Here is a 144,179-nt window from a genome sequence, read left to right as displayed (position 1 = left end):
TGTATATGTAGAAACTCAACACTGTGCTAAGCACCTTTCTTCTTCCTCGGATTAACAAGGCAAAAAACCTCAACCCACATGCATTTTTATGCTCTATTTATTTTGAAAGGTAAAAGGTGCATCAGGTTGATTTGAGGGAATTCTCAGCATGAACAAATGTTTCACAAGCTCTGGCGCTGTAAAACTATTCAGTTACATCACATACCAATAGATTAAACTACTTCTGGTCAGTTATATTATAGCTGTATATTTTAAGTGGCAATTGTGTGAATAACAAGCATTCCACCGCTTTTGGCCGGCTAAATGCACTTGATGTTATGAGGTGTTACACATTCTCCAAAGCCTACAGGACAGATACAGAAATGGCTTGTTTTGGGAAGGAAGAGTAGGTAAATAAAATGCATTAAAAAGAGCGTAATACTGGTTTTAAATCTCTGTTGACTTCTGTAGAATACCTGGACTTCTGTACACAAATGCCCTTCTAAAAAGAAGTAGTCAGAAAGTAATAATTTGGCTTAATATTACTCCCTAACTCTCCGCAGCAGAGAGAGGCAGCTGAAGACTGAGACGCTGACATCTAGTGGGTGCCATGCAAGATCCAAGACTTACAAATACTGCTTAGGGTAAAAAGATCACTAATACAAATCACTCATGGGGCATTTGTAACTTGCCTGCTACATTCTTATTAAAGAAAATTTGCTACTGTTTTCAAATTTGTCCTAACCCTGCTTTTTAAACATCATGCACAACTGAAATTCTCTCAAATGGAAGAATGAAGGTAATCTTTCTGTACGCAGCACGTACATTTGTTCTTGTAGGCTGCAGTGACATAAATGAAAGCTGACTGCTTATATGAAACTCTAAATATTAGAGTTTAAGAGAATATTGTAAGCTTTTATACCCTCACAACTACAAAATAAAATAGTATGCTGTCCTGCAATACTTAAATGATCTAATGTGATCCAAACAGATATAAATTATATAACTTAATGCATCTATTAAGCTCTGATTACAGAAAATATATTGATCATAGCTGTACATACTCTTTAGCAACTCTTTGTTTTGTTTTAACAAACTTTTACAGTGCCTATGACAAACTCATTTTGATGAGGTAGCATTTAAGAGAGCCCTGTGTGAAGACGTGTTGAATAGTTTCTGGTAAAACTTTTTTGTGCTTAGCCTTTGGAAGAGACACTGTTGAGCAACAGGAGACTGACTCCTGTACGCTTTATAATCGATAGCTGGTGAAAGGGTAGAAACAAATGACAACAAATTCAGATTTGGTGAAAACTAGTCCAGCTCCACTAGCCTTGAGATCAATGATACTGCATTAATTTACTTTTTTCCCCTTAAATAAATGTTACTGAATCCACAATACATCCAGAGGCATGAATGCTTATCATCATTAATGTCAAGTCTCCTTACCCCTAACTATTTCTCCAAAGTGGAAGCCAACTAGTTAAGTCTTTGGGCTTATTCACACTTATTTTCTGTGAGAAGTGCCAGGAATTGCATTTATAACTATGTTGCATTTAGCTAGAATTTACGATATGTTTCAGGCTAGAAATAAAACTAAAAGTTATATTCCACCAGTTCATTATTTAAAATAAAGTAAATGAAACACATAATTGAAGACTAACTGAATTATGATAATCAAATGTGAATTATAAAAGCATCTTTGGTTGTTTAATGTCTACTTTAAAATGGTTAATAAAAAAAGCTGGAGTTGCAACATAGCATAGAGCAGCAGCCCTTCCTCAGCAATGTTACTGTTACATGTCCAAGCACTTCAAGAAGAATAATGAGGAAGTTAATCTCACTGGGAGAAAACAAAAGGCCGGATGTAATCAACCTATACATCTAGGAGCTAAAAATAAAATTTAAAATTTTGGCAATAAGTAAAAAAAGCACAAGTGTTTTTTCGTTTTGCTACAATTCTATATCAGGACAAATCCACAGAACTAACTTTTATAAAAATACAACATACTGCATAAATTTTATTTAGGGATTTAATTTATATACCACAAATACTGCTTTTAATATAAGTACAATATAATACAGTTTTATTTCTGTAACTGCTGGTGTTCACTTTGGATCACGAACTGAATTGCATGCTGTGCTGTCAAAACTGTAATAAAATGGCCTCTAGTTAAACTTCTCCAAAGTATAAAATCATGCAAAATCTACATCCTATATGATACAACCAGTACAATAATTGAAGCCAATAGCTACAAACAGCCTGGACTATCTTCTGAGTTTGTTCTTGCAGTGTCCACGAGTCAGCCATCATTTTCTTTAGGCAGAAAGGAAGAATTTCAGTTTTGTCTGCAGAATGTCATCACGACCACTGAAACCAGCAATGCTGTGCACAGTTATCAGTCAACAAATCTTCATCACCTAATGCAGTTCAGAGTGCACATTTAGTCCATATTGATAAGTCTGGGGTTAGGAAGTTTTACGTTTTCCTCCTGTGACTACTGGTCGTGCATATTCCACAAAATCATCTATAAGAACAGGCCACGCTCCTAAAGAGAAGTCAAGCAATTCAGAAATTAATGTACCATTATTAGCAACAAATTGGTGTAGTTTCTAAATACAAAGGATCAGAAGCTCACTTTGACATTTCTGGGCTTTAACATGCATGACATGATAAACACTTGGAAAAAAGCATTTAACTACTAAATTAAACATTTGAGTCTCTTCTTGCAGCAATAGTTCTTAGTACAAACAAAATGTATTTAAAGCATAATCCACACTACAAAGTTTATAAACATTAGATGACAGCAAAACCATGGCATTCCTATTAGAGCCATTCATAAATTAGGAAATATTTCTGTACACAGTCATTCCAAAATAGGATTCGCAGGATTAGTAACAGAGTGTAAATTGCTTTTAGGTTAGTAAAAAAAATGTTCATGTAGACATTCTTGCAAGCAGAAAAATGATGTATTTCCTTGCAGTTGGCAGCACTTTTATACAAAAAAATACAGTTTCACTGAGACTCTTGGAGCATAACAGGTTCAAATAGCATGTGCTATATCATGGTGTGACAGTATCTTTACTTCTATTTACATATTACAGCAAACTAGTTAACCTTCTTATCATTACTGTTTTGGCAATGAGTATAACACCGTATTTGCAGCTACACCTCTAAGGGTAAACAAATTAAGACAGAAGGTAGCAGCATGTTCTGTTGTTCGTTTACAGCAATATTTTATTTCTGCTGTACCAATTTTTGAAGATATTCAAGTACTGCTTACCTTCTTCATCATAGTTGGACATATCATCTGCAATCATATTTCCAAAGTCTAACAAAAGATTCCAAGTATCTTTTGGAATTGATCTTTTATGATGTTCCTGTAAAGGAGGAAAAATGGTACTGTTCAATCCAAACTATTTTCAAATTCCACAGTAGTATTTTATATTGATATATACAGAAATACATGTTTTACAAGTATTTCTTCTTTTTTTTTTTTTTTTTTAAATAAAGCTCAGAGCTTCCAAAGAAAGCTACAAAATAAATTGCAACTAAAGAAGGCAGAAAAGTGTAAGAAGTCTTTGATAGTCTTCCATTCTGCTTTTAGGGTATGTGTTCCTAACTTGTTATGGAAAAGAATAAAACAAATGCACTTTATACTTCTACTTAACAGCATCCATTCCAGGTTCTGAAACTGTGCAGCCATGTGTTAGCATTCTGCCACATCAACTTGAGCCCTTTTTTCCTTATCCCTTTTTACTTACACTTACCCAGTCTCTCTTTCAACCTGTTGGTTATAGTTGCACCTACACTCTTCTCACTTCCTCCCAGATTGCCTTCCGGATCCGTCATCCCAGCCTCTCTTCAGCTATTCTCACCATAATGCACCACCTGCATTTGCTCCACTTCTGTCCAGTCTCCTTTTTCCCAGTCTGTCCTATTCTTCTCCACTACCACTTCCTTGTCTGATTTCAAATACACTCTTTCTGCATCACCCCATTCACAAGTACTAGTTGCCACCCTGGCCAATTTGAGTAGCACTCCAAAAAACTTCAGCCCCAGTCAGTGTTTCTCAGCTTTTAAAGTCAGCATTCCCAAGAAGAGAGGGTGTGCGGGGAAACACAACTACTAAACTCGTGAGCTGTAGGATCAAGTCAGATCATTCACATCTCCCTTCATCTGTTGATACCGCTATGTTACTTGAAGATAGCAGGGGTGGATTAATAGGGAATTAAAGTTCAACAGCTAGTTCTGGTTTGCAGCAAAAAGTTGCAACTGCATGGAAAGAGTTGATCGGTGACAGGTTGGGGTTTTTTGTGTTTGTGGTTTTCGTTGTGTCGTGGGCTGAGGTTTGGTTGGTTGGTTGGGTTTTTTTAAGCAGTAATACTCTAAAGTATTGAGAAGAACAAACTGCATTTCAAAAATCTGGAACTTGATCAAAATGAGGTTGATGTCCAACACAACAGCAAACATGTCCTCTCACTCAAGCCAAATGTCATATCTTGACTGCAAAAAAATATGACAAGCAAACATACCTCCTGGAAAAGGTTCCTTAAAACAAAAACCACAAACAACCCCCCCCCCCATCCAAAAGAGTCCTAAGTTGCTTCTTTCTTAGGTTGAATTTTTTTAATCCAAACACTTCTTCTAAAGTAAACATTCAGGTTAAATATTTGTAGCAAAGATACTTTATACCAGATCATCTAGATTATTGCTTGAAGTAGATATCTGCAGAACTGTCTGTTGCAACAAACTTGATCACATAGCCAAGTGGGGAAAAAAAAATAGGACTTTTCTTCAGTTACATCTATAGATCTGAATTTGGATGTATTAAGGCAGTTAAAATGTGAAACGTTTTCACAAGTTCTCTTGATGAAACTGGCACATTATTAGTGAATAAAATAAATATACTGTCCAAAAATTTAGAAAAAACTTCAGAAAATATTGCAAAAAGCATACACTTTCCCTATTAAGCATTGGTGATTATGAGACAAAATGCAGAAAACCTTAATTCTCCTGAACTACAGATAAAAAGATAAATTGAAAAAAAAAAATCAAGATAAATTATACATTATGTAACATTATATAACGGTTTTTTTTGGACATACATAGAAATGCAAATGTAGAAACACGGATGAATAAATCAGATCTTTAATAAGAATATTTTGTGATTTCTAAAGTTTAACTTATGCATCTTTACTCCACTGCCCACAGAATTGCACGGGTAATAGAAAACTGTCAAGATCAGTTCACAACTATTATCTAAAAAATGAGTGAAAATAATTACTCAGACAAGAACTTTCGCTTAAAAAGAAAAGTCTCCCAGGTTAAGTCAGTCATAACAGAATTGACATTTAAAAATCACTGAGTTTATCCATTAATACTGCAAAAGGCAGAGCATGGTAAAATACATGGTTGACAATAATCACAGCTGTCTTGAGAATGAAGACAACATAGGTTCAATCTACAATCATGGCTTCATTTCATGCAGAAGCTTTCGTAAGTAGGAGGATACAAGATCCAGAAAGCAGGACGCTTTACTGCTTTGCTACATCTTTTTGCATTCTTCTCAAGTAGAAAATTATATAAAGAAGATTTAATTTAGCTTGATTTAAGACTATTTTATATCAGTTTTCAAAAAGGAAAAAGTTCAAAGGAAGTATTCAGACATCTTGTCTTTTTCTTTATTGTAAGCACAGCCTACAAGCCAGACTACTGTGGACTAAGATAGTCGGGAAGGAATATGGTACATACTTACCAACAAAAATTTATTCCAAAGATCTAGAAATTTAAACCTTCCTGACAAAACTAAATTCCAATATGCAATTGCCATTTCTAGATCTGCAAGAGACAAAGCAACACGTAAGTATTACAGCACATTATACGCAATAAAACTCTTATGGTTAAACAATTAATGCTACATCCAGCACATTATGATACAAATGAATAACATTCTTTTAAAATCACTACAAAAGTTATAATGAACTGTTTTCTGCTTTCACTGACCCAAGAGGCGGAAGACAAGCAATAATGGTAAAAATTGCATATTGAACATTGCAGTCATAAAGACTAAAATCTTTTTGTCACCATCCAGCAGTGTCAGATTAAAGCTACTTTCATTCTACAGAAACAGAACAAAATAGTTATCAATAACTCTGTCTACAAATTAAAAAAAAAAAAAAGGATATATGCACAAACACAGCAAATATTGATAGAAACCCAAACATTTAAGTCTGCGGGTGCCAATTCCTGTTAATTTATCACATTTTAGACACATTTGACTTTTAAGGGAATTTAAGGACACGAGGGGATAAAAAAAAGATTTGTCTGGGGCATGGTAATTCTACAGCACCCCTTACAGCAATAATTCTCTTCTTCTGGAGTCATCTGGCAGACAAACACCAACACCCAATACTGAAAATGCAAGTCCAAGAAAGCAGCCCTTATTCTGCACCACGACCATTGATCTTAGAGCAGAGCTCAGCTCATGCATGCCAAGAGGACGATGCAGCACTGCCACACATTCAAGCGGAAAAGTAGGAGCAATATTAGATGCAGCATAAGAGCAGAAAGGATGTTTTCTTAACGGCCTCTCTTCATTCTCAGCAACTCACGATACCTAATGGCTTCTGTGCTTGGTCCCACAGGTAACAGCACTAAATGCATACATACTGCTGTGCAACCACAAAATAAAGCACAGCCTTTCTTAACTACAAGAAGATTTCAGTTTGTGCTTTCAGCGTAAGATAAGTATAAACAAAATATGAAACTTAATAGGAAGTATTGTCATAGCAGATAAGATGGAAGCTTGATCTTCACCTACAAGAAAAGAGTACGGTATTTGAAACTGTACGTATCACATTACAAACCAAAGGACACTCTGTCACCTGAAATCAAGTTTCAAGTCTGAAAGAGATGTTCCAGATTTTAGCATAGCCAGTTCCCTACTGTCTGCATCATAGAGGGCTGGGGCCCAGACAAAGTGCAATAATTAAAATGTAGAGAAATGCAGTATGCCTGTACCTAGCTACATAGAGATAGGGCTGCCAGTGTTTGTTCTACTATGATCAGAGTGCTTTTCAGTACAGAACTTGCTTTAGGCCCTAATAAACTTCTTTCAGTCCTTGCTGTCTTTGCCACCATGCTCACTTGTCACAGAAAATAAATAGAATAGTTAATAGCTGTTTAGATACGCAGATTAATTATTCTTATCTGTTATCCCAAATGAAAAGCAAAAGAAATGGGAAGGCAGAAACTTGACTCAACCTTTCCAAGCCAACCTTGCAAATCTATCACGCGACGACATTAAGCAAAATGCACTTTTAAGGAAAAACACTTTAATAGCAGAAGAGTTTTTATACTTCTGATTAAATATTCCCTGGAAAAAGGAAGAAGGTACAGGCAAGGAAACAAAGATGGTTAAAGGTGCCACAGAAAAGTTAAAAAGGAAAGAAGAGGCCACACTTCCTTGGTTTATTTGGGTATGTGTCAAATTTAGTATTATGTTAAGGTGAACTTGATTATTGCAAAATTGTATTTAACACAATGCATGTGAAATACTATCTTAATTAAGTTGATACTTGAGGGATACATTACATGTATGTGCAAATCAATTCTCCTGCACAAAGATACAGGAATTATTTGCTATAATGTACAACAAAAGCATATCCTGCTGAGGATGCCGCTCTGTAGTGGCTGAAACTGGTCCACAGTGGAGCTGCTCTTGCCATTAAGCACATGGAGGGAAGTCCTGATCTTGGTTAAAATGAGCTCAAAGGAAAAAAAAGTAAATCTTCCTCATCTGGTTCATTGCAATCACACAAACTCATGAACTAACGCAAGAGATATTTGAATGAAAGGACTAGATGGGACTATCACTTTTGGTAGTGGTGCCAGTTTATGTGATCTTAAAGTATTTGAGAAAACTAGGCCTTCGGGTGTGCTACATTCTCAAGGGATATGGCTACATTTTTGTTTGAAGACAATTCCCTACCTAGGTTGAAAAACTTAGCGTTGGAGGACAGGAAAGAGGATTTTTCTGCTTTAAAGGGAAGACCTAGTTACACAGAGTTCCAGTTCTCCATTAGGATGCTGATAGTAGTATCAATGAACAGTGATGCTGTAGAGTTCGTGCATCTGCTACAATTAGTGCAGCACTAAAAGATATTAAGGAAAATAAAAAAGGCCTTATGCCATGGGAGTTCTGCATCCCCACAGGAAGATGCTTTTGCAAGGCGCAGATTTCTCAGGCAGTCTTAGGAATACCTATTTCAATGCTGCATAGATATGAAGGCAGATATCATTACAAATAAAATAAAATCAAACTACAATTACAAAAATATGCTGGTTTTGTACCAAGAAATACGCTTCCCACATCATAGACTAATAATGCAAGTTTTATAAATGGAAAGGAAAAGAGAGCTGCATGAATCTCTAGAAACTAACGCCTAAGCAAGAGCCAGTTTAGAAGAGACTTCATTGCAAACATCCATTTCATATCCAAATCATAAAATTGCTAAACAGTTAATGTTTAAAGAACATCATAAAAATACCACATCATATACTGTACATTATACAATGGTTTGAGCTTTACCTTCACCCCAAAATATTTTCAGTGTCAATATCTAGCGAGTGTTGTATGTCATGCAGCCCCTTCAGTATAATGGCTTTATAGTCCAAAGTTTTTGCATACACTGAAACAAAGCTTCAATATCTAAATATTCAGCTTTCAGGATATCTAGTCTAGTTGTGGCTACACACAGCATCTATAAAGCTTCCTGTACTAAAACTGTAAGAACTGAGTCACCTAAAAGTGATACTGACTACCATTACAAAATTATTAAAACTAAAAAAATTTTAAAAATATATACAATATCTAAGTAAAACAAGTTGAAGGAGGAAAAGGTTAGTAAAATAATGTTTTAATTATTTTAAACATTATTTTGCTAAGTAACATTTATTATAGTAAACATGTTTTAGTATGTTTTAAAAGGAGTTCTTTACACTTCTGAATTATTTAAGCAATCAGCTTTTCACAGTCAGAAGCAAAGCATTTTGCACACAGTATGATCTACTCCGAAACATTAAAGCCTCATTCCAAAATTGTTTTTAAAAAACCCTCAGCTTCTTCTACGCTGATTGAACAGAAAGCTTGAGGTGATAAGAAATTAGCACAAATTAACGTAGGAGAAATATATTATCAGTTAGACAGCCCGTGTCTACTTTCAAGATTTGATCAAATGCTTATCTTGTTGACAAACAAACAAAAATCATTATTAGATTCTTGCATGAATTTAAAAAAAAAAAAAAAAAAAAATCAAACTCAGTTCCTCATCCCTTTGCTATGATTTTGGACAAGGGCAATGAAGTCATTGCACACAAGTAATCAAGGAAGTGAGAAAACAGAAAGATAAATCAACAGATAGCAAGAAATTGGCTGGAGAATAGGATTTATGAGGAACATGAAATGAAGTTCATTTAGACCTGCTGTGCCAACACAGCACTCTGGGACTGCAGCACCCACTTGTCATCCTCTGCCGAATAGAGCTTTCCAGCTCTCAGACTGCCCTGCCAACAGAGTTGTTCATGCAGTCATGTTTGAAGCTGTCAGAATATTAAAACTAATTCATCAAACTACATTAAAATCATTAAAACTACATTAAAATCATTAAAACTACATCAGTGGACACGGGAAGGGCTACAGATGTCATCTGTCTGGACCTCTGTGAGGCCTTTGACACGGTCCCCCACAACATCCTTCTCCCTAAACTAGAGAGGCATGGATTTGATGGGTGGACTGTCCGGTGGGTGAAGAATTGGTTGGATGGTCGCATTCAGAGGGTAGTGGTCAACGGCTCAATGTCCAGATGGAGATCGGTGACGAGTGGTGTCCCTCAGGGGTCCGTACTGGGACCGGTACTGTTTAATGTCTTCATCAATGACATAGACAGTGGGATCGAGTGCACCCTCGGCAAGTTTGCAGATGACACCAAGCTGAGTGGTGCGGTCAATGGGCCTGAGGGACGGGATGTCCAGAGGGACCTGGACAAGCTCGAGAAGTGGGCCCGTGTGAACCTCATGAGGTTCAACAAGCCCAAGTGCAATGTCCTGCACCTGGGTCGGGGCAACCCCCGGTATCAATACAGGCTGGGGGATGAAGGGATTGACAGCAGCCCTGCCGAGAAAAACTTGGGGGTACTGGTGGATGAAAAGCTGGACATGAGCCAGCAATGTGCACTCGCAGCCCAGAAGGCCAACTGTAGCCCAGGCTGCATCAAAAGAAGCGTGGCCATCAGGTCGAGGGAGGTTATTCTGCCCCTCTACTCTGCTCTGGTGAGACCCCACCTGGAGTACTGCGTCCAGCTCCGGAGTCCTCAGCACAGGAAATTCATGGACCTGTTGGAGCAGGTCCAGAGGAGGGCCATGAAAATGATCAGGGGGGTGGAACACCTCTCCTATGAAGAAAGGCTGAGAGAGTTGCGGTTATTCAGCCTGGAGAAGAGAAGGCTTCGGGGAGACCTTATTGCAGCCTTTCAGTACTTAAAAGGGGCTTATAAGAAAGATGGGGACAAACTTTTTAGCAGGGCCTGTTGTGACAGGACAAGGGGGAATGGTTTTGAACTAAAAGAGGGTAGATTTAGACTAGATATAAGGAAGAAATTTTTTACTATGAGGGGGGTGAAACACTGGCACAGGTTGCCCAGAGAGGTGGTAGATGCCCCATCCCTGGAAACATTCAAGGTCAGGTTGGATGGGGCTCTGAGCAACCTGATCTAGTTGAAGATGTCCCTGCCCACAGCAGGGGGGTTGGACTAGATGACCTTTAAAAGTCCCTTCCAACCCAAACTATTCTGTGATTCTAATTCACCCAAATTATTGATACAACTTAAAAGAAAAAAAGGCTAAAGGCATTACATTGGCCTCCTAATGGCATTTTAAGATCTTTAAGTTAGTTATAAGAATACTTGACTATTAGCCACTGTTGCCCTCATAATCCCTAGTTAGCATATTAACTAGGTTCTGTACATTACGATGGTAGAGTCTATCATGTTTTAGAGCTTGAAAACAAATAATTTATTTTAATTTCGTCTTTTGTGACTAACTGATTGTCCCAGTATTGCCTTTTTCTTCCTTTATTGACATTTAATCTTCTTATCAATATTGTAAAGCTTTGCTACTTTATATGTCATCTCTATGAGAGACTTTGGGCAGCTTGTTATAAGCATCAGTGCTCACCAGTGACTTTTATTCAAAGAGTACTCTCTCAAACTACACAGGCAGCATTTTGGTTTTTTTGGTTTGGTTCCCCCCCCCCCCCCCCCCCAAGAGCCCTTTTGTTTGAGGCTTTCTCTCCCCAATGCTTTAACCAAAACTTACTCTCTAGCTTTGAAAACAAAAGGCTAGCCAACAAACACTCCTGTTTCAAAGACTGCATAAAAAAATTAATCTGGATCGGTGCAAGACACAGAGATCTATTTCATCATTCAATCGCCTTGTAAAAATATATGTAGCCTCTGTAAGAGACTAAGCTTCAGAAGTTTTCTTTATAGTCATATAATTTGCCCTAAAGTATTATTTGGTCTATGTTTTTTGATCTCTTTCTTCTTGTTTTCTCACTGTGATCATAGGCAAATATCATACTTCTGTAAAGCTAAAACAAAATCTACATTGCACAAAATTATTTTGTTTCAATAAAATTCATGGACACCGAGCCGAAACTGGTGCAGATGTGGGAACAGAGGAAACTGGTGTCAATCTCAACAATTGGACTATCACACTACCTGACCAATAAACATCAAATGAATACTTGCAAGATTCAGTGAGTTACTTGATTCCTTGTTTCCTCATCTCTGAATGATTTTAAGAGTCTTCTTTGGCCTCCAAATTACTAAGAACATGGACACAAGAATTAGTTTCTTTCCTAATCACTTTCTTCTTCTACAGACAAATAAAATCCACATAGCAAAATAACAAGAAAATACCATCAGGATTCAACCTAAAAACCCTTCACCAAATTGCCAAAAGCTTAGAACAAAATAGCCCTTATCTGCAATTAGGAGCTCCCCCACAGAAGGAAGAGAGAAGGGGAAAAACAGATAAGGGGTATGATACAAATACTGGAAGTGGCTAAACTCAAGATCCAGCCGAGTCGGATCCATTCATCCCTGCAAAGCCATAAGCAAAGAGCTTCCAAGTGCTCTACGTTAGGGGACGTATAATGCACAGTGTCAGAGTTAAGTCCCTGTGGTGGACAGGGAAGAGTGGTGAACCACAGCATGTGGATTTCAGAAGAGCTCTGCAGGAATCAGGCAGGGTCTGACTGTGCTTATTAACTCTATTTCGGCATCTGCCACACTGAAGTAGCCTGATTCCATGCAGAATCTTTCATGTTTATTATCTTGAGCATCAACTGCACAAAAGCAGATAACCTGCTTCTGAATGTGAGCTAGGCTTAGAAGAAGATAGCTATCTAAACGTCAATTTGAGTGCAGTCTAATGAACCTGATTGTAGCCAGTTTCAAAATCCTTCCATCTCTGCAAATCTCTCCATCCACAATTCAGATAAATTACAACAGATGACTTAAAGTTGACCGGATATACATTTTCCAAATAAGAGCCAAACATGAGTAAAAGAATCAGAGGCATTACTAGAACTGGCAGTTATGCCATACTTTTGCTGCTACTATTGGCCTTTCTTGATCAGAGCACCTTGTTCTATACTAAGCTTCTCTTAAATTGCTGGCATTTTCAGAAAGAAAAATGTGAACAAAAATAAAGCAAGGACCATACACACAGACCAAGGCCACTGAAACACCTAAAATACAGCATTCACAGACCTCTTCCAAAGTAAACATGAAATTCATTTACTGAACTCCTTCAACTTCTTCCATCCACTCACTCCTACAAACACCCTACAAATGGATCAATTTAATTCTTCCTTGAAAGTGGAGGAAATCTTGATAACTATGGAGGCGGGGTAGGGGGGAAGAAAAAAAAAAAGAAAAAAAAAATCCTTCCCTGATGTCTAAGTGTCCTTTCAAAGAATCTTGAGATACTGCTATGATGAAAGCCAAAGTTGATGTTGCTTCAATTAAAAAGAGCACATTATACTCATCTGCTCATAGAAGATGCAACCTCCTTGAAGTCCACATACCGGATGCAAAGATAGTCATTCTTCTGGTCTTGAGGTAATAATTGATTCAAGTCTGAATGCCCTCCTCATGTATCATCTCTTGCTTGATCCCAGGAAACTGGCAGAGAGAAGGAAGCACAACCTTTTGAGCCAGCGAGCAGGCGAAGGGACCACAAAGGAGTGATGAAGGACCAAATCTGCTTTTTGTTTCCATGTTGAAAGTCGAAGACCATGAAAGAATGCATTAAGTTCCTCCATGGTGCTGAAACAAACTGTAATAAACTCCTGAGCATGAGGAATCTCCTGAACATGTCTTGTTGGGGCTCACAGGGAGACCCATTAAGAGACTCACAGTAAGTATCAGGGTAAAAAAAAAAAAAAAAAAAAATTGGTGGAACTAAGGCCTTGTTTTGAGCTTGAACAGTGTCCTTAGAAATCTGAACTGTATACAACATGACAAAAGATCTATAATCCTATTCTTCAGTACACTTATCAACCAAGAGCTAGGATGCAAAATTTCATTCAGACCGCAGTAGAAAAAGCTAAAACTTGGGAGTAGAAGGTGAGATAAACCTCTCCAAATCTGCACCAGGCAAAACTTAAAGATTTATTGTACTAAATATAGTAGCAAGAACATGAGAGAGCAGATTAAACAGACAGAATCAGTTATCCATAATAATTCTTTGTAAAAGTGTCCTGGCAAACCACACCTTAATAAACTGCACCTTTTACATTATCTCAAAATATATAAAAAACACTCAGATGAAGTTTAATATAGCTAAATATTATGCCTGCCACATCCAATACAAAGCCATTGAGATGGCACTGCTGTGTTGAAAACTTGCTATCTTTTTTTCCTGAATTCTGTCCACCACTTAGACAACAATAATCTTAACAGTTAGAAGCATCCATCTTTTTCGTAGATAATAATCAAATCTATTCAAATGTATTTGAAAGACACTTGATAGTTGGGTCCTGAGTAACATTAATCAGAACATCATTTGCTGCTTAAAGAAAATCATGGTAGATCTTATGCAATATGCTTTTGCCTCCTACACCTCACTACTTACACAAGCTATCACCTAGGAGGACTGGTACTACTTTTACTTCTTTAAACAGCATGTGTCCAGACTGAAGCATACTACTTGACAATATTAAGCTCATAAAAGTAAATGGAAACATTCAAGTTGGATGAGACTATAGAGACAGAAGTCCTGCAGATATAAAGAGAAATAAAAATTCCCTAGTCTCACCACACGAACTGTGGAAAAGAGATTCCTATAAAAGGCAGTCCTATTTCTAGGAATGAGTATCGGTGTACTAAACTCTGTGCCTATTTTGAGGAATGACAGAACAGATGTAACAATTTATTGGAGAGGATTCTTCCCATGTAATTACATAAAGGCAGCATTTCTTGCACTGGTTTTGAGGGGAACTGTAGAATAAGAAGAAATTAAAAAGCAATGGAAGACAGGCTGTTCTGAAAATAAATAAACCACAAAACTGCACCCACTCACCTCCCCCCGGACGGCTTTCCTGGAGCAAAATCCACTGCATCGTGAAGATGACTGTGTCCGGTATCACCAAAATAACTTCTAAGAAGGGCTTCTGTGCCTCCTCACTTGCCCCCTTACGAATGGCAGCTGGTGTAATAAAAGTTACTATGCGTCCTGCTGATATCTCCCAAAAGAGAAACGTTTGGGATACACAGAGATTTTTTTCAAGATATGCTCCAGGCAAAAAGGTTCAATGAAAACTGACAGTAATCTCAGAAACAACTTTTAGAAATTCAGTCTGAAAGCGCTGGTGCCCAAAGTGAAGCTAGACATGGTGAAATTCATCTCGGGATGCTGAAGCAACCTCAAACTGCTACCTACCATCTTCACAGAGGTCAAAGGAGGTTCTAGAAGAACCTCAGCGGTTCTCTGCCAAACTGGGAGAAAGCAACTCGTCCATGGGGGTCAGTCCTGCATCTACACTGTCCAATATTTAAGTAACTCAGATGATAGAACAAAGAAAACTTTTATTAAATCTGCAACTTATACAGTGTCTGAAAAAAGTGTAGCATGGTAGAGGACAGGATTAGAATTCAAAACTATTTGGACAAATTTGAAAACCACTTGGAAGTAAATAAGAAAGATTTCATTAAAGAGAAGTGCAAAGTCAGATAGCTAGTGGGAATTATCAACCGCAGAAATACAAGATCAGAATTAACTGGGTGCACTGCAGTTCTGCAGAAACCCAATAATGTAACAGATCACAAACTGCAGACTGCAGTATCAGTGTTATAAAAATAAGCAAACTTAATAACGGGATGTAAAATAAGGAGCAAAATATCTAAGGTGAATGGAAGATATCTAGTTTGTTTGGATACTACAAGAACAAGAGAAAGTTAAATCAATTTGATTGCAAAGGAAAAGAGAGTTGGAAGATACAATTCCAATATCAGAGAGTTGGAGAAAAAATTTACCAGGGTAGTCGGTTTTACTCAGTCTAGAGACGAAGGGAAGATGCATACATAGTTGCCAAATATGTAAAAAGTTGTTACTAACTCTAAGGAAACATGTATTCTGCATATTTACTCTGGATGGGTAAGTATTGAATTGAAGAATTCGGGAACAGAGATTTAAGTTATATGCTAGAAAAAAAAGAAAATAAAATATCTAACAATAGGTTTGAGCAAGCATGGACATAGATATATGAGACCTGCCATAGGAAATTTAAGATTATATTATGTGAAGGCAGTGGCTCCCAAACTTTTTCAGCCAGAGGACCACTGCCAATCAAATCTCAAATCTTGCTGATAACTACTGAAACTGAAAAGACAAGTTAGTATATATTGCTAGCATACCACTGAACATTTGGTTAGAAAAACATCTGCGAGGAATGGTTTTGGTAGACGTTGATCCTGTCTGGCACAAGGGAATACACTATATAAGTGTTTTAAATTTAAAGACCACCTGGCATATTAAAAAAGAACCCATAAATCACTATTTCCTGATGTTCTTCAGGGGAGATAGGGCAAAAAAATAAGTAATTACTGCTGCTTACCACTTCTTAAAACAGCAGAAATAGACTTTTAAAAAAAAAAAAAGTAATCTGAAACATATTAAAATACTGATAGACCAATGAACATGACTCATAACGAAAGCATCGCTGTTTGGACATTTTTGAAGTATTTCTGTGATTTCTTACAGTTTCAATATGTTAAGATGATAAACATGAAAAATAATTGCATAAATGGGTCGTCTTTGCCTATCACAGACATTTTGCTGGTGAGCTCTATTCTCAAGAGTTATTTCTGTTAAAAAAAAATGCATTAGCACTTAGCCTGAAGGATCCAACAGAAGGACCATTTTAATTATGTCTTCTTTTATAAAAAGTTTTTATTAACAATCTGCCAAGAATAACAATTTCCCATTTGTCACTGGCACTATGTCAAATATGCTTAGTTTTCAAATAGGCGTATTCACGGGTCATGTGTATACCTGAGGATCGAGCAATATTCTTTGAGACCACTCCCCTAAACAATGAGTGCAATAACTACCAGACTTGGTAATTTAAGCTCTGAGTGTAATAAGAGGAAGCACTGGATACTTCACATCCCAGAAAAATCACATTAAAATATTTTGTAATTGAAAGTTTGGGAAGAATTCCTTTGACTATTTCCATTTCATGAATTAAAACCATTCACTGTTAGCCCTACTTGACATAAACTTACTGACAGCTTAGTCTTTAAGTCATAATTCAAATGTGAACGTATGGGAATGAATAGGCAAGCACTATCATGGGAGCATGTCACCAGAAACATTTTAAGGCAAGCAGCTAGGGCAGTAGCTTAGCAGCATCCCATACTTGGGTAGCACTGCGTGTCATCTAACGTGCATGTGGGGAACGGGAGGTCAACACCTTAAGATGACCTAGACAGAGCCAGGCAGAGATTTATACCAGCTCATTCGGTAACAAATCTAATTATACATTCTGTTTAACTATCTGGACTGAATTCATAAAAGCATCCTGAGCCAAGGCTCCAAACTTAGTAAGAGAGAAACAAACTTTGTACATGGATGAGACAAATTCCCACCTCTCCTTGACAATAGGGCACACAGTCTTTGGGACACAAACACCAAGCACCTCTACATTAGTTGTGGAGAGAGGGAGGAAAGATGGACAGTTTCTCATTCTAGGAGAAAATACATAGTGTATACAGAGAAGAGGATGTAAAATAAAAAAAGCACCTAAGCCTATACTAAATGTAACTGAAGCAACTAGAATTCCCAGCTCATACAGACACTCCTGTAAGATAACTGACTGAATTTTTTTACTCGCTGAACACTTTTTTGCTGAAAGAGAACAAACATAACTCTTAGAATAATAGCAGCAGGAAGCAGTATGTTGTAAACACCAACCTGTAAACTTATTTTTTTCCTCCATCTCTCTGGTCCACTGAATATAATGGCATTCCCTGAAAAGATTCCAACTCCAAACCTAAATAGTGTTAATTTTCATTTGGATAAGCTATCACCGACCTCAGTCACTCAAAAATATCTTACTAATCATCAATATGCTTGCTCAGCACTCTCTTTGTACTCGACCTATAGTGATCCAAGTTCACACCAGACAGAAATATGGTGTATCTCCACTGAAATAAGAGCAGTGGAACCTGTTTATATTTATTTAATATTTAGAAACATCTTAGCAAAACCAGAAAAAGTCTGACAAAAATGCAACCAAAATACTGCCGTGTAAGAACTAAGCACTACTTGAAATTAAGAAACAGTATTACCAGAATTATTAAAATTCCTGAAAACTGAAATCAGCAACAGTTCCAATCAACTCCTTCTACAGTTTATTTTAAGCTTAACTTTAATTTTTGCACTTCTTTCTTTCTCCTAATACTTCAACTCTTAATGCAAGAAGGCACTTAGGTGTTTTATTGCCAAAAAGTACCATTCTTACACAACAGAGAAGACAGACTTACAAAAGGGCCTCCATACCAAATAAACAGAAGTAATGGAAAACAAGTAAGTTTCCTTTTTCCTCCTCATGTCAAATAAACAGTACACTCAGTTCCATAATCTGGGTTGGGCTGCCTTCCCTCCTCCTCTCTTTGTACAGGCTTAGGTGAAAAGCTTTTGAGACATATTTCCCAAGTACATGAGTTTCACCTTGGAACTGATCCAATTAAAACAGGAAGCCATTTGTAATATTTCTTTAGGTATCCCATAAATTCCAACCTCAGCTGTAACTGACTTACCTTTTCCGCAATCTGAAAGTACTAGGCTTTTTAATGAAAAGAGGCAAGAAAATGAACAACTACTAAGGGACTTGAATTCCAACCAGCCTCACGGAACCACTACAAGACTATTTCATTTTTGTGTCTGGAAAGGTGGCATGCGACCCATGAAAGAGTGACATGTGTAATGAAAAAAGAAATTGCTGCAAAAAATAAAGAAAAATGGAAACTGGCTAAAAGTTGCCCACAGTTTAAAAAAGGAAAAAAAAAAAAGACACTGGGAGAGATGAGAGATATTATCCAAAGTAATTCCCAAGAAAGAATGTGGAACAGACGCCTCTGGTTGAGAAGGTCTAAATCAATATTCTGCTCCTCCATCTCACTACTCTTCCAACAATTTTTGAGAAACATGCTGGCCAAGTAACGTAGACGCAGAGTTAAAGTGGCTATGCTAAAAAAAAACCCACTTCCTCTTACCCACAGCACAAAGAGAACAGTGATGATGGTACAGCGCTATTCTACACACAAAACAGTTTAATTCCTTCCTACACAGTGTCTTTTGGAAGTGGACATACATTTGAAAGGATACCAGATTTCATCTTACAGTTTTTTTCATTTATTCACAAACTATAGATATTTTTGATTTGCAGAGAATAAAACATTGGAATTTAAATAACGTATCCATTTTACTCTAGCAATACAAGGCGTGGATTGGGACAAATCTCAAACTTTATAAAGAATAATAATTTAATACTTTATAAACTGTATGCCTATTTCTATTTCTATTCAGTAGCTTTGAACCAAGTTCATAATATTCTTTTTCTAAACTTCACATAAAAACTGTGAGCTAAAACTAAAAATTCTTAGAAGAACAGTAACTTTCTCCCAGAGTTTTCTCCCTCTTTTTAAGCAGATACGGACATCTTGTTTCAGATGTTCTGAACAAAATGGAAAACACAAGGAACTCACTAGCTCAGTCTTTAAAAAAAAAAATTCTGACAGGTCTGTAAGAACTGCAGGAACTTCCTTTGACAAGAGGAGAGAGAATGTCAATACTAGCAGAAAACCCCATTAAATTATCTGTACCTAGAAGAGATTAATTGAAAGAAGATAGGAAAGAGAAGAAGTCAGTGAAAGAAATCAACAATGAATTTACTATACAATCATCAATGAGAAAACTGTATTATCAGAAGTATTTGGAATTGACTTCACTCTCTGTAGATATTTTCTCGATTTTTTTCTACTTACCTAGACCTTTTTGTCCAGGGTTTTTAGCAAAGTTAAAAGTAAACTGATAAAAATCTTTGAACTTTGTTGGATCCTTTAGCTCTTGTTCCAGTCTTGGCAATAGAGCTTTTAGTTTTTCTGTGGTGTCACACCTGTTCAAAAAAGGTTACATTATTTGTAAATATTTAAGATTTCTTTTTACTTGTTTTTTTCCTCATCTTTTTTTTTTTATTTTTTAAGTTTCATAGCAAAATAAAACAGTAGTTAAGATAAAAACAGAGTATCTTTCCGGATAGCATTCTTAAAAATACAAACACTCATGTGTCTTTACTAAACGACTTTAAGCGGAACATTATATATAGGCATCCATTAAGTACACAACCCAAATAGGATTCAGTGGTTTAACTTCTTTTCTCAGTCTCTTCATGAGTTTATGAACTCAAACAACAGATGTTCTTAAAAAATATATAAACCTCACTGAAATCTGCTATCCTTTCCCCTTTTATAGCTGTTGTAACACAAGGGAGTGGGTTTTTGCTTTAATCTAGATAGATGTTACTTATTCCCTGCTGTACCTAAATGAAGAGCTGCATACATTTACAGTTAACGTTAACATCAGAGCCTTTTCCAACGAAATGAACCGTTATTTGCAGTCACCCTCTCCCCACCATAGAACACTTGCAGATAAAACCTAGGAAAAAAATGAGTCTTTGACAATAGCTTCAAGGCTGACAAACCGTTTAACGGCCTGGCACAGGCAAGCTAAGATAGAATCAAGTTACTGAGATTCTAACAGAAACAGATCCCTTAATTTCACAAGACTGGAGCATTTTCAGTGAAAGCACCTGAGCTGACAAGATGCAATTTTAAAAGAAAAAGGGTTTCCCTCACGCCAAGGAATCCAATGAATATTCAAGGTTTATAGCATATTACCAATATTTTGAATTGTACTTAGAAACTCAAAGTGAATGAAATAGGTTTCAAAGAAGGAGCTATCATAACTAACACCTTGCATTTGAAAGTTCTCAGTGGCTAAATGTTTGTATTTATTCTAAAGATTCAAGAATAATTTTATTAAAGGATGGATAAGTATAGCAAAATCCATAAAATGCAGCTGCAGTTTTAACTGTCTTGCATGGTACAGATAAAAACAAGTACCTTTCTGGCCTCCAGCAGTACCTGGTGGAGAAAAGATAAAGAATTCTGCCAACAGTCTTCAACTGAGAACTTCAGTTTCATAGAGACTTTATCTAGTTAACAATAGGGACAAATATCATACCTTCCCATACGTATCCTAAAGGTGCTAAATCATAGAATCATTAAGGTTGGAAAAGACCTCTAAGATCATCGAGTCCAACCGTCAACCCAACACTTCCTTGCCCATTAAACCATGTCCCTGAGCACCACATCTACACGTCTTTTAAATACCTCCAGGGATGGTGACCCAACCACTTCCCTGGGCAGCCTGTTCCAACGCTTGACCACTTTCAGTGAAGAAATTTTTCCTAATGTCCAATCTAAACCTCCCCTGGTGCAACTTGAGGCCATTTCCTCTCGTCCTATCGCCAGTTACTTGGCAGAAGAGACCAACACCCACCTCGCTACAACCTCCTTTCAGGTAGCTGTAGAGCACGATGAGGTCTCCCCTCAGCCTCCTCTTCTCCAGACTAAACAGTCCCAGCTCCCTCAGCCGTTCCTCATAAGACTTGTGCTCCAGGCCCTTCACCAGCTTCGTTGCCCTTCTCTGGACACGCTCCAGCACCTCAATGTCTTTCTGGTAGTGAGGGGCCCAGAACTGAACACAGTATTCGAGGTGCGGCCTCACCAGTGCTGAGTACAGGGGCACGATCACCTCCCTGCTCCTGCTGGCCACACTATTTCTGATACAGGCCAGGGTGCTGTTGGCCTTCTTGGCCGCCTGGGCACACTGATGACTCATGTACAGTCGGCTGTCGAGCAGCACCCCCAGGTCCTTTTCCTCCGGGCAGCTTTCCAGCCACTCTTCCCCAAGCCTGTAGCATTGCCTGGGGTTGTTGTGGTCGAAGTGCAGGACCCGGCACTTGGCCTTGTTGAACCTCATACAGTTGGCCTCAGCCCATCGATCCTGTCCAGGTCCCTCTGCAGAGCCTTCCTACCCTCCAGCAGATCAACACTCCCGCCCAACTTGGTGTCATCTGCAAACTTACTGGGGGAGCACTCGATCCCCTCGTCCAGATCATCGATAAAGATATTGAACAGGACCGGCCCCAGTACTGAGCCCTGGGGAACATTGCTCATGACCGGCCGCCAACTGGATTTAACTCCGTTGACCACAACTCTCTGGGCCCAGCCGTCCAGCCAGTGTTTTACCAGCAAAGGGTACACCTGTCTAAGCCGTGAGCCGCCAGCTTCTCTAGGAGACTGCTGTGGGAGACAGTGTCAAAGGCTTTACTGAAGTCCAGGTAGACCACATCCACAGTCTGTCCCTCATCTACCAGGCAGGTCACCTGGTCATAGAAGGAGATCAGGTTGGTCAAGCAGGACCTGCCTTCCATGAACCCGTGCTGGCTGGGCCTGATCCCCTGGTTGTCCCGCAGATGGCCTGCGAGCGCCCTCAAGATGAACCGCTCCATAATCTTCCCTGGCACCAAGGTCAGGCTGACCGGCCTGTAGTTCCCCGGATCCTCCTTCCGGCCCTTCTTGTAGATGGGCGTCACATGGGCAAGCCTCCAGTCGTCCAGGACCTCCCCTGTTAAATGCACTAAGCCTCAGGGAATTTCTTTTCATTCAAATCTTAGCCTGTGTTCAACGCTAAAAGCCCCAGACACTGCACCTCCAGTATGTAACAAAATAATTCCAAATTCTCAATAAGCACTATACCAGTGGCAAGCAGGTAGGATCAGATTATGCTCCCAAGAACACAATAATGTCTGTTGAGCAGAAAGAGATAAAAATCACAGACCTCTGTGGAACTATATCAGAGACAGTCATGAGGACATAGGAGCAATGTGACAAAGTCACAAAACAAAATCCAAGCCAGAAGTCACAGGTGGTTTAGCAAAACCTTTTTAATCAGTTATATCAAATAATGCTGGCAGCCTTTAATACAACAGCATGAGCACTTGATTGCTATCCATGGCTAGAAAATCATAATTATTCTTATAGTCTCTACCCAATAAAGCAGTGCACTTCAGATGATATCAAAAGTTAATTCATCACAATTTCTGAATACCCTTACCTAAAAAGGAAAGCTTAGAAAGAAGTCAATAACCGATGAGGCCAGTAACAACAGACTGCTAGGACCTCTGCTCAAGAAACAACCACCACATTTGCGAGAAGTTGGTCTGTTGTAGAAAGGTATTGATAAGATGCCATTCTAAGATCAAATGAAATTATTTAGCTACAAAAAATACGCATAAGTAATAAACTGTGATTCTCCATCTATCTAATGCAATCTGTTTAAAAAAAAAAATCATTTTGACAGCTCTATATATTAGAAATACTGCACCTCTTCCAAGGAAAAGTTGTACACACGATATTATTTTATCGTGATAAATGCTTGACTTTATTGCTGAACAGAAGCAATGTGGTTTAACCTCAAAGTCTATTATCCAGAACAGCTCCATAATCCAGGAAGGAAAAAAATTTTGCATCAGTTACCCCACAGTCAGACTAAATGACCTTTTCTACTACCAATACACTCATTCTTATTTCAATTTCTTATAGATATTCTGTACAAATGAAGGCAATAAGAGAAAACTATGGTTTGTAAAACTGGTAAAAACAAAAAACTTGCATTTGGTGGTGATAAGGTAAAGGGAAAGAACTGAAGGTTCTTTTATGCTTCAACACTGACTGAACTTTTTTTTTCCCTTCATACATCTCCAGTGACCTCCAGCTTTTAACAAGCACACAGTCCAACTCAAAACCGTAACACAACCATGCATATGTTTGTACGAATTACAGGAAAAGATGTGCATATCTGTCCGTTTTCTTGCTGTACAGGTAGGAATTATTTTGCTTCACCCTTACTGCGGTCATTGTTGAGGCTTTGCAGTAAAGCACCAATTTAAGGAAGACAGGACACTACAGGCATTTAGCCCCTGTTAAGCTTGACACCTGCCTTACCAGCTTTTTGAAGCTTCATACTTAATTCAACTAAAAATGTTTTAAACATAAACCAAGCTCAGGCTTTACATTTTGAACTATGCAGAAATGGATACTTACCCCAACTCCGTCATGCCATCAACAAATTCCTTTTTACTGAATTCACATTGAGTAGCTGCCCTGAACTTCCATGCTACAACCAGAACACTGATACTGGCTGGGTCCAGGCTTAAATCATCACAGAACTGTTGAATCCCATCAATGCCAATTTTATTTTCATCTTGCGGGTCTGCAGTTCAAAATACAGAGAGGAGAATTGTAATTATTTACAAAAAATATTTACAAATAATCATCTGCACAGCTTTGATATGCTGCGTAATACAGGTCTTCATTTTTTCATAAGCTTCACAAAGGTCTTCACTTGAAATCTAGTTAATTTTAGAAGTACCTTGAAGAGTATCTGTAAATCGATTAAGTATTTTGCAACTTTTTCCTAATTCATCAGCTAACGTCAATGAAATAGTTTTGTCTTCTTTCCACAATGCTCTATGAAAGATCTGAATTAACTGAGGAGATGCCTGACTACATCTAGAAACAGTAAGGCTGATAAACACATCAAAACGTACAATATATTTATTGGTTAGCATATATTAAACTTTAAAAGGAAAACAAAAAACAACCAAAAAACCCCAACAAAAACACACCTACCAAGTGAACCCACAAATTTTTTCCTGATATGGATATATGATAATCCACTATAACTGTTTAAAGACCACAATTAACTCAAACATTTTTGGTTTTTAATTATAAGTCAGGGAAATCACCAAAACATTACTCAAACAATGCCTTAGCATAACAGGGTCTTAAGCTAAATAATACAACTTAGGAAATAATATGTTTCAGTAGTACTAAGTTTACTACGTTTTTGGATGTCAGAAGCACACTTGGTAACTACCCATGTCAGGGTAGATGTCATTGTAACACTTCTGTAACTGTAACAAAATTCTCAAAAAAAACAACCAACCAAACAAAACTCCCTGCATGAAAACTCAAATAATTGGAGGGGAAAAAACCCCAAACCACCACCAACAAGAAAATAACACCTTTAGTTTTCAAAGCTTGACAGTTTAGAAACTACAAAACTGTCTTTCCCAGCTTTTGATAGGAAGACATTTCAGTATTGTAAGTTGGGCTATGTAGAAAAGTATCCCCCAAGTAAATTTAAGATTAACTCCTTAAACTGCTAAGATTTTAAATCAATGCTATTTTTTAAGTCCTCATCCAATGAGTTGATAAAAAAAAAATTAAAAATTAAGCCTAAAGAAAACTTTTTTTTTTGGGGGGGTGTTAAGCCAAGATCTCTTCCACTTTTCCAGCCAATACAGTGGAATAAATGCTAAAATGCAGCAACAAAGTTAATTTAGCAAGCAAAGATTTATACCAATTAAACAAAGAATTACACCCATGGTATAATTTAGGGTCCTTTGAGCAGGAATAACAAGTAAATATCTGTTCTATTATATGACAGATCTAGTCCTAAGACATGTAAAATGCATTTCTTGTATATTTGGGGAGTAACTGAAGAACTGAAGGCAAAAAGTGCACTAGTGTGTGAATCAGTGGAAAAATTCTGATGGATTTCAAAAAGGACTGTTTCATCCTTATCATGTTTCACGTCATCCAGGTAACTAGGAACAAAAATGAAATTGTTGTTTTGATAGAGTTGCTGGATAAACAGATAGGAAAACCAACACAAAGACAGCACAGAAAATGAAAGACCTCTCATCTCAAATTTCAAACACAGCGTAATGTACGCCGCATTCTACAGGCCCTGCAGGACAAAGGAATTCCTTGTTGTTGCGAGGCCAATGACTCAGGTTTAAGCCACATATGAAAAAAGGAAAGGTGCTTAACCAAACCTTTTATTGTTTTCTCTGAAATCTTGTGAAGGTTTTGTTCAAGTTTACAGCTTTACTTAAGTGTTAAAGTGCTAGAAGTGCAAAGGTGTGCTGCTAACCAAAACACAGACATAAAACTGACTTTCTTTCGCAAAAGCCAAGTGGTGCAGTTCGCCACTGTTAGAAAATGATGAATAATAAATAACATTTGTGATTTTTTTTTCATTTTAGATATTCTTAGTAGCATTTATGAATTTGTATATATTTTTGACCCAGCAATCTCTAAGACTGACATGCAAGGAGCAAGCAAAAGATTTAGATATGTATATATATGTTATATATATTTATATATATATATAAAACAAATCAAAAAAGTGATTTTCTAGTTAAGATTTTTTTTCTTCACAAAGGAAGTGCTACAGTGTTGCTGATTCTTTGTCCCTACACAATTCATTACTGCGTAACAATGAAATATGGAAGAATGTCTATACTTAAAATAAAACACATTATGTAAAGAGTAACAAAAAAAGGTGGAAACGGTATCATAAGAACAGGATAAACAAACAGTATACAAAGCATGCCATATACTGCAATTAGAAAAGTACATAAAATCATAGTTGAGTAATTGTTACGAGTTCATTTTTTATAACACGAGATATATGGATCTCAGCAGGAGCTGGTAATGATTCCAGCCCGCTCTGCTCTGACATGTAATGAACAATGCACATATTCGTGTCAGACAGCCACATTTCAGAAAGCACTGTTACCTGGATCACATACATTCTTATATTTACATGACTATCTTTTCCTTTTATTTTTTCTGTTCTTTTTAACAATGCTGTAAAATAAAAATAAACGGAAAAGAAACAACTCTGCCTTTAATCCACTTCTCTGTGGTCTTCCCTCCAAGCCTCTTTGAACAAGCACATCACTTTTGCTGTAATATGCCAGCACAAAGGATAAATTAAGCACGGAGTTTCCATGAGTAGTTTTTGAGTTTTCTTATTTGACTGTTTTGTCAGACTCCTAGCTGTAATGTTATCTGAAACGTTTTTGATTTGAATTTATAGAAATACTACTATCTTTGAACAAAATTACTCCCCCAAATATTATGTAAGAATCATATGTATTATTTTGCTACACAAAGTGCATTGTACATATACTTAATAGCACCCACTGGCAATAAATCAAGTAAGTTGCATAATAAGCTTTACTCTCCTTTCCATGTAGCTGACACTACTTCCTCATGATAGCTTTAATTTCCTATTGTGAATTTACTTTAAACTCTACAGGAATATCTACAGAAGTTTTGTACCGAACATTAAAAGCGTTTTAAACCTTTTTCATTTTTACCACAATACCACAAACACAGACTGAGAAGCAAAAGCTAGCAATCTTTCCTTAAAAGTCCTTGAGAATGGCAGAGGGAAAAGGAGAAACACCACCCAAACAAAATAGGAAAAAAACAAAACCCACAACAAAAAAACAAGCCTTACCTTTGTATCGATTATACAATTGTTCTAATTTCTTCCTGTCTACTGAATTTTTCATGGATTCTTTGTAGTACAAGTCTGGGTTCTGGAAGTAGTTGTCTGTTGCCACCTCTAGTTTCCATTCATTCTGCATTAAGCAGTATATAGCAGTCCGTTCACCAGCCTGGGTAAATGCCATAAACTGGCGGACCTTGTCCTTCTGAGACGATTTAAGCTTATGCTTTGGGATGCAAAAGAAGCAGGAAAGCCAATGAAGCTAATCCAGAAGTTTGTTTCAGCATTCTACTACTAACGCCTATGTTTAAAAGGTTTTAGTTTTCTTGTTGATGACAACTTTCACTTCAGAATTAGAGGAAGACAAAGCCTTGTTCTTCTGCAGTTAAAAAGACAGCATTTTCTTCTGAAAATTGAAATGACAGCATCTATATATACATTTTTAGCAGCACATATTCTGGCAATAATAAATTTGTATTTCTGCTTTATTGCTCACATATGCACAAGTTTTTCTGTTCTGTGACAGCAGTAAACACAAGTTTCATCATATAACAATATGGTCGTCTTCTGAAAATATGCCTAGTGGTTATACAAACAAGAAATTACAAAGGCACAACTTATAAATTCTCAGATTCTGTATAAGTCCTTCATACAGGGAGAAAATCTGCTCCTAATATTTTTTTCCTAATATTTTCCTACGAACAATGACCAATGCAAAGTTTAATCATTTTAAGTGATCAGATGAAAAAGACAGAAGCATTTCTCACATTTTTACGTTAGAAACCATTGCCAAGAGAAGACATAGGACAACAAGAAAATAGATAAATCAGACATGTCAGAGATTTGCTGAATGTTACAATGGGACTATAAAGTTGCTGTAAATGTGATCTAAAACTTGGATTAACTCTGAAAAAGTTGTTTATACTATTAATACGTTAAACAACAAAACTGCCTATTATAGTGGTATACAGGAACCAGTAAGATGTTTCTCTTAATGGCAGCTAATTGCAGCAACCATATCTACACAACATCCCTAAACTTCTGCAAAACCCAAGAGGTGGGAACAGGGATTTTAGAGGGAGCAAATTTGCTATACTCAACATTATTCTTTACATGAAGTTGGAAGAAGGAGGAGATAGCTTAAATCAAACTCTCTTTTTTATTATATTCTGATACTTTCCAATTTTGTTAAACCATACTTAATACACGTTCTGGGCCAACAATTAAGCTGAGAAATTTCTCTAAGTTTCTCACTATTGCTTAAATCATCAGGTATAATAGGAAATTTACTGGTGTCTCAAATATCAGGGGAAAAAAATGAATCCTGATTCAGTGAGCAGTAAGCAGTAAACATAGGACCATGTTATCAGTTTACTCGTTATCTCTCGTACACATACGGACGGTGACATCTTGACTACAGATGGTCCTGAGAACACGCACATCATGTGAACAAGATAAGGAATTTGGTCTTTCCTACAAGATTTTTCAATTTTATATGAGAAGAAACATGTAAATTTTCTTTTTATACAAAAAGAAACATGTGAAGTGGGAAAACAGCTGCAAAAGTAACTGCAATGTATTTTGTCAAGAAAATACTCAATAATCCTTTAACTGCAAGCTCTGTGTGACCTCCCCACCCCTCCCCAATTTTCATTAAGATCTAACTATGAGAGTCTCTCTGCATCAAGATCTTCCTCAGTTACATAAACTTCTTTTCAGCAACAAACTTGGCGATGATCACTTCAAAACAGAGGCCTCTGACAACAATTCCAAAGTAAAACCCACGTCCTCGTGCAAGTCTACTTACGCCAGGCATTTAGGGATATTTTCTAGGTTCAAAATGAAACGCCGAGTCATTTGAAGAAATCAGAGAGAAGAAACACATTCGACTACCCAATCTACTACTCCGCCATGTACTCTAGTTTCTACTGTTGTGTTTGACGCCCGGCGCAGCAGCCGGCGGCACCCGCGCACTCTCTGCAGGGCAGGGGCAAGGTCTGGAAGTCGCGTTTCTAGCACGACTTCTCACTGACGGAACCCAAGCAAGGCGGTGTACTTGGCACCACGGCACGATTAAGTCACGTTGCAGAAGCCCTCTCAAGGCGGCAATGACCCCCTACCGCCAGCCCCAAGGCAGCGCTGAAGTGGAAGCGGCGCAGCCTGCGGCGGAGGCACCACGCGCACCCTTCCCCGCGCCGCCTCCTCCCTCCCCGGCGCACCCCTCCCTCACCCCCGGCCCCGGGAAGGGGGTTCGTGCCGCACCTTTCCCACCGCCTCCGGCTGCGCGGCCCGGCCGGCTACCGCCGCTGCACCTGCCGCGTCCCGGGGCGGGGGAAGCGGCCAGGCGGGAGGGACCCGCCCGGTGCCGGAAGGCGGGGCGGCGGGACGGAGGGACACAGGGCTCCGGCAACCTGCCCCGCCAGCCCGAAGCCCAAAAAAGGGAAAGGTACGCGCCGCGCCGGCTGCCGGCGCTCGAAATACCCGCGGCACCGCCCGCCAAGCCCCCTCCCTCCCCCCGCGCCCCCGGTGACCTTCCCCGCTCCCGGCCCGGCGGAGGCGGGAGGGCGACTCCGCACGGTGCGTGTGTTCCCCCCGCGGCCGCTCGCCCCCCCTCCCCCCGCCTGCCGCCGTCCCCCCCCCCCAGGCAGGGGAGCGGCGAGAAACCGCGGGGGGAGGAGGGGGGGGGTGGGCCGTTCAGCTCGCTGGCCCCGGCGGTTGGGGGTTCCCCCCAAATTTCCCTGCCTGCCTCCCCCCCCACCCCAACAACCTACCATTTTATCACCGGCGCTTTGACCAACTTCACCGCCTGGCGCCGCCTCTCGCGCAGGCGCGCACCGGCCCGCCCTCGCTGCCTATCGCCGGTCGCGCTCGAGGGACGAGGCGCAAAGGCGGAGCGCGGGGTCGAGGTTCGAGCCCGGGGCGCCGGCGGAGCCCGCGGCCCTCCCTGCGCCGCCGAGCGGGCGGGGGCGGAAAGCGACGTCCGCCGGGCTGGGGCGCGCCAGAGCAGAGACTACGCCTGCCGGTGTGCGCCGCGCAGAGAGGCCGGAATGGGACGGGGGGGAGGAGGTGTGTGTCCACGGTTACGCTTCCCATGACACGCCGCGAGGAGGCGCTCGGACTACAGCTCCCGTCTGACCCTGCGCTTAAAGGTGCCGCGCCGGCGCTCGGTAACCGGCGCAGGGTGAGGGGGGCGGGAGAGGCCGTTGGCAAGGACGGAGCTCCTCGGCGCCTTCCGTCAGCGGCTGTTGCTCCCACCCCCCCCCCCTTACCCCACTGCTCGCGGCGCTGCGATCCCGTCCTTCCGGCGCTCCCCTGGCCGCTGCCGCCCTCCCTCAGGTGAGCGGGGCGGAGGGAGGAAGCCGCGCCCGGAACCGGCCGCTGCCTCCGTCTCCTTCCCCTCGGCGGCCAGGCCAGCAGCTGCCCTGAGGTGGGCGCTGGGTGGTTGTCGGCGGCGGGGTGGGGGCTGCGAGGAGGCGGCGGCGGGTTTGGTCCTACTGCCACGGGGCTGGAAAGTTGAGTGCCGCTGCCGGGAGCACCGGCCGGGCGGGCTGCGGGGCGGCCGCCTCCCTCCCTCCCTCCACCGCCATGAGGGGGCGGGAAAGGGGCTGGTCGCACCCGCGCTCTCCTGATCTTTCTCTGTTCTCTCCATCCTTTCCCCCCCGCCCGCCTTCCCCAGGGAGAGGTACCGGCAGGCGCCGGCCGGCGAAGAGAGGCGGCGGCGCAGGGAGCTGCCCTCCGGCTGCCATCGCTCGCAGGTGGGTGCGTGGCGGAGCAGAGGCGCCCGGGGAGTCACGGTAGCGGCCGGAGCCCCCGCCTCGGCTGCCCGGCGGGTCCTGAGAAGGAGCTTCTGTTGAGAAAACTGGTGGGTGGCGGCGAACTGGCAGGTGTGGAAGGACCCGCAAGCATTTTGGAAGAGAGGATCAGGGTTTGCATTTGAGGTAGGGTCTAATATCAGCTTGGTGAAATGCGGTACTACGGTATCGTGTTCAGGAAGGAAAAATCGGGAAGGCGACCTGCAATCCATCAGAAAACAAACTGTGCTTAAAAAGGACTCCAAACGACAGGCGTTCCCTCTAATTTGATGATTACTGGTGTATGGAGAGGAGTCTGGTGTTGTGGTTTTTTTTTCTCTTTATTTGCACTCTGAAGCACATCAGATATGCGAGGTCGTTATTCCCTTAAGAGCTTTTCAGCACTGCCCCAGGTGCCACTTTTCTAGATAGTTTTTGTTAGCAAAGTAAAAAACGCTGTTACTGAAACAAAACTGTCCTGTGTCTGAACCACGGCCATAAGTTTACGCAGTGCAACAATGGGCAAACTTACTAGTATAAACCTCTGCTCAGAATTTACTTACGTGGTTTGACATGCAGTAGAGTGTTTTACTTGCTTCCCTGCAAACTGAAGCTTGAATATACACTAGGCGTTTTCGTCTCCCTCTTGTAATAGGTTGTAATATATTCAGCAAAATCTCTCCCCCAAACATGTTAAACAGGAAGAGTGTTACTTTGTATGCGAAGAATATGAAGAAATATTTCCCTACATGCCACTCTAGAATTTTGCCAGGTGGTGGGGATTGTTATTTTTTCCTGATTTCTTAAAAACAGTAAACCCTATAGCTTTTTATTAAAGTCCTGAAATATTTCTACTTTATTATTTTATTGAAGTTAGAGTGATGTAGACATGCTTTTGCTACTTTAATTACACTTTCAGTTCTTAATTTTAAATGTTTTAGCTCTTCATGTTGTTAAAGCCTAGCTCATAGTCAGCTATTGATAGCTAAATACTTTGGCTTGTATTTAATGCATTGAAAAGAAATAAACCAACCCACAGACAGGTTTTCTCAGTTCTCTCTGAAACAGAGATGGGAGGGCATTTTAAAAACCGAGGGAGTACATGGCTGGAAGATGCTTGCCATCTTCCCTTCCCGTGCTATATATTGATGATGGCTGGCTTGGATACTTGTGATTGCGGCCGTTACTGCGTTATGGGGAAAGAAGATTCTTTCTTAGGTAGACTGCTTCCAGATGACTATGTCCATACGTTGGTTCCTGATTAAGGCTGTTGGCCCAGAGATCAAGATTGCAGCTAAAGTTTTAGGCAAATACCTGCTCTACTGATGATCTACTAACCCGTAGTGTGTGTTGTGCATTTTTAGAATGCCATGCTTCAGTGATGAATGTATGTTTTGTACATACATTTATACATTGTTATGTATAGCTTTGTGGTGTGTGGGTTTTTTTGTGGGGTTTTGTGTTTGTTTGGTTGGTTTTTTTTTTAAAGAAAATATAACTTCGTTATTTTACAGTAATGTCAGTATTTTCCTGTAGGATCTGGGGGAAGGAAATTGGTTCTTAGTTTTGAAATTCTATCCTGCTTGGTGTTAAAAGCAAATATAGCAGTTTAAATATAGATCTTCAAGTAGCTTTTGGGAAATGAATTTATGAATCAATTGATTTTACTTTTAGTGTTCTTATAACCCTATTTTAAAATCATGAGGATCAATAATTAGCTTTGAAGTAAAATGCCTCAAGGCCATGTAGCCTTTCAGGTGAAGGTCTTTGATCCAAAATAGTAGTGCTCAGAAATCCAGGAAGTTTTGCTGTTATTTCTTTACTGTAGAAATGTTTCTTTCACAAGTACGATTTATAATGTAATCTGCTTCAGTTAAGCTTTTTTTCATTATGGTTTGTATAGTTGAGTGTGTTAATGCTTCTGACGCTGTATAAATAACAAATGATTATGATACAATTTTTTAGGATAGGTTTGAAAAAATACAAGAAGTTTACTGATAGATAAGAAGAATGAGTTCTGGTGCTAGGTTGAAGTACAGCGTATGGCATCGTGGTTTAATATTTTTAATGGCTTTTCTCTCATCTAAGAAGGAGTGCAGATGACTACCATGTGACATGACTAAGTTTTCCATTCATTTTTTTTAAAACAAGATGATCTCTAGAAAATTCTCAACGGGAAAACAAAAAGCTATCAATAACCTTGGGCTGTTTCGTGGTTTTGATAACTGTTGACTGAAGGAATTTAAATACCCTATACATTCTGTTAAAGATCATAGTGTAGGATGCAGTCTTAGGTTTGTTTTCTACATTTGTTTGACTCAATGGCCCAACATTATCATGTTTGATAACTGATGGGTGCTGTCTTGCAGCATAGTATGCGTACTGGAGATGCAGAAACCATGTAGCAGAAAGCTGTGAGCAGTTGTGGATTATCAGTTTCTCCCAACAGCAATAAAAAGTGAAGAATGAAGGCGACTGGATTTATTTCCCTATGGACGTTGGTTTCACTGCCTTGTGGCCAGTTAGCAAATCCTGCAGAACATGAAGATGTAGTAAAGCATGCGATAAAGTTGCACCGTGGGAAAGGAGCTGTTATCACTCAGAAAAAGCAGTGGGTGTTGGAGAGCTGCAGAAAACTATCTGGTCTTCTTCGCCAAAAGAATGTTGTTCTCAACAAACTAAAAAATGCTATAAGAGCAGTTGAGAGGGATGCAGGACTGTCAGATGAAGAGAAACTTTTTCAGGTGCACACCTTTGAAATTTTCCAAAAGGAGCTAAATGAAAGTGAAAACTCGGTCTTTCAAGCAATCCATGGCCTCCAGAGAGCTCTACAGGGTGATTACAAAGATGTTGTTAATATGAAAGAAAGCAGTAGACAGAGACTGGAAGCCTTGAGAGAAGCTGCAATTAAGGTTAGTTCCCCCGTGTTTATTACTACAGTATTAACATTCTTGTGATTTTAATTTTATTATGGCATTGTTTCAATCTGTTTTAATAAAAAAGTGGATCTACGTGAAACTTGCAATGTTTTACTGTTTAAAATGGATTTTGAATGAAGCATTTGTTCTCATTAGTAAAATTAGAAGTAATTCTGGTGTAGAGCTTAAAACTTACTAGCAGTCAATAGTTCTTATTCCAAAACAAAGCTAAGCATAATCATAAGATCTAAGGCAAATATTATGTTAAAGGGAAAGGAATACAAGAAGTGAGTCAGTACACATAGCACAGTTGCACTAGATAAGCCAGTGGGATTATCAGAGTGGAAATAATGCCATAAATTGGCAAAATACAGTTTAAACTGAATGACTTCTTGCCTTTTATTTCTGTATTTGTATAGATGTGGGTAAAATGGACATGCAAAATACGAGATGACTAGATTTTTAATCTCTGTATAGCTTAGCAAGTGCAAGTTTGAAAAACAGTACTTCCAAGAAAGAGCCAGCTGAGATAACTTTACCAAGAAAAGCACAGATGAGTAACAGTTGAGCACAAGTGCTTCATGGAAAGTTTGAATTCCCATGTCAATGCAGACCTGTAAGGGTGAGCACAATCTGCCACTGTCTACTGGACTTGGTAGTGCTCAGACTGTGTACTGAAAGTCTCCCATTGAGAGAAAACATCATTTAATTGATTTGGTATTTAAGTTGCTCTTTTCCTTGCTCTACCCCTCAACCACTGGAGGAATATATTAAGAATTTTCTTTGTTTTCTGTCTTCTGAAAGAAGGGGCTGCCCTTGCGCAAGGGAGCAAAAGAAGGAAAAAAAAATGTAATTGGGATATAGCATTTGAGCTGGGAGAATCTCTAAAGGGCATTTGTGTAAGAGATGTGCAGATCTTAACACGTGAAGATGGAAAGAGATTGTGTGCAAGAAAGGTGTGCAGTGAATTGTGTGCAAGAAAGGCTGGTGGAAGTAGAAGTTGGGGTGCAGACTTGGGAGATGGGAGTGGTCTGTGCAGTGAAAACAAAGACTGAATTATGACAAATTTGCATAGGGAGTAGCCTGGATCTAGGCGTGTTCCAATGAAGTGCTCAATATGACTGATATTGGTGCTTAATGGTAGTGCCAGCCTCTGCTGCATAGAAATGGTAGCAATTGTCATGAAAATTACTTGATTTTCCACCTTTTTTTTCTCAGAGCTCTTAAAATAGCAGGGGTGAAGCTGTCCAGAATCTTCTTTCTCGTTTACCTAATTCTTGGCAACATTACTGTAAAATACTAAAGTAATCAATCCTTGAACTTGAGAATGGCGCTTCCTCATTTTTCTCATAAAAGGAGGCCTGTGTGTATAATGATGTGTTTTAGATGCGTGTCCTGTCAAAACTTTGCTTCTGCAGAGGTGGATTGTGTAGGCTTTTTTTGTATTATCATATCAAGATATTTACTTGAATGAGCAATCTTTTATACCCTTCCTCCTATGTCACGCACATGATTATTTAAGCAGAATATTTGTTGTTCTAACTTTAGAGTTGTTATATAAAGTGAAACAAAGGATAATGGGGAAATGCATGCCAAAAAGATGAAAATTACATGGGATACATTTTTTGGACTTGTTCTTACTTCAGAAGACACATATTAGGTCCAATTTTGCTCCAGTTTCATTTTACTGTAATAATTACTTTGTTGGTGTACTCCTAAGATGTCCTTTCCATTTTTTAAGCAGCGATTGAATGGAAAATACAAATGACTATAGAGGGTGCTGGGCTTTTCCCTTCATTTTATTTCTGTTGAGTTGAAGTATTTGGAAGTCTTTAGTGTTGGGATATGTATGCATGTCTGATGCATTTCTTGCTGGTTCTGCTGCTGGGAAAAGGTATAGCAGAATCATTCATGGTTGGGGGGAGGAAGGAAGCAGCGCTGAAGATAGCTTCTGTCTTCCTTTGCTCCAGGAACCTGTGTGGAAGCTCAGGAAAAAGCAACAAGATCTTACCTACTTTTTGTCAGCTTCTAATTTTTTGGGTGCCTACAACTCAGACATTGATGGAAAAAATAACTCACAAGTAGTGCAAAAATGCATCCTCTTCTGAATGTGCTTTTTTCATCCCTGATTAAAGAGTAGAGAGCAACAGCAACGCTGCGTTCTTAGCCAGCACTGTCCCAAAGTCCTACTTAATCTTACGTCATTTTGCTCATTTGTTTCTAGGTGTTCCAGTCTCCTGTTTAGTGCACAATCCTTATCTGTATTACCTTGCTTAAAAGATTGTTTGGTATGTACCTTGTGATGAGATGTCTCCAATCCCAGTATGAGTTGCGGAACAGTGTTTGTACTGCGATGCACTTCTGATTGTAGCAGGCTGTTTGAGATAAGTTGTCCTTTTCATGGACACCATTCTCTGTGATTGTCCCACTCTACTGCTGTTGACACTAGTCTGTAGGTGAAAACAGAGGTGCCACTTTAATAGACTACAAAAACCTTTTTCTTCATTAATGAAAGGAACTTACAGTTAAACTCAGATATTTCAAAGCTCTTCTACCTTGCTATTCAGAGAAAGTTAACGTCTTGCAAATTAGAGCGTTATTTATTTTTCTGCAGTTTACCTCTAGCTCTGTTCAGCCTGTTTGTCTCAGCTGACAGAAAGGACTGATGGGCTCCCTCCACCCAAAACCTGTTCCATTTTTGAGGGGAAAGAATCTAACCCTTATCAATTCCATCCCACGTTCTAAGTTGTCGCTGACTGAGGAAAGAATCTGCGGTTCACACGAGGGCTGTTTTTTACATCTTTCAAGCAACGTCTGCTAGCAGAGAACAACAGATAGGAAATGTTTCTCCTCGAGGCTGTGCGAGAGTGACTGTCTCTCTTATGTGTTACATAAGAACTAACGAGTTGACATTGGGCCAAACACATTAAGAGGTACATTTTCCAACTCCAGTTATTTTGGGAACGGGGTAATTTTCATCATGCCAGTGTAACTATGGTAATTCTAAACACCAACAGACAGCAATTCTGTGGTTTCATCACAACCAGAGGTATTCATCTGACTGTCAGGATTTCAAAAGGGTTAAGCTACAGTTACAGGTTGTACTGAACATACTCTTGTCTTGGCATCAAGGAATTGATTAAATTATGTGCATGTTCTTGCAAGTTTCAAGGGGAAAAATGTCCATCCACAAACATGCGTGGAGGAGGGGACACTCCGGTTATTTAAGCATAGAAGTTTAGGACCATTTTAGATGCCCAGGTTATCTAAGATATCTGTGTGGGGTAGGCAGAGAAAACACACAACCTAAAGGATTTCTATGTTCTACCTGATTTCTAACTGGGTATGGCAGGGCATCTAAAATGGAGACAGAAACTTGCGTTTTCTGGGAATTCAGTCTGACCTAGAGATTGCTTGTATTTTTTGCCCAGTCTATTTCTTCCCTTGGCAATAATATTGGCTCTCTTAAAGAACAGAAGTAGGGTCTCTCTCATCTAAATCTTTAAAAGAATGTAGGAATGTGAAGCGAATCATCGTATCTTTTTTCCAAAAAACCTCAAATTATACTGTCAATACACAAAATATTATATTTGGTTATTATCTTGGTAACCATGTAGAAGGGGCAGTGTTAAGACCAGTCTTGATCAGTAAATAAAACTTACTTTTTTAGTTGTCTTTTTGAACCTGAAACATCACAACTTTATCAGGGAAGCTACTGAAATATTTTTACACCATATCAAACCATATCAGCATTTTTTCTTTTCTTACTTCTGGAGTCTAGAAATGGATTTCAGGAGTCATTAGTGCAAGTTGACAAGAGGCCCAAACTGCTAAGATGGACAAAGTCAGGTATTTTACTTCTGATAGGAAGAATGCTTCTTGGGAAACACAAGGAGGAACCTCAGCTAGAGTGCTTAACTGCTCATCTGTACTCTCTCCCAACTGCTTTTATTTTTTTGTAGCTGTTTCCACAGTTGTTGTAATTTTTGAAAACCATAAACAGACATCTTCCCATGTTTATAAAATGGCTTATAAAATTAAGATTCATTGTGTTTTCTTTCCAGTTTGTTTGTTTGTTGTAGCTAGCACAGCTATGCTTTCAACGTTATTATGCTTCCCTGCTAAAGCACTGAGCTCTAAACTTTACTTGGCTCTAAAATACTTCCTAGAGTTCCTCAAAGTAATTCCTTTCTTGTATTTTCTGGATCGTAACCTTGGGGCAGCTCTACTCTTGAATGGATTAGAAAAGGTGGATTGGTGGATATTTTGTTTGATTGTTGTTTTTCTTGCCCACTTCCCCCCATGAAAATTGGCACAAGAGAAAGCAATCTTCAAATGCCATTGTAAAGTCTATATTGCTTTTGCAATTCCGTAAGGTGTATTGTGTCAAAGGAAGTGTACATTTATGTCAAATGTTCTCCTGCTTGAAGGCCTGGCCAGCACTTTATCTGTGTGTTGTAAAATTCAACAGGAAGAAATGGAATACGTCGAACTCTTAGCAGCAGAAAAACATCAGGTTGAAGCCCTTAAGAACATGCAGCATCAAAACAAAAGCCTGTCAATGCTTGATGAAATTCTAGAAGATGTCAGGAAGGCAGCTGATAGATTGGAAGAAGAAATAGAAGAGCATGCCTTTGATGACAACAAATCTGTAAGTGATGGTTTAGACCCAGTCTTTTCATTGGTGTGGTTTTTTTGTAGTTGATATTTGCACTGTAGGGGTGTTTCTCCTGTGTTATATAGTTGTTAGAATTATAGTGACTATTTAAAAAAAAAACAAAACAAAACAAAAAACTTTTGGCTCTACATTTGTTTTTCCTTACCTTTCAACAGAAGACAGTACTTAGTGATAGAATGGTTGCTTGTTAGGAGTGAGCAAACAGGAATAATCACTCCTTTTTGCTAGTGATTTCTGTGTTTTTGATTTGAAAGTCCTCCCTGCAGCTGCCACTTTGACAATGACAAGTGTAGTCCATCTTGCTGATACAGCCCATGGGAGTTATGACATTTCAGTGGTGGTGGTGGGAACTGTGATATTTAGACTTTGCAGGATATGGAGTTAAGCGTAGTCTCCATTTTTTTTCTCTTTCATTTTGTTGAGAAAGTTATGGGAGAACAAGAATCCTTGCAGTTAGTTTTCACAGTCTGGGAAAAGATATATTGTTCAAGGTAAGGACTTGAAACATGTTTGTGGTGTTGCTTTCTTCCACTTCTGACTTCCTCTGCTTTTCGTACCTTGGCCTATTTGCATTGTTCGTTGTTTCTATGTTGCATGATGGACAGTATCCCTCAGGTAAGGCTGTATGTATTTGGAGCTGGGAGTACATCAATTTATTCTAGTGTCCCATTGTGCTGACCTCGGAGACTGACTCTCTAAATTGGTCCTGTTTGCGTAAACATGGGTTGCAATTTTATTTGGCTTTTGCTCTTGAAAGGTTTTTGTTGATTTGCAGGTGGACTTCTGAGGCGAGCATAGCTCTTGAATTCTGCTGAGGAGGAAAAACAGTTGCTCTGTAGTAGAGAGCCAGGCCATTTTTTGTAGTTGTACCTGTATTGAGAGAAAGTGAAAGCAGCTTTTTATTTTGTGTACACCAGATCGCAGCAATTGTACCCAGTAGGAATCCTACCTAGCAGGACCAACAGCGGGGAAGGGACGAGCTAGCTGGAGTGCCCTCGTCTGTTCCGCTGGGGTATAACGGCACGTTTTAAAGAGACCAGGAATGAGGTTTCTTCTGCTACACCTGTTAATTGGCAAAATGCCAATGCATCCTTTTTCTCCACTGTATCTCTTTGGTTTTCTGTTTGTATCTCTATTCATGAAAGAAAAGGAATCATGAAATGCAACTTGGAGGACTATTTACATCTCCATCTTTGCAAGAAACATCTAGTGTGTTTTCTCTTAAGCTAGAACACTGGAACATTAGAACAAAGCAGCTCTCATAGAATCATCAGTAGTCTGATAAAGATACAAAAGCTTCTATTAAAATATAATCAAATGGAGAAGTGTAATTGGTAAAAATGAAAAAAAAAAAAAAGAACCTGAGCTAACCCACTTAATGCAAGACGAGTATTTGCGCCCTGTATTCTGTTACGTACAACCTGCTTTAAGGAATTGCTGTTTTAGGAAATAAAATCCTGAAAATAACTTTTTCTCTCATTATGTCTTCAAATTTATTAGTATTTAGAAGCTCACATGAACCTGTGCCATCTATTCTTGCTTTTCTAGCATAGTTTGTCTTTTGTCAGTTCCCTTTTCTTTTTGTAAAAGTGGACCATAATATCCACACAATGTATGATTTTTATATATATTACACAGAAAAAAAGATTGTTTTTCATAATGTCTTAATCTTACAAACATCTTCCCTTTTTTCCTAACATTGTTTCTGACCTAGACTGTGAATTCCACTAGATGAGGAATGTATTTATCCAATTGCATTGCTTTTATATGATTTTTGATATATTTTTAATTTTGATGCAGAGAAGTTTGGTTAGATTCCAAACACACAAGGTACCAAATACAAAGGAACATGTAACAAACTATATGGAGTTCCAGAGCTTCAAAGTAGATGCTTCACTGCTGATGTATTTTATAAGATAATTTTGCCTAGTAAACACTATTGCTGATGTCATAACATTAAATCCCCAAGAAGATACTAGAACAGATGTTGGCTTAGTAGCATTTTGTTTTTTAGGCAAAGTAATAGTCATCTGCAAGACGGGGACACTGCACTGAACAGTGAAATGATTCCAGTGTGAAAGTCAGTGTAAAGTATGCTTTATATTGCAGAGCCAACATTTAACAGTAAGCTCTAAGCTCTGTTTTAGTATCCCTGGAGTAGCAATGAGGTGTAGGAGAGGGGGTCAGGAACAAAGATGACAGAAAAATAGTAGGATTGAGCACTTACTGTGTATTCTGATTAGAAACAGTTCTTCCTGTTTGCTGACTGTCAGGAAGCCTTTCTTCTTTGCTCCAATACTGTGAGAATAGTTTGCAGGTATGGGGCATGCAGCTGCTCCTGCTTTCTCCCATCAGTTGAAAACGTGAAAACATGGTTTAGTCTCTTAGACTTGGCAATGGACACCTCATTCTGGAATGCAAAATAGCCTGGTAAGTGGGGAGCTTAGGGAAGTAAAGGCAAAAGATATATAAAAAGACAGGTTTTGGGCAAAAAAGGGTGAAAAGACAACTTTCATAATGCATAAAAAGAAAATGGTCATCAGCCTCTCACTCCCAACAGCTAAAAATGCTCATGTTTGAAGCAGCTATTTTATGCTTCTAAATAATTCTGCAAACTTCATAATTTGTTTCAAATTCCTTTTTTTCCCCCCTCTGTCTGATTCTTAGTGACTTCCAATTCTTTAGAAGCCCATCATATTGCATGATGTACAAAAACAGGGGAAGAGGTCATTCCCACAATATAAGTTTTTATTTAATTATACACACACACAGAGACACGTAAGGAGTGGAAGAAAAGGATAAAAATTGCAGGTTAAATATTGAAAATGCAATATTTATCTGAACAGTTTGAGGAAATATGCTGGGGAATCAGCAAAGAAAAATAGGAGTTTTTTTAATAGATGGCTTATGTGAATGGATTTCTTCATTAAATTGGGGAGTTGCTTGGGCAAAATACGGCAATTCAGAAAAGCTGAATGTTTCGTAGTCAGTCATTGGAATGAAAACAGCCTACTCTCTTCGCTGGAGTCTAAAAGAAGTAGCAACTTTAACTGCTTCTGAATATTAGTAAAATCTACATTATTTAAGAGACAGTGAATAATGAAATCATCCATCCTAGTGTCTTCCACTTTGTAATTACAGGCACTGAAGACAGAGCTAGGTAGAAACAGTTCTTATCCTCTCTCCTTCAAATTTACAGGACAGTGACTTCTTCTTGACTTGGAATGCAGTCATTATTTCAGATTTTTGTGAACTGAATATCACTTCGTAATCTCTAATTGTTTTTGTTCAAGGGAATAAAAAGTTACATTTCAATCCAGCCTTTTGTGTTCTAAATGTGATAAAGCTTTTTTTAAAAAAATATTTCAGATTAGATGCAATTGAAAATACTGAATTGGAATTTTACAGCTTTGGAACCCTGTCTCTATATTTTTTGGTTGGACAACTTGGCTAAAGAGGTCTGGAAAACCCCTAGTTTTTAAAATGTAAAGCAAATTATAGCCTTTTCAGTTATGGACATCAAGTTTTGATAAAGAGACTGAAGGACTTCTCTAAGAAGAAACTGCAGTATTTTTAGTCAGGGTCAACAAATTCTGGAGCAACTTCAAGCACACTTAATAGTCTTTCCCTTTTTAGTGTATGCCTCGTTGACACCCCCCCCTTTTTTTTTTGTTATTTGCTTTCTTTTTCTTACAGGTAAGAGGTGTAAACTTTGAAGCGGTTTTAAGGGTGGAAGAAGATGAAGCCAACTCCAAAAGAAATGCTTCAAAAAGAGAAGTAGAGGATGACTTAGGTCTTAGTATGCTTATTGATTCCCAGAACAATCAGTATATCCTTACCAAGCCCAGAGATTCAACCATTCCTCGTGCTGATCATCATTTCATAAAGGTAATAATTTTAGAGACATTCTTGTCATTTGCTTTGGTAAGATTTAGTCCCACTAGTTTGCATGCCAGTACTGCTTGGTTGGATTGAATATAGTTTCAGCATTTGTCCCTCTAAAGTTACCCTAGTATTTGTGATTCCCCCATCTACTGCTGATCTGGCAGTACTATGATCCCTGCTCGTAGTATAGTCTTCACAAGACTGATCGTGATGCTGCATGAATCTCTCTGTTTTTATTTGATTTAACTTGTTGCACCTTTGGGGCACCCTCCCTTCTCTCACACTGCACAGTGTTAAAGCAAGCTACTGCTGTGCCTGATAAGCCACTTGCATGTTGTCACTATAGAGAGTTTATCTGTTTATGTCTTGTGATGAAAAAAGGGATGCTGGAAAATACATAGACATGTTTTTTATTGTATTTGTGCTTCATGAAGAATAACTGGATTGGGATTTTAAAAAAAAAAAAAAAAAAACCACAACGAAAAAACCCCAAAACGAAACAAAACCAAAATGGATCTGTTTCACCATTTTGTTTTAATGCAAAGTATCGTTCCTCCAGCAATTCCCCAGGAAACTGTCTACTTCCTACAATGTATTTAAAATATTAAAATATTTAATAGATTGATCAAAAGTCCCTAAAGCTACCAATTACTTAAGGTCAGTACCTCATCTGCTTCATCTGCAAAACTGCAGTGCTTACACCTACAACAAAGTGTTCAGGTTAGTTTACTGAAGTTGTGTTTTCTTTTCACAGGCAGCATTCTACATTTAATTTTATAATTCTATTTATCTTTTGAAAGATAGTCTTTAATTTCATCACAAATTTCTGTGTCCTTTATCTTAACACATTTGTAAATCTTAAATATTTAGGATATTGTGACAATAGGAATGTTGTCTTTACCATGTGGCTGGCTGTGCACAACAATAGGATTGCCAACCATGTTTGGGTATATCATCTGTGGAGTACTCTTAGGACCATCAGGACTAAATAGTATCAAGGTAAGTGTGCAAGTTGCTGCTTGACTGATTTCATTTGTTGAAATCTTTAAAAGTAGTTTTAAAAGTTTGGTCTCTTAGACTTGGCAATGGACACCTCATTCTGGAATGCAAAATAGCCTGGTAAGTGGGGAGCTTAGGGAAGTTTAAAAGAATATGATATTGCCAACCTCAAATGTATTTTTTTAAAAAAAAAAAAATCTCCAAACCTGGACCTTTGCAAAATGAGGCCTTAAAATTTTATGTCTTTGAATCATTTTGTTTTCATTTTTTCCCTCGTATATAATCATGACATAAGCAATTGTTGAAAGTGAAAGCTAAAGGTTGTGTGTTGTAAGGTTTTTTGGTTTGGGTTTTTTTTTTTTTTTCCTTTTTGTCTTTAATCATAAAGCGTTACATTTGAGAGCCAAATTATTTAAATTACATCAAATATTCAGAAACTTGCAAAAAGTCAGTGTTGGCAGCGGAGGAAGTGTTTAAAACAAATAGTTCCCCGAGTAGCATAGCTTGGCTTCCTGGAGAGTTGTTTTGCATCTCTGTAGCTCTTTCATCCATCCTAGTCACCCTAGTTCTTTTCCAGTCCCCTGCCCACATTCCTGAAGTCTCTTGAACCTTTTTAGCTCCATCACGTGTACCCTGATTACTAGCTCATGTGAAACCGTGGGCTGTGCTTGGCTAGACATTGCACATGTTTTGATTAGTGGTCTGGTGTGCATTAACAGACTGTTTAGCCAGCAGGCAAAGCAGAACACATGTTAAGGTTGCATGGTAATGTCCGGTTAAGTTACACATGTCTATTACATTGATATCCACGTAACTGCTTGGAACTTACTGTCTTTGCAACCTCTGCTCTTATGTGGACTTTTGTTGAAAACGACTGTTGGGCTCAAAAGTAAGTAGGGATGAGTAGAAATTGTAGGATTTTGTCAATCTCTTACTGGAAGAGGCGGCCACAAATATTACACTTTCAAATTTTCATATTCTGAGATTGAAGTTAAATAATAACCTTTGTGTCGTACATAACTTCTGGGTTGAGAAGGTCTGGAAAGCTTGACCAAATAGACTGAGAAACAAGTTTGTAAGCTTGGCATTAGAAAGAGATTCAACAACAAATTTTCAGAGACTTACACTGAGGAAGACGATGTGGTCAGAACAGGCATGAAAGAGGTTTCTTTAGAACAGTTTCTTAGTGAGCTGCCTGTTTCTTGTGGAGCTGTGAGTAAACGTTATTCATCCGGAAAATGTTCGTGTTGACTGGGGCTCTTGTCTGTACTCTCTCCTTTTGTCTCTTCTGTATTTCATAAAAAAAAGTTCAATGTTGGAGGAACTCAGGAGGCAGGCAGATTCTAATCTGGTAGGGAAGATAGTTTCCATCTCCACTTCTCTATGATTGATGATAGACCCCGTCCTCTTCTGTTCTGGACTGTAAATACATAGAAAAGAAATGTTAGGTTTTTCTGTTGTGACAAGGAAGACAACCATTTTTCTTGCTCTTGCACCCTTCTCTCTGAAGTGGAAAGGCTGGTAGTTGTACTGGTCTGAGAGGTGGATGCATGGAGTCTATAGGATGGAGAGCAGAACAGCAACTACAGTCTAGCAGAATGATTATACCAATAGACCAATAAAATAACTAGCCAGAAGTAACTTCTGGAATGCAAGCTTTGGGGGTTTAATAGCATATGCGTAAAATGTAACCTGTTTATTTTCAACAAGCAAGCAAGCTAGCTTACCTAGATCAACGCACATGAGCGTTTTGGGTGACCAGCACTATCCAACCAAATTATCTAGTAGCAGCCAGGTGATGGGAAAAATGTTTGAACCCTAAAGATGCTGAGGGAACTTCTGATGTCATATGACCAGCAAATGAGCTACCTGTGGAAACATAATGAGAAACAATTTGCTTTTTATTATAAGTAGACTGATGTGCACTGATTTTTATTTTATTTTTTTAAAAGTCTATTGTACAGGTGGAGACGTTAGGAGAGTTTGGTGTATTCTTCACTCTCTTTCTAGTTGGTCTGGAATTTTCTCCTGAAAGATTAAGAAAGGTATTTTTGTATAATACTTCTACATTACAGATTTAATTGCTAATGTTCAAGTTATCAGTGATATTTCAGATTTTTACATTCTCCCTATAATATACTGGTGTAACTTTGTACATTTTTGAAAAGACAAATATGACATTTGCTTCTTCTCTTTAACTCTTTGGAAAGAACAGAATGCATTATTTATTTGGTGTCTCCAAAAAAAAAATTTGCTATTCCTCTTCATTTTAGTAAAACAATTTGATTACTAGAAAAATCTCACACAATTTATGGCAATCCATCTCTGCTTTATTTTAACATGCAGTAACATGCAGTTGCTGTTATGGAATGTCCAGTGATGTTTGCCAGTCCTGTTATAAAAAAAATCGGTTTGTTAAGTACTGCATACTGAATTGATGATACGTGCTGTACTGGCTAATAAACTGATTCTGCAAGTATGTTAGCACAATCTGGAATATTATATGATGTGGCCATAAGGATTCAGCAAAAAGGTACAAGTTTCTTTTGGTCTTAATTTAAAAAAAAAAAGTTATCTCATAAACCAGCTAGAATTTTAATAGTGGAAAATACTGCTGCGAAATATGTACAGACTCTATGTATATAAAGAGTTGCATTGTGTGATTTGTTCCTAAACTGATGGTTGTGAGTTCATGAGACTATAAAAGCTTTAATTGAAATGTGTTAAAATTTATGAGCATTCAGCTTAATCTGCTATTTTCAGTCCATCTAAAGTCAAAGATAAAAACAGTAATTTAAGGGTTCCTAAACTGTAGTATGTAAATTGTTACTTCAGAATTGTGCGCTCACTAGTGTGGAGTGGGCTGCTGGTATTGATGATGGTCTTTGCCACTCCCATTTTTTCCCCACCCTGGAATCACATCAAATAACTGGTCTTCCATTTGATGATTTTAATATATTTCAACCTATACTGGACCTGTGCCCCTTAACTTGTCTGTGAGGCCTGGGAAATTTGGCACAGAATATTATCTACTAGGTGTAGTAACTTCAGAGTTTTAGGATGTATAGGAGGACAGCCTGTTACTTCTGTGGCCCAGCACTGCAGCCCCAAATCATGCATCTTTCACTGCTTCTTTGCGCTGAAAAATCATTGTAACTTACCAATGAGAAAAGTGTCATCGGACTTGATCATAAGAACTTGTCTTCTTCCCAAGGTATGGAAAATATCTTTGCAAGGACCCTGCTACATGACAGTTCTGATGATTGCCTTTGGTTTACTGTGGGGACACTTGCTCCAAATCAGACCAACACAAAGTGTCTTCATTTCCACTTGTTTATCTTTATCAAGCACGCCATTGGTGTCAAGATTTCTTGCAGGTAGTGTTCGAGGAGATAAAGAAGGTAAGTATGATTTTAAATATGGACTACTGTAGTATCTACAATAAAATTTGAAAGAAGTTGACTTTGTAGTAGTATGAGAAAAACTAGTTAAGAAACGAAACAAAAAACAAAAAAAACCCACTGTTAAGTCCGGTTTACAAGTGATCATCCTCCTTTAACACCGGCCAGTGTTGTGTATATTCGTGTTATGAGGTGTGCCTGCTGTTTACGTAGCCAGTCCTCTTTAGAGAAAGACAGTGTAGCCCAATCAGTACTCTCCATGTTAAGAATTAACTTTACTGAGGGCCTGGAATCTTTGTGCTTTTTAAGAGGTTACCAGGTTAGACCATTACTACCAGTCTGTCATCAGGGCAGAAAGGCTAACTTAAATAATTCACATATTTCTTCAGCAAACTAAGACCAGCTCAGGTAGTCTTTCATAGCTAAGAGCTCTTCAAATATGTACCTTCAAGTGCCATATTGCTAGCTTCTCAAAGACTTCTAAATGTTTCCTTTCAAAAGTTTTGCCATCCTGCTTTCTTCTTAAACCTCCCTCATACATACTGCATTGAAGTTCTCCCGACCCCCTAGAATATTCATATTCTAATGCCTAAATTCAAAGTGTATATTTTACACATGCTGGCTCTTACATGTGTCTTGTTATTCTAAAGACTGTATGTTTTCAGTAAAGAAGTTCCAGTAAATGCATAACTAGTGCTTAATTGCTAAGCAAAGTCTATATTTTTATTGTGTAACAGAAGCTTCATATGAATAATTTATTTATATTTTTAATATATATCTTCATTTGTATATGTTTTAATTTACTTACTGGTGGGGAAAAAAAACCCAGAACGCTTTGAATGACCTCATCCCATTGAGAACTATACTTAATCTCCATTTGATTAAGACATTTCTAGATTTCTGAGCACTGCAAGCATTCATAGATTCTGATGAACGTTTCCATGACTGCTTTGTTGGTGTACAGGGGATATTGACTACAGTAGTGTACTACTTGGCATGTTGGTGATGCAGGATGTGCAGCTTGGTTTATTTATAGCTGTCATGCCTACACTTATTCAAGCAGGAGTGAGCACATATTCCAGGTAAAAAAAAAAATATTGTATGTATCTTTCCGCTACCCCCTTCCAATTAGTATGTAGATTGCAAATATGAATATGAGAGCGCTACCGTTAACGTCAGTTCCATGAAAAATACACGCTCTGTTCTGTGAGTTCCCTTTACTATTTGTACTTGTCATGTTGTATGAGGATATTCTTTCTGCTCTAGCTGCCTTAGTCCTGTCCACTACTTAAAATTTGTAGTGAAAATTTGTTATTGTAAAAAATAAGTGCATTTCTTCAGTTACTTTATTCCCTCAAGACATATTTTTGTCAAAGAGTGTGTGATAGTATTATTGAGCCTGATGGCTTACCTTGAAGATCAACCAACAAATATCTTTTTGAATCAACGTGGAAGTAAATTCTAGGCTGTAAAAGAGATTGCTGGGCACTCAGCAGATTTAGTATTCATCTTGTTTACTAATGTATCTAAATATCTTACTGTAGCTACTCAGTTTTGAACATCTGTGGAATTAGGTCTCTTCACTTAAGGGGAACTGGTTGGGAGGTATAAGAACACTTGAAAGAAATGTTTTGTTTGTTCTTCTCTTCCAGCATTTTCAAGGAAATACTGAGAATACTGATACTGATTGGCCAAATTCTTTTCTCTCTGGCTGCTGTTTTTCTCGTATGTCTTGTTATAAAGACTTATCTCATAGGACCATATTATCGCAAGTTGCATGCAGAAAGCAAAGGGAATAAAGAAATCCTCATTCTAGGAGTAACTGCATTCATCTTCCTTATGTTAACGGTAATCTTTTAAATTAATAAAATATTTTGATACATGTGGTAGTTTACTGCATCAGTATCACAAAAGCCATCGCATGTACTGTTACTGCATATCCATGTACCTCTGTAGTTAATTATTTGCTTCTAAAATGTTTTAAAACAAACCCCAAATGCACAGATGATTCATGCATTACAGCATATTTGAGTAAGACGACATAAAATTTTGAATGTCAATCAGCTGAACTTCTGCTGGTAACTTTTAATACAGCCAGTTAAAGCATCATTATTCCAGTTTTAATTTTGGGCTACTTGATGCGTTTGAAAGTAATTTAGGATGGGTTTTGAGATAGTGATAATGGCCGATTGTGACATTGGCTCACAAGTTTCTTTCCAATAGCAAATTCTCAACGTGGTTTTTATTGTAAAATACTTCTCTCTTTCTGTGGGAGATAAACAGTTTGGGATGAAGTTGAGAAAGTAGGGAAATGCCTTAAGGTTCGTAGGTTTTGATATCCCTTTTGAGTTTGGTTCATTTTCCTCTGAGTCTTCCTTCTGTTTGTTTCTATCTCACGTTTCAGCCCTCTGAAAAACTGTTCTGCTGGAGAACAGAATGTGACAGTCGCTGATAACATTGTCGGTTTGAAACTCCATTATCCTGGATGTGCAGATTGTTATGTCCTTTGAGAATTTCCGAGAAAAGTTATCCCAAAAAGTTCCTGTGCATGCGTCTTTTTTTCTAGGAGTATTTGCTTAATTATTACAGGTCCAACAGAGAAAGCTGACCACCTTCAGGAAGAAGGTCAAGAAAGAAGTTAGTGAGAGCATAGCTTTACAATTTGTTGATTTCTATTGTATAGGTTAAAAATGCCATCCCTCTAAACAGCTATTCATATTCCAAACAGGAATGCCATCTAATAAGAGAACAAACAAAACTAGTTTCTCCTTTTTACTTTCTAACAAGCAGACATAACATTTGTAGAACAACTTCAATAAAAAACAACCACCAAACCACAAAAGTTGCATGAAATATTATGGTATCTAGAAGCAGTCTTACTTCCATTAAAAATATGGCCTACATAGACTGATCTGACTGAAGTTGGTGTATTGTGCCTAAGTCACGTATCAAATGTACAAGGAGTTTGTCTACATGACTTTACATAATATATGTGTGTGTACAAACCTGAGGGAGAATATATTTGTGTGTTGGATTCATACTGTAAAACAGAATGCTTCTTCAGTATGGGAAGCATTTCTGAAGGAGCAAGTATTTTATGTACTTTAAGTGAAAGCAATTTTCCTTCTAAAGTTGATAAATAATGTATCAACGGGAATAGTACAAAGAATACTGCATGTAACCTCAGTAAACCAGTTGAGGTGCTTGATATTCACTGACAGTGATAAATTCATTATAGTAATACTACAAGTTGTGGTTTGAGCACAAAGACTTTTAAAAACAAAAAGAAACAAAAAAAACCACCCAAACCAAAAAAAACCCCCAAAAAGTATTTGGTTGTCCAGTTGAACAGTTCAACAAACAAATCTTCTGGAAAACAAATCTTAATTTAGATAGATACCCTACTGTGTCAGGAATAAAAACATAGGATGGGGGCTGGCAATCTAATTTGAAATAATGTTGCATGTGTTTGAAAAGGATAAATTAAGGTTTTTGGGTGCCACGTAGGAAAACAGTTAAGCTGTTGTGGTTCCTGCAAAGATCTTTCTCCTTTGAAAACCAAGCGTAAATATTGATGGAGTTTGTATAACTATCTGCAAACACAGAATTTTCCATACTGGTGTAATTCTAAAAAAGCTTTTGAAGAGGGAGGAATAAGAAAGTGCATATTTTAGTGGCCTTAACCAAAGGTGACTCTGTGACTCCATTTAGAAAACTTGAGAGACCTTTTTAAACAAAATATTTTAACTCTCCATCTAGCATGTGAGTTATTCTGCAGGCCTCATCCTTTCCAATACATGACAAAGGGGGTAGGAATGATATTGTATGCCTGCTTCATGCATACAGTTAACATGCATATAGTTACCTGTTACATGCTTCAGTGTTGACTGGATTTCTAGTGCCCACCTAAGTTTATCTTGTAGTGGGGTTCATCTGTAACACTAGCACATGTAATGCACATTATATAGAAACTTAATTTATTTTACTCGTTTCCTGTGTTTGAATATTTCAGATGACTAATAAAACAAGAATTGCTGTTTTTCTACCAAAATTCTAATGAGCAAACAAGAGGGAGGATAGGACAGAAGCAAGTAAGCAATTTTGACGTAAGGGATTATTCTGTCAGTTGAGGAACTTTCTGTATGGATGCGACTTTTGAGCATTTCTGAACTGCTCGGCTCACTTGGATAACATTGCAACTCATTAAATCTGAAACAGGATCTTAAATACATCTCTTCTTGATAAACTAACTTAGAGTAAAAGAGATGCAACAAATCTTGAATATGAGATATTTTACCAAGATTTGGAGCTTAAGATACCTCTTTCTGTTCCCAGATATTATCAGAAGTAACTGAAATTCCCCCTCCCTTTTTCCCCTCAACTAGTTAGGCAGATTGGGGGTGGGGTGATTGTATCAAGCGCCAGTCCTATAAAAGTCTAGCTGATTTTGAGACACAGTTGTGCATCTTTCAATCCTGTACCTTGTCATCCGTAACAGAGGTTCAGGAGATCCTGATTACACTTTCAGCAACTCCTTTTCAAGCTTTGAGTTATGCAGATACTGCTGCTGTTGTTATTGTTGTTATTGGTAAACTGTTCTCCTGAATTGCAACATAAAGAGCAAATCTAGCTTATGGTTTTAAATATGACCATTTAGGATTGATGGCCAGACTGGTACTTTTTGGTCTAGATACACACCACAGTGAACTGAAGAACATCTTACAAATCAGCCGGAGTGTTCACTGGTGTAGTGTTGCTTTTTCATGTTATGTATGTACAGAAACATTACAAGGAAAATTAGAATCATAGAATCATAGATTACAAGGAAACATTACAGAAACATTACAAGGAAAATTGTCTTAAACGCTGTTCTGATAATGAATTGCTGTATTAGATATCTGCAGGACAACAGTAGTCGGTTTTGTTATGTTTTAAAACTTAGCTGCTGAATGTTATTAAGGAATTGGAAAAAAAAAACCCCTTACCTGACAAGAAGGATAGCAGTTACATTTACATGTTTATAGGACTGTGCATACACATGGGGGGGGGGGGGAAGTGGCTTCCAGTTTGACTGCATTATGGTTGACCTGGGATGATGGCAGCAAATGGAGGGAAATTGCCAGCTTGCTTTATATACCAAAAAGATGAAAAGAAAATATAGCTATGTTATTGCAGTACTTTATATATGAAAAAGTACATACTTTTTCCTGCAGTGTATTCAGAATGTCATTCCTTGTTTGCCTGGAGTACTCTTCAATGGCTCATAACCTGATTATGAACTCTTTACTATCAATTAAAAGGAGAAGATCAAGGAAGAACTGTAATCTCAAATTCTAGTTAATTACTTAATAAAATACAGTTGAGATGGATTTTTTACAAGGCTCACTAAAAATTGTTTCCATTTCCATTAAGGCTTTACTTCCTTAAAATGCAAACTTAGAATTCACCTCTTCACTCTTGGGCAGATTTAAATTATTAAAGCCTGAAATTCTAATACATTTATTTCCATCAGGGATTTCTTTAATTTTACTGGCTTACCATATTCATTAAGCTTCTATGATGATTAAAGAGTAGCAATAAGATACACATTATTAGAGAATATGGGCAAAACAACTGCTGAACAAATGGTTGAAATTCAGCTGGAACATGTTGTAGCAGTAATGTTTATTTCTTTATTTATTGCTATGGTAGAACATTTGAACATAAAAATCCAATATTCTAGTGAAAGCAAAGCAATCCTTTCTGAATTACAGTAAAATGGGACCTTTGAAAACAACTGAAAACTAAATTGTACTGGGAAAAACATGTAAATTGACAAAACTTTTCATTTAATTTTGACTGAAAAAGTTTTCTGTAATGTAGGAGTTGAGAAGAGGACAGTGCAGAGCCCAGGGATTAGTAATTGTTGGAGCCCTGTTTGGTAAAGACAAAACATTAAAAATGATGCAAGCAGAGAAGGAATACAAAATGCAAAATACTTTCCAAATTTTGCTTATATAAGAAATTTTGCTGAGAGTGCCTTCCTGCCCGTAAAACAAACCCTCTCCAGTGTGTGCGTGTGTGTTTGTGCGCCTACACATTATTTATAATAAACCCTGATACTACAGATTTACTTCAGGAAATTATCCACTTATTTGTAATATTATCGGAGAACCAGAGACCAGGATGGGAATAGTAAAAGGAGTCTCTGTATAAATCTAGATACAAATTTGAAGAACAGAATGGAGGAGGGAGGATGGGGTTAAGAAAATAATGTTATTTTTGGTTCTTTTCTTGCCCTCTCATCCACTTCACACTTTTTTGTGTGTAGAGTTACCTGTAGATTTTGTAGACCTGAAGTTGTGTAGTCGCTCGAGAGTAGGCAAGAAATAGCAAAACTTGCCTTTTTATCTACCGGGCCCTTGAGCTCATACTTAGCTTGCCATAGAGTGAAGGAATGGAATTCAGTTTTTATGCGGTGGGAGCAAACCCAGTCGGACAGACAGTTTGCTCCAGTTATGTCTGATGCTTTCTGAACGAGCATGTTTCTTTCACACTTAAATTGCTCCTTGCTTGAATAGTGATTCTCATAACAGCACAGTATCATGCAATTCCGACACAAGAGATGGTAAATGCCTTCTTACATGGTAACCTAACCATGTACATGTGAATACCTAAAATATTAGCTATAAAAGTTTTGATCTGGAGCTCTGTTATAGCTGATAACACTTAAGCGTGGGGGGATTATAGCTGAATAGTAAAAATAATTCCAACTTTATTTGAAGAGTCTATAGTGGATCTTAATCATACTCAAGAGGTTGTGACTTTTAAAACAACTAATGTATGATTGAGAAGAACTTAAATGTTTCCTGTTCATAACTGTTTCCTTTATCTTTTTCATCTTTTGGTGATTTTAAAGCCTTTTGTATATATTTTCTTCTTCCCTCTTACAATTTCAAATTGTGGTGAAAAGCACTGAAATTCCTTTTGTTTTAAAACGAGAGTAACGTTATAATGTTGTTTTATTGGTTTTGCCTGATCAGCAACTATTTGCATTAGTTGACAGAACCAATTCATTTTCTTAAATGTCTTGCAATAAATTACAGACTGTTAGCACAAATGGAGTTTTGTGATGAGCATTCAGACACTAATACTTCAATGCACAAAAGTCGGGGGGTTATTTTTAGGTGGCATTTTATGCATAGCTTGGAGACTTGTTTATTGTGTCTCTTGCTCTCCTCCATTAATTTCAAGTCACTTGAGTTTTAGCTTCATACCTTACAGTGTAACACTGTTCAAGATATGATGAATGTTGTCCATAAATGTACTATGGTGTATTGTTGCTTAATCTAAATTAGTATGGAAATAAGTCTTCAGTTTTAAATGTTCTATTAATATTAATAGCATTGCCCTTTCTCAGTAAGATGACTGTCTGCAGCAGCATGGTTTTGAAGTAATTAAGACATACTTTATACCGACTAAAAGTGCTGCTTGCTTTTTTTAATGTTCCGAGCATTGCCTTAAGCAGTTTCTTTGTTTTTAGTTCAGTCTCTTTACATGTGTTTCATCTCTTCCTGCTAGTACTATATTCAAAAAAGAAAAAAGAATGAAGAGCAGTCTGAATTCTTTCTAAACCGATATCGTGCTTCATTTCAGCAGTTTACTTCACCGGCTTAAATGCATCCCTATTCAGTAAAGCACACAGGCACATTTAGTCCAATTTACAATAATAAAATGTAATTTATGCCTGGGACTTCTGCTACATTGAGACTATTCTCCCAAATTATAAGCTTTGATTTTTATTTTTTCCCTTTGTTTGACAGCTGGAAAATATGCTGTTCTTACTGCTTTATTTCACAGCCTCAATGTATTATGCAATCCTGAGTCCAAAGCTGTTATGGTCTGTCTTGTTTTTGTGAAATCAGATGCTATCCTTAACAGTGACACAAAGCATTACAATGTAGATTAAGAAATTTATTTTTGTTTTTGTGGGGAAGGAGATAACGTGGAGGGGAAACTGGTTTTGCGAGTCTTTTGTATAAATACAATACCGCAGAGCACTGAAATATGCTGAATTCTATTTGTTGTTGAACTTGCATAAAGACGTAGTAATTTCCTACATTCAGTATAATGTACAGTTGTATAATTTCTGTGAAATGGTATATAAAATCACTCAGGGCTAAAGGAAACAGCAATAGATTTTCTGTTATTCCTTGACAGATCACAGAGCTGTTGGATGTTTCAATGGAGCTGGGATGCTTCTTAGCCGGAGCTCTGATCTCTTCTCAAGGTCACATGGTTACTGAGGAGATTATGTCCTGTATTGAACCAATACGTGACTTTCTTGCCATCATTTTCTTTGCATCTATAGGTAACTTCTAAGAAAACTTACTTAAAAAATAGTGTTAATCTAAAAATGTGGGGGAGGGGAAAAAAAAGGTGTCTACAAATTGGGGGGAGGAGATAGGTGTGGGGTTTTTTTGGGTTTTGTGGGGTTTTTTTGTTTGTTTTTTTTTTTTTTTTAATTTTGTTAAGATACTAAAATGTTAACTGACCACAATATTGGTTTGACTTTGCTAATATTTTTAAATGTAACATTCATTTTCATAAGCAGTTTCCATGTTGTACTCTCAATTCTTGTTTTAATGTCAGCTGTTCCTTGTTAATTCTGAATTTGTCTGCGCTATTTAAAATATGTACCTAAAAATTTTAAGGTAAAAAGATGTTTTTGGTTTGGGTTTTTTTGCCCTTTTTTTTTTTTTTAATGTTGTTCTCTCTTCACAGTGGATATATTTGTACTTTATACTAAAATTGTATTACTATTTTGAGTCAGTTGGTAGAGTAGATTTAAGGTCCCTATGGCTTGATTTTCTCTAAAAGCAGAATATGATACCAGAAATAGATCTTTTTTTATAGCATCTTGTTTCTTTAGTTAGGAAAACGTGATGTGTGTATTCTCAACGCAGGGAAAAAATAATTGAACAATATGTATCTCAGAGATTACCTGAATGCCAACTGAAATGCAGCATTGATGCCTAAGACCAGGAGAGTAATTCATCATGCTTGTTATCCAGAACAAGTTAACTCTGAGAATACGGTAGCTTCATTTTGAACTGCTACATTCTCTAGCTGTCCCTGCATGCCCCAACACGCTTTCTCTAAAGGAAACGGTTACTGAAGCGCTTAGGTACAGTGAACGAGGAGAGAGGCCCTGTGAAAGCACTTGCCTCTCCCTATGGATTGTATAGGAGATGCATGTCCTATTTTGGGGGCGCTGCAAAGTCTAAAATAGAGGGTTTGAATGTGGGCTTTTGCACAAATCCAACCTCCTTCAGCCCATGCTTACTCGGAAATTCTTCGGGTTTGGTGTTTTTTTCAAGACCACCCTTGGTTTTTCTTCTGGTTTTATTTTAAGTTTTCTATTGTTCTTTTTATCTCCATATATTTATTCAGACAACAGTGAAATCTCATCAGCATAATTTTAATGCCTTTCCCCATATACCTGTTTGATACCCATTGTTTCATAACAGAAACTAAAGCTGTTTCTGGTGGTTGCCAAAATAAAAAGGCAATCGTTATACTTGCCAATCTTGATTTTTTTGTTTTACACAGCCCATGATCAGTCAGATTGCTTAGTAATAGGCATGTTTATTTTAATAACTTTTTAATAAAGGGAGGAAAGTGGTGAGCTGTGGTAAAACTCTTGGGCCCATATAACTGACAAGGTTGGATGAGTAATTGCTAAATGCTCACAGGTAAGTTGTTTATGTGTTTCAGTAAAGATGGTGATGGAGTGGATAGTGTTATCAGGGATAGAAAGCATGGCAAGTAATTATAAGCGCAAAGTTAATTTTACAAGGGACTGAATAAAAATACAGTCCTACGCTCTTGTGACTGCGTAAATTAAGACTAGAGATAAGACTTTGGTAGAGTACAAGAAAATAGCAAGACCTCAGTTGGCATGCTGGCAGCACTCCATATAGCCTGCATTACACTGTAAGGAAATTACCTTAGTAGTTCTGTTACAGAATTTTAAAAAATTTAACTGTTGTTATCATTATAATTGCAAGAAGGGAAAGAAGGGGAAAATTGCTGAACAAGTGTGTGGTTTACAGAAAATGGGTGTTATTCCTGCCTCAGAAGAAAGTTAGCTAAAAATCAGTAGAATGAGCTATGTTATAGGCCTCTGACAAAATGTGACAATGCTTGCTTGTAAAAAAAACCAAAACAAAAAAATCCCAACAAAACCCTCAAAACCCCCCCCAAGCCCTACAAAAACAAACAAAAAAACCCCTCCCCCCCAAATAAAGATTATCCCACCCTTCCCCCCTTACTTTAAATTACTTTAAAATTTTGTGGTTAACAGGAAGTTCCGTGGGCTGGCAAGGAGGTTTTAAAAAGGAGTGATGTGATGTTGCAAAGAAAACCTGAGTAGGATAAAAAGTATTCCTTAAACTTTTAAAAAAGAAATTAGTAAGAAAAAACTTCTTGCTTGCTCTCTACTTATATATGTACACATGCAAATGATACGTATCTATAAATATATAGAGATTTACTATGTGAAATTATGTAAAGACCACAGGGATTCTGCCACCCTGCCTAAAGAGAAGGCTTTTTGCTATATGCAGCAAACACCCTATTATAGAGAGCAGAAACACCCGAGATCCTGAGGTGGCATGGTACACCACTACAGTAATATAATTTCTGTTCCTTTTAGAATAAAGGAATAAATAGAAAAAGTTGACCTAATTGAATTGACTTAATTGACTATAAATATGTCATTTGGAAAAGTTAGTTCCTATTTTGCTTGTCTGAAATGCCTGCTTTTCTGTTCTCACTACAGAAATCCTTCTGGTGCCTAAAAGCTGAGCTGAATAGTACTTCGTGTAATATCTATCACAGTGGTCCTGCCCTTAGCTTGACCTGTGTAATGCTACTGCTTTCAGATTCGCACATGGGTGCATTTGTGGGAATAATATACCTTTGCAGTTAGGCATTAACAGCTGCACTTTGAGTTATTCTCCATCTGTAGATTCATTTAGGCCTGTGTGTGTTCTTCAAGACTTCTGGCTCTATTTATGTTATCTGCTGAGGTTAGAAAGTTCCTGTTAGTCTCTGTCCTCACTAATATCTTTGAGAGAACATCTGGATCAATCCCTTAGAGCCACATTTTGAGAACTTTCTTTCTCATTTCTGTTTTGGTACCTAGTACTCATATCCTTCCCTTTCCACCTCTGCATCATTTTATTTTGATTGCTTTTTAGAAGGATGGAAGGCATCTTTGCATAGACTCTTTGACCTTTTTTTTGTTTTTTTTTTAAAAAGGCTCCAATATCCCATTTTTTGTCGGTCTACAAGGCGTATGGAATTGTTGTGTGTACTCAGTGTGCTGTACAGATGTACTCACTTGCCAGGCTCCATGTTTCCCTTCTGAGTAAATCTTGTGGTCAGCGTTGAACCTTGAATGCAAGATGCTGAAAACCCTTTAACAGCGCAGTCTTTTTCTTCAGAAGATGGGTGATGCTGACACTGTCAGTACTACCACTGTCCAGAACAAACACACACGCAATGTTTCTCTGATGAGCCTCTTAACATTTCTGTTGAATTTGAGAGAAACCAAAGGAAGATCCCAGCTGGAATTCATTAGGTGAATACATACATCGCCTTCTCCTCTACTGCTTTGTTGTCCTGCATGGAACACAATGAAACTTGGTTTCAAGCTTTCAGAACTGACATTAGAACAAAGAGGACTTCCCCCTTTGCAGAACGATGGAGAGGAATGTTGGTTTTGCCCTCTGCTACTTAATAATCTAGCCAGGGCTGTAGCATTTATTGCATTTGCTAGCTATGATCTTAGGTTCATTAAGACTCTTAATAGATACAGCATCCCAGTGGATCGCTAACGTGATTTTTTCTGAGTGATGTCCTGTCTTGAGGATGTGTCAGAATTAATTCTGCTGGCTCCAATTTGAGCAACAGAGTTCTGGTTTCTGTAATCTTGTTTGCTGTCAAGGATCTCCAAGATTCCTTTTCTTGATGCTGGATCTTCCAGGATGTGGTCATGACGTTTGGATCTTCATGTGCTGTTCAGCAGCCATTCAGCAGATCGGTGGAATCTGTCTAATCGGGGGGGCAGAGGGAGTTTACTTGTTAAGAAAAAAGTACTTATAAAAAGAATGTGCAAAATCTTGCTTGTAAGCGTCCACAGAAGAACACATACCAACTTATACTTGTGAACTGTGCTTTTTGGCTTGACATTGATGCAAGGGCACCTTCACCTCAAAGCCTCCATTCCAGTTATTTCAGAACACTGCTTAGAATTAAGTCCAGTGGCTTATGCTCAGCTCTGTGAAAATGTACCTAAGTGATATCCTAGCTATTGGTGATGGGCCAACATGCCACATGCTACCTGATGATGATGATGCTGAAGTTCTTGAATTATTTGATTGAAGCGTTTCTTCCATTTTAGAGAACAAGTCCATAGTGACTCTTGAGCTTAGTCACAAAGTCTGATTAAAACCATCAAAATAAATGCCCATATTCATGTACCTTCTGTCTATGAAGTTAATCTTTCTGATGACCTTCATGTTGCTTCACCTTGCAGATGCTTACCTCTACGGGATTGGTATAGAAATCTGCGGTAGTTTGTGCCTCAGCTCTTTGGAATACGGTAATAATCTCCACGTCGGGCAGCAGTTCAGATGGACTTCAGACTGCCTGTCTGCTCCAGAACTTAAGAGGTAGCTCCACCAGTGATGAGAGCACTAGGCTATATTTATAGCCTCCCTCTGAAATCTTCAATTCTAGATGTTGGCCCTCTTATCAAACATGACATTGTTACAGGCTGTATTTCTCTAGTTGCTTTTCATGTATGTTTCTGAGAACTGGCCTAAAGGTAATGAGCAATGTGCACATGATACACAGTAAAAAAAAAAAAGAGAAGCTACTTGCCCCTCCACGTGTGTGTGTGCACACATTTGGATTTCTTTTTTTGATGTGGTGTTCGTCCCTCTTATTCTGCCATCTCTCCCTTTATTCTGATAGTCTTTTGCATTTGTGCTTCAGTAGTTGGAAGGAAATTAAGAAATAAAACAGGGTGTGTACATGGTGACTGGGTAGTACTTCCATAAAAATCTCTGATGTACTTGAAGTACATTTCCATCCACGATGGAATGTGTGTATGGACAAAACGTTGTGAAGTTACTGTACGTAACTTCTCTTGCGCACTCAGGAAAAGAAGATGACTCGGTTCTCTACAGTCCTTCTGGGTCTGCAGCGCTATGGGGCAAGGAAAATTAGTGAAAACTTGTCTTGCGTTAAAATAAGAAGTTACAGCATCGATCTACATGCCTCATGCTTTAGAAAGCTAAACTCTTGTTCTTCACCAGAAATAATTGGGTTGGAGAACTGCCAACTATTACGGATTTATCAGGAACACCATCACTATTTTGGTTCTTCTTTTTAAGAGCTTTTATGAAAAAGGAATGAGCTTCCAAAGATACAGTTATGTTTGCCTGCACAAGTTCCTTATACCCTAGGAGGAAAAAGTGGACTTAGCTGTGAGTAAGATTCTTCCTCAGTGACTCCAGGACTTCTCCAACAAATACTTCTTTTTCTTATGTTTAATATTAGCAGGATTTAGTTTTAAATTTCTGTGCTCTTTATGGTTCTTGTTATCTTGCTTCATATAACTACCAAATTAAAATGACAAAAAAATTGCAAAAAAGGAAGGGGGGGGGGGGAAGACAGGCACCCCACCCCGAAAAAAACTCCCAACAAACCAACATCATAGCAATGGGGCTTTATATAATTCCTTAATTGTTAGACCATGCTTACGGGTTTATGACTTTACCTGATTCCAGTCTAAGTGACTTTTCCAGTTCAGGTGACTTTCAGGGTTTGCAAGTGAGGGTCATGGGATCAACACAGCTACATTTTCTGTTGTAGCTATAGTCTATGCAAATACTGAATATCCTTTCCTCCCACAGTGATAGTCTATGACCATGTCATACAAAAATATTAAATGGCTAGCGAAGTGTATGTTACAATCACTATGCAGAACAATGGAATTGTTTTCCTGCAGTATTTTTATAGCTTTCATTAGAGGTGTGTTTCAGTTCAGATTCTGGATTGCTGACTGGTGTGGAAGAGAGAAAACTTTATAAATGAAAGTGCTCATGCATCGGTCATATACAGTTTAACTCAACTGGGGACATAGTTTGTGCTAAACCCCTCCAAAGGAAAAATGGTTGGATAATGCAGGAAGTGCTTTAGTGATCAAGTAGGTAGTGTTGGTAGGTATGTTAGGGCTTTTTCTTTGTTTGTTTTTGAGAATACAGTCTTGCAATTAAATCTACTATTAACTCAGAAAATTATTGTAGTAAGATATTGGCCTTAAACTTTGAAATATTGCTTTCTTTCCTTTTAGGACTTCACGTTTTCCCCACGTTTGTAATATATGAACTCACAGTCTTACTATTCCTTACATTGTCTGTGGTCATAATGAAGGTATTTTCTTTTTCTCTTTTTTATCTTTTAATAGTCTAAATAATCTTTGTGATGCATGCCCTAATGAAAATTCTGTGCAAGAACTGAACATCTGATATAACAGGGAATAATACATCTTTACTGTGAATCTGTATTTGGAGGAATCTTTCTGATTAGTATACAGTTTGAGACAACATTTTTAGGATATTAAAAAAAAAAAGGATTGTATTTAATATTAACAGTAAGTTACCCATGGAGAAACATCTTTATCTAGCTTGGGATTTGTGACAAAGTTATCAACAAGATACTACTTTTTGCTGTGCAATGTACATTTGTCTCTTGACATTAATACAGAAGACACATTTAGAAGTCCAACTAGTTTATGTCCAGAATTACTGTATTTAATGTTATGTATCTTACAAAGATAGTACTATTTTATTTATTGCACTTCTTTTATTTAAAAAACCCAAACAAACAAAAACCCAAACAAAACCAAAATTCACAACAACCCAAAAAAATGTTTTTAAAGTTTGTCTTGGCAGTGCTTGTCCTTTCTCTGATTCTTCCAAAGACCAGCCAGTATATCAAGTGGATTGTCTCAGCAGGACTGGCACAAGTCAGTGAATTCTCTTTTGTTCTGGGAAGTAGAGCACGCAGAGCAGGGATCATATCTCGGGAGGTAAGCTGTTCTATAGTTACTAACTTTGTTTTTTGCACCTGAGTAACTTACTGGGATTTTGTATTACAGTGTATTTGAAATACCAATACACTCTAATTTTGTGGCATCGCTCAGCTGTTAACGAGTAGAATCAACCCATACAAATGGAGACATCTATGTCCCTGACAGGATTCTTAGTTCCGTTTTTTACTTGTTTCATGTTGTATTTTAAATAGGAGGGTTTACTTTTAAATAGCTTAGTTATAAATGCTTTACTTTAACTGCTGTTACTTAACTTCTTTATTAACTGAGCAGTGAGTGGTAGATAGCACCCAAGTCACTAAGACTGAGAAGCCTTTGCTTTTAAAATCTTGATATAGCTATAGAAAGAGGTAACTGAAAGTATAGGATTTAAAGAAGGAAATATCAGTAAATAAGAACTAGAGAGCAGATACGGTGAAGTGGAAATTGCCTTAACATTTAAACAAGCAAACAAACTTGTAATCTTTACCTGCAAAGCTTGTTCATTTTAAATCCTCTGCAGAAGAAACAACCAGTTTTTTCAGTAGTCATGAGAAAAATCCCCTGGGAAAGAAACGTTAAACTTAGTTTTATCTTGAAGCTGTGAGAACGTTATTTTTTTCAAGATGAAGTCTGCTTCGTGAAATTAAGTAAATTATGGCTATAGAGATAGAACCACTGACCTCACTTTCTAGTGCTAGCTGCTTTCTCCTCTGTATCTTTGTTCACAAAAGTACTTGCTGGCGCTCCAAGCTTTTCATTGTTTGAGCAAGTGGGCTGAATCCAATTCCAAATAAAGCACGTGTTAAAAACCTACAGAATGCTGTTCACTTGTATAGGTAAAGGTGATTCATTTTCATGTTCACTCCTACATATAATTAGGAGTTATAAATATTGTATGTTTGTATAGAGTTTCAAGATACCCATACATGATCACAGAACCAGTTTAGGGGCCCACCCACTGAGCTTGGAGGCCTTTAAGCTTTTATTTTTTAATGTGGCAGCTCTCACGTGATTATCTACTTTATAGGTTTATATACCTCTGAAATTTCCAAAAGTCATTCTTCTGTTTGAGACCTCAAAACTACTTCCTGCTGCTGTTTTTTATAAGTCTCATTCAGAATATGTAGTTAAAATCTTTTTTCAGAAGATGTGCAGTATTATTTAAAGGGATTTTTGTTTGCTTTTTTTAGTATATAAAATAGTAGTGAAATTTCCCATTATATCATTAAACCAGAATAGTTTTGGGTGGTTTTGTTTTTGTTTTAAATAAAGTGGTATTTGGCCTTTGACCTTTTAGCAAATATTGAGCTTTCAAAATTGACCTCTTAACTATACGTGTAAATAATTGGTTTTCTATAAGCTCATAATGTTGTTTTTGTAATTGTATCTTTAAACCAGGTAGACAGATAATTAGATGATTTGAGCGTGCACTTGTCTGCTTTTGTAGCAATATGCATAGTTGGTTAGGAAGACAGGTGAACTCTCCTGAAAATACTGCCCAGAAGTCTGATCTCCTCAAACTTCCAGTCACTTCTTAGTTTACTATGTACCTAAGAGAAATAACGGCTTTTATTTGCAATTTTCAGGTCTATCTTCTTATTCTGAGTGTGACTACTCTAAGCCTTTTACTTGCTCCTGCCCTATGGAGAGCTGCGATTATGAAATGTGTTCCGAGACCTGAAAGACGCTCAAGTACTTGATTAAGATTTGCACATACACAAGAATACATCTTCTTGCAAGGAACATCTTCATTGCTCATTGTATTTCTATGCACTGAGAAAACGAGGTTTTGAGTAGTCAGTCCTCTTAATGTGCACTTGGTTATAAGCCTTATACTGACCTTAAAACAAAACTCAATATTAAAAAAAAATTATATAATTTGAATTGCACAAATTTTTTTACAAAATTTACTTTCTCTCTGGCAGATAAGAATCTGCCAGAATATTTGTTCCTGATCCAATCAATTATTCTGAGCATAATTTTTTTTTTTTTAAATATATAGCATCATGCAAGCTGTTGATTATTTTTTGCCTGAATGTGCCTTTTAATTTTCATCCTATGTTACTGCTGGTTCATCACCAGATTTTGTTTAAAAAGAAAAAATTATATATATTATGGTGCCTATGGTATCTTCCTTCACTAAATGACTTGAGTCATTTTCACATTTAGGAGTTTAATATACTAGTATAAAGTTAATCACAAAACACATTTCTAACAGTGAGTAAAAGTGTAGTCCTCTACACGAAGAAGAGGTTTAACTGTTTAGCATCAAACTGTTCTAAGCAGTCAAATACATGTTCCAAATGATGCAGCCAATATTATGTGATATTTTATTCCAAACTGCAACATATAATGTATTTTCTTACAGTGGTAACTTTTGTTTGTGTTAGTTCTTGTATTTATTTACATATTTGACTAAAAGTTGATGGTAAGAAAGGGCATAACTTAAGTTATATTTGAAGACTGACAGTTGTCACCCATTCTTGTTGCGAACTGCTGTTACAGTAATTGTTTACAGTTTTTTTCTTTGTTTTAAATCAAAAATAAATTTAGTAAAACTGGGAAGTCTAATTTCAAGCAGATGTGAAAAACATCAGTTCTGTAACTTTGGAGGTTGGATGTTATTTGACACTATGCTAGATTTGAAATTATTTTAAGTTAATTAATTTGCAGAAATGGCAGATTGGATGTGTATTTGGAACTCCACGACTTTATATGTTGCATTTACATTGAATAAATTGTTAGTCTGTTTAAAATATCATGATATTTTAAAAAACAGTGTCTTGAATGTGATTTTAAATGTGTTTTGTTCTTCAAAACGTTATATGTAGTGGGCTAAGCTTGTAAAAGCCCATTCTTTAAGTGTCATAGAGAAAGCTTACTCATAGACTGTAGTCTACTCTGACAAACAATTTAAAAATCATCTTGACGTTTATCTGCTAAAAACAATACTATTAAAGATATATTAACACTTTAGGTCAGTATTATACTGTCATCTGAAATAACTTCGATACCCACAAAATGGTTAGAAAAATGCATGTTACGTAGGTTTAAATTGTCAATGAAAATGAAAGCTGTCCTCCAAGTAGCAAAACAAAGCTTTGGATGGATTTGTGTGCTTTATATCTCTTTCCTCTACCACAGTAGCCTCAGTTTCCTCCTGTGTTTTCTGACATCTGCTGGGCTTTTCAGAATGCAGCCTGGACTAGTCTGGAATGTGTATGTACTGTTAGGACAGGATAGGGTTCATCATATTTGAGCTCTGGCTCACTGGATTCGCGGCTTTCTCTCCAGGCGCTGATGCTTCATAAAGGTTGCAGGAATGTATGGCAATTTCACCTCTCCTTGAATGGTTTCAAAAGTTATCGAGGAACAATAACGAATGCAGAGGAAAAAGCTGCCCTATAAATAAAAGACTTTTTTTTTTTTTTTTTATAAAATGAATCTGTAACAGAAAAGAAATTTGAAACTGATCTGTTGGTGTATTTCAATATTTTGTGTGGAAAATAGAGAAGTAATTCAAAAGTTTTACGGTACCGTTTAACAATCTACTACTAGCTCAGACCTTTTACTCTTTTTCAGGTGTCTCACTAAAATAATTTGTTTCTTAACTGTACTAGGGAGAGAAATCTTACTCTGTCCACTGACCTAGCTTATAGTTTCTGCTTGAAATACAAGCTTCTCTCCTGAATGCCTCATTTTGGTTTTGAAAGATGCTTATTTCACATGTAGTTTACCACCTCTGTTTCAGGGGAAAAAAAAATCTCTGACAGACTGTGGTAGAGACCTCTGTATAATTTCCATTATGTCTCTTAGTTAGCCCTTGAAACTATTATACAAAGTACTACAGCTGTGATGAGTAAACCTTTTGTCTAAATAAATTGCTGTGGCTAGTTGTACTTCTCTGGAAAATTCCAGTTAGGGGAGTAGGAAATACTGATGGTTTGTGTCTCTTAAAGGAAAGAAAATATTTTCCTGACTACCTTTTAAAGGAGTTGGGTGAAGAGTCCTTTTGGTATCGTGTCCAAAAAGGAAAGCAAGTATCTAGATACCTTACTGGTTGCCTCATCTCTGACACTTCTTTCCCAAATCATTTTTGATTCAGTCATGACTTGGCTAGGCTTTAGGAGAACTGAGGAAAGAGAAATAGGAGCCCCATCTCAATATCGATGTTCTGTGCCTCTTTGTTGACATAGACTTGGATTGCCTGATTGAATATGAGATCTAAGTTCAAATTACTAATCTTCTTGGACATATGATAAGTTTGTTTACAATCAGATGTTTGAGACTACTTCCAGATTTCTATAAGGCATATTGAGATACTGTAAATGTTTCCTGAAATGCAAATAATGGCTCCATGCATAATTCCGTGTCAAAATGGGGTAGTCTCATGATACGATCTTAGGACAGAAACAAGAGACCTTATTCCTGAATGATCAGTCATACCTGTATGGAAAATGGGGAGAATATTTTACAATTGGCCCACTTAAATATAATTGCAGCTTTTCAGGAACCTTATGCTTGTACTCTGGAATATTCTCTTTCTGTGTCAAGTAGATAAAATTAAAGCAGAGATCCGGAAGCCCTGAAAGGAAAATCTACTGATTTGTTGAAGGTTTGTTGAAGGTGGTCTTTTCTGGAAATTTTTGTTTCAGCTTGTTGGACAGCGGTTCCATCTCATTCATTTATCTAATGCTCAGCATCATTTGAATACAGAAAAGCTGATATAGGCAGAAACTTCGTAAGTGATGAGACGATGTTTCTGTGGCGAAGCTGAGCTTAAGGGAGTGGAAAGGAAGGGTCTACTCTGTGCTTGAGTAGCAACTCATTCAGCATACCTGTTTTGGCGTTGGTTTTTCTTTTGGTTGGTTTGTTTTGAAGGTGGGTGTAACTGGTTGCTTGTTTTGCGTGGCTTTTTCTCTGAAAATTTGAGTTCTTGCATGTTACCCCCTAACTGCTGTCTTTGGTCATTGTTCCCTACGAGGGTGAAGGAACCAAAACAGTTTAAAAGCTGGTAGCGTGGGCTATGCTTATACTTCATTTCCCTGTCCCCAGGGTCAGTTTGGTATATATGGACCCACAATCACCCTGCTTATGGCTCAACCCGTATAGAGCAGGCTGCTTCAGTTCGTCAGTAGGAGGATATCTGGTGGGAGCCGTGAGGCAGGTTCTTGCAATTGTGACTGACATGGGTCTAGGACGGCTCAAGGAATGCTGTCATGGGGGCCTAGTCCATGGGGCTACATAGCTTTTTAAAAGCTGTAAGAACTCGTATTTCCTATAGTCGTCAAAGATGAGAAGAAAGCAGCCTCACAATACCTTGTATTTTACAGAATGGTGCTGGATGATGATGCTTGATGGAGGGTGTGAGAAACCTAACGTGGTCTTGCTGCCTTTTGGAGTGAACCCAGGAACAATCTAACCACAAAAGCACTCCTGGATTTTGTCTAGGGAAGGAATCTGTACTTCTGCTCTGTAAGCAATCCTGGCAGTGCTCCAGAACGTGGGCAGCGCCAAAGGTGGAGGAAGCTGGACCCCTGAGTGACAGGAGGCAAGCCACGCTAACAGCGTTAACACCTTTGTGGGAAACACCAATAGCTTCTAAGGAGTAGCAAGTACCACACATCCACTATTAAGATGACCTGACAATGAGGAAGCCAACAAAACTAGTGAAGCGAGAAGGAAGAGCAGCAAGATGTCCTAAGGGCTAGGAGATCTGTGGCCCACCCCGCCCTAAAGGAAATGAAAGGCAGAAGGGAAAGGCATGCCTCTACCAGCTTCACTTAGCAGCCCAGGAGGTGTGCTGCTTTGGTTCTCTCGCTGCCTCTGTTGAGTAATTACCACTGCCGGGTGGGAAAAACTTATTGACAGTGAGAACAGTGGAGACTAGGAAGATGTCCTGATTGCTGGAGACGAAGAACTGGACAAGGGCGTGACCAGAGTGGCTTAGGGACAACTGATCCTTGGGGGACAAAATCTAGATCAGGGAACAGCAATGCTTTGAAGGTTACAGTACCAAGCTGTATTTTTTTTTATTTCCTAAAATAGAGCAGAGAATTGGGAGATGCTACCTCCCAACAAGGCCAGATGCTGACAAGCCTGTCAACTGGTATTAGTAGGTCTTTAAGCCAGGAGCTTCCACAGGTCCCGCCCTTAAGATGGCATGGCTTCCAGTTCTGAAGCATGTAGGTCAAAATATGTCCACGTGCATGTCCTTCTGGCATCTGTCATAGGTTTCTGTGTATAGACTAGATGACCTCTTCAAACAGTTTCCTTGTGTCTGTCGCACAGTTCTGCCACATCGATGCTGCTTAAAGTTGTGATCCATTCTCCTTTTCAAGCACACTTAAAAGGGGGAGGCAGGCCACAGAAAACAGTTGTGAACTGGAGTAGCCTTTCACCACTGCAAACACAAAGTCCTAAAGCTCCAAAACGCCTGAGAAAGGCATGCTCAGAGATTAGAGAAATGCTGAAGGTTTTTCCACTGGTACAAATACTTCAGATCAGTTGTGAACAACCCTCTGCTAAAGAAAAAAAAACACCTGGGAGTGGGTACGCTTGGGCAGTTAGTAATGTGTCAAAATAAGTGCTAGCAAACCAAGACACCCCCTCTTGTTCGTGCTTGTTCAGTTGTCTCGCAAGATGCACAGGGCAGAGGGAGGCTTACTGGGAAGCATGAGCGGCACAGCACGATTACGTGGCACGTGTAAAAAGAAGAATTTGAGTAACTAAAAAAGGTGGTCTTCAGTCCCTGTTTCTTTACTGACTAGGGTCAAGAAAGTACCAATTCTGATGTTTGCAAAGCAGCTGTGTAGTTTGCAAAAACAGGTAGTGGCGTGAGGTTTGTATTCTGTCCTTTGATTGCCTCTGTTCCTCCATTCTGAAAGCTAGTAGTTATCTTAGTTCCTACAAATCACAATTGCTAACAAATTATTTTCTACTTTATTCATAAGTTTTTGCTTTGAACTAAAGAAGGTAGGAGGTTTCTCTTCAACCCGAGACTTTTTCAAAATGGCACTAGTCTCTTAGGTACAACTTAAAACAGCAGAGGAAATGCTTTGTATCTTAGCACAGTCATTTAATTCTACATTTTTAAAAGCATGTCTGCTTTTTTGGTAGTCCCTTCTTTACCCTGGGACACACATACCCTGTTGAGGGTGCACTCCTGGAGACTGCAGGAGTTCGTAGTAGTTGAGATAGTGGAACATTTTTTTCTACAAGAATTAACGTAAAAAGTGGGGGTGTGCGGGCAGGGACTTGAGATATATAGAAAGTTTAAATCCACAGGCACAGGATATATGACCTGGAGGATGAAGAGCAGCACCATCAACTGGAGGAGATGTTGTCTTTTAGGAGGAATTTTTTCTGCAGCTGGCTTGAGGTGCTTCATGGTTTTTGTGTGTGAAAGTTCTTGCCTCTTTCTAAACAGTTATAAACACATTTTCATTATCATCTTTCTTCGATGTCCGCTGCCATCAAGCTTAGTCAAGAAGAATGAAAAAAGGGGGTAATAATGGTCATTATCAGAGCAGGCATGGAGGAGCCATGGAACCCCAGAGCAGCAAGCAGGGGGATTACTGTGAATGAAAAACTTCAAAGATTGCTATTTATCCAGAAAATGAAGGTAGCTAGTGTTTCCTCATTGTTATAAAACGCAACTTCCCGACGTCTTAAAAAAAAAAAAATTGAGTAAGGTACAAAAGTAACTAAATGTGAATCTAGTCAACTGATGAAATGCATCTTCTCTGGCATCTAGATTGTTCCGCTGTTTCTGTGCAGTGGCTCTGCTGGTCGTGTCTTCTATTCCCGACTAGTCATCTTTCCCAGGCATGATCAGGAAGCAGCATGGTTTTAGAGAAAGAACGAACCTTTTACTTCCTGCTCCCCTCTCCATTGCGTTATGAACAGCCTTGTGCCACGCAGGCTGGGTATCACATGCAGAAGCTTCCCCCCATCAAATAGTCTTATATCCACTCCTATAAGCGACCCAGCTTCTGAGCTTTTTGACTTTGCTGCAGTTTCCACCATTTTGCTATGCCTTTATAGCCCCCACTACGCATGCTGAATGTTTTTTGCCAAGAATTACATCATTCTCGTGTAATTACATCACACAACCCTAGCTAACATGCACCGTTTCTGTGGCTGTCGCAGCACACAGCGAGCGCGTGGGGCGTGCAGAGGTTTCAGTCTGGAGGTGTCAGAAACCGGGAGTGATGAATTTTTTTTGGCGTAGATCTGGCCTAATTCAAGGTTGAGAGCAGCTGTCGCCTAACGGAAAACTTTCACTTGGATTACTGTAAAATTCTCATTTTAGCAATGATCGCTGTAAGCGAACTTGCTCAAGTAACGGCCGGACAAAACGTGATGAGGAAGCACCGGCAGGATGCTGTGGCAACTAACCGCACCGCCCCGCCCCGACGCTTCTGGCTACCGGCACCCGCGCCCCCAGAAACCCGCTCCGCCGCAAGGGCGGCCCGGGCTTGCTCCTCGGCCGTGACGCGGGCTGGCCAGCGGAGGCTGAGCGAGGTGGCCCGGCCCGGCCCTCCCCGCGGCGGCGGGGCCAAGGCGCGGGCCGTGTCCCGCAGCGATAAGGACACGGATAAGCCCGGCGCCTTCCCGCCCCCCTCACGGTGCGGGGCGGGAGGCGGCTCGCGCCCGCCCGCGCGCGCGCGCCGGCGACCACGTGCTTAGCGGCGGCGGCCGGGGCCGAAGAGCAATCTCGCGCCGATGCTTCCCGCGCGCTCGCTGCAAGCGCCGCAGGGCGGGCAGTCGGAAGGCGCGAAAATCCCGCGCATGCTCCCTCCGCCCATGGAGCGGCGGGCGGTTGGCTTAGCCGCCCCGCGTGTGCCCGTGCAAGGCACGCTACACCCCCGTGACGTCAGCGCGCAGCGTCACGCCGGTGGGACGCACAAAAGTGTAAGTTTCAATTTTTTTTTTCCCTGCCAAGGGGGGGGGGGGGAAGAGAGGAAAGAGCGGCGGGGTCGCGCGCGCGGGGCCCGGGGAGGGGCCGCTGCGCTCGCGCCCGCCCGCCCCCCGCCACCCTTTCACAGCCCCCCCCCGCTCCCCCCCGGCGGGCAGCCCCTCGGCGGTTAGGGCGCGGGCCGGGGCAGCGGCGTCGGGCAGGTGTGCGGGGCCGCGGGCGAAGCGGGCCGGCCGTCGGGGGCGGCTGGCCGGGGGCGGCTGGCCCGGAGCCCGCCAGGCTGGCGACCGGCGGGGCAGAGGCGTGCTGGGAAGTGACAGCCCGCCGGGCGAGACCCCCTTCGCCCCCGCCTCTTCCCCCGCACCCCCCGCCCCGGAGCGCGGGGAGGGGGGCGGTCCCTGCCGGCCCCCTCCCCTCCCTCCCCGCCCGAGTTGCCGTTGGGGCCGTTGGTCTCCCGCCGCCTCCCCCCGCGCCGGCTCCCTCCTCCCCTGCCCCCTCCCGCCGGGCTCGCCAGGCCCGCGCGCGCCGCCGCACATGTGCAGTCGGGCGCCTCCGCAGCAGCGCGGCGGCGGGCGGGGGGTGCTCCCGCTCCGCGCTCCGGGTCCCTGTCTGGGGGCGGCGGCGGGGGATGGAGCCGGCTCTCTCTGCCTTCGGCCGCTCAGGTGCGGGCAGCCCGGGCCGGCCTGCAGCGGGAGGAGGATGGGGAGCGGCGGGGGGATGGGATGGGGAGGGGTGGGGGGGGCGCCGCCGGGTGCTGCCGCCGGCGGGGCGAGGAGGCTGGGGTAGGGGGCGGACCCCCCCCCCCGCCGCCCCCTCCCCCCGCCGCCGGCGGTGCCGCCTGGCGCGCGGGCGCGTCCCCCCTTCCTCGTGCCCCCGCCGCCTCTGAGGCGATTAGCGCGGCCCCTCGCTGCCGAGGGGAGGCGGCGCGGGGCTTAGGGCTTTGCCCGGGCGGTGAGGCCCTGGTCGGGGGGCGCGGTGGGGGAGGCGGGCGGGCGCTGGGTGCCCGAGGCGCGGTGGCGGCTGCCAGTCTCTGGCTCTTGGGCAGCCGCGGCCCGTGCGCCTGCGAGGAGGAGGAGAAGGAGGAGAGGGGGGTTGCAAGGCCCCGGGGGGAGCTGGCCCCTGAGGCCTACTTGTGCCTGCTGCTGGAAATGGGGGTGGGGAGGAGGAGGCCAAGGGAGTGATCTCTTCCCCGGCCGCTTCTGCCCGCGCCCTGCTCTGCGGTGTTGCAAGGGGCGCAGCTGGACAGGGACCGGCCCGGCGTGGGCTGCCTGCTGCCCTGCTGGGATCGGGTACGTGCTGGGGGAGGGGCGCTCCTGCCAGGGGAGAGCTCAGCCCCGCTGTCGGAGTATTTCCCACATATGAGCGTGGGGGGGGGGGGGGCCTTAGGGGATGAATTGGTGATGACGGAAAACTTTTTCCTCTTTAAAACCGGTTTTTTAAAAACTAAATTGTATTTGGTGGTAGTCAATAATTTCAATTGTGGAAACTTTCCCTCCTTTCATTTTTATAGCTGATGTTATCTCTGCTTGCTTTCTAGAAAATAGCATCATTGTCTCTGTGTCCTGCAGCCGTCAAGATTTTAAGAGGACTGATTTCTAGTCTTTGGTAACATGGCAAAAGATGTAAGTATATTTGTAGCACATCATATATGGAAGCATAGCTCATAGAATATTTTTGGTTTTATTAACAAAAGCAAACCAGGTCATGCTTTATAATAGCTGGCATTAATGAATATATAAAATTTACTTTATCTATGTTGTACATCAAGCCTAGGCTATGTTTTCCTGTAGATATAACAGAATAAAACAGCTTCAGATCTGCAGCCATTTTTTTCAGAGTAATTAATCTTAAGAATTCGCTATGCTTATAAAAGCACTTGGGCCATTGGCATTATGCGTATTCACATTGAACGCTAAAACAACTTGGTTTTGAATTGGATTTAAAAAAAAACCCAGCAAATACTGTTCAGGTGGTGGGGTTGTTGTTGCCTACTGTTGTCAACTGGCATTGCCTTTCTTGTGTTCAAGGAGGCATTGTGTATTGAAGGGAGTGAAGATGGTTCCGTCTCCATTTGTGTTCATTGTTTTGTCTGCCAAAAGATGCTAGTTAGTGTCCGTAAAAACAGGCTTTGGGGGCTTTCATCATAGACTTCCATTACCATTGACGTTAAGGTTTGTGGCTTTGATTCTGTGGCCTGCCTCTTGAACCATGTTTGCTCTTTAACCCATTCCAGTATTTAAAAAAAAAAACCCAACAGGTTCTGCATTTAAGAGGAAATTCGTTGTTAATACCTAACATAATTGGGCTTTTGGATTCCCTTATTGAAAATAAGACAAGATACTACTTCATATTCAAGTTAGAATATATGTCCCCTTCAAAAAAACCCCAAAACCCAACAGAGTACAAGCTAAGGAAAACTGATACAATTCAGATTCTTAAGCAGCAGGTTACAATGTAATGTGGATTGCTGTAGCTTTCAAATAGCGAGAATTTCCATGAAATAGTGATTGGTTTAACAAATGAATCTTATAGAGAATTTTAATAGTTTAGAAGCAACTGAAAAAACATCTTGATGTGCAGAGAAGCAACCAGAAATACATAGTCACTCAAAGCTTGCCTGGAAGAGATAAGGGTGGCCAAGTACATTACAGATAGCAGAGTTCAGGGAATGAAAGGCCGTATAAGCAGGAAGAAAATGAAAGAGGAATGTTAGTCTAGGAGCTGAAATTGAAATAGTTGAAAGTAATTGAGATACTAAAGTACATTTGTTTAATATTAGCTTTTGGGAGAGAGATCAGCTAAGTGAAGAAGTGCTAGCACCTGGAAATACAGATGGATATCCTAGAAGGTCTAAGGGAGAAGAATGAGAATAAAACATTTAGGAGAGAACCTCATTTTTGAAAGATCTAGCTTACTCTAGAGAGTAGTTAAGGATGGAATAACATACATGATAATAAACTTCAGAAATGGAAGAAGATGCTACAGATAGGAAAAGAAATTGCTTTCAGTATCTTTATTACAAGAATTAATAAGATTAATTTGGAAAAATGAAAATCTAGGTCAGGTTTTAGGTAAAATTTTAAGTGTACTTGAGCACCGGAACAGGGTAGCTCGAAAGGGTATGAAATCTTAATTGAAGGATTGTCTAACCTGTTCTTAAAAACCTCTACACATACTTAATCCTGCCTCAGGGAAGAAAGATGAACTGCTTACCTTTTTGCAGACTATTACATACCCACCATTACATGATGTCTAAAACGTGTAGTGAATGCTGGGAAATCTTAAATTTCCAGGTCTGATTAGGGGCCCTGTTAGGTTTGATTTAATGCTGGAAAATAGAGTTATGCGAATTGGTATAACTTTTTTGATTTTCAGAAGGGAGGAGAATGATTCCCATATTTTTTGTCCAAAATCCAAGCTCTTTTCCTAGCGAAATAATGGAATTAATCATGATAGAGGCAGTATCACTAAATTTCTGGGCACTGAATCTATGAAGACCTGCACCACTGTAAATTTAAACATTCTGACATGGAAATATTGCTGTGATTAATGGCCTGTGGTTCTGCCATGTCACTTATCAAGTGCACTAACTGACTGTGAGATGTAGTGGTGAAGAAGATGGCATAGTTGATGAATGCTCCCACCCCTTCCTTCCCTTTCTCTCAGCAGAGCTGAGATCGCTAAACTGTGGTAAGGGCTGTGCTGCTACAATGCTAAGTCTGGGCTTTAGGTAGCATGTACATGGCCAAGCATGCTTCAGTGTGCTGCAGCCTGGGAAGGCAGGCTCCCTGTGTGTCCCACTCTTCCTCTGAGCTGCTGGGGCCAGGCAGCCCTGCACAAGAGGCAGGTGTGGAGCCTGGACACCACAAGATAACATGCTCCTCCCACCTGCCGCAGGAGAGCACTTTTCTTTTCCTTTTGTTGCTCTCTTCCAGCTCTTCTTCTGATACCTCTTTATAAAAACTATAGTTTGAAAAGACCTGTTTGAAAAATCAAATACTTGTAAAGTTTGCAGACTGAGACTTTACTGGATAATTGACAAAGGGGTAGCATGATGGAGAATATCGGCAAACCCAATTAAATGTTTATATTTTTGTAATTAAATAATTACAAAAGTACTGATCAGGTAAGTTGGCAAGATAATGCTTATGAGCTGTTTAGAATCACAGAATCATAGAATCGTTTAGGTTGGAAAAGACCTTTAAGATCAAGTCCAACCGTTAACCTAGCAGTGCCAAGTCTACCACTAAACCATGTCCCTAAGCGCCTCATCTACACGTCTTTTAAATACTTCCAGGGATGATGACTCAACCACTTCCCTGGGCAGCCTGGTCCAATGCTTGATAACCCTTTCGGTGAAGAAATTTTTCCTAATGTCCAATCTAAACCTCCCCTGGTGCAACTTGAGGCCGTTTCCTCTCGTCCTATCGCTAGTTACTTGACAGAAGAGACCAACACCCACCTCGCTACAACCTCCTTTCAGGTAGTTGTAGTCTATCTGATAAGGTCTCCCCTCAGCCTCCTCTTCTCCAGACTGAACAGTCCCAGTTCCCTCAGCCGCTCCTCATAAGACTTGTGCTCCAGGCCCTTCACCAGCTTCGTTGCCCTTCTCTGGACACGCTCCAGCACCTCCATGTCCTTCTTGTAGCGAGGGGCCCAAAACTGAACACAGTATTCAAGGTGCGGCCTCACCAGTGCCGAGTACAGGGAGATGATCACTTCCGTAGTCCTGCTGGCCCAAACTTAAATTCTGTTAAATATTACTTTAAAATGTATCCCTCTAATGCTTTTCAGAGTGTACAATAAAGAGAAAATAAGCAACAAAGCATTGATATTTGTACAAAATACTTTGATGTCCTCAGCAGTGCTCAGGAAGCTATGAGGGGTGAAAAAAAAAGATACATTCATATGTAGCACCTTAATTAAGAGCCTGCTGGTGGAATTTAAGAGCATAATCACAAGTAATGCTGTAGCTGGATCAGTTGAAAAATAATAGTGGAAAAAGAGAAATACTAGCTTGTGAAGGCTGAAGTATCTGTGGGTATATCAATATTTTTTTTGAAAACTGTTATATAAAGGGTATGGGATCTGGAATGCAATAAATATGAAGGGGAAGAAAGGAGCAAACTAATTTTCCAGTGTGATCTGGTAATAGTAATGAGCATAGCCATTTTTGGGTTTATGTAAGTGAGCATTGTGTGAAGCTGAGAAGCAATTCTAACAGAATCAGGCAGATTGACCATGGAATATCACGTGCAATTCAGAAGATCTTAGTTACTAGAAAGACTTTACTTTTTGTGTAATTTAAAGAAACAATGAAGAAAAAACGTGTGGATGACAGAACACAGTATCTCAGGGTCTTGTGTACCTTGGGAGTGGGATCATTCTGTTGCTTGTCAGAGGCTGAATGACAAATTAAGATGAGGTCAGTAGAGTTGGGTACAGTTTGACAGGTACATTTGTACCATATGGGAAGTTTTTTGGTCTGCGATGGAGATAGTCATCGCATGCCGAGAATCTCCAGGAAGTCCAGCTTAGCCAGTATTCCTCTTTCTGGTTAATCAGTGTCGTACTCTAAGACTTTGCTGAGTCTACTGTAAACTCTTCCACTGCTTACAAATGTGGCACCTTCCAGGCAGGAGCTGGAGGAGCCAAACGTATGCACCGAGGTCCTCAGCTGACTTGTGCTGTTCACTGGATTCATGGGATTAATAGTTTGGTGGGGAGCACAGTTCCTTAAGTGAAATGGTGACCTGTCCATCCTTGCCATGCTTAAAACTAGGCAGGATGCAGCATCGAAAGAGGGAACAGGAATTACTGTAGCAAGAAAGTAAATTTGGTAATTTAATTTTGTCTTCCAACTCCCAGTATAAGACTGAGGACTACTTGCTGGCCACTTTTATGTTTAGTTATATATTAGAATTATCTGTGAATTAAGTCGGTAAATACTTTTTAGTGTCAATGGTTAACATACCTTCCACCACTAAATTAATAGTTTTTGTAGTGTGAAGATCCAACTTGTGATATGACACTGGTTCTCCTCTCAGTTACTTCTGTTGCAAATGAACCACTGAGGCCTTTCAGGCAGCCATAAGGAAAGAGAAGCTTGTGGCTCTTTTCTTTAAGACCCACTGTTAAATAGAAGAGGAGAAGCAGGAGTCACTTGCAGGAACTGGTTCTATTAGAGGGGATGGTCCAATGCATGGTGTTACAGCGAGTATTGAGGAGAAGGGGGCTAGACAAAAGGAATGAGTAAGATTCCTTCTGATCTCGAAAATCGAAATACATATTGAAATGCATGAAATACATAAATGAAATGCTTTATGTAGTAGCAGTTGCTTATGATTGTTTCAGTTGTTCACCATTGTTGCATGGACTGTTTCCAGTCATTAAAAAAACAATAATTGTTCATGAAGAACATGTCGTTGAAACGTAATTTGGTGTTTCACAAACTTTTTAAACTGACACACCACTGTTAGCCTTCAGAATTTCTCACAGACTAAAATATCTTGAGAGCTGTTCATCTGGAAAGCTCATACATGTCATTGTTTCATAGGTTGCTGACAGCGACATTGGCTTTGGAACCACTGGTTCTAAAGTTAGATTTTTTTTTTTTTTGGTTTAATTATGTCTTATTCTACTGTCATCTTTTGCTTGAATTACTTTATGAGGGATTTTTCTCTTGATCTCTAGTTTGCATAAAACTTACCGTATCTCTTTAGTATTTCATGGTGCTTTTATTGATCTCATTGAGTAGTAGCTGTGACCCATGTATCTAACTTTGCAAAGGAAGCCTTGTGCATATGCGTAAATCTGAGGACACCATGTAAAAAGTTCTGCAAAGTTCAACTGCGCAAAGTTCAACTCCCGATCTAACATTACTGTCTAAGAGATCTAGAGATGTAGGGATTAAGGGTGATGGTTTATTTTAATTGAATATTCAGAATATATTCAGGTATGTAGTTTAATCCAATGCATTTATTTTACAGTATTACTTAATAAATATTTTGCTCAAAAAATATTTTAAAAAAAACCCACAGCAAACTAGTTTCTTACAGGAACTTTACTGGATAGGTCAATATGTCTGCTAGATTTGGGGAAAGAAGATCTGTGGTTCTGTATACTAATTTTGCTGGAATACCACAAAAGTTGTACTTTTTAATAGTTTTCATGTGATGCTTCTGCATCAATCTTGAGCAAGTCTTTGTGGTCTGAAAAGGTTACATTTGGGATGGATTAAAAAAAGAGCCTAATGGAAGTAGGAAAAAGGTATATTTTTGGCTCTTTTTTACATGATGCACTTTCAATGTCTAGAAAGTATTGAAAAGTCTTCAAAACATTTTTCAGACTTTTTTTAAAATACCAGCATGTGTTTCTCCTTTTGTGTTTATTTTTGGTTATGTACTGGGAATTTCAGTGAGGTGGACTAGAGAAGTTAAGTCTTTAGTGGATCTCAAGTAGTTCATGCACCTTTTTTTGATATCATTTTAGTTTAGCGACTTCTCAGTAGCTTGATCTATTTCTATTTGCCTTTAGTGAGTTCTAACGTGTTCAGAAGTTTGCAAACTGAAGATCAAATAATATGAAATTCGGTTTTCTAAAAAGGCATCTCAGTCTGGGATTTCAAGTGTTGTTAACATTTTTTTAAATACGCTTTTTAGAAGAAGGCAGAATGAAAATTATTTTTAAGCTCTCTTTTTTACATGGCAAATACAAAATAAGAGTTTCCCTTTTTTTTTCCCTATGTTTGTTTGTATTTATAAGGCAGAAAGTAGCAACTCAAAAGTTGCCTGTCACCTCGCCAATTTATTTGTGTAAATAAAGCATTTTCTTGTAGCCTTTAAGTGTTCAGCTTCCTTATTAATTGTATGTGTCAGTTAGTGGTAGTGGCTCTATATAGATACATATATTTGTAGTATTACTGAGTAAATACAGTGTGCTGACAACACGCTAAACAAAAATGTAGCTTTTAAAAGTTAAGTTACACTAGGGATCACTTATTTTAGTATTCATATTTGCTTGCCTGGATATCACTTAATGAAGATTTATTGTGGCTAATTAGAAGTGGGAGGAAAAATAGGCCAATCTTTGCTAAACGTTCTCTGTGTTGAAGTTGTTCTCAGCAGATAGCGGACAACTTGATTTTAAAGGTTGACAGTGGTTCCTATCCCCAAAAACGTTTCTGGCTACTTGTCTTGTGTTGCATTACGTTACTTTCACTAAGCATCCCAGTATTGCATTAATGGTTACACAGACTTGCTTGAAAATTATATTGTGGACTGCTGTAGCCTTACAGTACACTGATAAGGAGGTTGGTGAGGCAAATGGTTTTGGAATGTGTCCTGTTTAACATTACTTGCCGATTTCTGCTTGGTTCAGATGCTGTTGAACAAACTGCTCTAAAGGTTTGATTTGGCTGGAAAAACAAAAGTCTATTTAGGTCAAATCTAGAACGGCACCAGGAGCTAGTTGTGGAAGTGGATGCTGCTGGTACTTCCCTGCATATGAGTATTTAGACTAGGAGGACACAAAAGATGATTTTATTTTCTGATTAGTTTATGTGGTAGAAGTGGCAAACCAGTGCTTCGGTCCTGTTCACCCTGGGAATCTTGTATTCAGTTTTACTTCATTTTTACAGCTTTGCAGATAGTTTTGGGGATGTCAGCTTTAAATTTTGCAAGGGTCGTATCACTTGGGCAATTGAATTATTGTAAGAAACTACCCAGTATAATTATTTTAACTCCTATAGTATTTTTGATCTGTGTGGCTGCTTAGACTGGACCACTATTTGACTCACCTTCAAAATGAATTCTTCATCTATGATTCTATGATTTAATTTTTGCTGAATTCTAGATGTGTTCCCCTGTTTAGAAAAATAATTCAATTTACTTTTTGGAAAGCTCATTTCTATGGTACAGCTCATTGCTGAGTGGCTGACAAACACTTTACTCTTGAAGATGCTGCCATGAACTGAGGATGTGGTACGATATCTGTTTCAGAAGAAGGTTGCTGAGACACAGTAAAATAACACATCTGAGAATTTTGCAGGATCAGACTCCTATAGCCTGACTTTAAAAGTTCTTTTGTATTTCTTTATACAGTAAGGAATAGTTCTCACTGACTTCATTTGCAAAATGAAATTCAAATGTTTTAAATTTAAGAACTTTCTTTCCTTTCCTGCAATCCTTTACTTCATATCTTAATTGCCTTTTAATTTTTGCGGAAAATGAATTGGATGTCCCATAAAAATAGTCTCCTGCAGTTACATGATGATTCATTCCAGAGCATGTTTGCTCTGGTCCCTGAATGAGATGAGAATCCAATTGAAAAAATAGTGTATTATCACCTTGTTATAAATGACATTTGCATACAGATGGGGGTGAAAGAAGAATTAAGGTTGTTTAAGCAGCGTTATTTCTGATTATAAGCTTTTCTCCACTTTGTAGCTGTGCTAATTTTCCGTTGTGTTTGTTCGTTGCTTCCTGGTATTAAAATAAGGCAAACAAAAAAACCTCCCTACATTGTCAGTGAAGTGACACATAATAAAATTGCGTGGCATAGGGCCTTTACATTTATTGCCTACTCTTAAACAGTAAAATGACTAGGGATTGTCATTCTGTATGGTTCAAGTTAGGTGCAGTTTGCACAAGATGTGTGGTTGTTTGCGAGTAGGCTTTGCAAATGCCTTTAGACAGCAGAGGCATCCTCCTGATGTCTTTGACAAGCTCTGGGAGGAAATGTACTCTAGCAGGAATACTTTTCCTTCCCAAGTTCTCCATTTTCTGGTTCTGCCTTTACTACTTTACCCTTTCAGTCATAGTTTAGAATAGATTGTATCATTTTCCCAGTTCCCGTGTTCTTCCCTTCTCCTCACAGGATCTGATCACCTTGTTCTATTAAAGCTGTCTTTGAGGTTCCCATTGGTTGTGTTGCTTGTACTTTTTCAGTGACTCCCAGTTTCTCTACCTCAGCTCTTAATCTGCCATCTTCCATCTGACTTTCTAGTTCACTTTCTTTCCCAGGCAGTCCCAAAATTGACTGTTTTTCTGTCTGTCCCATTCTGACTCCCATTCTTTAACCATTGTTGTATATTTGGCACCCACATCTCTTGTTTTGTCGTCAAACCCAGTCCTGTGCCTCAATCTAGTGGGCTTAATCTGCTGATTAAACAACGGAAAATTTCTATTCTGAAAAATACCTTTTGGCAAATACCTCTGTTTCCATTTATCTCTACCCTTTTTGCTCTTCTTTCAGCTCTTTTTCAGGGAGTATACTTAAAATAGGCTTGTTACCTAGAAGCAAGATAGAAGAGGTATTTCTGTGGCGCAGAAGCACCCTTCTGTTCCCTTTATTTACTTACCTCAGAGTGACGGGGGTGGGGGAGGACCTTCCTCTTGGGTTAAACCTGATGGACATAGCACATGTACTTGTTCAGTCTCGTTTTCATCAAATTTCTTGGTCATGCTTTTATAGATTCCTTGTCCTTCAGTCCAAATTCAGCTTAAATCTTTCCTGTTTAGTTTAAAGGTTTAGTGAATAATCTTATGCCAATTTTTATTAACAAATTGAGTCGCAAGTCTGGAAAGCTGTGGAAGAAATGATACTTTTGTTGTAAGGGTGTTGAGTTTCTAGTGCATAACTTCAGAGACCACAAATATTAGCTTGTTAGTAAGATACTAAATTATTCTATAATAGTCTGTACTAAGGGATTTTTTTAATAAGTTCTTTTAATAATAAGTAATAAGTTTTTTTAATAATTCTCTGCATTTTTAGCAAATTTTGTTTCAGATTAACTTTAGTCCCAACAAAAAGTTTTTACTGACTTTCAGGCTGAGGGCACTTGTAGTACTTTTCAGCTTTTACTTGTAAACAAAACAAAAATAGACTTCCCAGTCCTTATGACTGCTGATGATCTCATAGCAGGCCAAAGCTAACTTCAGTTGAATTTCTGATATGTTTAGCTCGTCAGTTGATTTCTTTTCCTTAGGAGTTCTGAACGATGTGATGAGACAAAGCCTAGGTGATGGTTGGGGTCTACACTCCAGCATCACTTCCACAGTTAAAATTACCAGATTTACTAATTTGTACGATGGTCTTTAACCTTCTTCCTTTGATCTGTGGAAAGGAAATCTTAAGTTATTACAGTTTAGATGCTATGTTGAGTGTCAAAAGCTGTTTTTTAAAATCATTGTTGATTTTGTCATAATGTGGAAAGGATAAAGGGTGTATCTGTTTCTGTTGCCCCTTTAGGATACTAGGAGTTTATGTAGCCATAGAGAAGTATACATAGCCAACATATCTCTTTGAAGAGGAAAGCAATGCTAAATTGTGAAGTTGCACACACTTTATAAGCTTTCAGAATCGAATATTAAGAGCATGATACTATTTCAAGGTGTTATCATCAAAAGAAGTAGTGCATCTTGAAATGGAGAATCATGAGAAGATAAGAAGAAAATGTGAAATACGAGAAAAAATTAGGTATCAGGTGAAAAAAAAAAATAAAAATACCTTGTTACAAGTAGCTTGATAAGGACTGACATCTATGTGTATTTTCCCATCAGAAAATAGAATTTTCTTGACGTCTAAACCCTCCTTGGCAGAAGGTTACTTTTCCATTGGGGAAAATCAGATATTTCCTGCTGCTGTGGTTTTTTTCTTGGGTTGGTTTGTTGGGGTTTTTTGTTGTTGTTGTTCATTCTGAATCTCTGACTATGACATACCTAATGGGAGCTATGGTCACATTTTCCTGTATTTTCTTTCTTTCTTTTGGGCACTGCACTATGCTAGATATGTTATGGAGGAGTAATCCTGGTCTCTCCTCCAAAATAACCTGGCTTGAAAAATAGCGGGAATTTCTTCGAAATACACATTGAGAGATTTTTTGCCTAGTATTTCCATTTTAGAACAGACACTAGAATTTTGTATGGGATGGAAGTTTTGCTTTTCAATTTTCTCTTGTCAAAAGCTTGTATCTGTGACTGAGGAGACTCAAAACTAGTGATAAATTTTGATAACCTTAGAATTAAATAGTGTATCCAGAAGTGTGAAGCTGATGCAGGAGTAACAGAATTTTCACCAGAAATCGGTTTTCATTACGAATAGTAGCAGCTGGGGGTGCTATTTGCTGTGGGATTTGGTAGTATTCTTTCCAAATAGTTTTCTTGGAGTCTTTCCTAGACATACTCTTACGAATGAGTTGAATATTTACCAGCCATTTTAACTGCTAGAGCTGAACCTTTAGTAAGATACTGGTGTGGAAAGGTGGTGGAACTGTAACTGCTGTACTCTTCATCAGTGTTGTGGTTCCTGAGGGGATTCTTCATGTTGTTCAGTGATTGCTATTCTCTGATTTTTCCTGAATTGTATTCTCTTATTGATTAAATGCAGTGTTTTTCCCAAATGTTCTCCAGTTTGTCAGTGACTTGCATAATTTCAGTCACACACAAGCACTGTCCAGGCATGTAGCACTAAGCTGACCCTTTGTAATGCTAGGTTAGACTGTGTTTTTTGGAGTTGCATATTGGTTTGGGTAGTATTTTTCCCTGTATATTTTAATTATGTAGAAGAAAACTTGAAGCTTATGAGATTATTTGATACTATGGTATGGTGGTTAGTTGAATACTTAAGGATAAAATGAATTAATAGAAATCGTTATATTGGAGACCATTCTAGTTTAAAAAAAAATAAAAATAGGAAGGGACCAATAAGTAATCGATTACTGAATTGCCTAATTTGCTAATTACTGAAATAATGATTTGCATTTTATACTTGAATTTGCTGAATATCACAGCTTAAATATTTGGGTTTGGATTATCACTGTAACTGACATATGAACTCAAGGCAAGTTTGCTTTTGCATATTAAACTGATGAATGAATTTAATAATTCAGAATTACTAAATTCACGTGCTTCTAAAATGAAAGATATTACAGATTAAAACAGCCATTTTCTTGGTGGTCCACTGATCACAAACTCAATGTATTAAATGTCTTTCCAGTCTCATTGATATCTTTTTGATTCTCATAGAAAAGAGAATTTGCAGGAATCCTTGAGTGCAAGCCTTCTCTTTCTGCTGTTGAATAGAAACTGAAGTACTGCATTTAAAGAAATTATGACAACGGGACTGCACTTCCTGTGTGGTTTAACACTCTTCTTGTGAAATTGAGGTAGAATGGGAGTATAGCGTAACACTTACCCAAAAATTCATCTTCATATAGCACATTGGGTTCCAGTGTTCTGGAATGTCGTATTGCCATTGAGTGTAGCTCTAGTAAATCTTTGTAGCTCTAATACCATCTTTGTACGTGATACTGATTTCATATTGATGAGTATACCTTCTTTCTTTGAAAGTGTCTGATATAGTCTGTTGCCCTTCTGAATTATGTAGTAAGTGTGATGAAGAGTTAGGCTTATAAAAGCTCTGGTGCCTAGGAATAGAGGGCAGTAGAAATTTGTTCAAGTGGACCTTTGAATCCTTACTGTGGGCAAGATGGAGAACAGTTAGTGGTTGTGTACTGGTAAGTTGTTGCAGTCTCCTTAAAACAATGCTATTTTCTTACTTCTGGGGTGGAAATCAGGAGAATGGAGGACAGAACTGCCACAGGCTCTTCATTCTACCCATCAGTTCCACTGTCTCCTCACTTATGTTTTCTTTGTGTCTTTGTGCCACCAGGTCCTCATCACTGCTATGCCATTACAGGCCACTGCTCTTTATGCTTCCCTTAGCAAAATTTCTTTTCTGCTCACTTCCCAGCCTGTCCCCAGTGCTTGGTCATCTTCTTTTCTCCCCTCGCCTTTCACTGAGGAGAGAAAGTTTCCCGTTTTGTTAAGTTCCCTGTCTTAAGAAATCCTTGCTGTCATATACCTGGATAATAACAGCACCACAGCATCCTCTAGTGGCTCGCTTGGTTTGCTGAACTTCTGGCAAATCGTAAGTAGGGCTCTTCAGGTAGACTTTTAAGGGAAAAGCTTTGCTGCCGACTGACAGCAAGCCACTGAATTGTCTCTTGAAGATGTCTGCAAGTACCAGCTATGCACAAAATGCAGCTAAGGACTTTTCAGTCTCTGTAACACCACATGCTAAACTATGGTTAAGTACAAGTGTTGACTTCCTTGCTGTTCTTTCTAAATGGAAGCAGTCTTTGTGTCCTGCCTTCATTATTTTTTCAGAACTGCTTTGTCTGGAGATACCAAGGAATTACTGCATCAAGTGTTTTCTATCAAAAAATTAATTCTGTTTTTTAAAAATAACTTCTACTGTGACCTTTCTCAACGGATGGGGATTACTTTATAAACTGGTATGTAATCCTATAGCTCTTTCACTTAAGAGCTTTATATTCTGATCTTTAAAAAAAAATAATTGAAAAGCTGAAGGTATTCCTTCTTAATGCTTTTTTTTCCTGATTAAAATGACTCAAGGTGTTCTCTACCACCTCTACTGTTTTTGCTATAATGTTGTTAACTTCTGTGGTAGGTAAGTAGTACCTACACAGAGAAAGGTGTAGTCGAAGGTGCCAATGGTTCTAATTAGAAGGGTGTTCAGCTGTCTGTTAAAATAGTGCATGTACACCGTAAGAGCTTAGGATACAAAATAGCAAGGTAGGTGTAAACTGATTTTCTGCTTGCATTTCAAGAATATGTTATTTACAAAATCAAGATTTTAAAGTTTGGCAAATACTATGCCACAAACAGTGCCATTACATAGTGGCAGATTTGTGACAAAATACGAGTGGTAGCAGCAGAGACTTCTGGTATGATTTCTTCCATCTTTAACAACAAAAGGCTGTCTGTGTTTGTAAATTTAATAAAAGTTACTTTCTTTAACAGGCTGGACTAATTGAAGCCAATGGAGAGCTTAAGGTGTTTATAGACCAAAACCTAAGTCCTGGAAAAGGTAAGAACACAATTTTTAGTAAGACTCTCCATTTCTTGATTTTTAGTTGTTATGCTTATTACTGGCTTTAAACTGCTTTCTTAGGATAGTTTTTGTAAAGCTTTTCTTAAGTTATATCTTACATAATCAGCAAGCAAACTGTAGATTTTCTCTAAACTGCATTTTGTCTCTAAACTGCATGTGAAGTTCAGCGGTGGTTTGTCATCCCATATGTGATCTTCTCGTTAGTGTAGCTTGTGTTTAAGTATAAAGGCCCAGATGGTCTAAAACATCTTTTGGGGCACGATGTTTTAGCAAATGGGAAAAATGCAGGAGTGTAGCAGTTTAAAATGGGTTATGACCGTTTTTATGATAGTGCATCCACACTAGTGCATGCCTATCTGAAATAATACTTTGAACAGAACTGTTTTGGACTTGCAGATAGTGGCTGTACATATATGATAATGTAATGTAATCAAGCAATTTAATAAAATGCACGCTATAAACTTGAATTTTATATGTAAGGTCAAAAACGAAGAGTATCTAAATATTTGGGGAGTTATGTGCTGCACTTTACAGTTAGCATAGTTGGGGGGGGAAACAGAAGCTTACAGTTGCCATCACAGAAACACGGTGGGATGACTTGCCCAACTGGAGTGCTGCAATGGATGGCTATAAACTCCTCAGAAGGCATAGGCAAGGAGGGAGAGGCAGTGGGGTAGCCCTGTATATTAGGGAATGTTTTGACTGTTTAGAGCTTTATGGTGATGATAGGGTTGAGTGTTTATGGGTAAAAATCAGGGGGAAGGCCAGTAAAGCAGATACGATGGTGGGAGTCTGTTATAGACCACCCAACCAGGATGAAGAGGCAGACGAAATATTCTATAAGCAGCTGGGAAAAGTCTCACGATTGCTCGCCCTTGTTCTCATGGGAGACTTCAACTTACCAGATGTCTGCTGGAAATACAATACAGCAGCGAGGAAACAGTCTAGGAGGTTCCTGGAGTTTGTGGAAGATAACTTCCTGATACAGCTAGTGAGTGAGCCAACTAGGGAAGATGCCCCACTGGACCTGCTGTTTGTGGACAGAGAAGGACTTGTGGGTGGTGTGATGGTTGGAGGCTGTCTTGGGCATAGCGATCATGAAATGATCAATTCTTGGAGAAGTAAGGAGGGGGGTCAGCAGAACTGCTACCTTGGACTTCCAGAGGGCAGACTTTGGCCTGTTTAGGAGACTGGTTGACAGAGTCCCTTGGGAGGCAGTCCTGAAGGGCAAAGGAGTCCAGGAAGGCTGGACATTCTTCAAGAAGCAAATCTTAAAGGCGCAGGAGCAGGCTGTCCCCGTGTGCCGAAAGATGAGCTGGTGGTGAATAAGACCAGCCTGGCTGAACAGAGGGCTTTGGCTGGAACTCAGGAAAAAAAGGAGAGTTTATGACCTTTGGAAGATGGGGCAGGCAACTCAGGAGGACTACAAAGATGTTGTGAGGTTATGCAGGGAGAAAATTAGAAGGGCCAAAGCCCAACTAGAACTTAATCTGGCTACTGCCATAAAAGACAATAAAAAATGTCGCTATAAATACATCATCAACAAAAGGAGAAAGGAGGGCTAAGGAGAATTTCCATCCTATATTGGATGCAGGGGGAAACATAGGACAAAGCATGAGGATAAGGCTGAGGTACTTAATGCCTTCTTTGCCTCAGTCTTTCATAGTGAGACCAGTTGTTGTCTGGCCTCCTGAGCTGGAAGACAGGGACAGGGAGCAGAATGAAGCCCCCATAATCCAAGGGGAAATGGTTAGCGACCTGCTACACCACTTAGACACACACACGTCTATGGGGCAGGATGGGATCCACCCAAGGCTACTGAGGGAGCTGGCGGAAGTGCTCACCAAGCCACTTTCCATCCTTTATCAGCAGTCCTGGCTAACCAGGGAGGTCCCAGTTGACTGAAAGTTAGCAAATTTGATGCCCATCTACAAGAAGGGCCGAAAGGAGGATCCGAGGAACTACAGACCTGTCAGTCTGACCTCAGTGCTGGGAAAGGTTATGGAGCAGATCATCTTGAGTGCCATCACGTGGCACGTACAGGACAACCAGGTGATCAGGCCTAGTCAGCATGGGTTTATGAAAGGCAGGTCCTGCTTGACTAACCTGATCTCCTTCTATGGCAAGGTGACCTGCCTAGTGGATGAGGGAAAGGCTGTGGATGTGGTCTACCTAGTCTTTAGTAAAGCCTTTGACAGCTTTTCACAGCATTCTTCTGGAGAAGCTGGCTGCTCATGGCTTGGACGGGCGTACTCTTCGCTGGGCAAAAAAATGGCTGGATGGCTGGGGCCAAAGAGTTGTGGTGAATGGAGTTAAATCCAGTTGGTAGCCGGTCACGAGCAATGTTTCCCAGGGCTCAGTATTGGAGCCGGTCTGGTTCAATATCTTTATCAATGATCTGGATGAGGGGATTGAGTGCTCCCTAAATACGTTTGCAGACGATACCAAGTTGGGTGGGAGTGTTGATCTGCTCGAGGATAGGGAGGTCCACAGAGGGATCTGGGCAGGCTGGATCGATGGGCTGAGGCCAGTTGTATGAGGTTCAACAAGGCCAAGTGCCGGGTCCTGCACTTGGGTCACAACAACCCCAGGCAACGCTACAGGCTTGGGGAAGAGTGGCTGGAAAGCTGCCCAGAGGAAAAGGCCCTGGGGGTGCTGGCTGACAGCCGGCTGAACATGAGCCAGCAGTGTGCCCAGGCAGCCAAGAAGGCCAACGGCATCCTGGCCTGTATCAGAAATAGTGTGGCCAGCAGGAGTAGGGAGGTGATCGTGCCCCTGTACTCGGCACTAGTGAGACCGCACCTCGAATCCTGTGTTCCGTTTTGGGCCCCTCACTACAAGAAAGACATTGAGGTGCTGGAGCGTGTCCAGAGAAGGGCAACGAAGCTGGTGAAGGGCCTGGAGCACAAGTCTTACGAGGAGTGGATGAGGGAACTGGGACTGTTTTAGTCTGGAGAAGAGGAGGCTGAGGGGAGACCTTATCACTTCCTACAACTGAAAGGTTGTAGTGAGGTGGGTGTCGGTCTCTTCTGCCAAGTAGCTAGCAATAGGATGAGAGGAAATGGCCTCAAGTTGCACCAGGGGAGGTTTAGATTGGACATTAGGAAAAATTTCTTCACTGAAGGGGTTGTCAGCAGGCTGCCCAGGGAAGTGGTTGAGTCACCATCCCTGGAAGTATTTAAAAGATGTGTAGATGTGGCGCTTAGGGACATGGCTTAGTGGTGGACTTGGCAGTGTTTGGTTTACGGTTGGACTTAATGATCTTAAAGGTCTTTTCCAACGTAAATGATTCTATGAGTTCCAGTTGCCTGCAGTTCTGGACAGCTATGTCATATAACCTCTTCTGTAAATCGATTATGCTGTATCTGAAAATTAGATTTTTGTCCTCTGAATTCTTAGGGGAAGGCTGTTTCCATAGTGAGACTGTAGAACTTTTCTCTGACTTCCAGTTAAGTGTATTCTTGCCAGTTTATGCATTTTGCTGGTGGCAGTGTTATTTTTCAGCTTAATAGTTTTCTGCAGTGTGTTTACCTACTCTTTATAAATAACAATTGTGTATCTTAACAGTCTTTGGCTAGTTGGCCTGTCAAACTATTGTTTCCTAGATTCCTTAGCAGATGAACTCTTTGTCCTCTGGATTTTCCTTATTGTCATTGTTTGAGCCTGTTTGTTTGCTTTTCATCATTGCAGGTGACCAAAATAGTCTATATGACTCCAAGTGAAGCTTCAGTCATATTTGTATGGAGGTATCAGTAATTTTTCTGTGCAATGTCATGTTTGGTTCACAGCCATCTCACAATAGATTTTAGTGAAATGGCCATTTTCGTTTGTTGTTGCTTCCAAATGATGATAGTCTGGTTTATTCTTTTGTGTGCCAGATGGTGTGCTTTGATAGGCTGTACTAAGTAGGGTAAAATTTATTAGAACAGTCACCTACTACTTCTTGTCTGATGCTGTCATAAACCTCACTGTTGACAAATCTATTGATTTATGCATTGTTGGTTTATGCTAGTACTTGTAAATGTCAGATTAACCTGTAGTCCAGTTCAGGTGACCTCCATTCTAGTCTGTTATATACCAGTTCAGGAAACTCCTTTAAGCATTTATTTTCACAACTTGCAGAATTTCTAATTTCTGTCACTACCAATTTAACTAACAGTTTTTCTATGTACATGAAGTATTTTATTGGAATCTCAATAGGCTCTCTCTTTGACATTCCCTTGTCTAAAATATACATCACCACATTACCATCCCTGGAGGTATTTAAAAGACGTGTAGATGAGGCACTTAGGGACATGGTTTAGTAGGCATGGTGGTGTTGAGTTGATGGTTGGACTCGATGATTTTAGAGGTCTTTCCCAACCTTAATGATTCTATGATTCTATTCTATGATTCTACATTGCTTTCCAAAAGGGGGCTGTCTGACTGATCTGCCATTATCTGCTTTTGATGGAGAAGGCACTAAGGGTTGAATAACTGACACTTATTAACTGGTCCACATGTATATTTGTAAACACAGTCACAAACCCCTGACCAAAAAAAGTGTGCAGGTAAATTACCTGATCCTTAACAGCCATACCATTTCCCTACCCGCTATGGGCAGTAAAACTGATGTTTTTGTCAGGGCAGACACTTACAGGGACATTTTACACCCATGTAGGCGTCTGTGTCTAGACCCTGTTACAGTCAGTGGAGAGCTAGTCAAAACAGACAGTGCAGTCTAGACAGCAAAAATTGGAAATGTGAATCTTCCATTATTACATAATTCTTAAAGTAGAACTGGGCAAAATAGAGACTATTTCATTGCTTGTAGAATTTCTAAAATAAATTCAAGTGATTAAATGGTTTATTACAGACTTGCAGCTCCTCCGGTTTGAGAGTTGAGCTCTATTGTCCATGTATACCACCATGAATAATACAAGCAAACTAAGCTATCCTTAGTTAATTTCTGCACCTCGTTGCTTTTCAGGGAGTTTTGTAAAGTTAATGGACAGCAACTAATTCTTAGTATTGAGAAGAAACAACTGTTTCTCTTGGCTTGATTGTTTTATGTTTCTGGCCTCTGACTTGTCTGTGTTTTATATGCAGGCTCTGTAGTCTTAATCAGAGCTTAAAATAACAAATATTTTGTCGCTAAAGTATTCAGATATGTATCAGAATTTATTAACTAAAGTAGTACTTATTTTCTGTTGCCACTTTTTTATAATTTTTAGGTTTTTTGTGTAGTCTTTAAGTGTTGGAATTTTAAATGTAACTGATATACACAAAAGTACAATGTGCTTTCTAAAAGTAGCTGTCTACATTGCATGCCATTATATCAAAAAGTCCAGTCCTCTACTGTCTTGCTAAGTTTGTGCAAAATTTCTCTTAATTTCACAATGTGGAGGATTCAGTCCACGGCAATAGGTAAAAACCAGGGTAGCAGAAGTGTATCTGGTGTACTTCTTAGGATGAATTGAAGGAGGTCAGGAAAGAATCTTTCTATTCTTCTCTGGTGGTCATCATTAAAAGTATTTTTGGTTTTTTGTTTGTTTGTTTTTTCTTCCCCTTCAAATTTGTATTTCTTAAAAGGAGAGAGTCTTTTCTGGAAATTGCAAGTCAGTCACAAGGGGACTTCGGGAATACATTGCATTATTGATACAGGATCAAATCTCCCTACTGTGTCAGATGCCTAGCCCAATCTGCTGCCCCCAACAACAGTAGTAGGGCAGGCTCTTCAGGGAGAATGCAAGAGCCTGGCTACTTTTTGAAGTTCATTCCCTTTACGCTCTTGCAGCATTCAAGGTCATTGGATAAGTAATATCAGCAGGTGCATTCCAGCATCTTTTCAGAAAAGTCTGACTTTGAGAGACTCAGCAAATTAAGAATGTAACCTCAACAAGAAACTTATGACTTGCTTCAGTTTCCACATGTTGCCAGCTAGATGTGAAAGGAGGAGGAGCTCAGCTGTCAGAGAAATAAAGGCTTTACGGGTGTGGTAGAGGATAAAAAATGACTTGTCCACTGTGTCATAAAGACATGCTTGCAAAAACACGGTTTGGGAGAAAGAAAGCAGAATATTTTTCTTGAAATGGTTCTGTAACTCTTCATCGAAGGTCTATAAGGTAAATACGGGACTAAGTGGGAGGTATATGAATCAACTATGAAAAATAAGCAAAGATTGACTTTTCTGGCCAAAACAGGTTATTATGCAACAGTTCTTACAGCTTAAACAGCTTTTGCTTCACAGAGTAGCCTGTGAATGGACTTCTGTAAATTTTTAATCTGCAATGGCAGAAATCTGAGAACTGTGAATAGGTTATTTTTAGGCTGAGTTTTGTTAGGATGTGTAGCTGTTGTTTCTTAGATGAATGATGAAAAGGGGATATCACTCATTTTGCTATGCTGAAGTGTTATGCTGCAAACCTCTTGCTCAAAAAGTCCTAAAGCTGTAGAATCTGGGAGAGAGGGCGTATGTTAAATTATGTCTGTATGCAAGTCCTGTTCTTACATTCATTCCTCGGTTATCCACTAATATCCACTGTCAGAAACAGGTTACCAACCTGGACAGACTTTTTACTTCAGCTAGTGCGGACATGTTTCAGTCTAATTCATTTTGGAGAGACTGGTCTCAACCGTGAACTGCAGATTAGGGTTTTTTGTTTTTAAAGCAGAGACTGACTTTATTTGTTTTAAGAGGCGAAAATAGTAAAAAGAAAAAAAAAATTATTTAGTTTATAATGCATGTAATTTTCAGTAAATTGGTCATGGACATAAAATATCATTCTAGAAATGCTGTAAAAAAGTCTTTCTTCAAAAATACCTTTAGTGTGGAATAAGAGGGTATCAGTCTTCATATGTGGTAGAAATGAGCTGGAAACTTGTGCTTCCTTCAGTGCTTGTGCAACCTCCAGAAGAGGTTGGGTATAAATTGATCTGTGTTCTCTGATACTCCTGTGTATTTCCATTACTGGAGTGTAACCCCATTTAGCCCTGAAAAAACAGCATTCCATGGAGCTGCTCAAGCAAGGTGCAAGTTTTCCCTTGTATTAAGATGACAGCATTAGCTCTGCTCACCACAGGAGGATTTTCTCTCTGCCTATGTCTGTTCCTTCACCACTGAGAATTGATTCTTGAAGGCTAATTCTTAAAGTTGAATCTTGGGAAAGTATCAGTGGAGCGATACACTAGTTATATCAACCCCTGTTTGATCTAAGGCCATATTGATTCCCAGATCTTACAAAGGTTTCAGAAAATGTACTATCTAATTAGTTTTTCTTCTTCATGGAAATGCATATGTTTGGGATAAATTTGTTTATTATTTGAGTATTGCCAGTCCTTGGATGAGGCAACTTAGGTAATGCAGGTTTTCAGAATGTTTGGCTCCGGAGTGGTGCTGTTGAAAAGCTCTAACTTCTCCTGGAATGACATGAGTTATGACATTCACATCTTAGTGCAGCTTTCCTGTTAAGTGCAAGGTCTGCTGAATTTGTAGTCTGGTAGGGTTTAAGTGGCACAAATCCCCAGATTTGGTCTAGAGTGGTGTGGTTTGACACAGATATGACTGTGAAAGGTTTGCTGTACTTGGAAACCAGGAAGATGGTTTTCTGGTATAACCCTGTTCAGGAGAGAAGCAGCAATGTAATGTGCAGAGAGTGTCTGAGAAGGGAGGTTTTTGTTTCAGGAAATCCGGAGCAATGGCTTTGCTAGTGACTGCTAGTGAGTTAACATGCGCAGCTTAAGGTAGCTGTATATTCAGATGTTCTCTCGCTGATGAACTCTAATAAAGCCACTTGGTTTTATATCTGCTGCTTGTTCTGTGCTGTTTTATTTACTGTCAGCTTCAATTGTGACCTTTTGGAGGAATGCTAAATCCCATTGGAATCAGTTGCAAGTTTCCTTGGCTCATTCCAAAATATCCAATTGCATTTTTTTTCCCTACAGCTTCAATTGCTGAGAACATCATTACACAGGGCCCTTTCCTTTGCTTGTTACCCTATATTTAGGAATGGGTTTTGCAGAAATTGTGCCTAAATTAATCCCAGTAAACCCTCAAATTATTATCAGAAGCAACGTTTATAAAAATTTCAAAGGTCAAGTGAAGAAAAGCTGGAAAGGCATCCAAAGTATGATTTATAGCTCTATCCCTTTTCTGGCAATAATAAAAAGGATTCTGGGGGTGCTGGTCAACAGCAGGCTCAATATGAGTCAGCAGTGTGCCCTGGCAGCCAAGAGGGCAAACGCATCCTGGGGTGCATCAAACACAGCATAACCAGCCTGTCAAAAGAGGTGATTATCCTGCTGTATTCAGCATTGGTGCAGCCTCACCTTGACTACTGTGTGCAGTTCTGGGCCTCACAATTTAAGAAGGATGTAAAGGTCCTTGAATGTGTCCAGAGGAGGGCAACAAAGCTGGTGAAAGGGCTGGAAGGAATGTCCTATGAGGAGAGGCTAAGGACTTTGGGTTTGTCTAGTTTGGAGAAAAGGAGGCTGAGGGACGACCTCCTTGCTCTCTACAGCTTCCTGAGTAGGGGAAGTGGAGAGGGAGGTGCTGATCTCTTCTCCCTGTGATCCAGTGACAGGACATGTGGGAATGGCTCAAAGCTGTGCCAGGGGAGGTTCAGACTGGACATTAGGAAGCATTTCTTTACCGACAGGGTAGTCAAGCACTGGAACAGGCTTCCTAGAGAGGTGGTCGATGCCCCAAGCCTGTCATTGTTTAAGAGGCATTTGGACAATGCCCTTAATAACATGCTTTAACTTTTGGTGAGCCCTGAGGTGGTCAGGCAGTTGGACTAGATGATCATTGTAGGTCCATTCCAACTGAAAATATTCTATTCTATTCTATTTGATTCTATTCTAAATTGCTTTAACCAAGACAGAATAAGAGAGTGGTTTAATTGTGGAATAAAATTCCAAAGTGACTTGATTGTAATTGTTTGCTTCTTGCATACCTTAGTTACAAGGCAAGGATAATCTCATTTGGATATTTTAATCGTTATTTTAGTTAGCTTCCATTCTGGGATTAAAAAAAAGAAAATTAATTTTTGTTAATTCCTGGCTTTGTTTTGGATATCCACCCGGCTAATTGCTTAAACCTGAAATTGCTAAAATTCACCCTGTACATAGACTTTGAGTGATAATTATCATCAGAATTCATTTTGAGGGTTAGAAAATACATAGGGGTTGGAAGGATGGAAAGAATTTTTAGTAGGTGCTGAACTAGTAAAACTTCCTCATGAGTTTGTGTCTTCTGAAAGTTATTTGGCAATGAATTTTAGAGACTTAAAAATTTTGCTGTTCCAGGAGGTTGCATTTTGAAGAAAACTGCTACATTCTTGTCCTTGCTATATTCAGATTAGTGTTGATATTTAAGTATTAAATAGAACACTGTTCAATTCTAATCCTGCCCCTTGCTTGTGGAGAAATTTGGGTGAAAGAAATTAGCTGCTTCAGTTGAGTGCAAGGGAAAAGATAACCAATGGTAGTTAATGTTGTATTGAAATTAAAGCTCTTAAATTATTTTAAAAATTACTCAGAAAGAAAATTTGGATCTTCTGTCATGCCAGTAGGGGGCATTATTAGTATGTAACCAGAAAATACTTGTAAAAGATGTCTTTAGCTCCTTTCACCTCTTACTTTAAAATAAGGTTTCACATTTTGGGGGCATAAAGAACTTTACTTTTTCATTTCAGATTTGGTAATTGCAAAAAACTGAAGTCAAATATGTAAATTTTTAAGGTGTATTTAGACTCTTACATTTCAACACTGCCTAACTGCCTATTTATATGACAAGAAACTTTTGCAATATAATGTTATTGTTAATTTTATTTGCAAGATCAAACTCTCCCTGATTTTTGGCAGTGACTGGAATTGTTCCTCTGGAACAGAAGTAGAGAGCTATTTCAGAGCCCGTGATTCATGCTTTAGCAAACAGATACATGCCTGAACATTGGTTATAAAATGCCTGTATATTATTGCAGCTGAGGTAAATCCAAACAATTATTATTATCTAAAGTCAAGCTCAGGAAATAAAACTGTTGCTGCAAATAGGAACGATATTTTGAAAAGTCTAAAAAGACTCTTAAAAAGTCTAAAGGTAGACCACACAGTTTATTTCAACACAGACTTGGAAAGACTGGTTTGTAATAGCTAAAGTATTACTAGTCATATCTAAGGATGATGAGAATCACCTAGAAGTCTGAGTTGATGTAAGAAATTACTTAAGCACTTAGTAGTACAACACACTGGAGAAGATCGATGTCTTTGTAAAAGTGCTCAGAATTGCTGTGTAAGCATGTTTGTTGTCTTAACAGGATGGTGTGACTTGTTCTATAAGCAGAGGTATTTTTACTTGACTTGGCACACAACTAGACACAATCATCTGTGGGCTGTCAAAGCTTATGGTAGGTTGATACCCTCAAAAAGAGTTCAATGTTTTCTGAAAACTAGCATATAACTAACTAATCATAAAATATCTATGGTGTTTGCGAGAGAGACATTAAAAACTGCAACTTCACAGGAGTGACATCTGAGGAATCAGCTCCTAGGATATAATTGTCACCTCTGTCTTCTTTCCCAAATCTTCTAAGTACACCTTTTATACATATTCTGTATGTATATATAATCTAATAATCTAAAACTTGTCAAGTTGATGCTTTTGTGGTAAGGAATGATCTTCTTTGAAGGTGATATGGACTGGATAAAAGGCACTTGAAATGTCACCTTTAACTGATGTTTTTTTGCTAGCTGTGTCTTCAAGACTCCTCTTGCACTTGGAAAAAAGCAGCGGTTCAGGCTCATTGTTTTAGGGTAGATTTTGTAAAGCAAAATGCATAGAAAATACTGTAAAGATTCCTTGAGGGAACTGCTTGGCATTTGGTTTCCATTTCACCTGTATCTAGTGTTGGGGTTGAATGAGATTGTTGTCAAGCATTGCGTTGGTCACTGTATTGAGACAGGTTAATGGGTTTGAGACTTTAGTACACTGTTTCCTGCTGTCATGATGCTTTGAGGAAGAGAAAGATGTGGAAGCCTACCCCATTAATTCATACAGAAAACTTTTCTTGTTACGATGTTGATATGATACCTTGTTGTTCCAGGAAGTTTCTTTTAGATGTTTCTTTTGTTACCTCTTGTTCAGTGGTAGTTGTGTAGATAGGTTGAAGACTTCCTTCAACTCATTTGGTTGTGTCCTGACTGCCTTACCAGCTTTCTGTAGCTCTGAAATTCTCACTTTCTGTGCATTATTTCCCATCTTGACTATAGATGTCATTCTGAGCTCTGCTTCACTGCTGTCCAAAACAGGATTCATTCTCATCTCTGTCTCAGCTTCAGAGTTTGAATGTGTTTGAGCTGTGTGAAGATTTGGAGCCTTCTAGAGATTCTTCCACTCTTTAGTCAGCTTTTTGGGTTTCATTATTCGGAGTCTTCAAAGGCACATCTTTACTATTATTTCTATGTACTAGACTGTCGTGCTGAGTAATAAACTTAGGTTTTTCCTAAAATCTGCCTTCCTTATCTTTCAGTCTCCATGATGAGCTTCCCATGAGGAAATAGAATAGAATAGAATATTTTCGGTTGGAAGCTCATGGGAGGTCTCCCATACCTCTTTAAAAAAAAAAACCAAAACCCCACAAAACAAACTTAGGTTTTTGTTAGATTTCTATTGCTTGGTAATGCCTTGAGGAAGAGAACCTGTAGCCTGGTCACTGGGCAATTTTTGTTGAAGCCTTGGAGTTGGAGTTAGCTGTGGAAGTTTCTGTGGTAGTAGAGAAGCCAAGTAAAAGTGGGCAACTGAAACTTTAAAGTGCATGGGATAAATTACTCTAAGGCATATTGCTGTCAGTTTTATTGACAACAGCCCAAACAGATAGAATGGTACTTCTGATTAATGAAAGATGTTTTCAAGTAGCTCATCTTTGTAATTCTTGCATCTTACTTTTTTTTTTTCCATAATGGAAATAAATGCACTGCTTTGAATAGAATCCAAGGGAAGAGTTAGAAAGCTTCTGTAAAATCCGCAGTTATGAATGATTTCAAACTGTGGTTTTGCTTTCTCTTTGCAGGAGATGCATATGCGTTGCTCTTACTTTACTAGGGAGGAGGGTGCTACTAAAAACATACTGAGCTGTCAACTACATGGCTGAACTAGCCACATGCAACTTTCTTGAATAGGGTAGTGGCAAATAAGAAATAGTTGAAGATGGTATGAAGACAAGTGGAGGCCATGACTAAAGATCAGTGAGTCTACCGTAAGGTCTCCTAGAACACTATAGCGTGTGTGTAATAAGGCCCATGACTTGCAGAGACCCTGAGAGGAATCTGTCATCTCATAACCCAGAGCCTTCCGATTGAAAAAAGAACCTTTGCAAAAAATGAGGTGGACTTAAACTACTTTACATTCCTGTAAGAGACCCTGCTCACTTTTTGATTCCAATCTTGATAATTTTTCAGATAATTTTCTACAGAGACCAACTTGGGTTTGGGGGTGACACACTGGAAAGAGAGGGGCAGATTGTGCACTTAGGAATAGTTTGCTTTTTGTTGTTCAGAGTTTTGTTTATTCTAAGCAGTTGGCTTGATAGACAGGTTTGGAGCTGGAATTAGCTTTATCTGTATTTGCTTTTCAAAATGGTTACAGTATGGAATTTCGTTAGTGATAATTCGTTGATGTCGAATTCCCTCTCCTTCTCTTCCTATCTCTTTTGTTACCAAAAAGAAGAAAAAAATCACATTCAGAAGACTGCCAAAACTGAATCTACAACATTTTCCAGATAATTCTCATAGTTTTCATGTAATCTTCTATCAGTCGTTTGCATCTTAAGCAGTACAGGTACTCTGGCTTTATATAAACTCTATTCCTATTAACTTTTTTTAGAATTCCTGAAATGAGGAATGTAATGTTCCAGATGGCACCTGGCATTCTCAGAAGTGACATTCGCAATGGAATCTAGTGTCTGTGTCACTTACTTAAATCTTATTGTTCATGAAAGTCTCACTGGTCTCTTTTGGTCTCCCAAAAGTGACCCGTTGGGCTCTTCAAGTGATATTCTCTTAGTTACGGGTTTTATCAGGTAATTGATAGTAATACCATCTGTCCGAGAGCGTAAGTCATATTTGACTTGTATTGAGACTGGCTTAATAATATTGCTGTTTTTGAGTTGTGTAGCTGTTCAGCTAGATTCCAACTGCTCTGTTAAAACCATCAATTTCAAAGCTTATGTAATTCAGTAAAAGTTTGTAGAGTTCGTAAGAGTGTTTATACTGCAAAATGTAATCTGCAGGGGTAATTTTCTTCAGACATTTCTTAAAATAACCCTTTAACCTTCAATCACGTAGAGTATTTACTTACAAAGTGGTCTGCTGGACAGAGTTTGATTGAGACTGTTGCAGGAGATGGTAGGAATTACTTTGCATTCTGGCAAACCACCCTCTTCTCATTCTGCATGTTCTTTTTTTGGGATGTAATAATTCCAAAAGTGCTTGCAAAATTACCTTCTTACCAAATCCAGTTCCACCATATACAGTATTGCTTCTATGCTAGAAGACAGACTGACAAGACTTAGTTTGTTAGAGACAGCATTATCAGGAAACTGACTTGTTTTTCTGTTGCCTTCTATTGTTGCATCACTCCTATTGCTCTCTTTCACAAGTAAATAAAACAAAGACAGATTACATCAGAAAATGGTGCAGCACCTAGAATGAATGGGATTTCTGCTCCTGAGGCAAGGAGTACCTCAGCCCAACCTCTTTGATCTGAAGCACCAAATTCAAAGGCACTACTGTTACATGAACTGGAGCAGTCAGTTTTTAGACAGATCTACTGCTTTGTCTGTAGAGGGCACTCCTTTCTCTAATTTTAGATGTACTGTGTCTTTTTCTGTGGCATGTCAAGTTACTTAAAATGTTCATAATTGCCTGTATCACCAATCTGTTTTACTGTTAAAGTTCTGCAAGGGATTCTTTCTAAGGTCCGGTTCAAAAGTTCTCTCCTAAGTGCAATCAGTAACCAAAGAAAGCTACTTACCGCATGCTCTGTATGAAGAGAGCACTTAGTTGGAACGTTTTGTAGACAGATAAATAATAGGTTTTGTTAAAGGGTGCTGCTTTTGCTGTGCAACTTTTATATGGCATTACTCCTTGATCACATCAGTATCATTATCTTCCATTTGGAGGCATTTTGGAACTTAGTATTGATGAAGTTCTACTTTCATTTAGGTTTAATGATTGCTTCTAAGTTACTAAGAGTAGTCATCCAAACTGGTGATGTTTGGGAGACTGAGAATTTAAGTAGTAGTTATGTCCTTCAGTATGATTTTTTTGTGTGCTTTACCTGGCCTTTTCCATGTTTTTTGAAGTCTTTAGAAGGAGAAAAAAAGAAAAAAAAAGTGTCAGGAACTTGCAGTATTCATATGTGTTTGTTTTGAAAAGGAAGAGGAGTTGGTGCCAGGGAAGCTGTTTGCAAACTTGTGGTTTAATTTTTACATGCTGTTATGCACACCGTATGTTGGCCACAAAGTACAGTACAGGAGTATTTTGGATTGCAGTGATTGCTATGAGAGTAAGTAATTAAGAAATGATTAATAAAATTCCTTTGAGAAACTGAGCTGTCAGTCACTTGCAAAGCTAAGTTAATAAAGTTATTTCTGCTTGTATACTTAACAAACAAACAAACCACACACACAAAACCGCTGTGAAACCAGAGCATTATGAGCCTCCAATGAAAATGCAGGTGAATATGAGAAAAATGTTTGCAGGTGAATGAGAAAATAATAGGATGCACTTGGGCAGAGACAAATTGAAAATACCTTTGAAAACAACGCTCTTTTTTCTTCTTTTTTTTTTCCCCCTGTTGTTGAATATTTATCCTCTTTCCTATTTAGTATGATATCTTTTATAGGTTGACTTTGTCTTTGCTTCAAACTGAAATGTGTGTTACTGTTCTTCCAGTTACGTTTGCATTTCCTTGCCAATCAGTTTGTGCCATATAGACAGACGTACCTTGTACTTTCTGTATAGAGCCAGGTTGATTCAGTTGCGTGAATTAACTCTGGCACAGCACCACAGGAAATGTTAATGTAATTAAAAACTTTAAAGAAGCATAGTGCATACTCTTCCCTTCATGCAGATGATTTAGTTGCAAGATAGCTATTTGTATTCATAGAATTAAATGGATAATATAAGGATGCTGGAGGCCATCTGATCTAACCTTGCAATCAAACCAGGGCCAGCTTCAAAGCACAGAGCCTTCAGTAGTTGAATTTTTCTGTGTATCTCCAGGAAACCTCCTAGGCAACCTGTTGCTGTGCTTTACCTTTCTCATTGTGAATTTTTTTCCTCATGTCTGGTTGGAATTTGCTGTGCAGCAACTTGTGACTGTTGCCTCTTTTCCTTTTGTTGTGTCCTCTGTCATCTCTGTAACTCTCCATTTGATAATTGAAGGCAGTGATTAGATTCTCACAAATACACCTGTCGTCCCACCTTAATCTTCTCTTCCACAGGCTGAACGCACCAAGCTCCCTCAGCTTCTCATTGTACATCGTATGCTCCAGTACCCTAGCCATATTAGTGTCTTTCTGCTGGGCTCTTTCCTGTTTGTTAATGCCTCTCTGGCACTGTGGGCCCCAAAACTGAAAAGAGTAATGGAGGTACAGCTTAAAGAGTGCTGGAGTAAAAAGAAATAATGACTTATTTTGTACTTATTTCTGTACTCTTCCAAATGTAGCCCAGGATGCAGTTAAGTCTTCATTAGCATGGGGGTGTACTTCTGGGTCACATTCATCTTGTTGTCCACCCAGACCCCCAGGTCCTTTTCTGCACATCTGCTTCCTGACTGCTTGACCCCTGACCTCTGCTGTTGCGAGGAGTTATACTGTCACAAGTGCAAGATTTTTGCATTTGTCTTTGTGGACTGCATAAAAGTTTTTAAGAAACAACACGATAGCATGAAGAGTTACTTTATTTTTAAACATACCAGAAGAACGAAGTCTTTTGAGTGCATCTGAAGAGTTGATAGATGATCAAGATGATTAGGGCGAGTCTCATGGCAATACTATCATTTATGAAGTTGTCCTACTGAAGTATTGCTAGAAGTTGTTGTCTTAGGAAAAAATTGATAACATGAATGGTTAGAAATCATCATGGCTAGGGAGTATCTACCTGTGAATTATTAAAGGACCTAGCAATGGTACTTCTGTCCTGCTAACTCAGTATATGTATAATTCATATAGTACCCGAAGGATAGAAAGCGACATATCCTGCATCAATTTTTGAAGGGCTTAGATAACTGCAGATGAGTAAGTCAGACTTTTGTTAGGCAAATCAGTTGAGCACTTAACAGAAAAGAGAAGTAGTAGACATGTCAATAAACGTGATAATGGGCAGGAGTTAACAGGGCTTTTCTAGAGGGAGGGAAAAAGGGAAGTTAGGAAGTTATGTCTTTTCAAAGTCATGATTTGAGAGAGTCAACAACCGTGTGGATAAGGGTTATCTAATCAGTGCGATGTCCTTGGATTTCTTAAAAATAACAACAAAAAAACCTTGATTATCAAGGTCCTTAATCAGCCTGTTAAAGAAACTAAGGTGTCATAGAATGGGGCAGTACTCCCATGGGTTAATAATTGGTGAAAACCAAACTAGATACAATGAGGACCCCAAGTGAGCTATTAGCACTCAAGAAAGATCTTGAAGTCATCCTAGGTCATATCATGAAAATGTGGTATCAGTGTTTGGTGGGGAACAAGCAAATTGAATTTTGAGAATTATTTGGAAAGGAACAGGGAATAAAATAGAAAATGTGCTATGGAGTTATACAATAACGTATGGCATTCCTTTGTCATGAATAATGTGTCCATCCCTGTCCCCTGCAAAAATAAATTCCAAAGGGTAGGAGAGCTAGAAAGTGTATGGGCAACAAGCGCCGTCAAAGGTAAGGAAAGGTGATCAAATAGATGAGGCGTCTTAACTTTGGAAAGCAGTTACAACTCTTATTTTATACTGGAAATACAATCTTCAGGTTGCTTTATTGTTTTTAAAGCAATGAGGTGGAGGTTAAAAAAAGACATGTTGACCTCCAGGAAGCTGAGAAGAAGATGCACAAGCACTAACAGCCAGGGTAGTTTATATCGCTCTACTGCATTCTCTCTACTGCGTTCTGCAGAGAGAAAGAACAGACACAAACTGGGCCATGATAGCGATTGGTGTACTTGAAGGAACAGGAAGGCTTGAGAGACTTATGTTACAAATTAGATAGCTGCTGACTTTCTGAAAGAGCACTGAAAAGTTGGTTAATAATGGAAGAATGATAGGCTACTGCGTCCTGTTCAACTTTGGGGGACTGAGAATAAGTTCTTGTGTGAAGCTATCAGTTTGACATGGTGTAGTAATAGCAGCTAGGAAATATAAGCCTTTGGGAAAGCAAGGGCTTAAACAAGATTTGAGTTGTCCCCAACTTTCTGTAGACTACCTGAATGCATAAGAGAGATGATAGGCATCATGGACTCGTTAGAGCCCTTCCTGATACAACCCTTGTAAAAATGCTTACTTATTGCTTCTGTATTGGATAATGGGAAAAAGAAAGGAAGAGGAATGGGAATTGTGCCAAGTCCTTCTGACTCCATTAGCCCCTTTAAAAGTGATCCAAGGGAAAGAACTGCTAAACCTCTCACCTGACAACCAAATGATAGATGTTTCAGCAAAATAAATGTCTCCAGTATTTTAAGAGTTTTTTGTGCCATTATTCTTTTTCCATAGTCAGCCTTTGTTGCTTCTTTTTTGTTTGGTTTGTTTTGTTTTTTAAACCATGGCATGAAGCATCAAATTGCTAGAGGATATCTGGCTTGGTATTTTTGTAGTTGAATTTTGTTTTACATGGCTTAAGACTTGCTTACTTATCAATGGTGGTTGTGGATGGCTTATGAACAGGAAGAGAGCTGCTTTCCCTGCAGGGTTGATCTACTGTGTTGTACGTATTTTGCTAAAATATTGGATTCTTGAAGACTTTTGTTCTTTAATTCCCTGCCTTCAGCTGGGAGGGAGCACTTTCAGGAAAGCTGCAAATATTCTCTTGGAAAGGTCTGTGCTAACCAAATTTTATCTCCTGTAGACCAGCATGTCTCAGAAGGGTATGTCATATGCTGGGGCATTGGGCATGTTTTTCAGGTGGTGTGGGAAAAGATTTCTATAGCCACAAAGAATAGGGGTAGAAGAGGAGAGAATTATGCTTTCTGTTAGATGCCCATTATCTCTGTTACTCTGCTTTGAGAGAAAAATTGGAATACAAGGAATTAAAACATGTTCATACTAGATCAGTGACTTGTAAGGTTACATAGGAGAAAGTTTGAGAGACATACCGTGAATCTTAATTTTTTTTTTTTCCTTCAAATGTGTAAATGCTACATTTATATTGACTCTCTATGCAGTTCAGAGCTAGTTTCTATTAATATGCATTAGTAGTATAGATGAAACTGGAATTGCTAAAATAATACAATGTGGCTGACCTGAAGCTATCTACTTGTATTTGTTTCAGGGGTTGTTTCTCTATTGGCTGTTCATCCTTCTACAGTAAATACGCTTGGAAAACAGCTCCTGCCAAAAACATTTGGACAGTCTAATGTCAACATTGCACAACAAGTGGTAAGGAGACTTTGTGGTTTTTTTATTGCTTGTACTGTTGCTTACACATACTGTAAATCTGACTTGTAGCTTGATAGTCCCTATCAGTTGTCACAGGCAGATAGTCTAAGCTTGTTTCTGATTTTAATAGACTTATGTTAAAACAGATGTTCTTTTGCATAAAGAAATGCAAAGATGACTCTCAAATCAACATGCAGATACCTGAATATTCAGGTGGCTTTATCTGTTGCTAGTCTTGCCACTTAAAATCAGTGGCTTTTTCAGATTTCTGCTTTGAAATCAGGCATAGGGAAATGTAACTGAAATTCATTAGCACATTTTTGAGATTGAAGTTAGGTGGAACAAAATGGAAAACAGAGCTACTTTTCTCAGTGCTTAATTTAGATATCCTTTTGCTGAAATACTTATTGTGAGCTTTGTGTGAGGTACATGAAATTAGAGGTTTCAAAGAATCTAAAAATGCAATAGATAATACATAGGTTATGAGAAGTCACTTTTATAGTGATCAAAATTAAAATTTGGTAATCTGAAAAGAGTTGGTCTCAATTCATCTTCTGGAAAGCAACTGTAACGTGAACATCTGAAATGGAATGTCTTATATTTGGGTTTCTTCTTGATAGGAAAGCAGTTTCCCATCTGCCTTTCCCAACTCTAAGCTCTAAGGAGTGTTTTATAATTGAGCCTGCCTGAATCTATAAACTGTACTGCTTCAGCCATACAGATGTAGTGCAGATCATTCACTGTGCTCTATTTCCGGCAGTGGTGGTGAATTAACTACTTCCAGCAGGCACTTGGAAGTTAAGAGTGTAGCGAAATGAGTTTAACTGAATGAAATTGCTCTTTCAGTAGGAAGTGTTTTATCAATACATTTCCAAACAAGGAAATTCAGAGTTAGGCATTCTTTTAATTTAAAATCAGTAACCAGCAGTAGGAGGGGAATGTTTTAACTATAGATCATAGGCCATAATGGCACGGAGGGGGTCCCTTCTGGGCATTATTGTGAGACTGTGTACATACTTGAGTTTAATGTTGAAAAAGAAATGTCCTTTCAGGTAACTTAAAAAATCTTTTCTTAAAGTACCAAACCAGGGGATAAGAATGAAATTACAAATCATCTGATGCTTTTTTAAACTTTCAACAATGAGTAAATTAATGTTTACAACAGTGTTATATTATAAAATAAATTCTTGTGTCTTCCATCACAAGTTTAAATTGACAAATCGTCATCTATATTATCTATGATTAATGTTACATGGTAACATTGCTAAAAAAACGATTCTGAAATAATAATTACCCTTAATGGTGGTTTTGTTAGTATGATTATTGTGGAAAATTTACATTTGAAATCATAATTTTTTCAGCACTTCAAGTCTTACTCTGAACATATTTGAATTTTTTTTTTTGTGTGTGTGAAAGAAGGGGGCCATATCAGCATATTTGTATTGGCTGTTATCAGTACAAAATTAGATGCTTAGTTGTATGTCGTTAAAGAAGATATGGAGGTTTTGTTTTGTGTATATGTAGAGAGAAATTTTGGGTAAATTTCTCTTGACTTTACAGTTCTGAAGGGGATAGCAAGCAACGCTAAATTATTGAAGCTAGCCTGAGGAAGAAACTTCAAATTTTGTTGGTGAGGCAGAACATGGCTGCAGGAAAAGATAGCAAGCTTGTGGGTGGTTATGAGTTTAGGTTCATTTGATGTTCGTTTCGCTTATCTGATGTCAGGGATGCAACCTACTGTTTCCACTGGGAGGTAAATATACCCCCAAAAAGTAGGCATGTCTTTCTACAAAATAGAAATCTATACAGTATCATTTTGTTTTCCTAAATACGTATTTTCTTGAAAGTTACATTTATAACATTTCAGAGATAAAAACATCATCTGTAAAAGTGGAAGTTCTGCTTCATCTAGTTTCACACATAAGGAGAGCATGGCTCTGTGTGTGAATGTGTGTATTACTCATGATCAAATTAGCACATCTTCAGGACTACTTACCTGTAAGCTGGAAGACTGTGGTCAGCTGAGTTTGTGCTCGTAACATGTTCAGAATGGCGTGATTTTGCCTAAATTGGTCTGTCTCGCTCACTGCAGTGGTAAAGAAAGTTGGCCCTTACTTTTTCTCACCTCTAACATACTTGTATTTTGGTTTTTGATAGAGACTGACTGCAGGAGAGAATTTGGCCTTTCTTGCAACAGCTCTGCATTTTCTCTCTGCTTTTACTGATTTTCAGATCTTCTTGTTTCGTATGTTCATATTTTAACTCTAATTTACTGCAACTTCTTTATACATAGTCTGGTAGGGTTTTTTCTTTCCCTCCTTTTTTCCCTTTTTCTTTTGAGGGGAAGGAGGCGTGTGTGTTTCGATCTTGTCTAAGTTAGTGTTGAACAGTGTTAAGAAATCCAGCAAGCATGAAAAGCTCATTTGAGAAGGATGAAACAGAAATGCTTATTACTCAGGGAGTGCTCTTAACTATATAATCTGTAGTCTGAAGGTTTTTGTGCTACTGTGTATAAATTCAGTGCATCTAATAAAATTAGGTAGGAAAAAAGTATTAGTGTTGTTTGGATAATGCATCATTTGAATTGTGCACCATATGAATATCTTGGAATACTTATGATCATTTTCCAAATTGTTATCTTTACTGTAGGTTATTGGTACACCTCAGAGACCTTCAGCGCCAAATACTATCCTGGTAGGAAGTCCACATACACCTAACACACATTTTGTATCACAGAACCAGACTGCAGATTCTTCGCCGTGGTCTGCTGGGTGAGCAGAATAAAAGTTACAAAGGATTAATAAATTGTTTGGAACTTTTGTTATAAATGTTCACTGTGATAGCATATGTACTCTTCAGGCTAGCAGTGTGAGAGAGACAGTCAGTTTACTTTTCCATCAGGAGCACTTCAACATTAAAGTATATTGTATTAAAATCAGGAATAGTCACAGACGAATGAATACCCCCTCATTTGTCGTAAAAGGGACTAGAATATTTTCTGTAAACTCTTGACAGATATTCTCATATCACTTACATTTAGAGAATTTAGCTCCTAGAAGAACACAGGAATTCATCAGACTTGATTCAATTTTTAATTTGGCATTTCTGTTTTGCTGGTGTATTTCCAAAAAAATACAGTACAATTCAGATTGAACAAGTGTATCCTGAAGTATCATTTGAAACAAGAATGTAGTCCCTGTTGGGAAAAAGTATTAGATACAATAAATGCATTCTTTTGGTGTCTTTTCTCATGCAAGCCTGTTTTTAAGGGTCTCTTGTTAAATATAGTTGCTTTAAGACTAAATTTATCATCAGTGTCTTGTTACACATAAATAAATTTCTACTTTGGAATTTTACAGTGAAATGAGATGTAGAGAATTGAGAGGTTCCGTTGCTGATACTCAGTTTGTTGATACCTACAATTTTTTCCTCAAGTTACAAGGAACTTTTTATTTCAAAGATAAAATACATGCAGAAAACTTTGTTATACTTCTTGTATCTTGTAACTTCGAAGTTTTCATAGCAACTTTATATACTGTATAACTTCAAATCTGTGTTTTAGTAACAGTATAATGAGTGCAACCAATATCAGACTTCATCTGTTCAGTCAGTATGGGACTTATGTAGAAAATGCTCAATCAGTCTAATTTTTTGTGACCAAACTAGATGGGTTATTTAAATAATAAAAAAAAAAAGGACAAAAAAAAGTTATCTCCTGTAATTAACTTTTCATATTTTAGCATTTATCCCCCTATACCTTCTTGTCTTGAAGATTGGAAGGTTTTTTTCATTGACTTCTTCAAGGAATATCCTTATTGCTAACTTATTATCTGCTACGGGAGCTAGCAGAGTTGCCAAAAGAATGAATTTGTACTGTGTTTCAGCATGAAGATATTAGAATTATAATTAATTATTGTAAATTGTAGGGGAAAAAAATTATAGAAAAAAAGTGTTGGGAAGGGGTGAGAAGCAGAACAAAAGGGAAGGCTTGGTTTTTTACAGCAGTGTGCCTGTATTTGAAAAAGACATTAAATATTCCAAAGTTCAAATCTTCTTAAAATATATATTATACGTATATTTAGGAAGCGGAACAAAAAAGGAGAGAAGAATGGCAAGGGTTTACGTCATTTCTCTATGAAGGTTTGTGAGAAGGTACAAAGAAAAGGAACCACCTCATACAATGAGGTGGCAGACGAGTTGGTTGCAGAATTCAGTACCACTGATAATCACATTTCACCAAATGAATCAGTAAGTACATGGGAGGTCAATTACATGTGAACTGAATGGGGGAAGAGAAGTTTCTTTTGAAACTTCTGTATTTCGTTTCCTACTGCTAAATGAAGCAGTTCAGACATTACCTGAATTTACCCATTTACTGTAATATATTTATTTTCAAATATTTTTGTCATAGGTATGTTTTTGATTAATGCACTATGTCTACAGCAGGCTTATGACCAGAAGAATATTAGACGACGTGTCTACGATGCCTTAAATGTCCTTATGGCCATGAACATTATCTCTAAGGAGAAAAAGGAAATCAAATGGATTGGTCTACCTACTAACTCGGCTCAGGAATGTCAGAATTTAGAGGTATATGTATTAGGAAGTTCGCAATGGCTTTGTGTTTGAGTAAATGTTTACAGCTTTAATGTGTTCTGATACAACATATGCATGTGATCTTTTGAGATAGCAAAGTAGAATAGTATGGTTCCTTTTGACTTTTTTGTTTTAAATTTTATTTGTATTTACAGAACACACGTTTAAACTTCCAGATTGCTTAATTTTTTTTTTTAATGCTTCTGTGTCAAAAATACAGCTCTGTCACAGCTTTTACAGTATATGTGAAATGGTTCTGAGTGGAAGTTAATCAAACTGAAAGATGAATGTGTATTTCCAACATTGCAATAGTGGTGCTCAAGAGTCAGGAAGGTTGTTTTCTCCAGATGCCAGACAAATAATACATCTGTGATGGTAGATGTTGCATGTATATCAGTATATATATGCATTGCTCCTTCTTTGTTGCTGCAGGTCTTATGTATTTCTGACATTTGTCTTACATGAACATGTCTTTTTTACTGCATGTCTTGGGTAAGAAGTAAAATGTTTTATACTGAAAGGCATTCATAAGTTCTGGCAGGATATTTTTTTGACTATCCTGAGATTTGCAGGATAATAAAGTTACCGAGGTTTACTGAAGTCAACTCACTTTATCAGAATAAAATGAGACTTCGTATTTATTCTTAATAAGTCTAAATTCCCTTCAGCAGGACTGAAAAATTAGTTTAGAAACTGACAAATTGGAAAAAAAAAACCGTTTTGGAATCTATCTACAGAGGGCTAATTCTATGGAGATTTTTGTTTGATACTGATAATTGATTTTTCAGTTAGTACTGTAATTGCTATCTAGATGAAGAAAATATAGGGTATCTAATCAATCTGAGTTTTATTTAAATATTTATCATCTCAAGTGAAAATTATTAGCTAAGGTAAGAGAGTGATAATTGGGACATAAATAGGGTGAGTATGGAAGGTAAAGTGGTTTGAAGATGACAGTGCTGTGTGCTGAAGGGAACCAGCTAGCTGGAGGGATTTTAAAAGTAGATCTCTTTGGATCTGTCTCACAAAGTATGGCATTGCCAGTAATGTTGGAGCAAAAGAAAAAGAAGTGTGGCTTATTCAGCTGGGTTTGATGTCATGATTGATAATGTCCTAAAGAGTAGTAGGATAAATATTCATACTGAAGTAAAAAAAGCAACTTAGAATGTAATAATGCACAGTGAAGGTTCATGCGTTTAAGATGCAAACAATGATAACTTCTGATACCAAAGTGAGAACTTGTTAATTGAGTGTCACAAGAGGAGGAAAGAGTTCTGTTAACCATTGAATAATTGAGCCACAAGTGTAATATAGTCTTGAAAATAGTAAAAATCCTAAGGTGTATTGAGTTTACTCGAGGAAATTGCAGGATTCCTCCCTTCCCTATTATGGCTTCATGAGTATTCTAGCTCCTGTTTCTGCAAGCTCTATTGACATTTAAATTATTAGTGACATTACCTGACAAGTTTTGCAATGAGATTCTTTTTCGTGAGTTTGTGGAGGCTAATGTTGTGAAATTGAGGCTAATTTGTGAAATTGTCAAGCCTAATAAACTTTTTTTACTATTCCATCTGATATTGCTTAGCTTCACGCTTAAACTGTTGAAAAAGCAAGCCAAATAGTTTATAAGGGAACATAGGAATTTGAGGGGTTCCCCATCAAGTATTTAGTATTTTTAAGTCTTTTTAAAGTTGTACTTTGTGTGTGAATTAGAATATTAGATTTGGTAAAATATGTCCTGATAATGCAAAAAGAGAGGGTGTGGGGCAATTAAAAAGGTCTCTATCTTGAAGTAATATGGAAAGCAATGTAGTTTACATGTATGTGATAGAAAAATATCTCAGGTGAGTTGTGGTAAGTTTTTTGGCTTATTTTCTAATGCTAAATTATAAGACTTGGTCCTACCTTTTTTTTTTTCCTTTTTTTTTTTTAATATAACTTCATGCCTTATTGCAGTTTTTGCAACTGTGTACAATCTCTTTTTTTTTTTTTTTTTTTACTGAAAACAAACAGAAAACTGCATTCATGTGAATTTTTAACTCCAGTCATTTTCTTGTTAGTTGCATATTTTAAGGACCTAGGAACAAAAACTGATGTTAGGCCAGCGGTCTGTCTATCCAGTATCTTGCCTGACAGTAGCAGTTACCTAGGAAAGAGTGTAAGATTAGAGAAAGTATTTAGTGATGTATTCTCCTGTAACTTGTGGTTCAGGCATATAGCCTGAGGCAGATATAGTGTCCTTCTATTTAGTAGCCCTCAATTAATTTTTCTTCACAGATTTTTACTTTCTACAAAGTTTGCTTTTAATATTAAGTCATTTGTGGCAGTGAGTTTCAGGTGCATTAGAAGCTTCTTATGAAATACCTTTTGTTTGATTCTGAACATACTATATTTAGTTGATATCCTCTGATTTTTTTTGGATTGGAAGTGGTGGTGACCTGGTCATTCTTTATTCACTTTCTCCATCCTGTTCATGGTTTTATAGGTATCTCCCATGTTCTCCCCCATTATTTCATTCTCTTTTCTGTAGTGTCCTAGTTTATTCATTATTCACTTGTGCGGAATTGATTATTCTGATTGCTCTTTTGTATGGTGTTTTTGAAATAGGAACAAGCAGACCTACAGAATTCAAGATGTAAACGTTCTGGTTTATATACTGATATGATAATTTCTGTTTTGTTTTCTGTTACTTGCCTAGTAATTAAAATTTTTGACTGCTGTGGTGTACTGAGCTGATGGGTTTTGTAGATACTGTAATTTAAGATCTCTACTGAATGTCATTTTATTTCTGAAATATGCATGGATGGGATTACGTTTTCTCACACATACCACATGACATTTACCAAAAATAATTTTGATGATGTAATCACTCAGTGCTACAACACACTTCGAGTATGCTTTATGATGAACTTTCTTTTTACTATGCCAGCATTGTCAGCAGATTCTGTCACCTTGCTGTTCATCCCCTTGCTCTGATCCTCTGTAATTTGAATAACAGTCTGTAAATTAAGTCCTTGTGGGAATCTGCTGGTAAGCTTCCTCCACTGAGAAAGCTGTTTATTTCCTACCATTTTGTCTTCTATCTTTTATGTTATTTAGTATGTGTTTAATATTGTCAGGACTTAACCTTGGGCTCCATAGCAGCTTCATTTCTTTAAGCATCTTTGATAGATCTTCTCCAATACCTCCAATATCAGCAGAGTACCTCAAGTGGATCCTTCTGGTCTACATGCTCTTTGCCTCCTTGAGAAAATTTGGATAATTCTTTGAGACATAACTTCTGTTTGCAAAGATGTTTTTACCCTCTCCCCGATGTTTTGTACTTTATTCCCCAGTGTTCTAATTCTTTGTTACCGTTTCCATCAGTAGTACTGATGTGAGTCTTGATAGTTATTTCACTAAATTATCTGCAGAACCTTAATGATTGACACCATATGTCCTACCTCCAGTTCTCTGGTATTGAAATGATTTTAAGGGGAGAAAATGTTGATACAAAACGCTACTTAAAACAAACAAACTAACCAATCCTTTTTCTGTCTTAAGGTGGAGAAACAGAGAAGACTTGAAAGAATAAAGCAAAAACAGTCTCAACTACAAGAACTCATTCTACAGGTACAGTCAAGGTACTCTTGTCTATAGGGCAAGGTAACTTATATCTGTATTCCTATTGTTTTACCTCAGTGAGGGATGGGAAACTTCTAGGAAGACTAGAGGTGAATTTCAGGATAAGGCGTATGCAGTTTTAATTTAGCACTGTAGTTTAGCTGGGACCATGCTGTTGGCCATTGCTATTGGGGAAGCCAGCAACCTTCCATGAGTTATGATGAATTCTTTTGCAGTTTCAAGTATGTTTAAACAGGATTTATGCTGACAGGAGCTGTAATTCGTACTGTACCCTCTGAATTTTCCAATTCAGCTCTTGTATCTAGAATGCTTTTCTGTGTTAGAGTCCATAGATAAAATTATGTGACTGTAGAGGTCGTCTCTTGTAATGCTCTGTGTCTTGCCTTGCTGGGACGTTGCTGCCCCTGCTGTGTAAGTGGCTTAAGTGCTGTGAAACAGTTGCTGAACTCCTTCCCAGATTTCCCCTACTACGCTGGGGGAAGCAGTAGTCTATCCCCTAAGTCACTGTGCTGCCGGTTCACCGGAAGGTATCCCTTAGTAGTTGCATTACCTACGCAGTAGGAATGAGAATCTCAGGGAGGGCATGCAGAAGGAAAATACAGACAGCTGTGGGACAGCAATCTCAACAGCTGTCTGATTTTTATCAGCCTCTGTGTTGGCTTTGGATTTTATTTTTAATTCCTGTTTATTTCGTTTGATTCCATGACCAGAAAAATACTTTTTCTTAGTTTGGTGGCTTACTGTAAGATTTAGAACTTGAGTTTCAATAGTTAACTTGAGTTTTTAGTTCTTACACGTGCTAATCTTCAAAATACGAATATCCCATTCTGAAAAGCAGTTTTGGCAAGATGTGAGAGTAGAGTCACTAATCTTAGCTGAGTAATTCAGAAACCTAAGGTCAGACATTCAAATCCCAAACATTAACTGGTTTTTAGCATATAATTTCAGCAAAAATACAGTATTAATCATTCAGCTGTTCTTGCGTAGTGCCGTAGCTAGCAGGGAATAGTAAACAGAGCGGAAGTAGGATGCTATATGAAAATTCCTTTTTCCAATCATTGTTATCTTTTCGTTCTGTCAAGGATCTGTCCAAGGAGCTGTCCTGATGTAGTTATTAAAATGTGCATTTTTTTTTCTCATTTTCTGTGTTCTATTTTTCAATACTATCATTTGTGGCTCTTCTTGCATCTTAACATGCAGGAATATGGTGAACACTCTCTGTCCTTTTCTGCATTTACTTGCTGCAACCATTGCTGCTATTCTTTATCTGAGGGATTTTTTTGTTAACAGCATCTTAAAGGTTTAATTCATACTTTCATATCACTATTGCCTTTTCTAGCAAATTGCCTTCAAGAACCTCGTTCAGCGAAACCGTCAAGCAGAACAACAGGCAAATCGACCGCCACCTTCCAATTCTGTCATCCATTTGCCATTTATCATCGTGAACACCAGCAAGAAGACAGTGATTGACTGCAGTATTTCAAATGACAAGTGAGTTAACAAAGTGTTCTATCTGGCTTTTGGTACAGCTATGAGTTTTATGTCCATGCTAAAGTGTTCACCTAGATATGTTAAAAATGAAATCCAAATAAATTTACTTGTGCCTTTTGTAGATTGAGAACATGCATTTCAGATAGGTAACACTTAGTCGTGTTGAATAGAAACAGAGTTTTCTTTTTAATAAATAGAATAATTACGTTCACATTTAATAACTTAAGACTTACTATCTAAAGATGTTAGAAACAAAGTAAGGCAGCTTGGCTGAAGTTTGATGTAATACTTTACCAAGTAGTGTTTTCCTTTGGCTTTAACATGATGAAGTGCAGCCAGCGACTTGAAAATGGATTTTGCTTTCAGAACTGCTGTTCTCTACTTTTGGTTCAAAAAGCTAGGTTTTTAATCTGCTAAATAAAAGCTGAATGTAGCACTGGTTTCTACTTGCACTATTAGCTTACTAGAAAAGCTTAAAAACATGGAAAAACAGTGAGCAGAGGAATGGGATTAAAGAAAAAATTATCAAACATGCAAAATGTTTAATTAAAACTCTGTATCTGTTAAACCTGTTAATGATTTATATACTGTGTATAATTACAGTTTTAGTCGCTTGCTATCAAATACATAGATCTTGAAAAATTTGATTGCTTAATGTGATGTCACTAACACTGTGTGTTAAGCTTTTGAAATGCTGCAATTCCTGAAATTGGAAAGTTAGTTAAAGTAATTGAAGCTAATTGAGACTTTTTTTCCTCTCCAGGTTTGAATATCTATTTAATTTTGACAATACTTTTGAAATTCATGACGATATAGAAGTACTAAAACGAATGGGAATGGCTTGTGGGCTAGAATCTGGAAGCTGTTCAGCAGAGGACCTAAAAATTGCAAGGAGTTTGGTTCCTAAAGCTCTGGAACCATATGTGACAGGTTAGTTACTCCAGGAAGAGTTGTTTTGTTTTCCTCCTTAATACAGGACTCAAGGAAAAAACATGAAAATATCTAAGATCAGTTAATTTCCACTGGTTTGTGGTGAAGATTTCTAACAGTTTCTCAAATGTATATGCTTTTTAGTGTACCTTAGAGAACAAATAACATAGAGGTTCATAGACATTGGGCTGTTGCTCTTCACAGAACCATGTTTTGCATTATACCACACAAGTAGATCTTTGCAGTGTGTAATTCTTTCAAGAGGACAGTATTTATAGTTGATTCACCTGCAAAGGCAAAAAGTGGTAAGTGCAAACATACATGGTCATGGCTTCATTTTATATTGTTTTATCATTTCCATTATATAAGACATCTGACTTGCTCGCTTCAAAATAAAATGTTTTTTTTTAATTTATTTTGAAATATTGCTGTTGCACTAACTTCTTGTTTTTTAATTATGCTATTTTGGATATAATACATCAATATGTTTTGTTGTTTTGGTTACAAGACTCCTTAATCCTTTTAAAGGATTAACCATTTCCACTGAATCAGATGAGTGTGTTTTGAAGTATTCTTGAAATACTTTGTTTGTTTTACAGAAATGGCTCAGGGATCAATCAGCAGTGTATATGTCACATCTTCATCAGGTTCTGCATCAAATGGCACAAGATTTTCAGCCAGGTGAGATGAAATTATCAATTAGTTTTTAAAATCTGTGATCAACAAAGAAACTTAATTAAATACTTCATGAAACAAGTTCTGTTTTGATCAGTGTGGATACGTGTTTAAGTTTATTCTCAGACATCTTTATCAACGATCTGGATGAGGGGATCGAGTGCTCCCTCAGTAAGTTTGCAGATGACACCAAACTGAGCGGGAGTGTTGATCTGCCCGAGGGTAGGAAGGCTCTGCAGAGGGACCTGGACAGGCTGGATCGATGGGCTGAGGCCAACTGCATGAGGTTTAACAAGGCCAAATGCTGGGTCCTGCACTTGGGTCACAACAACCCCATGCAACGCTACAGGCTTGGGGAAGAGTGGCTGGAAAGCTGCCCAGAGGAAAAGGCCCTGGGGGTGCTGGTTGACAGCCAGCTGAACATGAGCCGGCAGTGTGCCCAGGTGGCCAAGAAGGCCAACGGCATCCTGGCCTGCATCAGAAATAGTGTGGCCAGCAGGAGCAGGGAGGTGATCGTGCCCCTGTACTCGGCACTGGTGAGGCCGCACCTCGAATACTGTGTTCCATTTTGGGCCCCTCACTACCAGAAGGACATTGAGGTGCTGGAGCGTGTCCAGAGGAGGGCAACGAAGCTGGTGAAGGGCCTGGAGCACAAGTCTTATGAGGAGCGGCTGAGGGAACTGGGACTGTTTAGTCTGGAGAAGAGGAGGCTGAGGGGAGACCTCATTGCGCTCTACAACTACCTGAAAGGAGGTTGTAGTGAGGTGGGTGTTGGTCTCTTCTCCCAAGTAACTGGCGATAGGACGAGAGGAAATGGCCTCAAGTTGTGCCATGGGAGGTTTAGATTGGACATCAGGAAAAATGTCTTTACTCAGAGAGTGGTCAGGCCTTGGAACAGGCTGCCCAGGGAAGTGGTTGAGTCACCATCCCTGGAAGTATTTAAAAGACGTGTAGATGAGGTGCTTAGGGACATGGTGTAGTGGGCATGGAAGTGTTGGGTTGATGGTTGGACTCGATGATCTTAGAGGTCTTTTCCAACCTTAATGATTCTGTGATTCTGTGATTACTTTTACTTGAGTAGTGGTGGTTCTTATCAGTGTCATTAAAGAAATCTTTTCCTGTATAGTGGAAAAGAAATTGATTAGACTGCCGTTAATCTTGAATGCATTATTTTTGTTTAGTTTTGCATTTGTGACAAGAAAACAGATACTTCCCTAAAGATTTAATATGGACAAGATTCTCCCTTGGTCGTTAGTGTCTAACTTAAAAAAAGGTTTTGGTCTTTTGGTTTTAAACATCATCAGAAGCTGGTAGAGTGATAAACCGTAACTTGTATTTAACTTTGTGTGGACATATGTCATTTCTGATCTTAGCTATTATTTTTCTCTTGCTGTATAAGACACTTTTCTATATGTAGTCACTACTTGCTAGTTTCCTGCTGTTGCATTAATCAAAAAGATGTCCTGTGAGCTCTACTAAGTTGTAAAATGAGTCAAATATCATTGAAATGTTTAACATTGTTAATGAATATTTGAATTAAGCAAGCTGATTAGCTGAACAAATTATCTGCAAAACTGTTCATTTTCTACCAGTTGTTTCTGTTGTGTCCAGAAACTTAGCCTTATCTGAAAAGTCAGTTAAACTTCTGTTGTACGTGTCATGCAACTAATCCAGTCTGGGCACTTTTAGAATTGCAGAAAGGTTTGGGTTGGAAGGGATCTTCGAAGATCATCTAGTCTGCTCCTCCTGCCATGGGCAAGGACATCTTTCACTAGATCAGGTTGCTCAAAGCTCCGTCCAACCTGACCTTGAACACTTCCAGGGATGGGGCATCCACAGCTTCTGTAGGCAACCTGTTCCACTGTCTCACCACTCTCATCGTAAAAAATTTCTTCCTTATATCCAGTCTAAACCTACCCTCTTTCTGTTTAAAACCGTTGCCCCTTGTCTGTCACTGCAGGCCCTGGTAAAACATCCTTCTCCATATTTCTTGTGAGCTCCCTTCAAGTACTGAAAGCCACAATAAGGTCTCCCCAGAGCTTTCTCTTCTCCAGGTTGAACAACTCCAACTCTTCTCAGCCTTTCTTCATAGGAGAAGATGTTTCTCTGTTTCTTCATGTTCCAGCTCTCTGACCGCTTTCATGGCCCTCTTCTGGACCTGCTCTACCAGATCAACATCTGCCTTGTACTGGGGACCCCAGAATTGGGTGCAGTGCTCTGGGTGGGGTCTCATGAGAGCGGAGTAGAGAGAGAGAATCACCTCCCTCGACCTGCTGGCCTCATTTCTTTTGATGCAGCCCAGGATATGATTGGCTTTCTGGACTGCGAGCACACATTGCTGGCTCATGTCCAATTTTTCGTCCACCAGTATTCCCAAGTCCTCCCCCACAGGGCTGCTTTCAATCCCTTCATCCCCCAGTCTGTGCTGATACTGGGATTGCCCTGACCCAGGTGCGGGACCTTGCACTTGGCAGTGTTGAACTTCATGAGGTTTGCATGGGCCCACTCCTCAAGGTCCCTCTGGATGGCATAGGGATGTCCTCAAGAGTATCAGCCGTACCACTCGGCTTGGTGTCATCCACAAACTTACTGAGGGTGCACTCAACCCCACTGTTTGTCATTAACTAAATAGTATTGGTCCCAGTATAGACCCTTGAGGGACACCACTCGTTACTGGTTTCTCTTTGAACATTGAGCTGTTGACTGTAACTCTTTGGTCGTGGTCATCCAGCCAATTTCTTACCATCAAATAGTCCATCCGTCAAACTCTTATCTCTCCAATTTAGAGGTAAGAATGTTGTGGGGGACTGTATCAAAGCCTTCCAGACGCCCAGGTAGATTACTTCTGTGGCTCTTCCTTTGTTCATTGATGCATTCACTCCATCGGAGAAGGCCACTGGATTAGTCAGGCACAATTTGCTCTTGGTGAAGCAATGTTGGCTGTCCCTAATCACCTCCCTGTCTTCCATATACTTCAACATAACTTCCAGGAGGATCTGTTCCATGATTTTAGTGGACACTGAGGTGAGGCTGGAAAGGAGAGGGCAAGTTCTAGGTTACTTTGGCTCTTTCCACAACAATGACTGTTCTATGTCAGAATAACTGGCAGGCTCTGCTTTGGAAATTATTTGGGAAATTGCTGTACCGTTGAAATTCTTGAGGAAGTCCTAATTCTTAGGACATTCCTTAAGCTATTTGTGTTTAAAGGCAAAAATCCTGTATTGATGCGATTTCTTTAAACAAGGAAATACAGCTTTATTCTTGTTCTCTGAAGTCTTCTGGCAGCTTTTTCTCACCCATCTGCCTTCCGTCAGAGTTGGAAGGAGGCCCTTCTAAAGACATAGTATCTAGCTTACTTTAAAAGGCTAATGCAGTTACATTTTTAAAGCATTTTTTAAAAAAAAAAACCCAACCTTTTTGTAGATGATAGGCTTACTTGAATGCAAAGCAAAAAAAAAAAAGTAAATAACTTGCAAGGGAAGCAGTTAAGCTTAGGGATGTGCGGGACTAGCAACGGTGAGAGGTGTGGTTTATGCTCCAGCCCATTCCTGGTGCCCAAAAAAGTGTGGGGAATTCTGCCTGTTTTGTGCTAGGGAACTGAAGCTTGAGTGAGAATACTGCCAAAATATCTTCAGAGGAGCAGAAATTTGACGGTACATAAAATCTCCTGTTTTCACTAAGGTTCCTTCTGTGATAATGAGCATGGTGTTAGTGAAGAAGAGCCCATGTATTTTTAAGACTTCAAAATTTGAATAGGCCACTATCAGCCAGAGGCCAATAGAAAACCAGAGGCTGACTGTGGTTCATTGTCTTGGTGAGAAGCACAAGGTTCCTACCACTTCTGTTTCTTAGGAGGTTGGAAAAGGGGAGTGACAAATTATGTTTAATTATAGTACATATAAATATTCATGGCAATAGGAAACTACAAGATGTGTGGCTTTTCTGGTACCAAAAATTGCTGCCAAGGCAAATAAAGGCAGTAGATTTATTTAGCAGGTTCTCTGAAGAAAGTCTGCAGAAGGCTGAAGATGTTGTTTCCAATGCCTTCATTCCAGTTTCTTTGTCTTACTAGGATACTCAGTTTATGAACTCCAGTTCCATTTTTATCAAAAAGAGGAGAGACAGGTTTTTGGGTTTGTACTTTCAAAGTTCACAGGAACACAAGAATAATCTTTTTTTTTTTTCCTTTGTTTTTGAAACTGCTTCTGCAGATAATTATGGAGAACCTGTTGTAAGTCATGTGACTACAGCTAGACAGATATCTTAGTATCTTCCTTTTGAATAAGTGTGCAGAACGGCAGAAAATCTTGAAAGTGTCTTACTGGATATGTTTCCCGTGTGAGCTTCTAGGGTGTGCTCCTGCAATTTCATTCTGTGTGATGACAGACCATTGAATTAGCTCCATACAATGTGCATGATTGATGATGTGCATTAGCGGGATTAAAAAATGACTAGCAAACATACTTTTGAAAGCAATTTTTTGATGATGAATGTCTTTCAAGTTGGAAATACTATTTCTGTGATTTTTAGAAAAACATTTTGTCAGGAATTTGTGACCAAGTTTAATAGTTTATCTAACTATTGATAAAGTAAACAATAAAAAAGATTGGCAAAATAGCAAGTAATGATGGAGGCAGGAATATTCTGGCTCTATTAAAATAAAAAACTTCAGCATACATTTAATTCAAATAGGAACAAGACATTTCAGACCATATCTGCAATACGTATATGTATTTTGGTGGAAAAAGAACACATTCAAGTAAAAAAGTGGATACTCTAAATCTACTTGCTGATCTAGGAGGTGGATTGTCAGTGTAGGGATACTCTCACGGAGGGAAAAATGAGATGCTGAAGAGGTTTTTTAGGTGTTTGGGTTTTTTTAAACGAGAAAAGCGTAATGAGAAGAAAACAATTTCAAGTTAAAAATACAGCACATGTAGCAATGATAGTTTGCTATGTAATAACAAGGAATTAAGGAGAAGCTATTAATTCCTTGATTTTCCAGGTCTTTGAATCAAGATTAGTGCTTCTGATAGACACAATTCATTTGTGATACAAGTGTCCAGTGCTACATAAAAATATTAAAGGGCTTAAATAGCTGTGCAGCCTTCATGCTAAATGGACTTTAGAAGAAACCTGGAAAGCATTCTTCTAAGGCACCTGTGAAAGGATTTCATCTTTATATTAAAACTGAAGGAAGAAACATAATAAGAACCATTTCAAAATTACTTCAATTGTTTCAGCTTTTGAGAAACAACTTAGACATATATTAAAGACAATTTATAAACTAGCAGTGGCAGATTCATTAAAGGAATGGAATAGATATGTGATTATATTTAAGAGCATAGTAAACTGAGAAGAATCATTAAGCAATGCCAACTGGCCTCTTTTTTTGTTTTTCAGTGACTTTTCCAATGGTGGAGATGGGATGTTGGCTACAAGTTCCAATGGATCTCAGTACAGTGGCTCCAGAGTCGAAACACCCGTTTCTTATGTTGGGGATGACGATGACGACGATGACGATTTTAATGAAAACGATGATGACGACTGATGCCCTTTGCCTGTAGACTATTTTTTGTTAAAATTCAGCAAGCTTCAGGAATAAATTGTTCTAGGGAGAAGTGTCTCAAATTACTTTGCCCCATCCCTCAAGGAGAATATTGGTAAGCAGTTCTGAGTTTAGAAATTGCACCTCTGATAAGCAAACAAGGATTGTTTTATGTAGGATATTTTTAAATGTGGTGTGGATGTGTGTTTTTGATACCGGTGTGTTAATGCAGAGCCTTTATTTACTCTTGTTTTAGGGGTTTTTGGTTTGTTGGTTGTTTTTTTGTTTGGTGTTTTTTTTTTTTTTTACTTGAAGGAAAATGGATTTTGCCCCAAATGTTCTTGCGAAGTTTGCTAAAGAAAATGTAGACACATCATTGAGAAATAAAATGCTATCCTTCTGTGGAAAATGAATACACTGAATGGCAATTTATTTGGAGTGTATTTTGATTATGCCACTTTTTGAGGGATAGTGAGTAATGTAGTAGTGTTTTTTGTTAATCACGCAGTGTCCAAAGAACCAAACAAGAAAGATACGTCCTACTTTTTTACATGTTAAATTCCAGAAATGTTGTTGTGAACTTATTTTCCCTTAAATTATATCTAACATTATGATTCCATCAAGTTTATATACTTTTCACTGTATGTTGGGACATATGAATTACAAAGTTTTTGGCAAATGTTTACTGCCAGTTGGTGCAGCTATATAAAATGTCTTGAAGGTTTGGAATGATTTATTGCTTATGGTAAAATTTGCCTGATTTCTTACAGGCAGACTTTGGAAACTTTTTATTATATAGTTGTTTACATACTTATAAGTCTATCATATAAAGACATGTACTGAAACAAATGTTTGTATTTGTTTCATAAGCATCTTCCTGTAATCTATTATAAAGTTGAAATTAAATATAGAGAATGTTTTAAGTTTTTTAACTCAAAATTTGTCAATCATTTTTAATAGTTCATTTTTATAAAAGGAATTTCAGGGCAGGTGGTAGTCTTTTTAAATTTATTCACAAACAATTAACTGCACAAATACTGTCAGCTGCCTATTCTAAGACAGTAGTCTTTTTATTGAAACACAAATAAACTTTTCTGTAATATTTTATGGAATATAAAGAGACTATAATTGTTTTACTTGTTTAACCTTGGCACTGTTAGTTTTTATTAATAAAACGCGCATGGGCATTTTTAACAAGCTCTGTGGTTTTTCTAATTTTAGGGTTATTTTAGAACATTTCACTTCCTCTCGTCACAAGACCTAGAATTAACTGTCTCAGGATACTGCATCTGCACTACAGAGGGCCCAGATTTTTTGCTTTGATTTAGTAATTTGTCCTTATGGCTCTTGGTAACTTACCATGCAAAAAGCAGTATCTTGCCCTGTATACTCTCTTCTTTCACGTCTCCTGTTGCTCCTCAGAGTGTCAGGCCAATCTTAGTACTCCAATCCAGCTTCTCTGTTTAAAAACGCACACTTACTATCCTAACGTTTCATCCCATATTCCTCAATCCTGGCTTTCTGTCATACATTCCCATGTCCTCAAAACAGGTCTTCATCTACTTTCCGTATACTTCCTCCTTAAACCTTTTTGTTAGATCACATCCTCTCCTCTCACCTGAAAGCACAGGTTACTGAACTGGCTCAGTCACTCTGCAGGCTGCTGTCAGTCAGGATTTGTTGCTTCCACAAACTCCAGGGAGTCTCTGCAAAGACAACTTACAGTCTAATAACTGTTCTGTGTGTGGTAAGGGCTCCTGGATGCACTTAAACCCTGTGGTAAACGTGAAGTGTGTTACGTGTTTTTTTCTCTGAGGGGTTACGCCTTGACAAACCTTCTGTGATAGGTGGATGTGGGTGCTTACTACAGAGTAGTTGATACGCGGTGAATGTTTTCTAACTGTATCAAACCTTGTTGTAATATGAGTGAACCAAGCAAATTATTTAATTTTATGGGCCTCGGAAGACCATTTTGGGGGGGGCTCATTGAATGCTTTGCTTCTCACTGAAGATGTCATTCTTTGCAGTGCTAATGCTAGAAGCAAGGTTCTTGTTGCGGTTGAGTCAGCTGATTCAAATTATCTTTGCTGTTGAGTGGCAGTTTTACCTGCAGAGCCCAGCAATAGTTATCAAGGAACTTTTGACAGTCCAAGGGGGTTATTCCTGTTTTCCCTTACGTTCTAAATCTCCAGTGTATGATCCAGGATCTACCTGCAAAGAGTGAGTACAGGGATGTTAGGTAAGGAAGGCTGAAAGCATCTGACAGTTTCCTTTGGGTTCTTATCAGTGGAGTAGACCTCAGATGAGACAAGGTCACGGTGGGAGTGAAAATGTGGCAAAAGATACATTTCAAACGATGCTACTTTGCTTGCTTGTGGTTGCTGGTGAATCTCTGAAATAGAATTTGAGAGTTTAAACAAACAACATAGGAGTAGTTTGGGGGAATGAATCTGTATTACCTTTGTTTTGGGAGAGCTTTCTAGTAAAGGCAAGAGAAATTCTATTGACTTTTTAAATACTTGCTTGATTTCAGGCAGTTACCTGGTCATAGTGTTTAGGTGAAGGAGGAGGAAAAAAAGAGAAAAGAGACCAGTGGTGAGGGAGGAGGTGGAAACAAGGAAAGGAGACTTGAAGAAGTAGTAGGAGGAGAGAACCAGAAAAGAAAGAACGGTCTTCACAGAGGGGCATAAAAAGAGAAGGTGTAAGTTGGGAAGAAGTCATGAGAAAACAAGAGAAGAGTAGTCAAAGACTACAAAAAAGACTAGTAGTAGAAACTTCATTAAAAAAAAAAAAAGGAAAGGCAGAGGAATGCATAGAACAGATGTAATAATGCCAGGCCTGGCATGAAAGGACCTGGAAAGTGGCAGATAAGTTTAAACTATATGGTTCTCATCTCCAAAAAGGGTGGTACCACATGTACAGATGGAAAAGGAAGATCAAAAGCAGGAACAGAATGTAAGAGGAAATCATGGACAGGAAATTGTTGAGGAAATCTGTGGAAGCAGAAAATACCATAAGGAGATAGAAACTAGAATTCAGTTTAAGAAAGATTAAAAGATGGTAAAGGTAATGAGAATGGTGATAAGGGCTCACTTTGGGGAAAGGGAGGGGATGTGCTGTTACTCCTTTCATTTGCCAGCACTTTTTTGTGATCTGAAGAAGAGGAAAAGTTGCAAAGTATGTGTATATGTATCTCTGAAATGGTCCTGCAAATAAATCCTGGGAACAGTGTGCATCTTTTACTATTTTTCTAAAGTGAGCCTTAGATACTGAGCTTTGAAAGCCTGTCTCTCTGCTTTGACATGGGTTACAAGTTAAGAAGGAATTCTTGAATTGTTTGTTTCAAAAGTAAACTCTTTTGCTCGTCCTGTAGGAATTCGCTTGTCTTAACTAAAGAAAAGCATTTATGACTTTGGAAACTTTTTTTTTTAAAATCTTCCTTCAGAAGGGCAACTATTGTGGAGAAGAAAAAATAAATGGGGCTGATAGGGTACCAGCCCTTGAAGATGACCATTTAGTAAATTGTTCATGGAAGGAGGTAACCGTCACAAGATAAATCTCTTCTTTATCGGTGAATACATGGGTTGTGAAAACCATTAATGGGAAATCTGAAAATTGGGTGCTGCTTCAATATAAAAAGGGCGAAAGGAAAAAAAAAAAAAGCATTGATGTATTACTACTGGAATGATCATCAGTAGAAAGGAGAGTATATACGCTCCTTTTCCCAGATAGTCCACTGTTTCCTGTAGGGATTTCCTTTCTCTCGTCTGCTTATGAGAAGAGTAGTAGGCTATTTGTCTTGACTACTACATTAAGTTAACAACTTTCAGCCTTCTCAGATGTGTCTGCTTCCAGAAAGATGCGAATATTATCACACATGCTTTATTGTTAAAGCCTTACTTTACCTTAATTGTCACTAATTTATCAGAAAAAGCAAAGACAAGCCAGCACAATGAAAGCAGCAACTTTTAATGTCATTATTTTCCAAATTTGGGATTTAAGATCTTTCCAAGGTTTTTCTTGGTCTCTGATTCCTCCCTCAGCTTCCATGGATTCTGGAGGGTTACCAAGATGCTAAGGGGGCTGGAACAGTTGCTGTAGAAGGAGAAGCTGAGGGAAAGGGGCTTGTTCAGCCTGAAGAACAGACGGCCTCAAGAAGACCCAATGGCAGCCTTCCAGTACTGCGAGAAGGTTATTGCAAAGATGGAGTCAGTCCACAGTGGTGCATAGTGGGAGGGTGAGAGGCAGCACACACAAGCTGAAACAAGAGCGTTTCCAGCTGGGCTTAAGGAAGAACCCAGGATGGTCAAGCTGTGGAACAAGTTGCCCAGAGAGGTTGTGGTGACTCCATCCTTAGGTTTTCAAGACCAGACAGGATAAAAGCCCTGAGCAATGTAGTCTGACCTCACAGCTGACCATACTTTGAGCAGGAATTGGACTAGAGAAGACCTGAGGTGCCTTCCAGCCTGAGTTACTATATGGATCCCATAAGAGAGAGGAAAAGAAAAAAAAAACACGTTAGAAAATACCATATATCAGTATCGTGAACAGACTAACAAGTGGATCATCTGGTGTGCCTGTGTACCAAAGACTCAGCAGAAAAAGAATGGAAGCTCAGCTCATCTTCAGAAGCCGTCAAAAATTACCAAACTCCAGTGATGGAAAAGGTAGTTAGATGAGCGGGTAGAAGTGAAGACTGTCTTCCTTTAGGATGAGGTTTCTAAGAAGCAGAGATACAAGTGACGCTGATAGCAGAGTGAAGAAGGGCAACAACCAACATGCACAGGCGTGTTTCCCACTTCAAACATTTGGTTACACTGGTAATTCTCATCTGGCATGATGATGGTTGTCACATAGCTGCGTCTGCCTCTCACTCAATTGGAGACTGCTGTCCCCAGAGAGTACGTCAGCACTAACAGTGAAACGTCAACCAGAGAAAATCATGATTATTGATTCACAGCTTTGCTGTGATAAGGGCAGAAAGTCCTGATGTGGAAGAGAATAAAGAAGAGAGACTGGTGTTAATTGAAAATCACCAGTGTAATACCTTTACAAGTGCTTTCCTTTGTTCTGCTAACACCTCTTCTGTTTGTTAAATTTTTGGATGTTTTGAACAGGTTGAAATCCAAACTTAGGCTCAAAGATTTGATCTTCTTTTAACATGTCACTGTGTACACATCATGGTACATTGCTGTGAATATTGCAATGATACCAGCCCTAAGCTATCAGGAGGGCTGGTCAGAGCAGAATGGGAAGTTTCTGCATACTAGCACGTTAAAAGGCAGCAAAGTTGCAGACTTTGGGCAAGGTTTGTGGTGTTTTATCATGTAAACTTAAGAGTAAAGCAGAACATTAAGCACATACTTGAAGCTTAACTCTCTTAAAACGGGCAACCCAGGTACTTTATGCTAGGTAGAGAGTGGATCTCTACATTGCTGATGCTGATGTTTAATGAACCTTGAAATAGTGAGTAAATTCTTAACAGACTAAAATAACACTAAAGTGCCAATTTTCAAAGTGATGTGAGGAAGTCCTGTCCAAATGTGGTCTAGACAGTCTGAGGTCAGCCCTGGACCTCATATCAGAAAACCTGTTGAAGGAAACGGCTAAAAGAAAATTAAAAGCCTGGAAGGTTAATTATTAATGACAAAGTACAGAATAGGTCTTATCAAATGAATATGGGAGGAGATTGCAACTTTTTAGCTGATTAAGGAAACGATGGGTATGTTTCAGCATCTTTAAGCCTTCTCTGATTCATTGCATTCTGATTTTAAATATGTATTTTACAATATCAACAGATTGTATGTTAAAGGGTTATGAACTGTTTACTGCTGAATCAAAAATAGTTTTTGTGGCATTATCACTGACTGAATAGCTGCATCAAGTAAGGTGCACTTCTGTTTAATGTTTTCTTCAATAACCCAGAAGAAAATTTAAAAATATTTTTAAGTGATACTGGTTAGAAAAGAAGTAAACAATGAAAAGGGCAGATTAATGTGGATTGCTTGGCAAGCAGGGCATGTCCAAAAATGTTACGGTTCAACTACGCATCTTTTGAACAAAGAATTCAAGCTACACTTACAGGAGGTAAGGCTATATGCTGAAAATGTAGGATCCTAAAAATGATCTGGGTGTCGAGGTGGACAAGAACTGCGTATGTCTCGTACACGGTGTTTTAAAGAACTAGCTAATCTGATTTGGGATATGTAGGTAAAACTAATAATGGATTGGAAAGTGATGTTACATCCAAATACATACAGTGAGACCAATAGTGAGCAGCTACATACTTGTTAGCATGATCCTTTAAGAAGGGTATTGGGAAAATTGCGAAAGACTCTGAAAAAAGCCAGTTCTGCCAGTTATTTCATACCTAAGGTCAAGATCTTTTAGTAGGAGATTTAAGGCACTCCATTTTGGTTTTCTTAAAAAAAAAAAAAAAAAAAAAAAGAGAGAAATTACTGGATTTATGTCAGGTCACACAAAAAGATATCATTTTAACAAGCTCATTAAAATCAGAGAGCGAAGTGATACAAGATTTAAGGACTGAGACTTGAAATCAGAATAATTAAAATTAGTTATCTGGTTGATAAAGATGGTAATAAACCCCTGGAACGTATTTTGATTGGAATGATAGAATTTCCGCATTGGTAACAGTAGGACTACACATAAATACACGCATTAATGATGAAGGGCGTCATCCCAAGTGTCTCTCCAGAATTCAGTTCTTTCTCATTTTAGACGAAGTGAGAGAGATGTAGTGGGATCCCAAAAAGGGAATTTTTAGCTCAATTTCTGCTCTTAACATAATGAGAAGCGCCATGCGTCCATTGTTATCACTCTGGTATCAAGAAAAAGAAATTGAAAGAGAAGAAAAGTGAACAGTCTTTGTCCCCAGTGAGAGAGAGTTTTTCAAATTAAATTGAGGAAAACATTTTTATTTTATGTTAAACAAGATAATCTTATTCGCGCTTGAACTTTTGGATCTGACAGAAATGAAGCTTGTGGAAGGAGTATATGTGCAATATAAAATATTTCCTGCAAGCGTTATTGATGCAGTTGTTATTCTACATCCTATTACGGGAAGTAGCACATGGTTAGACAGCTTTATTTGCTGCAGAATCAATCCCTGCCTAACTTTTATTACAGGTAAGAGATTAAAACCAGTTATATGAAATGATGAGAGGAATTCCCAAGTGCAATAGCAATGACATCATGTGAGACCATTAAGCAAAGACTTAATTATTAATATGTAGTACTTCGCAAATCTGAAAGGTAGAGGGCAAACATTTTGAATTTGCTGTAGTCTCATAGTCATAGCACAAAAAATCCTTTAAGCATCAAGGAGCTTGTATTCAGTGTTTTTCTGCACTCTGTTAATTTTTCTTCATCATTTTTAATAATAGACAGGACTTTACACTTCAATTATTGGCTTTACCAGTCATATGAATATTCGTAAGAATAGGTGGAGGTGTCGAGAGGAAGATACATCTCAAAGCAACTGCCGTGTTTCTGTTCTCTTTGCACTGATCTTCAAGAGTTTTATTTAACACCTTTAAGGGATAAGTCTGGAAACGAAAACTTACTGGATATATAAAATCGTGGCGTCCATGACACTAGTTCCACAGCATGTTCCTGTCTTCCCTCTGCCTCTTCTCCGGGCTAGCCTCTGCGCTGCACAGCTGATAGGGAGAAGGGGCAGACAGTCTGGCACTGGCAGCCACCCAGTCGTCCCCTCTGGTAACGCCTGCCTGCCCCCTCCGCTGCTCCAGAGGCGTGGGCTAACTGCCTCTTCTAGTTGATCAACATCTAACCCAACTCAGGAATTTGTTTTTACTTGTATTTCCTTCTTAAATATGCTGCTTCAGCTTCCTAACTTCCAAAACCCCATGTAGCCTGACAGTTTTTTCCCATTTATATTGTTTGGTCTAATCAAGTATCTCTAATGTTGCAACTGAATTTATGTATGTGTATGCATCTATGTATATATGTATACATCTATATATGTTCTTGCATATGTGTGTGTATCTCTGTCAAGGAATTGGAGACTTGCAATGGGAGTGCTTAAAAGACTGATAAATGAGGCCAGTTTAAACTTTAAAACAAACCTACTGAATTCATTCCTTAACAACACACTTTGTGCTAATGGTTAGTTACTGCATATTATTAATCATTATTGCTATGTATATAAAACTGTTAGTCTATAATACTTGTATGCTAAATTAACTGTGACTATACAACAGCATGGAGCTGCTGCTGTACAGCTGGCACCGATGGCCGAGGTCCTCGTTAGTCTCCAAGGTGAAGGCGATCAGGCTGGAGAGTGCTTCCACCAGAGGAGATGTCTGTCTTCCTTTTGCCCCTGTCATTGTTGGTGTTTATGCTTCTTGCCCCCCCTGCCCTCACCTAAAGGGGGATTCAGCTGCTCCTTAACTTGGTTTTGCTTTTGCCAGTCATGCCTCTTGTGCCTTGGGCAGGGTGCCCTGCCCGTTTTCCTGCCCCCGGGCTTGTTTTGGTCTTTATCTTGTAACTTCTGTCGCCAAAGTGCAACTGTGCGAGCCTGTCTTTGCTGCATTGCTCACTACGTGAAATGCTTGCACGTAGCGTTGGGCTGTGCCATCGCAGTATTACAAAACGCTTGCATGCTGGTCGTTCTGCTATTTAAATGTGCTATTTATGTTTGGGTTCCAGGCAACCTGGTATTAACTATACCCAGATTAATACACTTAGAACTTCCACAGAACTTTTCTACTTCAGCTACACTAGCCACAAACCTTGCTCTGTGTTGTTATTATTTGTAATTCCAGAAAAGAAAGAGAATAATCTCAGATGGCTAAAAGTTCAAGAGAAATCTAAATTCAGGGTGACAATCTTTGTACTTGAAGAACCAGATCCGGTGGACCTGCATACCCTTTTTTTGACCTCAGAACGCATCATCCTTTGGTCAACACGGGGACACTTCAGTCTTTCCTGTGAATGTATTTATCCCGTCAAAGGCCTTTTTGTAAAGTCGGTCTAGGCTGTCATTCTGAAGCTGTGGCTCGGCAGACACCCAGTCCCTGGGAAATGTGTTCAGCATCTTCCTGTGCTGTGCTGTAGCGCTAACTAACGTGGGAGCTTGGAATGCTGCGTCGCCCGAGTCAAACGCCCGCATTGTAGACGCTGAATCACATACAGTCAAGCAGAGAATCTGCCTACGTTAGAGACACCAAGTGAAAAGTTCTCCGTTTCTTGGTAATATTTAAATGTTCTGTTTATAGACAACCTTGAATTACTTTTGAGCATGAATTACTATTTTGGTATCAAAAGTATTTTATTATTTTATTGTTCTCCATGTTATTTTGGAAAGATGCACAGGGGGAGACCTGTGTTCCAACAAGGATATAAAATTGATTTTCACTCAGTCTCTTAGAAGACAGGCAAAGTCCCACTGTAAAAATTGAATCATGAAAGGCCAGGGGAAAAAAAAACATCTTGAGGATGCATTTTCTTATTGTTGCTGAAATGCAGAATGCCCAATTCTTCTATGCAAGGCTCAAATACCACTTGTGGTTTTGAAGAGGAAATACTCCCTCCAACTGGATTCTTTCTGCAAGCTGGCTATCTGAGTGTCACTGTGGCAAAGGAGGTTAACCTGTTACCATCTTCCCACTTCCTAAAACGTCCAGGCAGTGAAGGTGTAAATTGATTTCTTCTCTTGTATATCTTTTTTCTGTGCAATGTTTATTCTCTGGCTGAAGCATCCTGGACTTCATCTAACATAAACATACTATACGGACACAGCAATCTTGGGTCTTTGTATCATATGTGGTAGAGTTAGACTTCTCAAATTCTAGATTCATTTAAAGATTTAGTGTTACTTCAGCATCTTCCAGAGTATTCCAAGTAACCCAAAACTCATGATTGCAATACAGGGCTATTCTACTGGAAAAAGAAACCAAACAAATAACAACCCCTAATAGTTAAATGAACACAGTTCTCCTGGACGTAACTGGATGTTACAGTCTTACCGGTCATTTTTATTAAGTTACATACATACAGAAGTTGTATAGTGGTAAAATAAAATCTGTAAGCTAGAGGACAGATTCCAAGTTCACTTCTTTTGCAGTCATTGATTTGTCAACTAAAAAAATCTGACTTGGCTGACTAGTACAAAAAACCAACGCACTGGGATACAGATAATTTTAATATACTTTTATAGTTTATACATCCTATACAAGAGAGAATGAGAATTATATTACCTGCTAGTATTTCAAAGTATTGATTTCTTTTTGTAGCTATCTAATTATTTCTCAATGTCCAAGATTTAGTATCATACATCAATTATTTATTATGGATTGAAAAGTGACAGCAAATGACGTTTTGATCGTATACTTATTTTCTCTGAAGGCACAGCTGCTCAGTTAAGAGGAAACTTGTTTTGTACAAATATTTGCATGAAGGCAGCAGCATACCGTAGCCATGGAATATTAAGCTATGTACATCGAGATAATCCTCATCTCCTTCACACACTGAGAGTGGTATCTTGATTTTTAGCTATATGGGTCATCTTTCAGTAGAAAATGTCTCTGCACTGTAATTTGCATAAATTTATATGGAAATCATAGTGAGAAAATAAATACAGATGAATGTGATAATAGGTAAGTTTACTCCACACGTGTTTTTCAGAAGTGTCTCTGTTGCTGCTCAGTCTTCTATTTTCAGTTTAAATTCCACTTTTCCTTCATATGGATCATGAACATTATCAAAGGTAATTCCAGCTCCAATGATTTTGCACACTATTTTAAGTTCTACATTCCTCGTAATGTTGAGAAATTTCACAGCTACCAAAGGATTGCTGTAGCTGGGCTAGGAGGGGGGAAAAAAAGTACTTTAATTTTACACTACCAATTTAAAAATAAAGTCTTAAAATTAGCTTTCTCTCCAGTTCTGGTAAGATTGCAGAGATGCTCCATACATTTCATCTTACACAAAGATAAAGGAGAAAAGCGATACTGAAATACATGAGCACCCACCTGTGCCTTTTTTCCATAGTAGGGGAAGTAGTGCAGGTTGAAGGTACCATTCACGGGGTAGTAGTCCACCTCCAGCGGGTGAGACTCGTCGCCCTGTTCGTAAAGCAAGAAAGCAGCTCTGTTGGCTGGGCAATCGTAAGCCAGCCCTGGGCAAGTGTTTTACTGCTGCTAAAAGCTGCCCAGCGTATATTAAAACTCAAGTTCAGAAGTCTGTTTAGCGCCGGTCTTATTTTTATTTTTCGAATAAAAGTGGAAATCTCCCGCTGTTACTATTGCCAAGAAAAACGGGCAAGGGTTTTTTCATAGCAGTTGTGAATTCAGTGAACGGGGACCTGCTGAAATGTGCAGAGAGCCTGGAGGAGCTGCTCTGAGGCGTGAACTTCACTAGTGGGAGCTGAAAGCAAACAGCAAATGATCTTCTCTGCAGCACGGAAAAATAATTTTTCAGATGCTTTTAAATAAAACACTTTTTTTCTGTTCTTAGGATGTCTGCTGGTGCAAGAAATTGCGCACAACTGAGACTATTCCCAGTGTTTGGCCAGAGTGATCTGATTCCAGAGCTGCAGGGTAATCTTTCCGGTTGCAACAGCTATCAGAGCTGCAGCGCTTGAAATCTTTGAGTTTCAGACCTCGTACACTTACCACATATGTGCAGTCCACTCTTGGTGCAGTGCCATTGCCAGGGAAAAACTTGATAATCTAAAATAGAAAACACACATTTGGTTATCCTGGAAATTGTTTTGAGATAAAAATGAGCAAACAATTAACTGAGTTTCAAAGGATGCTTAACGCGTTTCTGCGTAAGGCACTGTCAAACAGATCATCTCAGCTTATGTACCTGGGTGAGAAACCACATCGTGGCTGGATATTGAGGAAGCGGGACGCCGCGCTGCCCGGGATGGGCACTGCAGGTGGGCTCTAGCCTGGCCAGGGCAGGTAGCGCTGCACCTCCTGGCAAGTCCAGCTCATTTACCCACATGTACCACTTGCTCTTTCTGATGCCCAGGCAGCCAGGGGTCTCTTAAAACAGCTAATTGCCCGGCAATAAAGGAAAAGCTGAATCTCTCTGCTTTTCATCTTACGCCTTGTTAGAAAAGCTTGGCTTTGGCAGAAACCCTTGGGCCATTTGATCCTGCAAAAATGGTGGGGTCGCACCCTGTAGCAGCAAAGGCGAAAGGAGGTAAAGCCCCCCGGGCACTATCCATGTGCCTTTCCCCTGCCGGGCTGGCGTGCCGCCTTGCTGAAGGAGGCAAAGGTGTTTTGGGGAAAAGCCTGCGTTTCACCTGGCAAAATCAGGGGCACAGCTCTCCTCTCACAGTTAGATCTTGCACAGTTTCTTGAAAATGTCTAGGGTGCAAGCCAAACAAAAATCAAGTGATTTTGTCTATCAGGAACTGGAGGAGAATTTGAGCTCTTTGCTTTCTACCGAAATTGAACCAGAAGGCTCAGAATTTTACCTGAAAACAAAAATAAAAGGCTTATGCCTTTGTCTATATCCTGAAAAAATTAAAGGAAGCATAGAAGATTCCCTTTTTCCTCTCCAAAAAACATGTTGGTGGTTTTCACTGAAAAAAAAAAACCACCAGCTTTGAATTTTGTTTTTACAGGCTCTGCTAAAGATTTTCTTTGCAGCCTGGAGAGATAAGGTGTGCAAGTATCATCTCTCTGAAATCACTTCAGTTACTGTCACATCGTAACACCTTAGCTGAAGGCACAGGATCGTGGTATTGCAGAATGAAACTGTTTTATGTACTAGTTCGTCGGATGAGAGCGCTACGGAGATGCTAACAAAACTAAACGAAAGCCAAAGCTTTGGAGAGTCAGTTCAGAGATCACTTTGCCCTACGTTACTTTCCTAGGGGTGGTGACCAAGTCTCACTATTTCTCTGGTAACTCCGGAGCTCTCTCAGGAAAAGCATGGGAATTTGTCTTCCCAGTACAAAGCAGAGATTAGAGCCTGTGGCACCAGACGATGTAGCAGCTCCCCAGCGGAGCTATCAGGGGATTTTTTTGGTGAATTCTTTCTTGCTCGACACCTTGAGCTTGTACTTACCCTGTTCATTTTTATAATAAAACAGGGTTTTCCTTCTGGAAATCCGAAAGTAGGATCTGTGATGCCGGAGCAGTTTTGAAGCATATCTGAGGTAAATTTGCAGGATAGTTTTGTTTTATTCGGGCCATCAAAGGTGTCCTGAATGAAGTATGTGTTACTGGTGCAGTTGACGTTCAGACGCTGAGCAGCTGGCGTATATGCTAGATGTGTGAAGGAAGAAAGAAAAATTCCCCTCTGAAGTTCTTCATATATAAATTATACATCTCAATATCAGACTGGAGGTTATATCATGGGAAACTGTACTTCAAGTGAAGTTGGGATTAGATGGAATGAGGAAAGTTTAAATTGTTTGGGTTTGGGGTTTTTTTTAGAATACCCAGGCAAAGCAAAAAAAGAGGTCAAATTGAGCTAAGGCTGGCAATTTGTGTTGATAGCTCCATATAAAGTCCATTTCAAATATAATTTTTCTCAATATGTGTATGAGAAACACAGAAATATGATAGTAAGGCTCACAAGGAATATAAATGTATTAAGATATGAACAGGCAAATGGAGCACCTAACCTACTTTGACTATACTCTTTGATGACACTCTGCAACGGCTTCACCAGACTTATGGCACTTTGATATTTGTAGTCACGGACAATATTAGATTAATTTAGATGAGACTAGTTTTGAAGACCTTTTTTACTCCTTCCTTCAAACTTTCTATTAGCCTGTTTTATTAAGGCTATTCAGGCTTAAAAAAAGTAAAAGCTCTGAAGCAGCAACTAAAGTTCTGCTTTAACAGACATATTTACATATATTTGATTTATAGATTTATGAGGTGATTTGCTCGTCCCTTTCAGAAGATGCATTTTCCACTCAAAATCTCTGATTTCAGGACAAATAGAAAGTGGAAACACTGACTTAGGGTCCTCAGACCCAATAAGGGAGATGCGACAGCACGTTGCTTCAATATTATGCAGGAAACCTCATTTTTACCTGTCAGAAAAGTCCGAAGAGTTGTCACTAAACCTTCCCAGGTTTTGTTGTCGGATACGTTGTAATAAATTTGTAATCCTCTATCCCCATAAACGTCGGGTCGTAACGTTACACCTTCATGGGGGAAGAAGAAGGAAGGCAAAGCAGAGGAGAGGTGCCAGGCACAGATTTGTTTATTTAAATTGACCATAGCGATTACGCCGCATCAAGACTCATTGTAAGTGTACGAGATCCCCAGGCTTTGCTGGAGAGGATTTAACCACATATGGAAACTATCTCAGCTCTGAGTTGTTCAACCAAAAACCTAAAGCCTCTGCTACTGCTAAACTCTTTTCTTTTCATGTATATCTGTGCTGTTATCAGAACAGCTTGCAAAATCATTCCAGCAATCGCACTGGATTTCCCCAGGACTTGTTAAAAATAACAGTTACAATAGTCAGGCTACAGAAATAGATCATACTGCATGTGAGAAACAGCTTTTGAAAAAGCCACGCTTAATATTTTACAGGAATCATTTTGCCAGCAAACATCAAGCTTACTGAATATTGGAAAGGAAACCAAAATTCAGCAACAGGTAGACAGAATAATTTTTAGGGCTACGGCTTCGAAAAAGTCATTTTTTCCTTCCCATTGCTTGTAAAAACAAGCCATTAGGGGGGTGAAGTTTTAACAGTAAGCACTGATGATCTCTCAGTGATGCTGTCTTGTCCCTCCCCGGTCTCACTTTGTGTCCCACAGATCTTTATTTCTGATCCTATGTGTCTTTGCCTATCTTATTTTTACTTGCTTGGCTGCTGGCACAGCACATCCCAGTGGGGAGGGATTCCCGCTCTCCCAGGGACTTTCCATGCTGCTGGCAAGCGTGGAAATACCCACGCCAGGCTGCTCGCCCCAGCGCCCCTCCATCTTGCCGGGCACCCCAAAACCCTCCGGGGTGCTTGGGGGGCTGGGGCAGAAACCAGGGTTTTCCCAGGGGCTGACCCCTGCCTGTGGGGAGAGGAGGTATATATTTATATAAAAATATATAAATATATTAAAATGAACAAATGAAATAAACATGCCAATTTTTTTTTTAAAGCCTAAAAGTGTTTTCAGGCGGGGGCTAAACTTTGCAGGGATCGTTTGGGGAGAATCGACCTGATGTATTCCACGTTTGTCTCTTCTCGCGCCCGGGCTCTGCCGATGCCTCTCGGCCCAGCCCTGCCCCGCGCAGCCGCTGCGGCAGCCCGGGGGGTTTGACTCCCCGCCGGGCAGCAGCCGCCCGGACCGTGGCTGTACCTGGGGATTTCAGCTGGTCTTGGTAGTCGGGTTCGTACAGATTCACCGTCCTCATTAAAGAATAAATGGAGAGTGCGAACAGCCCCGACATCACCACGTAGAAAGCCAGGTAGTACAGGCTGATCCACACTGTGGAAAAAAAAGAGGGAAAAATCTCATTTTTTGAGCAAGGCGGTGCAGTGATCCCTCCGCAGCCGGGACCGTCCCGGCAGCAGCAGCCGTCTCCTTTCTGCCCTTGGCCCCAGGGAGGTTTTCCCTGCGAAGGGACTGGTGTTTTGGATCTTTTTCTCTACACTCAAAATAATATTCTTCTAGAAAAATTTGGCTGTAAATTTGTTCAGTTTTACATGGATTTTTGAAGTAGTTGGTGCTTAGCCCAGATTATTTAAAGCTTAAAAGATTGTGTGGCTTCTTGAAGTCACTTCACATATTAAGACCATTTATCTGCTTATTAACATGGACTAAGCGACACGGCCAACGTATTTCTTCAACAAAAACAAGTTGCTCCTTGTGTTATTTGGATGACAGATGTCAGTATTTCAGGTGTGTTGATTTTAGACCCGTATCACTTCGGTGCCTTTTACAGCTGACATCGCCTTCAGCAAAATGTGTCATCGTGCTGTTTTACTCTGGTGTGAGATGCAGAATAATGTTGTGTTTCTGTTTGTATCTGCACAACGTGTCCTACAGGCGGCTGGTGCCCTACAAGCAGCCAGTGAGTGTTTTGGGGGGGCCGTCAGAAACCCCTCCCTGCAATCATCGGCGCCTCATAGCACCTGCTTCTCTCCAAAGTGGAAAGGCTCACATTTCGGCTTGATTTTCTGTAAAACCATGGTTTTAAGAATGGCTAATAAGCTACACTCACGGGCTTCACGGCAGCAAAAAGTCATCTGGAAACTTGCAGCTACTCTTAAGGTCAGTGGGAAGAGCAGGGACCTTCCTTACAGTGGTCAGGGCTGCCCTTCCCACAACGTAGATCAGAAAACACATCGTCATCGTAGACACAAGTTTGCATCAGCACGCAGCGATAAGAGAGAAGAGCTACTGAGCAGACAATAATTTAGAAAGGAATTTCGGAAAAGCAAAATGTGTTTCCAGAGAATTGGACAAAACCCACCGACTAAGCAAAATTCTCCATATACCAGAACCCCCTACAGCCAGCAATGTCAGAATCATACTGTAACCATCCCCCTTAGCTATTAAGAAGTTAATTGCTAATGTGTTAAGTTTTGCCTTTTTGAAATATCTGGTCCAAAATCGGTTTAAAGTCTTCTTATATTTGCAGGATCAATACTTGGATCAATGTTTTGATCTAATTGACTCAGCTTACAGGGCCACCCTAAAAGTGGCTCAGAAGCATATATGGGAACTGATGTCTTCAACAATTCCAACACATCTACCACCACATTATGCCCCATTCATTAGGACGACCCCCATCCAAGACTTTTAAGTAAATCAGAAGGAAGAGAAGATTCTTGTGTATGAAAACCTACCCCAGTTAATTAAGCTCCTTCCCATAAAAAGCTTTGTTTCTGGATTCCAGACAAAACGACGGAAATTTTCCATCCGCTCGCTGCAGGTCTTTTTTTCATTTAAAGTTGCCATTTTCTCACAAAATTTCCCCAAAACGCGTCCTCTTCAGAAACTAAGAAATTCAACCAGTGCCCAAACAGTCGCCCAAGAAAATCACTTTGGTTTTTATACCTTCTTCTCTGCTGAAGGTCAACGAGATTACTTCCTATACCAATGAAAGCCCCTGCTCACCATTATCAACCCGCAGCAGATACAATTCTTTATAAAGGCTGTTGATAATGCTCGGTGTTGAGGCCGGCAAAGAAAAGTTCGTTCCTATCAAATGCCCTTCTCCTTTCTCTTAACCACCTCAGCAGATTGGCAGAGTTACGCATTTTGCCGCGTGCCTGTAGGGCTTCTGATAGACTCGGTGCGATAGCTGTTATCAGAGCAGATAAAGCAAAGGAGAACTTGTTTCTCTTTAGGTTTTCTTTTCTTTTTTTTTTGTTCCAGTTACCTGCAAATAGTGGATATAATTCTCCCACTGCAACCACTGTAGCCATCTGTTAGAATATAGGGGATCGCAGCGGGAGTGAGTGGGGGAAAAGCACCGTTTCCCAGCGTGTTTGCCATGTTGCGCAGCCGGGGAAATTAAGATCTGGAAGTGCTCTAGCTGTGCGGCACTGCTGAAGAGCTGCCCACCGACGTGCAGCTTCCCACGTGTAATGTACCGGGGGAAGTGTTTGCTGGGGATCCCTTTAGAAAAACACTCTGACTCCTTAAAGTATTAAACTATGTTAAACAATGTTTTTCTGTTTTCTGTGGGGAATGTTTTTAGGTGATCTCTGACGATGCTAACTCAACTTCAGAGGGTATCCCCACATTGCTTGCTGACTATCCCTGCCTCCCTCTCAGCACACCACCAGAAAAGCCAGAAGAAGGATGGAGAAAAGAAAAAGGAAAAAAAAAAATTATAATATAATAATATAATAACTTAATAATATAACAACATAATAAAAGTTTTACCATACAGGTATATGACGAGGCAGAGTGGAGAACGTACGGGTGTCATTTAACTACCTTTTCTATCTGCTTTACAGCCCAAGGCTCTGGTATGTTCAGAGGCAGATGCCCAACCCTGAGCTCGCTCTGTGCACAGAGGAGCAGGACCAAAAAGCGTCCCCAGCAGCTCCCCGCAGACAGAAAAGCAAAGGGCGCACGGCAAATGGCGGAGCCAAGGGGCTGTCTAAACGCCTCTGCTGCAAGGGGAGCTTGGGTTTTAGAAAGCCCTTCCAGGCACGCTGGTGTGCTTGTCGAAGTTGTTCGCTAATGCTTTTACTCTCTTATGGGACCCCAGTAACGTCAAACCCCCAAACTGCCCTGTGAATTCGGCAGGACCAGGGTTTCATCCTTTTTAACTGGGTATATTGGCGTGCCCTGCCTTTCACTCACTTCACAGGACGCATGGTGGGGGCAAAATCTTTAAAATGGGCGCATATGAGAAGGTTGACTGAGAGACTTTGGATTATTTGGACATTGAGACAGCTGTAACTGAGCCTGTCAGCTGGAGTAATATGGCAGGGTTATTCTGTCAGCTAAATAATGCTGTTTCTGAACACAGAGAGAGATTTATTGTGCTTTTCTGCCTCAGATCAAGCAGCATGATAGTTTAGCGTAATAGCCACCAATTTGGGGCGATTTAACTTGTTTTCAGATGATGAAATCGGAGTCAGGCCAAGTAAAAGAAAAATAAGATTTACAGGCTTTTGACCAATTTGTATTTCCCATAGAAAGGAGAGGAGGATGAACAGGAAGGTACTTTCAGTCATTACACCATAAGCTGACCAATATTCAGGACAAATGTGGAGGTTTTTTTAAAAGTTAAAATAAGACAAGGAGATTGGGCAGTGGCCTGAAAATGATGAAAATGAAACATCTGCCCAGAGGTTAAAAGGCTTGTGGAGGCTCCCACGTAGCAGTTTCAGAAATGGGAACAGAGGCGTGAAGAGGTTAGGGGGAAAAGCGGGGGGGGGGGAAGTAGCAGGTCTCCAGCAGGATTTAACTTTTTTCCGTATTGAGCAGGAGCCCGTCTGGTGAATTGGATGGAGGGGAGCAACTGGACTCAGTCAGATGGGGAGTTAGAAGATTTATAAAGAAAGAGAAGGAAATGTAAATCTCCACCCTGCTTGCAGAAAGGTGATAATTTAACAGTACGCAACTTCAGTAGGCAGCTAAATCTAAACAACAAACAGATTAATTATTCATAGCAAAATTAAATCCCAAATTATGTTCAAAAGGAAAATGTTGCAAGTGTCTGCACAGGAGGCGAAACGGAGCCTCTCGAAACTTAGGAGTTTGTACTCTAATGAAACTGAGACCAAGGATTTCATGTGCTCTTCTGTCTGGTATTATATCCCGTCTGTTCCCATCTGTCGTTGGCTGGGGAACCAAAAACTCTGCTGAGCTCAGCACCGCTCGCCCAGCTGTGGCTGCGCAGCGTGAAGGAGACGGTACAAAACCAGGAGGGCAGAGCCACGTGCGGGAGGGCGAGCTCAGCAGGACCGTGCGGGCAATGGGAGAGGATCACCGTCGGCTGCTTTCATCCCAACGGGGCCAAAGAAATTTGTCAGGATTTGCATATTACAGAACAAGTGGGAAAATGATGGTTAAAGGAAAGGAAAGCCAGATTTTAAATGGAGGGTGAGGGCCTGGCTGCTTTTAATGTTGCCTGTAACCTGTACATAATCTGCTAACCTAGATTCAACAGTGTCGGCTATATTAGGCAAGATGAAGGAAGCTCAATGATTTAAGTGGATGATTCGAATTAAATTTCCTTATTTCTAAACTGGGGTTAGTAAAGTTCAGTTAAGATTGAAAATGAAAACGCACCAAGTTAACAGCAGTATCTACAATAAAAGGTAAGAATAAAGCAGAACAATATTACAGCTGGAAACCTGTTCTGACCAGAAGCTCCAAAAATACAAATTAGATAATTGCATTAACCACGTTAATATAAAAGTGTAAATAGAATTAATATAATTTTATTATATCCTTGTTGCATAATAAGCTATGTACATAATTTCAACTGATGCACAAATTAAAAACATGAGTATATTAAACCCAATAAATTACAAAAATGCATTTACATAAAAAACACAAGTAAGAAAACCAAACTCATATAAGAGTGGGCAGTTATATTAAGATGGTTACTCTCTTCGATTTCTCCTCCAGTGTTGGAAATTTCTAATGAAAATGTCAGATATTTGTCAGTGAAAATGAAAGATGTCAATATTTGGAGAGTGATGCATCAGTAGATCCGCGCTGAGAAACTTGCATTTTATTGAAGAAATCACCAGGAGTTTTGAGCCAGCATTGAACTTAAAGCCAAGACTTGCTTGTGGAAGTGGTGCCGCGTGTGCCAGCAGCCAACTGCTTGTGGCAGTCGCCTGGTGCTTGTGAACAGGCGCTTCATATTTAACACTAGACGGATAACTGCAGAAACAATCTTCGTTAAAAACTGCATTTCGCTTGCATGATTTCTAAATATAATTAAAGAAATGGGATTGGTTAGAAAATAAGTAACTCATTAAGTATGCAACTCCTCTTGGAAGCTATTTGCAAGCACATGAAAGACAAGAAGGTCTTCTTGGGATTGGGAAGGTTGGGATTTACTAAGGGTACACCGTGCATGCCAGGCTGGTTTTTTTCTCTTGTGAGATGAGTGGGCTGGTGGGCAAAACCAGAGGCTTTCCAATTTTCGTCACCCGATCCGACGTCAGCAGAGCTTGCGATGCGGCAGGCAGGCGGGGAGCTGCCAGCTCAGGAAGGACGGGGGGACGGCCGGCAGCCGGGCAGCCGGCCCCATAGCGCACTAGTCAGAGGGTGGACATCCAGCTGCAACGAATATGGAGGGGTGTCCCTCAGGGGCCAGCACCGGTGCTGGGGCTGTTTAACACCCGCATTAACCGTGGACACCACGGTGTGGTGGTCAATGTGCTGGAGGGCAGGGCTGCCACTCAGGGACATGTCAGCCGGCTGCAAAGGGGCTCTCCAGACCCTCCTGAGCTCAGCAAGGGCAAAGGCAGAGATCTGCACCTGGGACAGGACAGCCCCACGGTGCAGGACAGGCAGGGACTGACTGGCTGTGGGGCAGTGCTGCAGGAGAGGACTTACACGGGCCCTGCTGAACAAGAAGTTGAACATAAGTCAGTAGTGCACCCTTGCAGCAAGGAAAGCAAACCACATACCCGGCTGCATGAGCAAGAGTGCAGCTGGGAGGCTGAGCAAAGCGGTTATTCCCCTTCATCCAGCACTCACCAGGCCACATCTGGAGCCCTGTGTCTGGGGCTTGCAACGGGGGAAGGCTGCAGGGAGATCCTCCTGCTGTCTTCAGTGGCCTAAAGGGAGGTTATAGGGGCAAGCTCTTCTCTGAGGAGCACAGCAAAAGGACAAGAGGCAGCAAACACGGGTGGCAGCAAAGGAAACTCCGGTGACCCAGAAGGAGAAAGCTTTCCTCCATGAGGGCGGTCACTGCAGGAACAGGAGCCCAGAGAGGCGGAGCGGTCTCCATCCCTGGAGACACTAAAAACCCAGCGGGGTGCAAGCCTGTGCAACCTGCTGTACCCTTGGGGCTGGCCCTGCCTTGGGAGGGGGTGGGACTAGGTGGCCACCAAAGGTCCCTTCCCACACAGACCATCCTGTGCATCTACGATCCTAATCTATTTTTAGTTAGCAGGATGCGAACCAGAAAAGGACACCTAACACTGAAAACCTGTGATGATGGTGTTATATGGCAATACCTGGCATTTCTATATTTGTCACTTCCAGCTCTGTTGATGGAATTCGTGAAAACAAGTGTACACTGCGCCGTCTTCAGTGTCACGGGAACGACCTGATGTTGGAGATCCTACAGCCCCAGCCGGAAAAGACAGCCCTGCGACAGCCCCGAGCCGCTCTGCTCCTCTCTCCCTGAAAGCTCTTGTATAAAACTAAGTCAGCGTAGCAGCAGCTGTCAAACCCTCGGTGGCTGCCCTGCATCACGCCCGTCGAACCTCAGCGATCACACAGGCACCACCAGCACAACCCACGCAGGCATCATTCTCCTTTCCTCCCCGGGCAGAGCTGCTGGCAGACCACGGAGGAGGATCGGTTTTCCACCCATGGTTTGTGGCCCCTGAGGTCTCTGTATGAACGTCTTCCAACCACTTTGGGAGAGGTAATCCAGAAAAACAGCCCCTGTGCCCATGAGCATATGGTCTCCACACGGGGATGAACTCTACTGGAAAATGCTTAGAAAAAGCCAAACCTCACAGGTTTAGAAGGCAGCACATGAGGGGTACAGCGTATGTTATTGTAGTCCTATTAGCACCATACTTGTCAATCAGTAGGTGTTGACTTTGCTGTTTCTTTATTTTCTTCTCCAGTTCTAATTGAGAATACAAAAATTAAATATTTTATTCCAGGCTGCTTCATCCAAATGAGAATGAATTTTTTTTCAGTTTGATGTCTAATCAGGGCAAATCGCTTGCTTTTGGTTCAGAATAGATTAATTGCTACCTGCTTGCTCTGTGAGACTCCCTCAGGAGTAGTAATTCCCCCCATTTCTGAGTCCTTCAGCTCGGCCCCTGGGAGCAGGGCTGTGCCGGGGCTCCCACGACACAGCAGTGGGGTTGCAGGGGGGGACGGGGTTTCCTGGGCAGATGCATTGCCCGGCCAGGGAGCCCATCCCATTACCCTGGCCAGGGCACAAGTGGTGCTCAAGATTCAACCCCCAGGCGATGTGACAGCAGAGGCTAACTCAGCCTGACACTGAACTGACCTGAAATGGAACGTTTAAAATTTCAGGAGTTTTTTGTTCTTTGGATATTTTGGCATTTCAACCTTTCCTCCTGTCAGGTGTGGCTGCAAACCGCCTCCCTGTTGCTGCCACGGGACCCGCGCTCCCCCTTCTGCCCTCCCTCTCCATCCTCTCCATCTTCTTGCCCTGCTCCCAGCTCCTCCTGCCTCAGCAGGTGGGTTCATTCCTTCTGGGAGGTGAGCCCCTCGGGGCGACTGCCCGTGTCCCCTTGCTTGTGTACGTGCAGGCATGTGACAGTCATTTGCAATCACAGCTCTTCTGTGCCCACAGTGATTCACTGAATTAGGAGATGCTGGTGCAGACTTTG

The 144,179-nt window shown here is 39.4% G+C and overlaps 4 protein-coding genes across 30 annotated transcripts in view; 2 read left to right on the top strand and 2 right to left on the bottom strand.

Annotated features, from left to right (window-relative positions):
- The window catches only part of DCUN1D2 (defective in cullin neddylation 1 domain containing 2), a 30,616-nt gene extending 711 nt beyond the window's left edge, over nt 1–29,905 (bottom strand). Inside the window, exons 1-9 of one of the 15 annotated variants that reach the window (XM_075136819.1) lie at nt 28,851–29,257; nt 27,053–27,269; nt 24,580–24,650; nt 23,779–23,947; nt 20,731–20,751; nt 19,594–19,724; nt 5,736–5,818; nt 3,261–3,357; nt 1–2,525 (exon numbers count right to left, since the gene is read on the bottom strand). The exon at nt 1–2,525 is cut by the window's left edge and continues 711 nt beyond it. In XM_075136819.1, the coding sequence (XP_074992920.1) occupies nt 2,446–2,525; nt 3,261–3,357; nt 5,736–5,818; nt 19,594–19,724; nt 20,731–20,751; nt 23,779–23,947; nt 24,580–24,634 (636 nt within the window). In that variant the 5' untranslated portion in view covers nt 24,635–24,650; nt 27,053–27,269; nt 28,851–29,257 and the 3' untranslated portion in view covers nt 1–2,445. Of the gene's footprint in view, nt 2,526–3,260; nt 3,358–4,316; nt 4,484–5,735; nt 5,819–19,593; nt 19,725–20,730; nt 20,752–23,778; nt 23,948–24,579; nt 24,651–27,052; nt 27,472–28,850; nt 29,258–29,305; nt 29,393–29,814 lie in introns of those variants that run through there. The other 14 variants (XM_075136701.1, XM_075136735.1, XM_075136752.1 and 11 more) reach the window with 14 other exon arrangements.
- Nucleotide 29,906: 1 nt separating this feature from the next.
- On the top strand, nt 29,907–63,760 carry SLC9D1 (solute carrier family 9 member D1). 9 transcript variants are annotated; one of them, XM_075136573.1, is made up of 14 exons: nt 29,907–30,379; nt 30,720–30,981; nt 33,204–33,746; nt 38,224–38,403; nt 42,127–42,318; nt 43,186–43,314; nt 45,267–45,359; nt 46,529–46,715; nt 47,680–47,797; nt 48,368–48,563; nt 54,915–55,065; nt 61,123–61,202; nt 61,711–61,860; nt 63,450–63,760. In XM_075136573.1, exons 3-14 carry the CDS (start codon nt 33,300–33,302, stop codon nt 63,561–63,563), a joined length of 2,037 nt encoding a protein of 678 aa, XP_074992674.1. In that variant the 5' UTR covers nt 29,907–30,379; nt 30,720–30,981; nt 33,204–33,299; the 3' UTR covers nt 63,564–63,760. The 9 variants fall into 9 exon arrangements, with proteins under 9 accessions (XP_074992674.1, XP_074992682.1, XP_074992667.1 ...); XM_075136581.1 differs by lacking the exon at nt 29,907–30,379 and adding an exon at nt 59,299–59,434 and having other exon boundaries at nt 30,735–30,798; nt 63,450–63,559; XM_075136566.1 differs by lacking the exon at nt 29,907–30,379 and having other exon boundaries at nt 30,735–30,798.
- Nucleotides 63,761–70,570: 6,810 nt separating this feature from the next.
- Nucleotides 70,571–122,375, top strand: TFDP1 (transcription factor Dp-1). Of its 5 annotated transcripts, none has more exons than XM_075136682.1 (12): nt 70,571–70,779; nt 72,321–72,405; nt 85,609–85,675; nt 104,208–104,314; nt 106,964–107,085; nt 108,397–108,562; nt 108,761–108,904; nt 112,454–112,522; nt 113,874–114,025; nt 114,789–114,955; nt 115,555–115,636; nt 121,034–122,375. In XM_075136682.1, the coding sequence occupies exons 2-12, from the start codon at nt 72,394–72,396 to the stop codon at nt 121,179–121,181; spliced, it is 1,236 nt and encodes a 411-aa protein (XP_074992783.1). In that variant the 5' UTR covers nt 70,571–70,779; nt 72,321–72,393; the 3' UTR covers nt 121,182–122,375. The 5 variants fall into 5 exon arrangements, with proteins under 5 accessions (XP_074992783.1, XP_074992754.1, XP_074992745.1 ...); XM_075136653.1 differs by having other exon boundaries at nt 108,758–108,904; XM_075136644.1 differs by lacking the exon at nt 70,571–70,779 and adding an exon at nt 71,228–71,445 and having other exon boundaries at nt 108,758–108,904.
- Nucleotides 122,376–130,119: 7,744 nt separating this feature from the next.
- Nucleotides 130,120–139,442, bottom strand: ATP4B (ATPase H+/K+ transporting subunit beta). The gene is given in 8 exon segments (XM_075140630.1): nt 130,120–130,369; nt 131,833–132,023; nt 132,191–132,283; nt 132,833–132,889; nt 134,244–134,443; nt 135,226–135,339; nt 136,504–136,632; nt 137,997–139,442. Coding segments are annotated over 8 exon segments (1,146 nt in total). The 5' UTR covers nt 138,109–139,442.
- Nucleotides 139,443–144,179: the final 4,737 nt, after the last annotated feature.

Source organism: Calonectris borealis, chromosome 1, assembly GCF_964195595.1.
Source record: "Calonectris borealis chromosome 1, bCalBor7.hap1.2, whole genome shotgun sequence".
Classification (NCBI taxonomy): Eukaryota; Metazoa; Chordata; class Aves; order Procellariiformes; family Procellariidae; genus Calonectris; species Calonectris borealis.
The sequence above is the reverse complement of the archived record's forward strand: the minus strand, read 5'-3'. Positions and strand labels throughout refer to the sequence as shown.

Coding starts and splice junctions, on each gene's coding strand:
- SLC9D1 (XM_075136573.1), top strand. CDS start 33,300: ATGAAGGCGACTGGATTTATTTCCCTATGGACGTTGGTTTCACTGCCT. Junction 48,564..54,914: donor TCATCTTCCTTATGTTAACG/GTAATCTTTTAA, acceptor ATTCCTTGACAG/ATCACAGAGCTGTTGGATGT. Junction 61,861..63,449: donor CAGGGATCATATCTCGGGAG/GTAAGCTGTTCT, acceptor TGCAATTTTCAG/GTCTATCTTCTTATTCTGAG.
- TFDP1 (XM_075136653.1), top strand. Junction 108,563..108,757: donor ACATTTCACCAAATGAATCA/GTAAGTACATGG, acceptor CTATGTCTACAG/CAGGCTTATGACCAGAAGAA. Junction 114,026..114,788: donor TGCAGTATTTCAAATGACAA/GTGAGTTAACAA, acceptor TTTCCTCTCCAG/GTTTGAATATCTATTTAATT.